This window comes from Panthera pardus, unplaced genomic scaffold, assembly GCF_024362965.1.
Source record: "Panthera pardus isolate Hobbes unplaced genomic scaffold, ASM2436296v1 HiC_scaffold_340, whole genome shotgun sequence".
Classification (NCBI taxonomy): Eukaryota; Metazoa; Chordata; class Mammalia; order Carnivora; family Felidae; genus Panthera; species Panthera pardus.
The window spans coordinates 86,128-230,306 of record NW_026526922.1 but is presented as its reverse complement, the minus strand read 5'-3'; the positions used below and the strand labels follow the sequence as shown (position 1 = coordinate 230,306).

Sequence of the window (144,179 nt, the reverse complement as noted above, 5' to 3'; positions counted from 1 at the left end):
TGGAATATAGCATGGAAAAACCTGGCGCTCAATAAAATTCATGTCATATAGTCTCTTGCATGATTCAGAGTAGTAGGGGTTTACAGCTGTTGGTTACATATTGGTGAAGTTTAGGCGTGTGTAAAATTGGGTGATATGAGTAAATTATCACTTCTGAAAGCAGTAATCCTATTTTCAATATTCAGCACATTGAGGAAATAAGAACTAAAGATAACTTTCATATGGGAGATGTGCCAAAATTTATGAAAAAAGTGTAAATCTATGTAACACAAGACATGAATTTTGGTCTGGACAACATGACAGAGACTCATTTCTTTATTTCCTTATTTTTTGGTGGGGGTGGGGAGAGAGAGAATGAGCAGGGAAGAGGGACAGGGGGAGAGAGACTGAGAATCCTAAGCAGGCTCCATGCTCAGCATGACACGGGCCTCCATCCCATGACCCTGGTATCATGACCTGAGCTGAAATCAAGAGTTGGGCGTTCAACCGACTGAGCCACCCAGGCACCCTGAGACTTATTTCTCCTTGCTCTTCTCTACTAAGCAAAACTATAAATCTTGGAAATAATGCAAGAGGCAACCAAAAGATAACTCTGAAAGAATGAAATCTTGCCATTTGCAATGACATGGATGGAACTAGAAAGTATTATGCTAAGCAAAATACATCAGTTAGAAAAAGACAAATACTATATGATTTTACTCATATGTGGAATTAAGAAACAAAACAGACGTGGGGCCCCTGGGTGGCTCAGTCGGTTGAGCGTCCGACTTTGGCTCAGGTCATGATCTCATGGTCCGTGGGTTCGAGCCCTGCATCAGGCTCTGTGCTGACAGCTCAGAGCCTGAAGGCTGCTTCAGATTCTGTGTCTCCCTCTCTCTCTCTCTGCCTCTGCCCCACTCGTGCTCTCTCAAAAATAAACAAACATTAAAAAAATTTTTTTTTAAAAAGAAACAAAACAGACAAACGTAAGGTGTGTGTGGGGGGAGAGTTAAGCCAAGAACAGACTCTTAACTATACAAAACAAACTGAGGGTTACTGGATGGGAAGTGTGGAATGGTTTAAATAGGTGATGGGTATTAAAGAGGGGACTTGTGATGAGCACCAGGTGTTGTATGTAAGTGATGAATCACTAAATTATACACCTGAAACTAATATTACACTGTATGTTAACTGGAATTTAATAAAAATTTTTAAATAGGAAAAAAATAAAAAAGAAGACTCTGAATATTAGAAAGAGGAAGGCAAACAACTTTGGCACTCCAGAAGTGGAGGAACAACACAGTGGCTAGAAAACTGATCTATATGAGCTGATATTAGAGCTCAAATCCAAAGACAGTTTGAAGGCAGAATTCTCTCTTCCCTGGGGAACTTCAGTCCTGTTTTCTCTTAAGGCCTTCATCTGATTGAATGAGTCCCACCCACATTATAGAGAGTAATATGAATTACCCAAAGTCTACTGATTTAAATGTTAACCTTATCTAAAACTTAGCCCCCAGCAATATCCACTCAAGTATTTGACCAAATATCTGGATACAGTGTCCGAGCCAAGTTGACACATAAAATTAACCATCCGTTCTTTCCCTGGGAACCTTCTGTGGAAGGCAGGTTATGTGAAAATATTAGCACCAAAGTGAGGGGGCAGCAGTCTTAACTTACGGTTCAATAGAATCATTGAAACTATGACCTCTAGGCAAGCAAGGCATAAAGCCACAGGACAGGAAATAAAAATTTTGCTAGTGGATCACTAGGGGTAATAGTGAATGGTGTCCCTCCCATTTCCACCCCTTTGTTCTTGGACCCATGAATCCTGGATATGGGATAAATAGCTCCATATGTTGGACGCTGAGCACATACAGCCTCTTGGAGAACATTTTCCCACTCTGACAGGGGACTGGCATCTAGCTGGCACTATAACAGAGTGCTCAAAACATTTGGTCAGCCGCCAGTTTTGGAATAATGGGTAACATGATAACACCAGTGAATTCCATGATTCTGGGTTCATCGCTGCACACCATTTGCAGTGAATTTAGTTCCTTCACCAGAATCGTGCTGCATGGAATATAACATTGCATAGATAAGGCATTCTGTAAATCACTGCGGTTAGTTTTGACAGAAGCACTGCATGCAGGGAAGGGAAATCCATCTCCATGGTAAGAGTTTATTCCAGTAAGAACAAAATGCTGCTCTTCCATGATAGAAGGTATACAATATAGTAAACCTTCCACCAGCTATCTGGTTGATCACCTTGGGGGATGGTACCTTATCAAAGACACAGGGATCATTTCTACTGCTAGAAGGTTGGACACTCAGTGGTATGCTTAGCCACGTCAGCTTTGGTAATAGAGGTCCATGTGCTGAGCCAATGCATAATATCCTTCTGTGACCCAAGGCCATTTGTTCAGGACAATGACAAAGATGGCTGAGGAAAGAGGCTGAATAATATCCATAGAACTGTTAATCTTACACATTTGATTATTAAAAGTCATCTCTGCTGAGAGACAAACCAAGAAACAGACTCTTAACTATAGGAAACAAACTGATGGTTATGGGGGGGGGGGGCGGGGAGGGTGGGTGAAATAGGCAATGGGGATTAAGGAGCACTTGTGATGAGCATCAAGAGATATATGGAATTAATGAATCACTATATCGTACACCTGAAACTAATATAACACTGTAGGATAACTATACTGAAATTTAAAAGAATAAAAGGAAACAAGAAAAAGAAATTTATCTCTGCTGAGGTCACCCTTAGATGAGCATTCACAGAAGACACAAATATCTTCACATTTTTCACCTACTCGGAGACGTCTATCCACATACCTTCTTCCTTAGAATTTTGTTACTAATTTTAATTCATGTTCCTTCCAATTCTCTGTCCATTCTGCCCAACAGTTGGCCACCGCCCATGAATTGGAATATAATCAGACTTCTATCCATTTACCTTTTAAGAAAAATAACCAGTCAGGTGCACTGCTCAAAGTTCTACCCACTGAAGGTTTACCCTCCACCACTGTTCTCCATGGATGTCCCAGAAAGGGGCTGTAGTACTACAGCTGTCCACTTTTGGGCAGTGTCTGCATATTGTGCAGCATCATCTGTAAATCGGACCCAAATTTTCTTTCTCTGTCAACTGCATGTATCCCTGCTGCTGCCCAAATCTGTGAGATAGTGTTTCTTGGGGAAAAAAGGCAAAAGGGTAAAAGAAAATGGGTAATAAAACCTGTACCATTCCCTACTCCCTGGTTTCACTCTCTAGTACAAGGTATCTGCTTTTGCTTGCTTTCCAGATTTCTCATGGAAGTGTTTTTTGTATTTTGTCTAGAATTATTAGTTACAATCAAAAGGACATGGGCAGCCATGAGCTAACTCCATGGCAGCCAGAACCAGAAACTCCTCACTGGATTTTTAAAATAGTTTTACTTTTTAGAGCAGTTTTAAGTTCACAGAAAAATTGAACTGAAAGTATAGAGTTCCCACGTACCCACTCCTCCCACAAATACACAGTGCCTCCACTTTCAGTATTCTGCCCCTGAGTGTATACGTTAACTATAACTGATGAACCAATAGATCATAATCATCAAAAGTCCACCCACAGTTTACATTATGATTCACTTTTGGTGTTGTACATTCTAAGAGTTTTCACAAGTATGTAATGTCATATCCACATGATTTTTAAGTGGACATAAGTTTTCAGCTACATTGGGTAAATACCAAAAGTGCAATTATAGTGTCATACAGAATTATTTCCCTGTCCGAAAAATGCTCTACGCACCGCCTATTCTTCCTTCTCTCCTCTAACTCCTAATGCTTTACTGTCTCCATTGTTTTGCCTTTTCCAGAATGTCACATAATAGGAATATACAGTATGCAGCCTTTTCAGTTGGACTTTTTCACTTAAGATGCATTTACGATTCCTCATATCCTTTTATGGTTTGATAGCTCCTTTATTTTATCCCTGTATAATATTCCATTCTCGGGATTTACCACAATTTTTTTATACATTTATCTACAAAAAAACAAAAACAAAAACAAAAAACAAAAAACCATGTCAGTTGCTTCCAAGTTTAAACAATTATAGATAAAACTACTACAAACATCTGTGTGTAGCTTCTTGCATGGACATAATTTTCAACTAATTTGGGTAAATAACAGGAGTGTGATTGCTGGACTGTATGGTAAGCATAGGTTTAGTTTTGTGAGAATCTTTTATTCTCCTTTGCAAGTGGGTATGCGATTTTGCATTTCTACCAGCAATGAATGGGAGCTGCACATCTTCACAAGCATTTGATGCTCTCAGTGTGTAGTGATATCTCATTGTTGTTTAATTTGCAATTTCATACTGACATATGATGCTGAGCATATTTTAATATGCTTATTTCTCATCCATGTATCCTCTTCGGTGAGGTGCCTGTTCATACCTTTCCCGGTTTTTAAATCATATCATTCATTTTCCTATTTTGATTTTTAAGAATTATTTCCAAAATGTGGATAACAGTCCTTATCAGATATGTCTCTGCAAATATTTGTAAGCAATATAAGTATCAATACATTTGGCATATGCATATTCACACATGCACGCGTGCGTACACACACACACACACACACACACACACACAAACAAGGTCACTGGAATAGTATGCAGCCATAAAAAAGGATGAGATCTTGTCATTTGTAACAACATGGGGGGGACCTAGCGCATATTAATCCAAGTGAATGTGGTCATGCAAAGAATGACAAATAACATATGATTTTACTTAAATGTGGATTATGAAAGAAGACAAATCAATAAACAAACAAAAAGCAGAATTAGACATATAAATACAGAGAACAAAGTGATGGGTGCCAGAGGGAAGGAGGATGAGGGGAGGGGCAAAATAGGTGAAGGGGCATGGGAAATATAGGTTTTCAGTTATGGAATGAATAAACCATATTCTAAATGGCACAGTGTAAGGAATGGAGTCAATGATATTGTAATAGCGTTGTATGCTGACAGATGGTAGCTACACTTGTGGTAAGCACAGCATAAGGTATGGAGAATTTGATTCACTATGTTGTATACCTGAAAGTTATATAATGTGTATCAGGATACTCAAATTAAAAAAAATTAAAACAGACAAATCAAATACGTTTCTAACTCAAATCATTTAAAAAGTTAGCTTTATAATATGACCTTTATTAGCAATGTGGATGGAACTGGAGAGTGTTATGCTAAGTGAAATAAGACATACAGAGAAAGACAAATACCATATGATTTCACTCTTATGTGGATCCTGAGACTCTTAACAGAAGACCATGTGGGAGGGGAAGGGAAGAAAAAAAAAGTTGGAGAGGGAGAGAGCCAAACCATAAGAGACTCTTAAAAACTGAGAACAAACTGAGGGTTGATGGGGGGGTGGGAGGGAGGGGAAAGTGGGCATTGAGGAGGGCACCTGTTGGGATGAGCAATGAGAGTTGTATGGAAACCAATTTGACAATAAATTTCATATAAAAAAAGTTAGCTTTATATCACTACTTGAAATTAAAAATAAGAGCTGTAATTGATGTGGTAAGTAACATAAAAACTATATGAAAGTTTAAGTGGAAAGAATAAGTCAAACCCATTTGCAATATATGCCTATTTCATATATGTTATCTCATTGATTCTTCATAGCAAACATTTAGTGTAAGTATTGGGATTTCTACTTTATAAATGAGGAAACAGTCGCGAAGGATGTCAATACCTTTCCCACTGTCACACAGTGTGTGTCAGAAGCAGGTTTGAACCTCATTGCTATTTCATGCCATGGCCTATAGGGAGACAGTGGGTAGGACCCAAGTCAATGTGCTTCAGCCAGTCCCCCTGGTTCCTTTTCCTTTCCTTACCTCAACTCTACTATATCCATCCAGCTCCAAAACCTAGAGAACTCCCACATATTTTGTGGCAAAGCAGAACACCCTACCTTTAGTCTCACTTTTAATTTGAACCTTAGACTTTCAGTTTTTCCAGAGATATGTTTTAATGTTTAGTTATTTTGAGAGAGAGAGAGAGAGAGAGAGAGCAAGAGCAAGTGGGAGAGGGGCAGTTGGGGGGGGGGAGAGAGAATCCTAAGCAGGCTCCACGATGTCAGTGCAGAGCCTGATGTGGGGCTGGAATCATGAACCGTGAGATCATGACCGGAGCTGAAACCAAGAGCCAGACGCTTAACCGGCTGGGCCACCCAGGCACAACCTCACCAGGAAATTTAAAAAAAAAATTTTTTTTAACGTTTATTTATTTTTGAGACAGAGACAGAGCATGAACGGGGGAGGGTCAGAGAGAGGGAGACACAGAATCTGAAACAGGCTCCAGGCTCTGAGCTGTCAGCACAGAGCCTGACGCGGGGCTCGAACTCACTGACCGAGAGATCATGACCTGAGCCGAAGTCAGCCGCTCACCCGACTGAGCCACCCAGGTGCCCCACCAGGAAATATTTTGAATACTCTGTAAGTGAGTAGGCGATTGTTGCTAGTATCCTACCGCCATTCCCTAAGGATGGTGAATTCTGAGGACAGCACTTAGTTGCAGAAATAGTTTTGGGTGTGAGGATACAAATGGGGGCTCAGAGATGTAACTCTTGTGTTGTGTACAGTAATAGGGGCATAAGGTAGAGCCAGGCCTCTGGATTGTCAGGGTGATGGAGATGTATGTAGAGGGAAATAGGGATTTGTGGCTTGTCTGTCCCTGCCTTTATTTATTTATTTATTTATTTATTGGAATTTTATTAGAGTTACTAGTTTTATTTTACATTTATAACTTTTTAAATTCCAGATAGTTAACATGCAGTGTAATATTAGTTGCCGGCATAAAATATAGTGATTCAACCCTTCCATACATCACCCAGTGCTCATCACCACAAGCACTCCTTAATCTCCATCGTCTATTTAATCCATCCCCCAACCTGCCTCCCCTCTGGTAACCATCAGGTTTTTCTCTACAGTTAAGAGTCTGTTTCCTGGGTTGCCTCTCTTTCTTCCTCCTAGGATCATTTGTTTTGTTTCAAAAATTACACATGGGGTGAAATCATATATTTGTCTTTCTTTGACTGGCTTCTTTTGCTCGGCATAAAACTCTCTAGCTCCGTCCACGCCGTTGCAAATGGCAAGGTTTGATTAGCTTTTATGGCTGAGTAATATTGCATTGTATATAGATACTACATCTTCTCTATCCATTCTCAATCAATGGACACTTGGGCTGTTGCCACTGCTTGGGTATTGCAAATGATGCTGCTATCAACATCGGGGTGCATGTATCCCCTTGAACTGGTAGTTTTGTATTCTTTGGGTAAATACCTAGTAGTACAACTGCTGCACAATAGGGTAGTTCTACTTTTCACTTTTTGAGGGGCCTCTGTAGTGTTTTCCAGAGTAGCTGCACCAGTTTGCATCCCTACCAAGAGTGCAAGAGGGTTTCCCTTTCTCCACATCCTTGCCAACACCTGTTGTTTCTTCTGCTGCAGTAGACATGATACTGTGTTTAAAAAACCCTAACTCGACTTCACCAAAAGATTGCTACAACTGACACATGAATTTAATAAAGTCACAGGATACAAAATCATCATACAGAAATCTGTGGCATTTCTTTCTTTTTTTTTTTAACATTTACTTATTTTTGAGAGGCAGAGAGAGACAGAGCGTGAGTAGGGGAGGGGCAGAGAGAGAGGGAGACACAGAATCAGTAGCAGGCTTCAGGCTCTGAGCTGACAGCACAGAGCCCGATGCGGGGCTCGAACCCACGAATTCAGGTGAGATCATGACCTGAGCCGAAGCCGGACGCTTAACCGACCGAGCCACCCAGGCGAGAAATCTGTGGCGTTTCTATGCAGCAAGAGTGAAGCAGCAGAAAGGGAAATTAAGGAATCAATCCCATTTACAATTGCACTGAAAACAATCAGATACCTAGGAACAAACCTAACCAGAGAGGTGAAATACCTGTAGTACTCTGAAGACTCTAAAACACTGATGAAAGACATTGAATATACACAAAGAAATGGAAAGACATTCCATGCTCATGGATTGGAAGAACAAATATTGATAAACTGTCAAAACTACGCAAAGCGATCTACACATTTAATGCAATCCCTATCAACATACTGCCAGCATTTGTCACAGACCTAAAACTGGTAGGGAGCCACAAAAGACCCAGAATAGCCAAAGCAACCTTGAAAAAGCAAAGCAAACCTGGAGGCATCACTATTTGGGACATAAAATTGTATTACAAAGCTGTAGTGACCAAAACAGTATGGAACTGCCACTAAAATAGACACATAGATCAATGGAACAGAATAAAATACCCACAAAGGAACCCACAAGTATATGGTCAATTCATTTTCGGTAAAGCAGGAAAGAGTATCCACGAGGAAAAAGACAGGCTCCTTAACAAATGCTGTTAGGAATACTGGACACCACCATGCAGAAGAATGAAACTGGACCAGTTTCTTACACCATACCCAAAAATGAGATAAAAACAGAGAGGGAGGCAAACCAGAGGGACTCTTAAATACAGAGAACAAACAGGGTTGCTGGAGGGGTGGGTGGGAGGGAGGATGGGTTAAATGGGTGATGCACATTAAGGAGGGCACTTCTCAGGATGAGCACTGGGTGTCACAGGGGGAGATGAATCACTGGGTTCTACTCCTGAGGCCAAGACTACACTGTATGTTATCTAGCTTGTATTTAAATAAATTAAAAAATAAAAATTAATTCAAAATGGATCAAAGGCCTAAATGTGCGACCCAAAACCATCAAAATCCTAGAGGAGAACACAGGCAGTAACCTCTTTGACATCCGCTGTAGCAACTTCTTTCTAGATATGTCTCCCGAGGCAAGGGAAACAAAAGCAAAAATAAACCACTGGGACTTCATCAAAATAAACACCTTCTGCACAGGGAAGGAAACCATTAACAAAACTAAAAGGCAACCTATAGAATGGGAGAAGATATTTGCAAATGGCATATCTGATAATGGGTTAGTATCCACAATATAGAAAGAATTTATAAAACTCAACACCCCAAAACACAAATAACCCGATTGAAAACATGAGCAGAAGACAGGAATAGACATTTTTGTAAAGAAGACTCCAAATTGCCCACAGACACACGAAAAGACGCTCAACATCACTCGTCATTAGGGTAATACAAAACTACAATGAGACATCACTTCACACCTGTAAGAATGGCTAACATCCATGCCTTTAAATATCTTATGAAGAAAGAAGTTTTGCAGATCTGTGGGTTTTTGCCATGGGGCTTGTGACATCATTCTTTGTCTTTGGATAAACTGTTCCAAATAGCTGTAGTGCCATAGTTACATATATTTTTTGTAGCACAGTAAAATAAGTATGCTATTATTTTTAAATTTTAAATGTTTTTTCCTTCTGTATCAATGAAATCACCTGGAAAACCATGTGAAGTCTGTGTGCCACATTTTGTGAAACACTTCCTTCATGTAAAACATAAAGTTACTATAAGTTTTCATGAAAACATCAGATTAACAGTATAGTCACCATGTACACCATCAGTTTTCCTGGCCAAAGTTTTCAGATGTATTTACTTTGAGGAAGACCAAGGGCTTCTGACTTAGAGCTGAGTCCCAAAATCTACTGCTCGTTAGAGTCAATTGTAAGTTGTGGCTACAATCTGACACACCTTTTTGTGAAGATTAAATGAAGTTATAAATGTATGGAACCTAGGAAAAGAATTCGCTAATATATAGTATACATGCTATCAATAGAGTTTTTATAATAACTTATTCTTTAAAAACTTAATAAATGGATCTATTGTCCTACGTGCACACAACTAGTGGATGGCCAGCTATTCACAATTAGAGAGCACAGATCAAAATTATCTAGCTAATAGAGCCGTGACTTTTAAATTTGTGGGTATAGAAGATTAGTAACAGCATAGAAACTAGAGCAGGTAGCTTTCGGAGTGATGGCATCAGTAGAGGCATGTTGCAGGGAAGACGGGCACCTCACCAAATTCGAAATGATGGGGATCTGGAGGTTCCCTGCCATTTAGGTAGGGTCCAATTTCCAAGAAAGCGATGCAATCCACGCACAGCTGAACATGGGAAAGTCTAGTCTTACATTACTCACAGCCTTTCGGAGTCTTCAGTTCCAGAGAAGAGAAAAAGAGGTTTTACATACCAATTCATTTTATAAAGCCAATATATCCTTGATACTAAAATCCAAGAGTGTATGTGAAATAAAAGTAGATGCTAATGTCACTCGTGAGGATATTAATAAAAATTCTAACCCAATTAATATGATGTAGATTATTCAAAAAGGTAAGAGATCATGAACATTCACCCAGAAGTGTATGGTTGATTTAAACATAGGAAAATGTGTATGAGATTCATTGCATTGACAGATTCATGGAAGAAAACTCCCACGATCATCTGAATAAATGTACTACAAATGTTTGATGAAAGCCAATATATATTCAATAGAAATACTGTTAGGAAACTAAACTAAGAATGGAACTTCCTCTATGTCACAGTAAATATAGTGAAATGGTAAAAATTTTCTAATTCCTATCAGAAATAAGACCAGGATGTCCATTATTGCCAATACTTTCCAACACTGTACTGGGTGGGTCTGTCCAATATTGTAAAATGAGGAAACAAAGAGGGGGGACAATGTTTAAAACAGCAGGAACAAACTGTTAGTATTCAAAGATGATAGAATTGTGTACGTTGAAACTCATAACAGATGTTGACATGCACCTCGGGCATTAAATCGTTATGTAGCAAGGCTGCTGGAGAGACCATTGATGTACAGATATATCTGCACTTACCAGCTCAATCAGAATACAAAATTTCAAAAAATGACACAATTTTCAATAGCATCTAATACTTAAAGTAAGTTTAACAAAGGTTTGAAAGAGTCTTTGGAGAAAGTTGTAAGATTTTATTGAGAGATTTTGAACAGTAAAGTATCCTTCCTACATGAGAGCAGTTTGCATCGTTTCAGCTTCTTTTTGCTTACACCTTCGGTTAACCTTCACCTGTAAGACAGACACAGAGTTGGAAACAGTACTCAGCAAAATTTTATTTAGATTAAATTAATGATATGCAGAGGACACTATAGCTTCCATTTTATAAGACAGAATTCCATGCATATACTTTACCAACGTTTTTGGAACACACCACACTTTCTATTGGTACAAGAAAACAAAAAGACCCTTCAGGTTCAGAACAGATAAAATGAAATGAACCTATTAAAAGGTAGTTTCATTTTTTTATCTTTATGTTTAGATTCAAGTTAGTTAACATCTAGTGTCGTACTGGTTTCAGGAGTAGAATTTAGGGATTCATCGCTTACATATAACACCCATGCACTCTCCCTACTTGATGTGCCACAGAAACCAGAAACTAGACTATGTCTTGCCATTTTATTACTCAGTCATTTGAGCCTTCATTGGGGAAAGGTTTCAAAATGCACGTGTTTCGTAAGAGCCACAATAATTTAGAATTTGACGAAATGTCTCCACAGAGAAAAACCAACATCAAACAGTGTGTTTTCTTGATCTCAGTACCAGTGAAATCTCAACTCAGATGTTAAAATTTGACCAAAGATGTTACCTGATAAATAAATCATACAAGATAGGAGATTTTTGTATTCCATGTATATTATCCAACAGAACCACAGAATACAAAAATCAGCAATAAAAAATGACTGCAATTTATCTGATTTGAAATCTCTAAATATATGAGTCAAGATGGGTTGAGAAGTGAGGGGATTCTCCCAGAATCACACAACTTATGTTAGAGCTGGTATTGGAACATACTTCAGTGCCTTGGCATATTTCACACAAACTGGTATTTACTCCAAATGCATTTTGTGGTATTTATTTATTTATTTATTTAATATAATTTATTCTCAAATTGGCTTCCATACAACACCCTTTGTGTTTTTGAAAAGAGGAAGTTATAGAAGATTTCGAATTTAATTAGCTATCGGTTAAAGTATGTACTGCTTATTTTATTTGTTTATTTATTTATTTATTTATTTATTTATTAAAATTTTTTTTTTATGTTTATTCACTTTTGGAAGACAAGAGAGAGACAGAGAACAAGCAGGGGTGGGGCAGAGAGAGAGGGGGACACAGAATCTGAAGCAGGCTCCAGGCTCTGAGCTGTCAGCACCAGAGCCCAATGCGTGGCTCGAACTCACAATCTGCGAGATCATGACCTGAGCCAAAGTCGGACGCTCAACTGACTGAGCCACCCAGGCGCCCCAGTATTTACACTTTATAAAAAAGGAAATGTTTTCATATTTTATAATTTAATAAGGCTTTGACCCAATTAAATTCTATATCTGATAGGTTATATATCAGGCAATCAGGAAGTTAGGGTCTGAACTACTTGTGAAAGTATCTTTATGTGTAAACTCTGTCATTAAAGTATCAATAAAGTCATATCTACATAATTAAAGATATAATATTCAGGAAAAGACCTGCATACTTTGCATTCTCAATGGATAACATACCTGCTTCAGGCATTTTCATGGGCTCCACTGTTGGGACATCTGCCCCCTTCACATCACTGTCATCTTCACTGATACCCCCAGTCTTTGGCAGAGGTAGTTCCTGGATCCCAGATTCCAGGTCAGGTCCTTAAAAAAAAAAAAAGGTTATCAATTTAAGGAGTAAACACAAAATTTAAAGAAAGAAGTGATACTATTTATTCTTTCTATTATATGAAATACAAGCCTGTATACTTACTGTAATAAAAAAAGGGATGGAAAGGTGGACGTCACATCTTTTTTTGTATTATGAAACCTTATTTCAAATAACAATCTAAAGAGAAACCACACTAAATCTACATTTGCATTATATTACCACAGTGTACTAAGAGTAGAGAGCATCAGCTAAGAAATCTTAAATTTACACCATGGACAGGAAGTTTTTTGAAGTTTATTCATTTATTTTGAGAGAGAGAGAGAGACAGAGTGAGCCAGTAGTGGAGGGGCAGAGAGGGAGAGAGGGAGGGAGAGACAGAGCGAGAGCAAGAGCGAGAGAGAGAGAGAGAGAGAGAATCACAGCAGCTTCTGCACTGCCAGTGCAGAGCCCAACACGGGGCTCAATGTCACGAACTGGGAAATTGTGACCTGAGCCGAAATCCAGAGTCAGATGCTTAACTGACTGAGCCACCAGGCAGTCTGCACCATGGATAGGAATTTAATGAAAATTAAAATTTAATTTCCTGAACAATTAGCTGAGTGCATTTGTGCGCCTATGACAAATCCTACACTAGTGACATACATCTCCTATTGGAGCAACCTGAAAACTATTTTGTGAAATTTAACTAGTTAGATTTAGGGGCAAAGTCTCTCTCTATAACTTATGATAAATGAATCATGCAGAGAACCAAGTATCAAAAATAACAGCAAAATATTAGTGACTTATAGTCAAACTTCTGTCTTACAGTGAGAATAAAGGGAGCAGGGTAGAAAGAAATTAATGGACTTTGCCCTCAGTCTTATTGTAGAAACCTCTTACCAGAGAATTCCTAAAATAATCCATGGCCTAAGAAGAACAAATTAAACTACAAATTAAACTAGTAAACAATGCATACTTTTGTAATTAAAGTTTCCTCTGACTTAGAAAAGACTGCATGTTCAAGCACACAGATTAAATAAATCTTGAAGAAAAAGGGGAAATTCATTAGAGTGAAGGACCATATGAAGCTGCAAACTATGCGGTCTTCATATTTTCAACCGATTTTCAGGAAATGACTGAGTTTCTCTTGTAATGTTTTGTTTCATCTTGTTATGGTATGTCATAATGCACGATGCACACATATACCCCGAACCCCCATAGACATTCCTCCCCCCTTTCCCTTCACCTTGGTCCAAAGTGCTTCTTTAACTTCTTTCTCTTGATCAGGCATAATATCCTGACTCTCGGTTGGTGCCTGCTCTTGTTGAGGCTGATTATCACTGGGCTGCTGGGCCTAGGGGTGTGTGTGTGTGTGTGTGTGCGCAAATAAATAGTTGTGTTGTTAAGACATGCCAACAATATAAATATATATTACAGATTTTTATACCAAACAATAAAAAAGTATAAACCCACGTAAAACGCGATTCTATATATTTATTCTTAAAAGTTACTCTTCCGGAGCACCTGGGTGGCTCAGCTGGTTAAGCATCTGACTCTTGATTTCAGCTCAGGTCATGATCTCAAGGTTTGTGAGTTCGAGCCCTGCCTCAGGCTCCTGCTTGGGATTCTCTCTCCCTGTCTCTCTGCCCCTCCCTCCCCCTCTCTCTCAAAAATAAAATAAAAATAAACTTTTTTTTAAACAAAGAAAAATGTCTTTAAACAAACAAACAAAAAAGTTACTCTTCCCACAGAGTGGCTACTCCAAGAAGAGGTAGCCACAAGCACTTTGGAGGCTATTTTAAACTATGTTGGGATGGATATGGACAACCTGTTGTTAGTAAGCTTAACAGTGGAGTCATAGGGTATATTTCCTCAGGGAACACAAGTATGGAATCCTTCTGGTTCAATGTTTCCTACTCCTTATCAGCAGAGAAACTTATATCACTGTATCTGTATGTTTGTAGCTCAACAACATTTTCAGAGAACGAAACTGATGGTATAGAAAATATCAAATACCAAAGTACTCACAGCCACAGGTGCAGCTGGCTGGTTAGACTCTGGATTACCCTTTCTTTGTTTAGATTTAGATCTTGTTCTCACACGCCCACTCATATTTCACCCTGAAAGTAGAATATCGGGATTTGAAAAATGTACTCTAAAGCCTAGGTATACCACTCCCAAGGCTAAACGTTTTAATTTTTTTTAATTTGAAAATACTGTCAAAATCAACCTGTGTAAGGATAATGTACATGCTTTTGTCACACCAAATCAACGAGCTGCAAGATCATTTACATCAGCCAAACTGGCAGTCAAGTCACCTTAAAGACAGGAATAAAACATGAGGTTTAGTTTCACAGCTAGATTCCCCATCATAAACAGTGCTGGAAATTTAAATTTGAATTTAAATTTGAGTTTATTTTAAATTACATAAAACAAATAAATTAGAGTTTAAATTGCTGTGGTCACATTCCCATTTACTGGGCCCATTTTACCCCCTTAAATAAGGTTTTCTTGGAACACAGAGAAGGTCTTAATCATTTGTGTACTGCCTGCCTATGGCTGTCTTCCCACTACAAGGGCTCAGGTGTCTAGTTTTGATATTGACCAGTGAGCCGGCTCCTCCCTTGACACCCTGCACAGTGCGATACAAATCTCCGGGACGCAGCTCCAACCCTGCAGCGTTCCCTGTTTCCAGTCCCACACGCCGTTTTTTTGTTTTTGTTTTTGTTTTCAAGTAGACTTTACGGCCATCCCGGAGCCCAGGCGGGGCTTGAACTCACCACCCTGAGATCTAGACCTGACCTGAGATCCAGCGTCAGCCAGCCACTTTGCCTACTGACCGCACCCCCTCTCCCACCCCCCGCCCACAGGCGCCCCTTCCAGACCTGCTCTGTACCGCCTGGCCCGCCTCCCACCCAGGGTCCCACTGAGGACTCACTCTGGCTTCAGTGCTCCGCCGGCAGTTCCAGGTGCTTGCTCAGATACCTCAAAGAACGCCCCCAAGACCCAACCTGTCTTCATCTCCCCGGTCCTCGGCCGCCAGCTGTCCTCACTTGTCCCGGTCCCACCACCACGAGGACGAGGGCCATGGCGGCCGCGACGCCTGTGAGAAGAACGCTAACTCTTAGCAACTTCCTCCTCCGAGGCCACAGGTCTACCGTCCCGACCCGCCCGAGGCCCACTGGCACTCTCCTCACCGTCACTCACACTTAAAGTCCTGGAAGGACTGATTTGTGGACCTACCAGTTGTGTTCAGGCAGCGAGAAGGATCAGAGAAGAAGGAACACCACCGCTTAGGCCTGAGCTCTGCTCAGGGAATGTGGGCACAAGGCACATGCCCAGTTGCGCTTGTCGAAAGCAGGCACAAGGCGAGCGCCCAGCAATGGTCTTTCACTGCAATGGGCATGCGCACAGGGTTGGGTGCCTGCAGGGCGGGGTGAGGTTTTCCCGCCTGTGCCTTGGAGGCGAGCTACCAAGTGATCTCCCGAGGAAAAGAAAAAGGCTTGAAGAGTTTGTTTTTAGACCACCCAATCCCCGTATGCATCCAGCATCTTTGGGGACAGACAGCCCCAGGTACCCTTAGTGAAGTTGGAGTATGTGTCTCAGAAAAAGCGCTGAGACAGAAATACATGTTAAGTGTTTTAATCCTATTTTTATACCTGCTTTGATTAATCATTTCCTCCTTTGCTTTAGTTTTCTGTCATCCTTGAATCAATTTGCTCATTCTTATAGAATAAATATATTAACACATGTTTCCTCTTTTTGTTCAACTAATATTTTTTATATAGATTAATTTTTTTTTTTTAATTCAAGGTGGTTAACATACAGTGTAGTATTGGTACCAGGAGTAGAACTCAGTGTTTCACCACTTATAGACAACACTCAGTGCTCATCCAAACAAGTGCCCTCCTTAATGCCCCTCACCCATTTGGCCCATCCCACCACCCACCTCCCCTCTAGCAATCCCCAGTTTGTTCTCTGTGTTTAAGAGTCTCTTATGCTTTGCCTCCCTCTCTGTTTTTATCTTGGTTTTCCTTTCTTTCCCCTATGTTCATCTGTTAACACCTGTTTAATTTTTTTGCTGGTGCTACTGAACATTTAAATCTCTGCACTGGTGGGGCACCTGTGTGTCTCAATCGGTTAAGCGACCAGTTTGGCTCAGGTCATGATCTCACCGTTTGTGGGTTTGAGCCCCACATCCGGCTCTGAGTAGACAGCTCAGTGCCTGGAGCCTGATTCTGATTCTGTGTCTATCTCTCTCTCTGCCCCTCCCCTGCTTGTGCTCTCTCTCTCAGCTCTCTTTCTCAAATATAAATAAACATGAAAAAATATAAATCTCTGAACTGGTAACTGATTTCTCTATATAACTGTGGTCATTTGTTCAGTGTGTATTTTAGAAATATCCATAGATATTGGTCCTAGGATTTAGGCTCAGTCTATGGTCACATAGCATACAGCAGTGGTGACTATGCTCCTCAAATTCTGTACTTCTGAAATATCAGCCAAACAACTTATAAGCAAAGGTGACTTCAACACTTAAAGGGAGAGCAGTACCTGGAGAGAGCCTTAGTAGAGTCTTGGAGGTGGCAGGGCAGGAGAGAGATTTATTCAGATTTTGAAGTCTGGTATACAGCAGGTGGTTCAAATTGGAGGAAGGTGCGATTAGGATTGGGTAAGAATTGTGATAGAATGATTTAGGTTTGGAAGACACAACAGAGCAGATGTTTTAAGACCAAAGTTTCAAAGTTTCTTGTGGTTGAAAATTTCATTTGGCATTTTTATTGAAGGGTTAATGGGGTTTTCAGGTAATTCCCGGAATGAACAAGAAGATATTTATGACCTTTCTGTTCTTAGGCGAGACATTCCTAGATTAGTGAAGTTATGCTGATGAAACCAGTGGCATATAAACTCTTCTTAATGTAGACAGCTAGTGCAGTTTTCCATTTTTATTACTTTTATATGACCTATCAGTTTTGGGTGGTAGGCAGTATATGGAAGGGAAGGACAGGAAGGGGGCACTAATCAGAAAGTATCTTTTTCTAAATAAATTAGGATGTATTGTTGAAATGACTCTTATATGTTCCCATCTAGTTGGGCTTTCATTTAAAGGAAATACCTTGAGTGTGGCAAGAGAGGTTTCTCAGTCTCTCTGTCTCTGTTTCCCTAAAAAAGCAACTTGAATAGGAAATGTGATTCTTCAAAAATATTTTAGAGTGAGAATAGTCATAATCCTCAATGTTTTATTGTATCTTTTATCTTCAAAATCTTTATCAGCAAGGCTATCATTACCAGATTTTACCTGCTTTTTTTTCTTTTAAGTCACAAATGTGTGTGTGTGTGTGTGTGTGTGTGTGTGTGCGTGTGCGTGTGCGTGTGCATGTGCGTGTGCGTGTGTAGTGCACTGAAGTGGTGCTCAAAGGTTTGGACATAGTGATTTCTGGATTTAGACTTTCTGTGAGCACCTAAATAGCAAACATTCAAATTCCTGCCATCAGATGCCTGGGCAGTTTTGGCACCTGGGCTTTGATGATTCCTGAATTGTTCCAGTCCACTTCAAAGGGCAGACTTCAACCTGGTACAAATATTTAACTTTCTCCCACCATTACTGTTGGAGATAACTGCTGACCAGTTTGTTATAAGGCCCTAATTTGATTCAGAAGAAAGCAAGTTGTGAAGAAGCCCTGGTGACACACAGGAAGCAGCAGCAAGGAGAAAAGACACTGTAGAGGCAGGAAGAATTGTGTAGTACGTGCCTCCAGGAGTTCTGTCTGAGCTGCTAAGCAAGGAGTTAGAGCTGAGAGTGCCAGCAACTCCTCTACCTGTGGGAATGCTTCAGTTGTCTGTGTGACCAGAGCTTCTCTTATTTCAAGCAGTAGAGCCTAGGAAGAAATTCAAATTTTCACAGGAACAAGGATGAGTGGGGATGGGACAAGTTCTACAGAATCTGGGCAGCTGCCATTTTCCAGTGTACTGTAAACTGCTAGTAACTAAGCTCAGATTGCCTGCTAGTTGAGGTCAAAATGGTTATTACTAATCATGTGAAATGCAACTCTCAAGTTGCCTCATAAGATGGGAGCACTGTAGGAGATGGGTACTTTGCTATAGCACAGAGTGCATGACATTCGGCTATCTTCTCATGTCTTCAGACATCAACACTTTGGTTCCAAAGCTTCGATTGCAGAGTGGGACATACGATCCCAATTCATCAGATCTTTAGACTTGGACTGAACTACACTACTGACTTTTCTTGTTTTCTAGTTTGTAGAGAGCAAATCATGGGACTTCTCTCACCCTCAAGATCATATAATCCAACTCCTATAATAAATTTCCTCTTCTGAATATCTGTATGTAATCCTGTTGGTTCTGTTTCTCTGGAGAATGGTGACTAATGAAGATTTTGGTGCTGAGAGTGTTTCTAGAGGAATTGAATTTTAAGGATGAGTTTTCTGAATTGATTTTTGGTTTTCTGATAGTGAATGTCTAAGATGATTACATTTTAAAAAGTTAATGGCTCAATTTCTAGTAGTAAAAAAAGCACTGATAGTCTGTGAACTCTCTATAGCAATACACAAAATATGTGTTTTTGATACTCATAATCAACCACTTATAAGAAGCAAGGATCTATGTGACTCTATATATGATCCTTTTGAACGTGTTTGGAAAACTAAGTAGTATAATGATATTAGTTGGTTTCTCCTAATGTCCCTGGAAAAAGGAGCAAAAGAAAAAGATGAACTGAAGCATTTGAATTCTGAGTGATAAATGACTTAAGATTTTCTGGTTGTGTCCTGAAGGAGAGCTTTATCTCCTGTAGCTACGTGGTTGAAATTGCTGAAAATCAAATGGAGAATTTCATCTCACCCTTGGCTGAATTACAGTACAATGAAGTCCTAGGCTTTCAGGGCATCACGTGTTAAAAAGAGGGTAACTGGGAGAGAAGAAGGTCCTATAAGTGGAATGGGAACATATGGGAAAGTCCTGCTGAAGCTAGGCACATCGCTCCCCTAAATTCTGATGAGTCTTTCTGGCCAGTGGGAGAGGTTTACCCACCTGCATTGAAATTGGCCTTCCCATCCCCATTGGTAGCGACGCCACTCGCAATAGTATGGCTTTTTCGCCTGTGTCTGAGCCTATGAACCCTGCATTGACTGAGCAAATGGTAAGGGCCTCTCGTGAGGCAGTGACCATGCATTATAATGCTGAGTCTCCTCAGGACTTACTTGCATCACTCTTCTTTGCTTTGGACCTGTACCTAAACTCACATCCCAGGGGGCCCCTAAAGGCGAGATACAAAATGTGACCCATAAGAACTTGTTCAACCCTCCAAAACAACTACTTGAGTTTTAAAATTATATAAGCAGAAATTCAGGGAACATGTGTGGGAATGACCTTAAGCATGGGGGATAATGATGGAAGGAACATCATGTTGGGTCAGGCTGAGTTTATTGATACGAATCACTAAGCAGAGATTCTTCATCAAATGTTGCAGCTCAGGGATGCAGAAAGGGCTCTAATGGCTTGTTTGGTTTGTTGTTTGAAACATGGACAAAAAAGTGGCCCACCACGAAGGAAGCGGAAATGCCAGACCTGACTTGGTTTAGTGTAGAGGAGAGGGTTCAAAGGCTTAGGGAGACTGGAATGTTAGAATGTATTTGTCAGTTAAGACCTACTCACCCACACTGGGAAGGTACAGGAGACATATCATTTGGCACTGCTGTAAGAAGAAAAAAAAATTGTGTGGGGAGAGCCCAGCATCCCTGAGAAGCTTAGTGATTGCTCTTGCGTGTAGTCCAGACCTTACAGTGAGAACCGGAGCCACTCATTTGGAAAATCTAAATGTATGTATTCACATCCCAAAGTGGCAGTATTTGGATCCTGAGGTGGCAACGTCCACGTGGCAGCACTCACTTGCCAAAGGCAAGGTGGTTGTGGTTACTCTAAGAGACAGCAGATTCAAAGCAGCAATCAGAGTAGTCTGACTCCTGCAGACCTATGGTAGTGGCTAGGTAATCATGGTGTTCCTACAAGTGAAATATATAGGAAACCTACAAACTTTTTCTTGATCTCTATAAGCAGAAAGATACTAAGACAAGTGAAGAAATCTCATTCAATCGTAAGAAGAGAGTCTTGAGCCCTCAACCAATTCTCACACTTGCGTTCCTTTTTACATTCTTGGAACACTTTAAAATAAGGGGAGGCCGAGATCCCTTGAGGAAGGAGACTGTTACATGTGAAAGAAACAAAAGAGACTTCACAAAAATAGAGTCAGGAAGCCCCAAAGAGGGGCTTTCACACAACACTACTGTCTAATAAACATACCTCACATTCCCCAGCAGGAAGTTTAGTTTACAAACCCTAGCAGGAGGAAGGAAGAATTTCTCTTTGCCCAGCAATAGCCCATCCAATGAAAACCACCACACTCAGGCAAAGAGAAGCTGCAGAAGCCCCTCCCAGCTTCCTCTTTTCTGTTGTAAAAGCAAGCCCCTCTACTATGTTTTCTACACTTGTGCATGGGTTGCCATAGTTTCCTTGTCCAGAATTGCAAGTCCTCTGCTTTTCCTGAAGAAAGTCATTTTGTTGGTAAAATAGCTGGCTCTTTTGCTCTTTTAAGGTCCAACATACACTACTGGAAATTGATGCTCTGAGTGTTTCTTCTAGTCTTCCCAAAGGGACCTTTTACTTGGGTAACTATATATTGGGGAAAAGGAAAAAATCAGAACTTTTAGGGACTATTGGACACTAGTTCCGAGGTGACACTGATTCCAGGAGACCCACAATGACACTGTGACCCTCCAGTCTGAGGAGGGTCTTATTGAGGTCTGGTGATCAATGGAGTTGTAGCTCAGTTCTATTAAGCAGTAGGCCGAGTGAGCTCCTGAACCCATCTTGTGTTTACTTTCCCAGTCTGGAATTCATAATTGGAATACATATAGTCAGCTCCTAAGTTTGTAATTGATTTCCTGACCTGTGGAGTGAAGGCTGTTATGGTGGGAAAGGCTGAATGGAAGCTATTATAACTGGTTCTACCTAGGAATAGAGTCAATCTAAAGCAGTGTTTCATACCAGGAGGGACTGCAGAGATGAATACCAGCATCAAGGACTTGAAAAGTACACAATTGGTAGTTTTCAACATATCCCTGTACTGGTCTCCTACTTGGCCTATACAGGAGATAGATGGATCTTGGAGAATGAAAGTGGATTATTGTTAGCTGCACCAGGTGTTGAGTCCAACTGAAGCTGCTGTCCCCAATGTGGTTTCATTGCTTGAGCAAATTAACATATGCGCTGGTACCTGGTATGCAGCTATTGATCTGGAAAATGCCTTTTTCTCCACTTGTGCCCATAAGTCCCACCAGAGGCAGTGGGGCTTTCAGCTGCCAAGGTTCGCAATACACCTTCAAAGTCATACCTCAGTGGTATATCAGTATCTGCCTCATGTCATAATTTAGGTCACAGGATCTTGATTACCTTCCCCTTCCACAGTATATCATACCAGACCATTACACAGAGGACACTGTGGTGATGTGATGTAGTAAGGGAGAGGTTGTAGTCACTCTAGACTTATTGGTAAGATACTTGTGCGTCAGAGGGTGTGAATTAAATCTGACAAAAATTCACGGATTTTCTACTGCTGTGAATTTTTTTTATTAAAAAAACATTGTTAATGTTTATTTATTTTTGAGAGAGACAGAGAGACAGAGCACAAGAGGGGGAGGGGCAGAGAGAGATGGAGACATAGAATCCGGGGCAGGCTCCAGGATCTGAGCTGTCAGCACAGAGCCGTGACGTGGGGCTTGAACTCCCGAACTACGAGATCATGACCTGAGCGGAAGTTGGACACTTAACCGACTGAGCCATCCAGGGGCCCCTTTGGTGAATTTTTTTAGGTGCTGAATGTAATGCTCCATGTTCATGTTGAGATATCCCTTCATTCTCAGATAGTTACTCTCCTTTTGATAAACTGCTTTTGGTCTGCTAGTGGGCCTTAGTAGAGACTGAAAACTTGACCATAGATCCACCAAGCTGCCCCGCAACCTGAGCTATCCATCATGAACTGGTGTTTTCTGACCAACCAGCCATAAAGTTGGGTGCGCACAGCTGCACCTTCATGGAATGGGAGTGGTATATATGTGAATCAGAGGGCAGTTTGGGTTGTTGAAAACATTGGAGGTGGTAACTGCCCTTTAGAGGCTGAACATGGCAGGGATACAAACCTTTCCTTCTAGCAACTTAAATAAACTGGATTCTTTATAAATGTGACTTCCTATACATTGAGGGAAGATTGCATATCACTTTGTCTAGAAATGTAGAAAGAACCCTAACTGTCTTGGAAAACACATCAGCGAAGGCAATTCTTTTTTGGCTTTGACTCTGATATGACACACCAGTATTGGCTGACATTCATAGCTGTGCACACCTGGCAGAAGCAAAGTGAGGGAAATGAAACTACACCTACCATACAGATTTTCTTGAGGATATACTGTTAATGGATGGGGAAACTTAAGTGTGAGATATTGACAGTGCCATCTGTGATGAGTGAGTTAGCAAAACCCGCTATGCTCGTTACCTTACTGCACTGAAATTTTGTTTTCATGTTTATTTCCCTCACCAGACTCTTAACTCCTTCCTGGAAGGTTGGAAACACCCAGCTCATCCTGGTGTCCTCGGGGCAGTGTAGAGGACCTGACACACATTGGAGGCCAGTCCACATTTGTGGAATTAAAGTAAACTCTAAAATGTTAGATGACCAAACCCTGTGTCATCATGGTGAGCCAAATGGTCTACAGTCTGCAGAGTGTTGGAGAGAAATGCTAGCGGTCTCTCTGTCTTAGAACCCATGCAACAGGGTGAGACCAGCTTACACTGCGGGATTGATCTCAGTTATGCCCTTTAAGAGTCTAGAATTGAGCCTGTATATTAGGATATTCCAGAGAAATAGTACCAATGTGCTGTGTATATTGATATGAATATATATATATATATATATATATACACACATATATAATTTGTCTATTTCTAGACAAGGTGATATGCAATATACATATATATATACACACTCTGTGTATATATATATATATATATATATACAGACACACACAAATACATATTTTTAAAATTTAAATATATTTTATTATTTTTGTGTTTATTTATTTACTTTGAGAGAGAGGTGGGGACAGGGGCAGAGACAGCGGGAAAAAGAGAATCCTAAACAGGCCACTGGCTATCAGCGCAGAGTCCAACTCGGAGTTTGCACAAACTGTGAAATCATGCATGACCTGAGCCGAAATCAAGAGTTGGACGCTTAACTGACCTAGACACCCATGCTTCCCTAAAATTTAAATTTAAAAGAGAAATTTAGGGGCATCTGGGTGGCTTAGTCGATTGACCATTCAACTCTTGATTTTGGCTCAGGTCATGATCCCAAGGTCGTGAAATCAAGCCCCACAGCGTGTTCCACACTGAGCATGGAACCTGCTTGGGATTCCCTTTCTGTCTCTCCCACTGCCCCTCTCCCCTGCTTGCGCATTGTCTCTCTGTGTCTCTCTCCCTCTCTCTCAAAAATAAAATAAAATGAAAGAGAAATTTCAAATTTAGATTTAAAAAAGTTAATTTCATCTGAAAAGTAGCTTCATGACAACATCCAGAATAGGGTTCGTATACGTATGTGTGGAACATGGCCTAGCCAAATGGATGCATAAAATTAACCATTACAGCTAGCTAAACAAATCCCATTAATTACAAAAGGCTACTTTAGAAATGCAAGTGCATGTCTCTGTAAGTTTCTGAATAAACTTTTTTTTTTTTTTTTTTTCGTGAATGAACCTCTTATAGCTGGTCCATCATTTTTCAGCAAAGCATACTCTGGTCAGGAAGTGGAAGCTCACCTGAAAGCCTTCCAGGATGAGGCAGTTTTGGGCAAGTCAGGGCACACACACAGGAAATGTAGTTCCACAGTTCACAGATGGTATTCCTGAGGCAGTGTTTAAAATTTTTAGAGAGCCAAGAGCTGGACATACATGAATCATGCAGTTCAGGTCACTGGGGCCCCCATGTGGCCTTCCACCAGGGGACCCTCCCCTCTAGGACTCCTAGCCCAGTTAGAATAATCATTTGAGCCCTTGGTTTCAGAGGAGCTGTGGGAAACAGTCAGTTCCAAGCAGTTTTATCTGCCCATGATCCTAGACCATCTACTTTCTGAGGGTGGAAGACATGTGGAGGTGCTCTGTGTGCAAGTCCAGGAGCTGGGACCACACGTGTTCTCCCACAGTCAGAGTTCTGGCAGGCGTGGCTGGAGCCTCTGCAGTCTGTTTACACTGGAAGTGCTCACAGCAGATCGGAAAGGCTGCACTGGGAATATTTCTTCAGGAAGAGATGTTTTCAAGAATCATTTTGTAAAACAGAGGTCATTAACATCCTTGCTTTCTGCCTTTGCTTCTCCCCAGTTGCCATATTTTATACTTTCTTTATTGTTAGAAAATCAGTGTGGCTTATCCTGAAATCAATATTCTACATCTCTTTAATTATCTCCTACTTCCCTCCAGACAATTTGAATGAAAAAGGTTATATGAAAGAGGGACAAAAGCATTTTTATAAAAATGCTTTTTTATAAAACTCGACCAGAAAGACCCATTATGTTCAGGAATTGATATAGATAGAATCCTAGTTTGAATGCCAATTTCAGTGAGTATACATAACTTCATGGCCCCCTTGTCTCTAGCATTTATTTAGTGAATAAGCTATAAAAGATTAATCGATTGCTGGAGACATCTGCACTGAATGAACAAACTTCCTTACTAAGAAGTGTGCAGCAAGAAAAAGGTGAGGGAAATAGGGCCAGGCCAATCAGTCCATTGTTGCAAACTGCTGTTAATCTGGGAAGTGGAACCCAAGTCAATAGCAGTGAGATATCCCAGTCTGTCAGGAGTGGATAGAGGGTCTCACACACGGTGATGTGTCCTCCCCCATGTTGTAGCTTTTGTCAGGAATCAAAAATTAGGAATGCAACTAACGTCTGCCTCAGAAATATAGGGCTTATATAAAGCTTGATTTTAGATGCTTCCATCAGAAAACGAACCCTTTTCCTTGTGCGGTGACTTGGACAGTTCAGGAAGTTCTGTGATGTTTCCCTAGCTTTTGGGCTCACAGATGGGTGTCTTAAATCTGCAACAGTCCTAGAGTCTCAGTCATGTTCACTCAGCCTGTGCCTGCTTTCTTGGGCAGCACAGCTCTTGCTCAGGCTGAAAGAGCCCACAACAGGTGCATCAGGTTTCAGGATACAGTCAGGTCAGGGAATGAGGATCTGTGACTTCAGGGTTCCAAAGAAGCCAGACGCTTTTCTTTGGTAACAGCACCAAGGCAAAAAACTTCAAGACTAGACAGCCTTACTTCAAATCCAGGTAACAAGCAAGGCTATCCTGATCCCCATTTATGTTGTTACTCACAGAATCCAGTTGACCCACTCAAAGCTATGCACATCTGGCTGACAAATCATGACTCTATGTGGACAAGATATCTCATCTTGCAAGAGTTTGTTAAAAACTGAAGACTGCTTTTAAACCCCAAATTTTATCTCCATCTGTATATTGCCTCCCTTTTATGTTGTTTCCCTTTTTTCCGCAGGCAACAATCTGAATAAAAATCATCAGTTATAGGAACATTGTTTTTATTTTTAATATTCACAGACTTAAAATTCCAGTCTGCTCACCTGAGTCAAAACGCAAAGGAGTTGTATCCCATTATTATCTTTTTATTTTAACTTTCCCTGATAGGGATGATTCTTTTAGTATTTAAGATATTGCAAGTAGATAACATTTTATATCAATTTCATAATACATCCAGATGCAATAGCCATAAAACAAAAAGTTTAGGAAAAGATAAGGATGACCCTCTCACTACTCATTTTCAACACCATACTTGAAGTCCTAGCTAACAAGAAGGGACATTCTAGGTACTCAGAGTGAGAAGGAAGAAATAAATGGTCTGTGTTTGTAGATATAATACAGTCTTCATAAAAAGTTAAAAGAATAAAGAAACTGGTGGAGCCGATTAGCAATTATACCAAGGTTGAGGATACAAGGTTAGTATATCAAAAATCCCATTGCTTTCTTATAGTTCCGCGATGAGGAAGTGGAATTTGAAATTAAAACCCCAATATCATTTATATTAGCACCCCAAAGAATGAAACATTAGGTGTAAGTCTAACAAAATGTGTACAACATATTTATGAGGAAAATTACTGTGCTCTGATGAAAGAAATCAAAGAAGAACTAAATCAATGGAGGGATATTTCATGTCCACGGACAGGAGACTTAATATTGTTGACCTATCAGTTCTTCCCATTTTGCTCCATCGTAATCAAAATCCAGCAGGTTATTTTGTGGATATTGACAAAATGCTTATAAACCTCATATGGAGAGGCAAAAGACACAGAACAGCCAACACGAAACTGAAGGAGGAGAACAAAGTTGATTGACACTACCTTACTTCAAGACTTTGTAGAAACTTAAAATAATCAAGGCAGTATGATATTAGTGAAAGAATAGACCAATAGATCAATGGAACAAAAGAGAAAGCCTAGAAATAGACCTTCATAAATATAGCCAACAGATTTATGCAATAGACCAAAAACAATACAATGGAACCAAGATAGTCTTTTCAACAAGACTGGTGCTGGAATATCTGGACATCCATGTGGAAAAAAATGAATTTAAACACAGACCTTATGCCCTTCACAAAAATTAACTCAAAAAGATTGTAGACTTAAATGTAAAATACAAAACTATAAAACTGACAGAAGATAAGATAGGAGAAAATCTAAATGATTTTGGAAATGGATACCACTTTTTTTGATACAAAGTAAAGGCATGATCCATGAAAGAAATAATTGATAAAGTGAACTTTATTAAAATTAAAAACCTCTGCTCTTTTTGAGACGCTGGAAAGAAAAGCCTCAGACTGGGAGAAAATATTTGCAGAGACATATCTGATAAAAGATTGTTAATCAACCTTTAGAAAGAATTCTTAAAACCCAAAATATGAAAATGAACAATATGATTTAAAGATAGGCAAAGGCATCTGGGTGGCTCAGTCGGTTAAGTGTCCAACTTCGGCTGAGGTCATGATCTCATAGTTCATGAGTTCACACCCCACATCAGGCTCTCTGCTGTCAGCGCTGAGCCCACTTGGGATCCTCTGTCTCCCTCTCTCTGCCCCTCTTCTGCTCATGTGTGTACATGTGCTCTCTCTCGCGCTCTCTCTCTCTCTCTCAAAAATAAATAAACATTTAAAAAATAGGCCAAGGCACGAACAGGCACCTCACCAAAGAAGATACGTGGATGAGAAATACACATATGAAAAGATGCTCAGCATCATATGTCACTATGAAAATACAAATTAAACAACAATGAGATATCACTACACACTGAGAGCATCAAATGCTTGTGAGGATGTGCAGCACCTGGAGCTCCCATCATTGCTGGTAGAAATGCAAAATCACATAACCACTTGGAATACAGAATAGTAGTTTCTCACAATACCAAACGTGCGTTTACCATACAATCCGGTAATCACACTCCTTAGTATTTACTCAAATTAGTTGAAAATTTATGTCTACACAAGAACTACACATAACTGTTTATAGTAGTTTTATTTATAATTGTTCAAACTTGGAAGCAACCAATGTAGGGTTGTTTGTTGTTTTGTTTTGTTTTGTTTTGTTTTGTAGATAAATGTATAAATAAACTGTGGTATATCTAGAGAATGGAGTATTATTCAGGGCTAAAATAAATGAGCTATCAAACCATGAAAAGATACGAGGAACCTTAAACGCATCTTAGTAAGTGAAAAAGTCAATCTGAAAAGACTGCATACCGTATGATTCCTACTATGTGACCTTCTGGAAAAGGCAAAACTATGGAGATAGTAAAACATTAGGGGTTTCATGAATTAGAAGAGAGAAGGAAGCATAGGCAGGGTGCAGAGCACCTTTTGGACAGTGAAAGAATTCTGTAAGACACTATAATTGCACCTTTGGTATTTAGCCAAAGTAGTTGAAAAGTTATCTCCACTCAATCGGAGACTTCACTGATGGTACAACAGGCTACAGAATAAACTATGGGTGCTAGCTCCATTCTTTTATGACATATTATTTTACCTTCATGTAAACAACTCACCTAAGGATAAAATGAAAAGTGTGCGTGTCTTGGATGGGCAAACAAAAAGAAAGCATAGAAATGGCTCCAACTCTATCCACCCCAGCACACTGGTAGCACACTGCTCAATGGGCTCTGGTGGTGGCGAGGGGGGATGGCAGTGGTCTATAGCATATGTTGGCTAATTTCTGTGGTGTAAACACTCCTGTCTTTGCTGATTTCAAGCTGCTGACTGCAAACTGGTTTCAGCTCTTGTGAATCGGGATGATCTGACTACTGCAACCACTGAGTGCTGTGAAACTAAACCAGATTGTCAGGAATCCTGGCATCTTGACCCTCCTCACTGATGTGTGACTTTCCCAAGCCTGGCATTAATGACATCTTTCAGACCATGACTAGGCTGTTTGCATCCTCACATGTTCCCCACTGGGCAAAGCAAGAGGAGGAGGATTGGGTCTCAGGGCCTCATCCTCACAGGTGGATGGAATGCCAGGTGCTATGCTCAAGTCTCTGACCAGGGCTCAAAATTGGTCTCAGCTTCTCACACTTCCTCCCCCTCAATTATGTACCAGAAACTGAGGCACCCAGAGCTGCAGCAGCTTGCCTAAAGTCACAGACACAGTTAGTAAGTGGTGGAGCTGGGGTTTTACTTCAGATGTGCCTTTCTTCAAAGTCAGAATCAGTGCAGCCCCATCTGTGTCGTGAGGTCTTTCCCGGGGAAACAGGTACAATAAATCCAAACATTTTACTGAGTGGTGGTGGAATCCACAACAAAGGCACATTTGATTCAAGACATACTCCCTCCCTAAAGTCTGAAGTACAGGAAAGCTTCAGTTACAGTTCCTTTCTTTAACAAGGGGGACGTTATTATCCATAGAACAAGTTTTTTTAAATAAACTTTGAGACCGGCTTTATTTTTCTTTTAATCCCATCCCTTGGAACATAATACTAAGCATGGGTAAGTACGTAAATAAATAACGTTGGAGAAGGTGAGAGATAACAATTACCTTCATACACTCCTGGTGAGATTGGGAGGCAGGCTAGGGATATGCATCGATATTTACATGTAAACTCTGTAAGATCCATACAGTTTCATTTTAAAATGCCTTCTAACCAGAGGCGCCTGGGTGGCTCAGTCGGGTAAGCGTCTGACTTCGGCCCAGGTCATGATCTCACAGTTTGTGAGTTCGAGCCCCGCGTCAGGCTCTGTGCTGACAGCTTGGAGCCTGGAGCCTGCTTCAGATTCTGTCTCTCTCTCTCTCTCTCTCTCTCTCTCTCTCTCTCTGTCTCTCTGCCCCTCCCCAGCCCATGCTCGCACTCTGTCTCTGTCGAAAATAAATAAACTTAAAGAAAAAAAATGCCTTCTAATCAAATGATTGCACCGGTGTACAAAGCTTTCTGAACAAAGATATTTACCCTAGCTGTATTTGAAAAGGTGCAAATTGGAAATAACTTAAATACACATCCCTAAATGTTTGATTGAAAGAAATAGACTAATTCCATGCATGGAATAATATACATTTAAAACTTTATACGTGTCTTGAAAGCTTCAGGCCACACTCAGTAAACTAAGCTTGGCCTCGGTGGAGAAAAGTATTAACCTTACAAATAACATAAAACTTTCCGTGTTGTTTTTGGGTCAGGTTATCTTACACATGCCTTTTGTGTTAGTCCAGAGCCTTCAATGAGCTGATGCTAAAACAGAATTCAAAGTGTAAGAACTTTATTAGGGGAAACAACTGTGAGAGAAAGTGGGCATTCAGGGGAAGCTGGGAGAGCCTTCAGAACAGGATTCTGGTCTGAACTCCAGTGAAGAAGAGACAAGGAATAAAGGCTGGGTGGAAGCCTCTTTGACTGCACAGCAGTTCTAAGTAAAGTTTGCAAGGTCACTCGGGGGTCTTTGAGCCAATGATGGCCATTTATTTCTGTTTATAGCCAAAACAATGTAGTTAGCTTTAACCTCCCACTTGCAAGAATAAAAAAAAAAAAAAAATAGACCAAATATATAAAACAATGGCTGGGAAACCCTGGTAATCAGGCAATGTGAAGAATTGAGATCCCTGAGAGAGAACAAACCAAAGGGGTGTGAACAATGATTGCCTCTGCTTACTGCCTAGAGAGTGTTTTCAAGCTGTAGCACATTGGATCCAGATGGATCCAATGAACTCCATAGTTGGAAGATAGAACTTAGTTTCTGAGGAAATCAAGACCAGGGGAGTTCAAATGATACCAGAGAGGAGAAAGCTGCAATGAGAGAGAACCCCAAGGTTTCAAATGGTCTCCCTCATATATTCAGTGTATGCATGTGACCCCAGGGAAAGTACCATCTGAAAGGATTGGAGGGAACAGTGCCTAGTGCTTATGATGAAGTTTTTGGGGTGATAGCGGGGTTCATGGGGTGCGGAGCCGACGGCCAAGAAAGAATTCTTGAAGATGTCTTCGGTGCAAAAAGGTGATTTTGTTAAAGCATGGGGACAGAACAGGTGGGCAGAAAGAGCTGCACTGGGGTTGTGAAGAGTGGCTCCTTACATACTGTGAAGTTGGGGGAGGTAAAGTCAAAAGGGAGACCTCCAGAGGGACTTTGACACGCCTAAGATACTTGAGGGCTTGCTATTGTCAAGCTAAGGTTGTTTTCTCTCTAGTAAGGCATTAGCACTACGATGACAGGGGGTTCCTGAAGAAATGTTATACTCTGTATTTGCCTCAAGTATTTGTCAACGGGCTGCAGGTTATAAGGAAATTTAATTTTACCTGCCATTTCCTTCTTGCCTTTGTTCCCCACATCACTATGGAGGGGTGATATTGGGTTTCCAGGAAACTGAGTCTATAGATTTCTGGAGGTTACGCTATTGATAAGAATGCCTTTTTCTTGTAATTTACTAAGATATTGTAAACTGATGGAGACTCATGTCCTGTATGACTGTGATCTCTGTCAGTTGGCCATTTGTTTTCTTTCCTTTCCTTTGTCCTTGGGCAGCCAGGAGTGCCTGAGCCAATATCACACACACACACCACCTGGGGAGGGGGCTGGTTTGTATTTTGCCCTCAGCCTGCCTTATGCTCCCTCATCACTTAGACTTGGGTGGTAATAGTGCCCGTTGAAATCAGTCACACTGAAAAACCTAGGGATTCATGGGTCCTTGGTTAATACTCAAAAGAGTCTTTTGTCAGTAACGGGGAGTAAGTAGCTCTAGACTTAGTGTTGTTCCAGCTCACCAAGCAAATCATAAATGGGACATCCTAAGTGGTCAAGTTGTTTCCAAGTTATTTAATGTGTACTGAAAAGGTTACTGAATATTTATACACATACAAAATATCCCACATTAAACAAGGTAAAACTTGCAGTCAGATGTCCAATCAAAATTTAGCAGGCATGTAAATAAGGAGGACTATATGACCTGTAATAAGGATTAAATGAATCCATTGAAATTGATCCAGAACTGACACAAATGTTAGAAATAGCACACAAGGACATGACATAGTTATACATAAAGCTATTTCAAATGTTCAAAAAGTTAAGCAAGGACATGGAAAATATTTTAGAAAACGTAAATTGAACTAGAGATGAAACTACAATGTGAAAGATATAAAAATACATTGGATGGGATTAATAGCAGATTGGTAATTGCAGTAAATAATTACTGAACTACAGGCCCTAGCAATAGAAGTTATCCCAAATGAAATGCAGAGAGAAAAGATAGTAATTTAAACCATTAAGAGAGCATCAGTGAGTTTTTGGGACAACTTTATGCTGCCTTACAAATGTGTAAGTGGAATTCTAGGAGGGTGGAGCAAGAGGAGGGGACAGATAAAATGTTTGAAGGAACAGTGTCCAAATGTTTTTCCAAATTTGGGTACATTATAATGTCACATATCCAAGAAGGTTAAAAAAGCCCTAAAAGCCCTAAGCACAAGTAGTAAAAAAGGAAATTACACCAAGGCACGTTATAATCAAATTGTTCAAAACCAGTGATAAATAGAAAATCTTAAAAGTAGCCACAGAAGGGGCGCCTGGGGGGCTTAGTCAGTTGGGCATCCGACTTCGGCTCAAGTCATGCATGATCTCACGGTTCATGGCTTCGAGCACCACGTTGGGCTCTGTGCTGACAGCTCAGAGCCTGGAGCCTGCTTCTGATTCTGTGTCTCCCTCTCTCTCTCTCTCTGCCCCTCCCCCGCTCATACTCTGTCTCTCTTGCTCTCAAAAATAAACAGAAATGTTTAACAAAAAGTAACCACAGGAACAAGATTTGTCAATTACAGAGAAGAGGTTTTTTTTTCCTTGTGATGAGGGAGCATAAGGCAGGCTGAGGGCAAAATATATGATGAAATTTGGGGGTGATGGGGGTGTTCGTGGGATCTGGAGCCGACGGCCAAGAAAGAATTCTTGAAGCCACCTTTGGTGCAAAAAGGTGATTTTATTAAACCATGGGGACAGGACCCATGGGCAGGAAGAGCTGCACTGGGGTCCTGATGCATAGCTCATTACATACCTTCAGGTTGGGAGGGGGTCAGGGATAAAGTCTAAGGAATTTTGGAAGCAAGGTTTCCAGGACCTTGAGGGGTAGCTGTTGTTAGGGAAATGCCATTTATGACTGTTTCATAAAACCTCAGTCATGAGACCCTTCAGATGTATATCAGGGGCCATAAGCTGGGAGTATGATTGCCAGCATATACCTTGGGGCAGTTGAGATGGAAGGAAGTTGACTTACAGGATCCTTGAAGTTGGGATAATGTTAAGCTAAGGTTCTCTTTTGCCCCCAGCAAAGTGTCATCCTTGAGGCAGTGGAGCTCCTAGAGGGAGGTGACTCAGTCCTGTTTCAAGGGCGCATCAATGGGCTGTAGGCAGTAAGGGAATGTAATTTTTCATTTGCCTTAGTTTCCCACATTACCATGGCAAGCACTTAAACCCCTCTCCTTTGTTCTTGGGTAGCCAAGGCCAGGAGTGTCCGAGGGATATCACACATATTAGACCTGGGGGTGGGGTGGGGGGGGGTGGTGCCAGCCTATATTTTGCCCTCAGCCTGCCTTATGCTCCCTCATCATATCCTCCCTGAACAATTTTGACCGTTAAATCTTTAAGGTTGTTGAAGGTGGAAGGTCTCGTCTTCTGTAGCATCTTCCTGCTGAGTAGGGACATAGAGTTGTCCCTACATATATCAGTCAATATTGGTCAGTCAGGGAACATATAGGGGAGTTACAAAAGACAGAGGCAGCTGAATCCAATTGGGCAACATGTATGAACCTCCCTGAGTAGAAAGGATCATCTGTTGGCTTGAAGTTATTGCAGTCATGGAGTTTTGGTACCAGGCAGAGAGACATGGGAGAAAACAGCAAAACATACTTAGAATAACTAGAAAGATTAGCCCAAATGGAAGTCCTTTGGTAGCTGACAAAAATCCTCCAGTCCAGGAGTTTAACCAATCATTAAAGGAAAGAGAGAGATTGCTTAAAGCGCCAATTGGAGTATTCATGTCAGTTAGAAATCCAGGAATATTTTTGTGGTGATCTGGAATGGATACACAGCAGTTTGTTTTTATGAGAGCTTAAGTTCCACCTTGTGCAGCAGTTAAAACATCTAATGCCAGTCTATTTTGTAGGACTGTTTTATGCATTTGAGTTATTTTAGTACTTAACAATATAATGTTATTTTGAGAGTCATTTAAGGCCTTAACTGTGTAACAGGTGGTGTATAGCCATCATATAGACTCTGTTTTGTTCAGTAAGCAATCGGGTAATTAATAAGACGTACTTTTATGGAATCAAGAAAAATAGAGGTTAATGGTTAGAGCAAATTACAAACCTAGTGTCTACCAGTGCTGCCAGTGAGATTTTTAGATGTCAGGCTTGAAGCATCCTCAGATGAGAGTGGGAACAGGCAGCAGGAATCAGATTGGTCTTCCTGGTTTGTAACTCAAATGTCGGTGGTGGTCCGTTTGAATGGCCCATTGTAAGAAGGAATTGTTAGTAGAAACTGGGAAAAGAGAATGAAAAAGAAAGTTGCAACCAACATACAAGAAGTTTGAGGCCTTCCACAGGTTCACAGGAATAAGAAGGCACATTAGTTTGCTCACTGATTTTCTGTAAAGGGAGTACAGGTTTTATTTAGATACAGGAGCCCATGAAGAAGCCCATAAAGCTCTAACTTTACTGCAGAGAGAGTACATAATACGACCTGGTAGGAGCCCTTTTATTTTGGAATTAAATCCCCTGTTGTGTTAGACTTTCCATCCTTTGAATAAACCAGGTCTTTTGGGTTTATATGGGGTGGGTTTCTAGTCATTGTCAGATCAGGTTTAGGGAGGACATGGCTTGCATATTTAGAGATTTATGAATTAACACAGCTTCAGGTGAATACTAAAGCACTATAGTCTTTATCTATTGATAGGTCTACAGTGAGAAGGTCTTTGCATACAATTGTTGGGCGAATCCATCCCATTCTCCAGTTGTTTAAATAATACACCCACGGGGTTATTATTCCCAGAGAATAACAAGCAAGAAGATTGTCCATACCTGTGCTATTGTAACAATTTTTCTGAAGTTTACCTCAAGTTGTCTAGTTTAGGCAAACAACAAACATTTAAAGATAATCAGAACTAGAATTTAACATCCATAAAGATGTGTCATTGAAACATAGTTTTTCTCTCTAAAAACCTTCATTTCCAGAGATAGCCAAATGAAGAATAATGCATTTGTAGAACAAGTCCAGTTTTAACAAACTCGGCCTAATTATTTACATAGGTTCAGCAAGAATAGTGATTGATCATATATATCTTGAAAATTTTGCTTTGCTGGAACTTTTTAAGGAATCTAGATTGAACTTTTAGTAGCCTCTCCATGCCAGAAGCCAAGCCAAGTACTTCCATCAGACATGCCTGCAATACCTGTAGAATGGGCAAATTCCTCTTCACGAGGTCCCCAAGATATCCTGAGTTTCCTGCACCTGACAGGAAGTGACATTCTTTCCTCACCTGGTAAGGCTGCTGGGAACTCTGTAAGCAAGGCGTCAGGCCAACATTTCCAAGGGGCTTTATGGCTCCATGTTTTGTAAAGTCAACCTTGGTTCCTTAGAGCTGTCTGGTCATATCTGAGTCTATGCATGTCACTCTCAAATAGGACATTCCAGTCAAAGCCTTGGCAAAACAACCAGCATTTCTGTAGCAGGATTCTTGCACAGAGAGTTGTGACACCGAGGCTTTTCTCCAGGAAGCAACTTTATTCATGCCGGCACCACTCAGTTGGGTTCATACCCGAAGAGCTGAGCCCTGAACCACACGTGGCATTGTTTTTTATATGTTTTCTTTAAAAAAAAAAATTTTTTTTGAGGGGGACCGGAAGATGGCGGCTTAGGAGGACGCTGGGCTCACCTCGCATCCTGCTGATCACTTAGATTCCACCTACACCTGCCTAACTAACCCAGAAAACCACCAGAAACTAGCAGAACGGAGTCTCCGGAGCCAAGCGCAGACGAGAGGCCCACGGAAGAGGGTAGGAAGGGTGGACAGGCGGTGCGCGCTCCACGGACTGGAGGGAGGGAGCCAGGGCGGAGGGGCGGCCGCCGGCCAAGCAGAGACCCCGAGTCTGGCTCGCAAAAGCGGAGGGGCCAGACGGAGTGTGTTCCGACAGCAAGCTGGACTTGCTTAGCATCTGGGAGGTCATAAGTTAACAGCTCCACTCTGAAAGCAGGAAGCCTGGAGGACAAAGGGAGGGAGAGTTGCTCAGCCCCGGGACGACAGAGCTCAGTTTGGCGGGGAACAAAGGCGCTCGCCAGTGCCATCTCCCTCGCCCATCCCCCAGCCAAAATCCCAAAGGGAACCAGTTCCTGCCAGAAAAATTTCTTCCTCCGAGCAAACACCCAACGCGGTGCTTCTGCGGAGCCACCCCTCCAGCAGCGGGTCTGACTCCCTCCCGCTGCCACAGGGCCCCTCCTGAAGTGGATCACCTAAGGAGAAGCGAGCTAAGCCTGCCCCTCCCGCCCCCGTGCACCTTGCCTACCCACCCCAGCTAATATGCCAGATCCCCAGCTCCACAAGCCTGGCAGTGTGCAAGTAGCCCAGAGGGCCACGCCACCCCACAGTGAATCCCGCCCAGAGGAGAGGGGAAGAGAAGGCACACACCAGTCTGACTGTGGCCCCAGCGGTGGGCCGGGGGCAGACGTCAGGTCTGACTGCGACTCCGCCCACCAGCTCCAGTTATACACCACAGCACAGGGGAAGTGCCCTGCAGGTCCGCACCACTCTAGGGACTATCCAAAATGACCAAACGGAAGAATTCCCCTCAGAAGAATCTCCAGGAAATAACAACAGCTAATGAACTGATCAAAAAGGATTTAAATAATATAACAGAAAGTGAATTTAGAATAATAGTCATAAAATTAATCGCTGGGCTTGAAAACAGTATAGAGGACAGCAGAGAATCTCTTGCTACAGAGATCAAGGGACTAAGGAACAGTCACCAGGAGCTGAAAAACGCTTTAAACAAAATGCAAAACAAAATGGAAACGACGACGGCTCAGATTGAAGAGGCAGAGGAGAGAATAGGTGAACTAGAAGATAAAGTTATGGAAAAAGAGGAAGCTGAGAGAAAGAGAGATAAAAAAATCCAGGAGTATGAGGGGAAAATTAGAGAACTAAGTGACACACTAAAAAGAAATAATATACCCATAATTGGTATCCCAGAGGAGGAAGAGAGAGGGAAAGGTGCTGAAGGGGTACTTGAAGAAATTATAGCTGAGAACTTCCCTGACCTGGGGAAGGAAAAAGGCATCGAAACCCAAGAGGCACAGAGAACTCCCTTCAGACGTAACTTGAATCGATCTTCTGCACGACATATCATAGTCAAACTGGCAAAATACAAGGATAAAGAGAAAATTCTGAAAGCAGCAAGGGATAAACGTGCCCTCACATATAAAGGGAGACCTATAAGACTCGTGACTGATCTCTCTTTTGAAACTTGGCAGGCCACAAAGGATTGGCACGATATCTTCAGTGTGCTAAACAGAAAAAAATATGCAGCCGAGAATCCTTTATCCAGCAAGTCTGTCATTTAGAATAGAAGGAGAGATAAAGGTCTTCCCAAACAAACAAAAACTGAAGGAATTTGTCACCACTAAAGCAGTCCTACAAGAGATCCTAAGGGGCATCCTGTGAGACAAAGTACCAGAGACATCGCTACAAGCATAAAACATACAGACATCACAATGACTCTAAACCCGTATCTTTCTATAATAACACTGAATGTAAATGGATTAAATGCGCCAACCAAAAGACATAGGGTATCAGAATGGATCAAAAAACAAGACCCATCTATTTGCTGTCTACAAGAGACTCCTTTTAGATCTGAGGACACGTTTAGATTGAGAGTGAGGGGATGGAGAACTATTTATCATGCTCCTGGAAGCCAAAAGAAAGCTGGAGTAGCCATACTTCTATCAGACAAACTAGACTTTAAATTAAAGGCTGTAACAAGAGATGAAGAAGGGCATTATATAATAATTACAGGGTCTATCCATCAAGAAGAGCTAACAATTATAAATGTCTATGCGCCGAATACCGGAACCCCCAAATATATAAAACAATTACTCACAAACATAAGCAACCTTATTAATAAGAATGTGGTGATCGCAGGGGACTTTAACACTCCACTTACAGAAATGGATAGATCATCTAGACACACGGTCAATAAAGAAACAAGGGCCCTGAATGATACATTGGATCAGATGGACTTGAGAGATCTATTTAGAACTCTGCATCCCAAAGCAACACAATATACTTTCTTCTCGAGTGCACATGGAACATTCTCCAAGATAGATCATATACTCGGTCACAAAACAGCCCTTCATAGGTATACAAGAATTGAAATTATACCATGCATACTTTCAGACCACAATGCTATGAAGCTTGAAATCAACCACAGGAAAAAGTCTGGAAAACCTCCAAAAGCATGGAGGTTAAAGAACACCCTACTAACGAATGAGTGGGTCAACCAGGCAATTAGAGAAGAAATTAAAAACTATATGGAAACAAACGAAAATGAAAAAACAACAATCCAAACCCTTTGGGATGCAGCGAAGGCAGTCCCGAGAGGAAAACACATTGCAATCCAGGCCTATCTCAAGAAACAAGAAAAATCCCAAATACAAAATCTAACAGCACACCTAAAGGAAATAGAAGCAGAACAGCAAAGACACCCCAAACCCAGCAGAAGAAGAGAAATAATAAAGATCAGAGCAGAAATAAACAATAGAGAATCTAAAAAAACTGTAGAGCAGATCAACGAAACCAAGAGTTGGTTTTTTGAAAAAATAAACAAAATTGACAAACCTCTAGCCAGGCTTCTCAAAAAGAAAAGGGAGAGGACCCAAATAGATAAAATCATGAATGAAAATGGAATGATTACAACCAATCCCTCAGAGATACAAACAATTATCAGGGAATACTATGAAAAATTATATGCCAACAAATTGGACAACCTGGAAGAAATGGACAAACTCCTAAACACCCACACTCTTCCACAACTCAATCAGGAGGAAATAGAAAGCTTGAACAGACCCATAACCAGGGAAGAAATTGAATCGGTTATCAAAAATCTCCCAACAAATAAGAGTCCAGGACCAGATGGCTTCCCAGGGGAGTTCTACCAGACGTTTAAAGCAGAGATAATACCTATCCTACTCAAGCTATTCCAAGAAATAGAAAGGGAAGGAAAACTTCCAGACTCATTCTATGAAGCCAGTATTGCTTTGATTCCTAAACCAGACAGAGACCCAGTAAAAAAAGAGAACTACAGGCCAATATCCCTGATGAATATGGATGCAAAAATTCTCAATAAGATACTAGCAAATCGAATTCAACGGCATATAAAAAGAATTATTCACCGTGATCAAGTGGGATTCATTCCTGGGATGGAGGGCTGGTTCAACACTCGCAAATCAATCAATGTGATACATCACATTAATAAAAGAAAAGATAAGAACCATATGATCCTGTCAATCGATGCAGAAAATGACTTTGACAACATTCAGCAATCTTTCTTAATAAAAACCCTTGAGAAAGTCGGGGTAGAAGGAACATACTTAAAGATCATAAAAGCCATTTATAAAAAGCCCACAGCTAACATCATCCTCAACGGGGAAAAACTGAGAGCTTTTTCCCTGAGATCAGGAACACGACAGGGATGCCCACTCTCACCGCTGTTGTTTCACATAGTGTTGGAAGTTCTAGCATCAGCAATCACACAACAAAAGGAAATCAAAGGCATCCAAATTGGCAAAGATGAAGTCAAGCTTTCGCTTTTTGCAGATGACATGATATTATACATGGAAAATCCGATAGACTCCACCAAAAGTCTGCTAGAACTGATACATGAATTCAGCAAAGTTGCAGGATACAAAATCAATGTACAGAAATCAGTTGCATTCTTATACACTAACAATGAAGCAACAGAAAGACAAATGAAGAAACTGATCCCATTCACAATTGCACCAAGAAGCATAAAATACCTAGGAATAAATCTAACCAAAGATGTAAAAGATCTGTATGCTGAAAACTATAGAAAGCTTATGAAGGTAATTGAAGAAGATATAAAGAAATGGAAAAACATTCCCTGCTCATGGATTGGAAGAATAAATATTGGTAAAATGTCAATACTACCCAAAGCTATCTACACATTCAATGCAATCCCAATCAAAATTGCACCAGCATTCTTCTTGAAACTAGAACAAGCCATCCTAAAATTCATATGGAACCACAAAAGGCCCCGAGTAGCCAAAGTAATTTTGAAGAAGAAGACCAAAGCAGGAGGCATCACAATCCCAGACTTTAGCCTCTTCTACAAAGCTGTCATCATCAAGACAGCATGGGATTGGCACAAAAACAGACACACAGACCAATGGAATAGAATAGAAACCCCAGAACTAGACCCACAAACGTATGGCCAACTCATCTTTGACAAAGCAGGAAAGAACATCCAGTGGAAAAAAGACAGTCTCTTTAACAAATGGTGCTGGGAGAACTGGACAGCAACAAGCAGAAGGTTGAAACTAGACCACTTTCTCACACCATTCACAAAAATAAACTCAAAATGGATAAAGGACCTGAATGTGAGACAGGAAACCATCAAAACCTTAGAGGAGAAAGCAGGAAAAGACCTCTCTGGCCTCAGCCGTAGCAACCTCTTACTCGACACATCCCCAAAGGCAAGGGAATTAAAAACAAAAATGAATTACTGGGACCTTATGAAGATAAAAAGCTTCTGCACAGCAAAGGAAACAACCAACAAAACTAAAAGGCAACCAACGGAATGGGAAAAGATATTTGCAAATGACATATCGGACAAAGGGCTAGTATCCAAAATCTATAAAGAGCTCACCAAACTCCACACCCGAAACACAAATAACCCAGTGAAGAAATGGGCAGAAAACATGAATAGACACTTCTCTAAAGAAGACATCCGGATGGCCAACAGGCACACGAAAAGATGTTCAACGTCGCTCCTTATCAGGGAAATACAAATCAAAACCACACTCAGATATCACCTCACGCCAGTCAGAGTGGCCAAAATGAACAAATCAGGAGACTATAGATGCTGAAGAGGATGTGGAGAAACGGGAACCCTCTTGCACTGTTGGTGGGAATGCAAATTGGTGCAGCCGCTCTGGAAAGCAGTGTGGAGGTTCCTCAGAAAATTAAACATAGACCTACCCTATGACCCAGCAATAGCACTGCTAGGAATTTATCCAAGGGATACAGGAGTACTGATGCATAGGGGCACCTGTACCCCAATGTTTATAGCGGCACTCTCAACAATAGCCAAATTATGGAAAGAGCCTAAATGTCTATCAACTGATGAATGGATAAAGAAATTGTGGTTTCTATACACAATGGAGTACTACATGGCAATAAGAAAGAATGAAATATGGCCCTTCGTAGCAACGTGGATGGAACTGGAGAGTGTGACGCTAAGTGAAATAAGCCATACAGAGAAAGACAGATACCATATGTTTTCACTGTTATGTGGATCCTGAGAAACGTAACAGAAACCCATGGGGGAGGGGAAGGAAAAAAAAAAAGAGGTTAGAGTGGGAGAGAGCCAAAGCATAAGAGACTGTTAAAAACTGAGAACAAATTGAGGGTTGATGGGGGATGAGAGGGAGGGGAGGGTGGGTGATGGGTATTGAGGAGGGCACCTTTTGGGATGAGCACTGGGTGTTGTATGGAAACCAATTTGACAATAAATTTAACATATTGGAAAAAATAAACATTAAAAAAATTATTTTCTTTTAAATTGCAAAAAAAAAAAAATTTAATCTGCCTTTATTTTTGAGAGAGAGAGAGACACAGAGCGTGAGCAGGGGAGGAACAGAGAGAGAAGAAGATGCAGAATCCGAAGCAGGCTCCAGGCTCAGAGCTGTCAGCACAGAGCCCGACGTGGGGCTCGAACCCACGAACCGTGTGATCATGACCTGAGCTGAAGTCGGACGCCGAACCGACTGAGCCACCCAGGTGCCCCTATGTATTTTCTACTTTGTCTCCCACATATGGTAACACACAAACATGCACTCTGATTAAATGGTCTCATGTTACAAGGTCGTGAGGGATGTTGTCACATGCCTGTATAACCAGGTTGCCTTGAGGTTTTTTTTTTTCCTTCTTTCCTTAGGGAGGGGACCCTACCACTTTCCCCACTTTGATGCCCGGATCCCTCTATTTTGGGTCGAGGAGCATCATCTTGGTTTAGAGGTTTATATTTCCATAATACCATTACATGAGCGGCCATATATATATATTTTTTTTAATCATGGCCTCAATGAGACTGAAGACAGACAGTACAACCAGGGGAGCCCTAAGCAAGGTAGGATTAAGCAACCTCCCAGAATTAGGAGGATAATTTTTGTGACAATTTTGAATCCCCCCAAAATTGAAAACCATCCTCCAGGGTTTTAACCGTTCCAGGTCTGGACGAGGACATGAGTAATCCTTTTCATTTGATTTGTGATCTCCTCTATGACTTTTTTCTCATTATTTATCTGTAGGCAGCAGTTGCTCAGCTTAAACTGTTTACAAACTTTTCCCTCAGAAGCAAGCAGGTAATCTAAGGCCAAGTGATTTTGATAGATAGCATTGCGCATTTTGTTTTGCTGCTTGGCTAGTAAGTGAAAAGCTCTGGCAGTTTTATTGGTTATAATTTTTATAACTGTTTGTAGTCTGATTATGTGGTTTAGCATGTAAGTGGGAGTGCGGTAGTCCCAGGACCTATCCTCTGCCCAACTGGCAGGGCCATAATATTGGGCTATATGCTGGGAAGGCCATTTATTGTCTTTTTAATTGACAATTTGTAAGGCATGCCATTTCCTTTGAGTCTTCTTGTGTCCATACACAAGGACTCCCAAATGTTTTCCTCTGGCAAGTGGGAGCAGAAAGAAACATGGACGAATACTTTCCAGCATACATGACCCTGACCAGACTACCAGACTGAGGGAAGTACTATATAGGCTGTCGCTTCACGTATCTACTATAGTCCATCTGGGGCCCGCCATTTGATGGCTGCGTTGACATTGTCTCAGGCCTCTTGGAGGTGAGAGAAGTTAGACAAGGGGTGGGAATCTGACTCAAGGTGATCTCGGGTCCCCCACCATTGGGTTTTCTGGGCAGTTGAGTTATAAAATCTTTGGCCTAGGCATGTTAAGTTTTTAACAGAGACAATGATGAACTTTTTCCCCACCAGGCAAGGCAGTTTTTTCCAACAATTGAACTTTTGAGGAGCCAAACCCCAGTTATAGGACTGGGGAATTTTGTTTTACTATAAGGTTTGTGGGGATCTAACTTTCTAGTCTCTCATGGCCATTGTTTTCCCATGTTGGTACCAATGAAGCATCTTATCCACAAAAGGAAGGTGAGTGCTAACAGAAACCTCTCATCACACTCCCAGCTGGCCAGGGTGGCCTCGGCCAATCCTATGACAAAGAGTAGAGCAAGAATCACAATGACAGTGAGAAATAGGGTGTGACAGTACATCACAGTAAGGAAACAGATATAGAAAATAAAGATAGTCTTGTTTTATTGGACTGTCGATTCCTCAAGCTTCTGCCCTGCGTAGATTAGTCAGCTTCTGGAGTGGCTGAAGCAGGATTGCAGTCTCCTGGAGCCTCTGGAGCTGCAGATTGCTTCTCCTGTGTGGTCAGTTTGCACAGCGTTGATGGGTCAGGGATGCACTCCCGGTTTCGAGATGCCAGCTTCACTCTGCTGTAGTGAATCCAGGGACCTACCTCTGTTACCTTTACTGGAGTAGGGGTGGACAAGATGACAGTGAACAGGCACCTCCAGAGGGGTTTTAGGGATTGGACATTCCATTCCTTTACCCATATAGCATCTCCTGATTTAAAGGGGTGTGCGTCTGTGGTCAGACTCACAGGTAATCGCTCCCTAGCCCAGTGGTGTAAGGTGGTTAGGGTAGAGCCAGGGGTCTGCATCTGTTGCCTTAGGGTTAGATTGCTTATCTCATTTAGATGCCCCCTTATGCCCTTGATAATGGGGAGGGTGCCCATAAAGGATTTTATAAGGGGAGAACCCCATCTGCTTCTTTAGCCGCCCACTTGCAGCTGCAGTCTGCCTCCCTGAAGGTCCCTTATCTCTCCCTGCCTAATGTTAACCCTTTCCCTATTTATTTCTTCCTCTGGAATAGGGCCCCTAACTGCCATTAGGGAATAGAGACGAGGACTGTACTGGCTTCTTCAGGCTGATAAGGGACGGTGTAGGGGTACAGCAGTTAGAGTCTACCCAAGGGTAAGTTAAGTGGCCCACAGTATAGTTTTACAGGAAGGCTGGCAGGCATGAGGTGGCATAAACATTAGCAGACACAAACAGAAAAAACACAAAGTAAAGATTATACTGACCAACAAGATGGCATCTTAAGATAATGTCCCCAATTTCCAAACCTGTCAAACAATCTAGGAGAGACCCTGACATTGTTTACAACATATATCAGGGAATCTCTCATAACCCAGGTGACGGAGGAGCAGGAGCAGTAAGTAATTAATGGTGGCTCTATTTTTTAAGAGGTTGGCCCTAACTTAATTAAAAAAAAATTTTTTTAAGCATGTAATGCTTGTGAGGTGTTATTTAGAGTTTTGCTGAGTATAAGCAGACAGTTTGCTTTATTCTGAGGTGTAAAACTTTTGCAAGAGCCAGGAGTTCTACTAGAGAAAGAGTCAAGGCAGCCATGTACCATTATTTAAAAAAAGATTTGGAGTGCCTGGGTGGCTCAGTCGGTTGAGTGTCCGACTTTGACTCAGGTCATGATCTCACAGCTCGTGAGTTCGAGCCCCACGTTGGGCTCTGTGCTGACAGCTCAGAACCTGGAGTCTGCTTCAGATTCTGTGTCCCTCTCTCAGTGTGCCCCTTCCTTGCTCATGCTCTGTCTCTGTCTCTCTCTCTCAAGAATAAATAAAAAACATTAAAAAATAAAAATAAATTAAAAAAGATTTTTTTAATGTTTATTTATTTTGAAGGAGAGAGAGAGAGAGAGAGAGAGAGAGAGAGAGAGAGAGAGAATTAACGGGGGAGGGGCAGAGAGAGAGAGGGAGACACAGAATCCGAAGTGGGTTCCAGGCTCTGAGCTGTCAGCACAAAGCCCGACATGGGGCTCAAACTCACGAGCTGTGAGATCATGACCTCAGCCGAAGTCAGACCCTTAACCGACTAAGCCACCCAGGCGCCCCAGCCATTTACCACTATTAATTTCCAAATTTGTTGGTACGCCAAACCCTGGTATTATTTTATAAAGAAGAACATTTATTGCTCTTTGTGTCTTTTCTGTTTTGTAGGGGAAGGCCTTTACTCAATTAGTGAAAGTATCAACCCATACCAACAGATGTTGGGATTCCTTTGACCTTGGCATATGAGTGAAACCTAATTGTCAGTCTTTCCTAGATAGCCTCCAGTTCCTTGATTGCCTGGGAGAGCAAATTTGTGGTTTAGAGGATTGTTTCTAAGACATACATCATAGGCTGATACCACTTGCTGAACTGTCCTTGACAAAATTTTATTTTTTAGTAAACATCCGTTTTGCCATTTCATAACTTTTGTCCCTCCCTAAATGAAAGGCCTTATGCTGGGGCGCCTGGGTGGCTCAGTCAGTTGAGCGTCCGACTTCGGCTCAGGTCATGATCTCACACTCCGTGAGTTCGAGCCCCACGTCGGGCTCTGTGCTGACAGCTCAGAGCCTGGAGCCTGTTTCAGATTCTGTGTCTCCATCTCTCTCTGAACCTCCCCCGTTCATGCTCTCTCTGTCTCAAAAATCAATAAAGGTTAAAAAAATTTTTTTAAAGAAAGGCCTTATGCTATGTTTTAATGATCTTATACCTCTGTGAGCTTGGTAATAGTAATTGCCCTGCTCTGTTTGTAACCATCCCAAGGGCTGGAGACAGTGTCTAGAAGTCAGACCCTAGTTTATTTTCTTGGGAGAGTAGGTGGAATTGAGTCCCCTTTAATAATTGATATAGCAGGCAAATTATTTTCCTGAACCCTGGTATCCACAGCCTACAATATCCAGTAATTCCCAAAAACCTACGCAATTGCTTATTTGTTCTGGAGTTAGTAGTACTATAGTCTCTAATTCAGTTATAGTGTCCTTTCCTAGCAAGGGAGTAAGGCTCTCTGGCATTATCAGGAAAGAATGAGAAAAAAAACTAGTTTTTCCCATATGTATCCCAGGGACTGAGAGAAAAATTTAGCTATAAATTTTCTGGAGATGCCTCTAATAGTCATGCTGCGTTTGGATAGTTGTCCTGGAATGGAAAGGAGGAGAGAAAAGGTAGCTCTGGTGTCAAGAAGCAAATCAGGGGTGCTTGGGTGGCTCAGTCAGTTGAGCGTCTGACTTTGGCTCAGGTCATGATCTCACGGTTCGTGAGTTCGAGCCCCGCATGGGGCTCTGTGCTGACAGCTCAGAGCCTGGAGCCTGCTTCAGATTCTGTGGCTCCCTCTCTCTCTGCCCCATCCCCACTCATGCTCTGCCTCTCTCTGTCTTAAAAATAAATAAAACATTAAAAAAAAAAATTTAATGTCACTTGGTGCCAGGACCTTAGGAAGTTCGGTCTCACATAGTACACGTGGCCATAACTAAGGCCTCAGATTTTTTTAAGCCTCCTTTTCTGTTTTTTTTTTTTAATTCTTCTCTTCACTTGGTTGTAATATACCCAATCGGCGGCTTGTAAGAGCTCCTCCAGGGTCCCTTCCGGGCCAACAGCCATTTTTTGCAGTTTTCTCCAAATATCTGGGGCCAATCAAGTGACAAATTTATCTTTTAAAATCGTCTCAGCCTCAAGGGTGTTAGGGGATATAGCCATATATTTAATGAGAGCCTCCCTTAACCTTTCCAGGAAGGCCACCAGGGTTTTATTTTGTGTCTTTAAGATAGTGGCTAATTTAGCGTAATTTAAAGGTTTTACCTTAGACCTCCTGACCATATACAAAATTTCTTTCTAAAGATTTTCCTTCACAAACCTTTTACAACTTTCCTTTGCTTTTAGATTTTGACCTAAGCCCCTCTCCCCACCCCCCCACCCCCGTTTTTTTCAAACAACCAGTCTCATTTAGGACAAAATTAACTTTTTTTTTACCTTTAACAAAAAATATGTTTGCATTCCCTATGTATTTTTTTATATATCTACTTTTTCTCATGCAGAGTTGCTTTCCTTATTTTCATTAGTCTTAACTACATTTAGCAGAATTTTAACTCTTAGAAACCTTAGTCTCCAGTGAAAACTAAGTAGTAACCAATTGTGAATTATTACATCAGAATTTCTTAGATGGCAAACTTATGAATCAATTAAGCACAAAGCATATATTCCAACAGATCCAAATATCCTTAGTTTTTCTGCAACAAGTCAAAAGCACAAACCTACATCTAGTAATTAGTGCTTTAGCCTCTTATCTCATTAGATATCCAATGAATTTAATCCCAAATTATCATGCAAGCAAAAACTTTGACATTATAGGTTACCAAAGACTTTGAAAGCTATCTTAACAATTACCCATGAAAACTATGAGACAAAGTTAACCATTACTTTAAGTCATCCCTTTGCTAACAAATTGGAACAGAGATAACACGAGCTTATTTGACCTTTAGCAAATCTAGGTAGAATAAGTTTTTGTTTTCATTTAATTTGATAAACATTGTCTATCTCAAACCAACAAACTTAAATTAGTTTAAACACTGAATAGGTTTTACTCGGGTCCACTTAAGACAATTTGTTCCCCATGGTTAAGTTTTACCTGGAATGTTGGTGGGGAAATCTGAAATCAGTGGTCTTCACTGCTTGACATCTAGGGTGGGAGGAGGACCTGATGGTGCCTGAGGCATTGAGGAGCCAGGTGGTGCAGAAATAGGAGGGGCGGGGGGGGGGGGGGGCGGCGGGAGAAGGGAAGGCAGAAGAGACAAGGTGCCAGCAGAAGGCAGAGAAAGAGAATTTCCAGTTTTAAATCTTGTCAGCTCAGACAGAGGAGCAGACTCCAGGTTTCTTTTGTTTTGTTTTGTTTTCCACCAGTGGAATTGGGCTGGGCAGTCAATGTCAGTTCAGAGAAGACGGAATTCCTCCCAAAGGGAGTTTTGGCAGCTGCTTGGGAATATTCCTTAATGTTCACATTCTGAGGTAGAGTAACTAGAGACAGTTGGCTCTAATTGTCATAGTCACTGACCCAGGAAATGAATGAGAGACAAGTCCCCACACACAGACATACAGGGACTCCAACCCATTGCCCTACATTCAGCACTCTGGAGTTGCGGCTTTGCTCCTCCTCCCTTGTGGGACTACTAGGGCAACTCTGGGAGGAGATCCAGATCCCCTTCTGCCTCTTAGAGGCAGGTCTGCCAAAACAAACCCAGGTTCTTACCCGTAGGATGGGCGGTGCTCTCTGAGCTGGTTCCTGGGCCTGGTTCCACTGGTGCACATGGGGTCCTCACCCCAACACGCTGGGAGGGCTAGTCTCCTGTAGATTAAGCAGTCCGCTGGAGCTAGGCAAGGTCGCCTCTCCAGGTGCTCCGGTACTCCGAGGTTCATATCCCTGGTGGCAAAGGAGGTGGAAATACACCATCTCCGAATCCCAGACGTGAGCCCCCAAGCAATGTAGCAGGATTCTCACACAGAGAGTCATGACACCAAGGCTTTTCTTTCCAGGAAGCAACTTTATTCCTGCCGGCACTGCTCAGTTGGGTTCATACCCGAAGAACTGAGCCCTGAATGCCACATGGCATAGTTTTTTAAATATACTTCCTACTTCTTGGTCTCCCATATGTGGTAACACATAAACATTGCAGTCTAATTAAGTGGTCTCACGTTACAAGGTCATGAGCGATGTTGTCACCTACATTTAACCAGGTTGCCTTGACGTTTGTCTGGTTTTTTTCCTTCCCTGAGGGAGGGGACCCTATCACATTTCCAATGGTGTCCTGTTACAAGGAGAAGATTCTTATTGAACTAACGCAAACGATTGTAATTGCCATGAAAGAAAGAATACTCACTGAGAGTGTTTGAATTTCAAACGGTTTAGATAGAGAGAAAAGTTAAACGCTTCATTTTACAAATGAATGCTTTATGACATCTCTGTATATTATAGATATCTTAAGAGAAAGTTTCCTTAATCTGGAAGAGCAAACATTAGAGAACCAGCAATATTTCGAACAAGAGTCACAAAAACTCTAATCTTCCTCAGTTTATTTAGTCCCATGTTCCTAATTCTTGTTCAGTTTGAATATAGCTTTTTAGTTCTGGAAATCCTTACCCATCTTAGTATTAATATTAAAGTACTAATCTTACGATTAATCTTTAGGACAAATATCTGTATTTGCCCTAAAAGTCCTTTTTATGAATCTCCTTGAAGATGAAATATGTTTTGTGAGAGAATAAGGACAATTATAAATGACAAAATCTCAGAAATGGACATTGTTAAAGATCTGATGAGAGTTCATCATGATGCAATTAGTCAGGGAACTCAGTTATTTATGTGACACATAACACTTCAATAATCAGAATATCAAGTGAGGACCTTATACCAAAACATTAAAACATTAGGAATTGTGTATATATTTGAACAGTTATAATATTTGCCCATGCAATACAACCTAAGGTTTACCATTATTTGACAGTGTTTTTCCAAGTAACTTAGCATACCAAATAAAAAGTCCTAATTGGTCAAAAAGACTTCATTTACAATTTAAGTCTTGGGAAAGCTTGTTAAAAACTTAGAAAGTTATGAAGCACATCCTAAATAGGATTACAGATCATTACAAATCTTAAAACTTTAAATTATTTGTTCAACCAAGGTGGCAATAAGATCCTAAAGCAAATATGTAGCATTATATAGTTGTTAGCAAAACCTAGCTCCTTTAACATTGAGAAGTTTTAACTTTAAGTAATCAAAGACCTGATAAAGAAGAACCTAAAGCTTTAGTTTTCTCGACAGACAAAAGAGAAACAAAAACAAAAACAAAAACAAAAACCTCTGTTTCAAAAGCAGATAACTCCTATGTTTAGTAATCATTGCTTTAGCACTCCATCATTTTTGGAAAAAACCTAGATGTCCAATGAATTTAATCTCATTTGTCATGCAAACGTTAAAGAAAACTTTAAAGTTTCAGGTTACCAAAGACTTTGAAAGCTATCTCAACAATTACCCATGAAAACTTTGAGATAGGCAAATTTAACCATTACTTTAAGTCATCTTTTTTTAATTTAATTTTTTTTTAATTTACATCCAAATTACTTAGCATATAGTGCAACAATGATTTCAGGAGTAGATTCTTTAGCGCCCCTTACCCATTTAGCCCATCCCCCCCTCCCACAACCCCTCCCATAGCCCTCAGTTTGTTCTCCATATTTATGAGTCTCTTCTGTTTTGTCCCCGTCCCTGTTTTTATATTATTTTTGTTTCCCTTCCCTGACGTTCATCTGTTTTGTCTCTTAAAGTCCTCATATGAGTGAAGTCATATGATTTTTGTCTTTCTCTGACTGACTAATTTCACTTAGCATAATTACCCTCCAGTTCCATCCACGTAGTTGCAAATGGCAAGATTTCATTCTTTTTGATTGCTGAGTAATACTCCATTATATATATATATATATGTATATATAAAAACATATATATGTATATATATATTTTTTATATATACATATATAATGGATATATACATATATATTTATATACATATATATTTATATACATATATATATATATACCACATTTTCTTTATCCATTCATCCATCGATGGACATTTGGGCTCTTTCCATACTTTGGCTATTGTTGATAGTGCTGCTATAAACATGGGGGCGCATGTGTCCCTTCGAAACAGCACACCTGTATCCCGTGGATAAATGCCTAGTAGTGCAATTGCTGGGTCGTAGGGTAGTTGTATTTTTAGTTTTTTGAGGAACCTCCATACTGTTTTCCAGAGTGGCTGCACCAGCTTGCATTCCCACCAACAATGCAAAAGAGATCCTCTTTCTCCCCTCCTCACCAACATCTGTTGTTGCCTGAGTTGTTAATGTTAGCCATTCTGACAGGTGTAAGGTGATGTCTCATTGCGGTTTTGATTTGTATTTCCCTGATGATGAGTGATGTTGAGCATTGTTTCATGTGTCGGTTGGCCATCTGGATGTCTTCTTTGGAGAAGTGTCTATTCGTGTCTTTTGCCCATTTCTTCACTGGATTCTTTGTTTTCTGGGTGTTGAGTTTGAGAAGTTCTTTGTAGATTTTGGATACTAACCCTTTACCTGATATGTCATTTGCAAATATCTTCTCCCATTCTGTCAGTTGCCTTTTAGTTTTGCTGATTGTTTCCTTCTCTGTGCAGAAGCTTTTTATTTTGATGAGGTCCCAGTAGTTCATTTTTGCTTTTGTTTCCCTTGCCTCCAGAGACGTGTTGAGTAAGAAATTGCCGCGGGCAAGATCAAAGAGGTTTTTGCCTGCTTTCTCCTTTAGGTCTAAGGTGGGTCTCTTGTAAACAGCATATAGATGGATCTTGTTTTCTTATCCATTCTGTTACCTTATGTCTTTTGACTGGAGCATTGAGTCCATTGACGTTTAGAGTGTGTGTATATATATATATATATATATATATATATATATATATATATATTTCATCTTTTCTCCCCTCGGAGAGTCCCCCTTAAAACTTCTTGCAGGGCTGGTTTAGTAGTCACAAACTCCTTTAATTTTTGTTTGTCTGGGAAACTTTTTATCTCTCCTTCTATTTTGAATGACAGCCTTGATGGATAAAGAATTCTTGGCTGCATATTTTTCTGATTCAGCACGTGGAATATATCCTGCCTCTCCTTTCTGGCCTGCCAAGTTTCTGTGGATGGTCTGCTGCAAACCTGATCTGTCTTCCCTTGTAGGTTAGGGACTTTTTCCCCTTGGTGCTTTCATGATTCTCTCCTTGCCTGAGTATTTTGTGAATTTGACTATGATATGCCTTGTTGATGGTCGGTTTTTGTTGAAACTAATGGGGGTCGTCCTCTGTGCTTCCTGGATTTTGATGTCTGTGTCTTTCCCCAGGTTAGGAAAGTTTTCCACTATGATTTGCTCACATCACCCTTCTACCGCTATTTCTCTCTCTTCCTCTTCTGGGACCCTTGTGATTCTGATGTTTTCCTTTTTAATGGGTCACTGATTTCTCTAATTCTTAAATTGTGCTCTTTTGCCTGAATCTCCCTCTTTTTTTTCTGCTTCGTTATTCTCTATAAGTTTGTCCTCTATATCGCTGACTCTCTGTTCTGCCTCATCCATCCTTGTCACCCTGGCATCCATCCATGATTGCAGGTCAGTCACAGCATTTATTTCATTCTATTTTTTTTACTTGTTTTATCTCTGCAGAAAGGGATTCTAATCTGTTTTTGACTCCAGCTAGTATTCTTATTATCGTGATTGTAAATTCTGTTTCAGACATCTTGCTTGTATCTGTGTTGGTTAAATCCCTGGCTGTCGCTTCTTCATGCTCTTTCTTTTGGGGTGAACTCCTTCGTTTTGTCATTTTGAAGGGAGAAAAGGAATTAATGAGGTAGAAAAATTAAAATTAAAAAAGTATTAAAATTAAAAAATTAAAAACACACACACACAAACAAAATTGAATAAATGATGCTAGATCCTAGGTGTGTTTTGGTCTAGGTGTTGAAAGTGGTTTGACAGATTAGAGAAAAAAAAGGGGGTGGGAAGAAATCGTTTGAGAATTTAAAAAATGAATACACTGAAGTAGACTAAAATGAAACGATGGGAGTAAAATAAAATTTGAAAAAAATTACACAAAAGTAAAGAATATAGTAGAAAAAAGTTAAGGAAAAATTTTTTTAATAAAAATTAAAAATAAAAATGAATTTTCCCTTTCTGTATTCAAGAAAAAGAAAGGAAAAAGAGAAAAGAGAAAGAAACAGAAGGAAATCGTTTGAAAATTTGCAAAAGTGAATACACTGTAGTAGACTAAAATAAAATGATGGAAGTAAAATAGAATTTGAAAAAATTTACCCCAAAATTAAAAAAAAGGTAAAAAAATTAAAGAAAAATATTTTAATATAAACTGAAAGTAAAAATGAAGTTTTTCTCTCTGTATTCAAGCAAAAGAAAAGAAACGAAAAAGAGAAAAAAGAAAGAGAAAAAAAGAGGAAATCGTTTGAAAATTTGAAAGAGTGAATACACTGAAGTAGACTAAAATAAAATGATGGAAGTAAAATAGAGTTTGAAAAAATTTACACAAACATAAAAATATGGTAAAAAATTTAAAGAAAAATATTTTTAATAAAAAATTGAAAACAAAAATGATTTTTTCTCATTCTGTATTCACAAAAAAGAAAAGAAGTGAAAGAGAGAAAAAAGAAGGAAAGAAAATTGAATAGATGGACCTGCTGACAGATTGAAATAGGACTGAAATTACTTCGTTTTCCCCTAGAAGTCAGACTATGAAGCGCTTTATAGTCCATAAACTAAGCAGGTGGTGAGACTTACGTTCTTGAAGAGCGAGGTTGGCCCAGTTGGGCGCGGCTCAGTGTAATGGCTTCGTTCTCCACTAGATGGCGCTGCTAGCCTACTGGGGTGGAGTGTTGTGGCACTCGTAGGTGCGCCTGCGCACACGCAGGAGTGGTGAAAATAGTGTCACCCAGCTACCCAGACTCTAGTATCGGAACTCTGTTCTGCCCGGTCAGCAACCGTGCACCCATCTTCTGTCTTCAGCTTTCATCCACTCCCCGCTTTTTCACTGTCCGTGACCAAGCCCCAGGCAGTACCTCTCTCCCGAGTTATGTCTCCGATGCGGCTGTTTTCCCCGGCCCCTTACTTCTGAAGGCCTGTGGCTTTGAGCCATTCTGCCCCTCTGCGGGAGGGTCCCACCAAGCAATGGCCAAATGTCGGCTGCACCCAGGAACGCCTGCTAGACCCTGATGCTGCCAGTGCCCCAAGACTGCAGCCAGGTGCCAGCCCGCCCCAGAAACAGTTCGCGAGATAGTGTAGCAACAGCTTTTCAGGGATTATGGAAAACCACAACACACATCTGGCACCAGCCTTCACCCTTAACGACCTTGTTCCAGTACCAGTGAATGTGGCCATTCTCTGGGGTCTGGTGGGACCAGGTGACTTCAACAGTCTCTACCAAATGTCCTTCCAGCAGTGGAACCGCTTATCCCCGTGTGGCCCGAGAACCTCCTGGACCCCACTCTGTTCCTGGGGATTCGCCCTTCCCACCAGAGCACCACCAGCTATCGAGCTGTGGAGTTGCAGACTTTGTGCTCCCCTTGTTTACAGTCTTAATGGAATTTAAACCTTCTCCTTTCTCCTTTCTCCCTTTTTAGTTTAGTCCCTGTGGCTGTTTCCAATTTTCCACTTTCTCTCCAGCTGCTTTTGAGGAGGGGTGCTTTTCCCACATCCCCCCTGCCCCCGCACCACGCCATCTCTGTCCTCTCTCTCTCCACCCACAAAATCACCTCCCTGCAAGCCGTGGCTTCTCACTCCCCAAGTTCACCTCTCCGCGCCACATACCTGCTGAATTCCCTGGTTCAGGTTGTGCAGATTGTTGTGTTAATCCTCCAATCAGTTTTCTAGGTGTGCAGGATGGTTTAGTGTTGGTCTGGATGTATTTCATGGATGCGAGACACACAAAAAACTTCCATGCTGTTCTGCCATCTTCTATATTTCCTTCTATATTTACTCTGCTCAGAAGTGAACTCTCTCCTTCCAGACCTCCTCAGACCTACTAGCAGCCTGGATGGAACCACGCCCCGGAAGTCTAAGTCATCTTTCTACTAACAGATAGCAACAGAGGTAAAATGAGCTTATTTGACCTTTTGTAAATCTGGGTAGAATAAAAGTTTCATATTTAATGTTGATAAATCTAAAGACAGGTCCAACAAACTTAAATTAGTTTAAACACCAAATGTGTTCCATCTACGTCCACTTAAAAGACAATCAATCTGTTCCCCATTATTAGTGTTTTTTTTTAACATTTATTTATTATTGAGAAACAGGGAGAGACAGAGCATGGGCATGGGAAGGGACTAGAGGGGGAGACACAGAATGTGAAGCAGGCTCCAGGCTCCGAGCTGTCAGCACAGAGCCCAACATGGGGCTTGAGCCCACAAACCACGAGATCATGACCTGAGCCAAAGTCGGACGCTTAACCGACTGAGCCACCCAGGCACCCCCATCCCCATTATTAGTTTTTACCTGGAACACCAGTGGGAGAATCTGAAGTGGGTGGTCCAAAGGTGTGCTCTTTGCTCCTTGACCTTGGGGGTGGGAGGAAGAGCCAGTGGTGCCTGAGGCACTGAGGATGGTATAGGAACCAGTTATAAAGGCTGCACCCAAGGTGGTGCAGAAACAGGAGGAGGGGGAGGGGAACGCAGAAGAGGTGAGGTGCCAGCAGAAGGCAGAGAAGGAAAATTTTCTGGTTTTAATCTTGTCAGCTCTGTCAGAGGCACAGGCACCAGTTTTTTGTTCCACCAAAGTGGAATTAGGCAGTGCATGTCAGGCCGGAGAAGACAGGGAACTTCCCCAAAACAAATGGATTTTTGGCAGCTGCTTGGGAATATTCTTTAACGTCTCCTTCCCGAGGTAGACTAACCACAGTTGGTTCCAACTGCAGATGTTAACCAGGGAAATGAATGAGGGAGAAGCCCTCACATCTATTAGGAGGAGGAACAGAGAGAAAGAGTCAGCATCCCCTTTGTCAGGGATGACCTGTGTTTCCTGCAGTAACCTGGGTTCTGTTAGAAGGAGGCCTGTTTAGACAATTATCATCCGATATATCAGGAGGTAGTTTACTGGCCTGGTTAGTAACCAAACACGTCTGCAAGAGGCCCCTGGGTCCGGGTAGCCGTGAAGGCCTGGACCTAAGGTACCTCCATCCATTTTCCCTGTTTACTAAGGCCATGCAGTGTTACAGGATCAGTCCTTTCTACATTTTGCAAGCCAAATTGTTTCCAGTGGGTTAAAAAGGCATCCCAAGGGAGAATCCTTGGGGACTGAAGAGGAGTTCTCCATGCTCCTCCTAGAGAGAAAAGTAGAGAGACAGAAGGCCCATTACCCCTAGAATCCCCCCTGACTCCCAGGTGGCATCCCATGAGCAGGATATGTCAGAGGTTCCTGGCGTCAGAGTAACCTGAAGCATCCTTTGAACAAAATCACTATGACCACCGACCAGCTGACTAAGGGCTCCTGAAAGAGGGATGTTAGCATCCCCCCCACTTTCCCTCTGCATTCTAGACTACGGATGGGTGCCTGGTGTATGAACCAAATCACCTTACCCTGAAAGCTGCGCCCTAAAAGGCCGTTCCTTGAAGAACGTGCCCTGATGGTCATGTCCTGATTACCCAGTCATTGAAGAGCATGCCGCAGAGGCCATGCTTTAGTTTCTTGAAGAACCTGCCATTTTTAACCCATGGCAAACACTAGAAAAGTTTTACAAGGGGGAATTACCCAATTTTGTAATTTAAGTAGTAGTTAGTAGAGGACATTGACAGAAAGCAGCACAGATAGAAATCCATCATGATCTAAGCCACATTCCAACACATATAGTCTTCATAGCCAATTTCCTTAGGAAATGGTCTCCAGTTGGGTTTTATTTCAATCGGGTACTGGTTTCAGCCAGCTCCCAGTGGAGTTCTCAAGGCCAGAAGCGGCTAGACCAGAGATGTGGAGGGGATCATGTTAGACTAATGAGGAGGAAACCTCACACGGGAGTCTTAAGGTTGGCAGCCATCCTGGTGACTCAGGTGGCCATCCCGTGCCCTAGACAGACACGTTTGTATAAGGACAGGGATAAAGACAGGGCATAAAGTTTCTGGATCTTATTACCATTCCGGCCAGGGTACTAACTTCCAGCCAAAAGGCAGGCTTTCTTCTCCCCACGGAGTAGCCACGGGCTAGAGGATTGCCGCCTGAGAGCTCGACATGAAAGTGTTCCGATAAGAGCATACTCCTCGAAAAGCCCTTGAAATGAGAGTAAAGGAAGGAAAGAGAAAAGTATATTCATTAAATTTGCACCAAAGCTCAGAGTCCAGATGAAAAGACTGATAGCCCCACGTTAGGTGCCATATGATGAAGTTTTGGGGTGAAGTGCGGCGGGGGGGGGGGCATTCATGGGATCTGGAGCCAACGGCCAAGAAAGAATTCTTGAAGTCATTTTTGGTGCAAAAAGGTGATTTTATTAAACCATGGGGACAGGACCCATGGGCAGGAAGAGCTGCACTGGGGTCCTGATGGGTAACTCATTATATACCCTCAGGTTGGGAAGGGGTCAGAGATAGAGTAACTCTCTAAGGAATTTGGGGAAGCAAGGTTTCCAGGACCTTGAGGGTCTAGCTGTTGTTAGGAAAATGCCATTTATTACCGTTTCATAAAACCTCAGTCATGAGACCCTTCAGATGTATATCAGGGGCCATAAGCTGGGAGTATGATTGCCAGCATATACCTTGGGGCAGTTGAGATGGAAGGAAGTTGACTTACAGGATCCTTGAAGTTGGGATAATGTTAAGCTAAGGTTCTCTTTTGCCCCCAGCAAAGTGTCATCCTTGAGGCAGTGGAGCTCCTAGAGGGAGGTGACTCAGTCCTGTTTCAAGGACGCGTCAATGGGCTGTAGGCAGTAAGGGAATGTAATTTTTCATTTGCCTTAGTTTCCCACATTACCATGGCAAGCACTTAAACCCCTCTCCTTTGTTCTTGGGTAGCCAAGGCCAGGAGTGTCCAAGGGATATCACACACGTTCTACCTGAGTGGGGAGGGTGGTGCTGGTGCCAGCCTGTATTTTGCCCTCAGCCTGCCTTATGCTCCCTCATCACTTGGGAACAGTGCAAGTGATGACAGTGTAGCAACATCTTTAATGTGCTCAGATAAAATATCTTTCAGCCTAGAATTCTATATACTTAATGAAAATATCTTTCAAAATCAACGCAACATGACACTTTTTCAGAATACAAAAGGAAGTAGAATTCAACATCAGCAGACTGCGTTGAGAGAAAATTTAATGCATGTCCTTCAGGCATAGGGAAGTGATACAAAATGGAAATATGAGTTTATATAAAAGAAGAAAGGGAAACGGAAAGAATAGCTACATGGGCAAAGGTGTAAAATTTTTCATATTGTTTAAATATTTAAAAAATATGTTTATACAAAAATAATAACAATACAGGGTTGGGTTTTTGATATATGTAAAAGTAAGATGTTTTTAAAAAATAATGCATGTAGGACATGTGCATGCTCTCTCTCTCTTGCAATACTAAATGGTAAACTGAAACAGTGCTGACCTGTGAAGGCTGGGGTGCTGCCACATCACTCTCTCTTCCTTTCTTCTCACTGGAGATTTGGGGCTGAGTCATCATCCTTGCACATTAGGGGTCAGTGGTGGTAAGATGCAGAAGTAGTCAAAGAGATTCTGCTTCATTCTTGAGTCCAAGCCTGTGCTTCAACCCAACTCCACCAGAAGGCTCTAAATTTGAGGGGTGCTGGGAACTAGCCCAGTGAACAGTGTTCGACGCCCTCATGTCTGTGCCTCATTTAGAGAAAGCCCCGGGGAGAGGGCAGAGTGGCAGTGTAGGGTAGGGGGAAGATGTTGTTTTGTCCTGTGGACAAACACTAGTCCCATACCGTCAGATTCCTGCCAACACCTCCACATGCTCACATGCCCCTCACCCTACTCCATTTTAGAGGTTTAGATATAGGGAATTCCCAATACCAGCAGCAGGGCAACTTCCATCTGCAATTCCTTGTTTTGTCCCTGAGAGGACTCGGTTCTTTTCCAGTGCCCCACAATGGGGAATTCTCCATGGCATATTACATGAAAGACTTGATAAAATGTTTCCTTTTTTTTTTTTTTCCTTTCTACAAATACAATGCAGACATCAGTCTATTACCTTCACGGTGTGTGCTTCCCACATAGCCACCTGAATGCAGCTGCTTCAGAATGAAGAGTGTGCTCTTCGTGTTTCCTGCCTGTAGCCTTGTCGCTGGTGAGAGCTCAGCCACCAGCTTTTCGCCAAAAGCAATGAGTGAGGTGGGACCTTTGTTGTCTTGATTTTTACAGACAGCTCTAAATTTTCATGGCCAACGTTAAGAGATGACAGTGAAAGAAAGAAAAGGAGGAACTTGTGGAATTCATTATTTTGATCACCACCCAGTAAGGTGTGCCTCTGGGGAGAGGCGCTCCTTAACTTTCCTCCTGCCCCTGGCTTTCTGCCTGTCACCTTGCAGTCCTACTTCCTGTCCCTCTCCCCCCACCTCTCCCTCGTCTCCGCTGAGTCCTCCCTCTCTCTTTGCCGCCACTTCTCTCTCTCTCCTTCCTAGATCGTTTCAGTCCTCCAGCTGGTTCTTCTGCTGAGTTTCTCTTTCTCCCTTCCATCCCGTTCCACATATTCCATATCTGGGTATCTTTCATCCCTTTGCTCTCCCTCACATATCCCTGTCTGTGTCCCCACTGTCAGGGCCCCAGGGAGCCACATCTGCGGGAGAGCATGAATATATACATTCACATACCAATCCCTCTACTGATTCTTATTCTTCCTTCCTTTCCATTCAGTTTCAATTATTCCTCCCACAAACATCCTGGAGAGTCTATTATGTAACAGGCATCGGAATAGGCCCTCAGGATATACAGTGGAGAACCAAACAGACAATGGCAACTTTCACCATGGGGCTGCGGCTGGAACGGGGAGACAGATGTTTCAGCAAGCTTCTCTCTAACGACTCTATCCCCTTAGGACAAATACTGAAATGGAGCAAGTTTTCAGGGTGCTCAGAGAAAGGAAAAGAGGATGAGTAATTTAAATGGGGGATAAAGCGGTTTGTGGCCAGAAAAGGCCTTCATGGAAAACTGATGTGAAAGTTGAGACCTCAAAAGTAAGCCTGAGGTAGACAGTTGAGCACGAGAGGAAAATGGGTTACCAGGGCAGGGGCCCCAGGAGCAGCACTATAAAGCCCCTAAGGCAGTCACAAGTGTGACTCTCACGGGCCTAAGAGAAGGTCAGAATAGTTTAAGCGAAGGGACCGTGGGGATATTTAGGGTCAGGGGTTGACAAAATCTTATTTCCAGCTCATATCACTATTCTCATGATTCTTTCAGGCCAGACCCCTCACTTGTCATTCATTTGTTTGATCCTTTTTGTTGGCATTTTCCACTCCCACGCTATGCCTCTCACAGAGACAACAAATTCTATTGTGTTTAATGCATATCATTTTCTTTATGCAACTGAAAAATGCATACTGTGAGGCATCTGTTCTTAGTTTACATAATATTTGAGGTTTATATTTTATAAAGTTATAAAGTTTGTAATATATATCTCCCCATCCTCTGTCTTTTTTTTTAATTTATTTATTAATTTTTACAGAGAGAGAGAGCAAGAGCGAGAGCACACGTGCACACAAGAGTGGGGGAGTGGCAGAGAGAGAGGGAGAGAGAAAGAATCCCAAGCAGGCTCTGCACTGTCAGCACAGAGCCCGACACAGGGCTCAAACTCACAGACCTCGAGATCATGACCCAAACTGCAGTCAAGAGTTGGATGCTTAACTGACTGAGCCACCCAGGTGCCCTTAGTTCTGTTTCTAATTTTTGTGGAAACTCCACACTTTTTTTTCCATAGTGATCACACCATTCTTTATTCCCATCATAAGTGTATAAGTGTTCCAATTTCTCCAAATATTCACCACCACTTGTTATCTTTTTGTTATCTTCTGGAAATAGCCATCAAAATAGTTGTGACCTGATATGCCACTGTGGTTTTGATCTGCATTACCCTGATAGCTAGTGATGTTGGGCACCCTTTCCCATACCTGAAGGCCATTTGCACATGTTCTTTGGAAAAATGTCTATTCAGATACTTTACACATTTTACAATTGGGTTATTGTGTTTTTATTTGTTATTGAGTTGTAGGTGATTCTTACATATTTTGGTTTTTAACGCCATTGTCAGATAGATGGCCTACAAGTCTTTTGTTCCATTCTGTAGGATGCTATTCTGTTGACTGTATCTTTTGCTGTGCAGAAGCTCCTTAGTTTGATGCAGTTCTACTTGCCTTTTTTGCTTTGGTTGCCTGTGTGTTGTCAAATTCAAGAAAAAATTGCCGAGATCAACGTCAAGAAGTTTTCTCCCTGTGTTTTCTTTGAGGAGTTCTGAAGTTTTAGCTATCACATTTAAGTCTCAAATGCATTTTGAGTTCAATTTTTATGTTTGGTGTAGAGTAGGGGCCCACTTTTACTCTTTTCATGTGTATATACAGTTTTTCCACTACTGTTTGCTGAAGAGACTATCTTTTTCCCAACTGAGTGCTGACACCCTTGTTGAAGATTAGTTGTTCACATATATGTGGATTATTTCTGTTCCATTGGTCTATGTGTGTTTTTATTCCAATCGCATACTGTTTTAATTACTGTAGCCTTGTAATTTATTTTGTAATCTGTTTAGTAACATACTATAATGCCTTCAGCATTGTTCTTCTTTCACAAGATTACTTTGGCTCTTTGAGGTCTTTTGTAGTTCCATATGCATTTAGGGCTTCTTTTTTTTTTTTTTTTTTTTTTTTTTGCTGTTTATTTTTATTTTTTTTTATTTTTTATTTTTTTTATTTTTTAATATATGAAATTTACTGTCAAATTGGTTTCCATACAACACCCAGTGCTCATCCCAAAAGGTGCCCTCCTCAATACCCATCACCCACCCTGCCCTCCCTCCCACCCCCCATCAACCCTCAGTTTGTTCTCAGTTTTTAACAGTCTCAAATGCTTTGGCTCTCTCCCACTCTAACCTCTTTTTTTTTTTTCCCTCCCCTCCCCCATGGGTTTCTGTTATGTTTCTCAGGATCCACATAAGAGTGAAACCATATGGTATCTGTCTTTCTCTGTATGGCTTATTTCACTTAGCGTCACACTCTCCAGTTCCATCCATGTTGCTACAAAAGGCCATATTTCATTTTTTCTCATTGCCACGTAGTATTCCATTGTGTATATAAACCACAATTTCTTTATCCATTCATCAGTTGATGGACATTTAGGCTCTTTCCATAATTTGGCTATTGTTGAGAGTGCCGCTATAAACATTGGGGTACAGGTGCCCCTATGCATCAGTACTCCTGTATCCCTTGGATAAATTCCTAGCAGTGCTATTGCTGGGTCATAGGGTAGGTCTATGTTTAATTTTCTGAGGAACCTCCACACTGCTTTCCAGAGCGGCTGCACCAATTTGCATTCCCACCAACAGTGCAAGAGGGTTCCTGTTTCTCCACATCCTCTCCAGCATCTATAGTCTCCTGATTTCTTCATTTTGGCCACTCTGACTGGCGTGAGGTGGTATCTGAGTGTGGTTTTGATTTGTATTTCCCTGATAAGGAGCGACGTTGAACATCTTTTCGTGTGCCTGTTGGCCATCTGGATGTCTTCTTTAGAGAAGTGTCTATTCATGTTTTCTGCCCATTTCTTCACTGGGTTATTTGTTTTTCGGGTGTGGAGTTTGATGAGCTCTTTATAGATTTTGGATACTAGCCCTTTGTCCGATGTGTCATTTGCAAATATCTTTTCCCATTCCGTTGGTTGCCTTTTAGTTTTGTTGGTTGTTTCCTTTGCTGTGCAGAAGCTTTTTATCTTCATAAGGTCCCAGGAATTCACTTTTGCTTTTAATTCCCTTGCCTTTGGGGATGTGCCGAGTAAGAGATTGCTACGGCTGAGGTCAGAGAGGTCTTTTCCTGCTTTCTCCTCTAAGGTTTTGATGGTTTCCTGTCTCACGTTCAGGTCCTTTATCCATTTTGAGTTTATTTTTGTGAATGGTGTGAGAAAGTGGTCTAGTTTCAACCTTCTGCATGTTGCTGTCCAGTTCTCCCAGCACCATTTGTTAAAGAGACTGTCTTTTTTCCATTGGATGTTCTTTCCTGCTTTGTCAAAGATGAGTTGGCCATACGTTTGTGGGTCTAGTTCTGGGGATTCTATTCTATTCCATTGGTCTATGTGTCTGTTTTTATGCCAATACCATGCTGTCTTGATGATGACAGCTTTGTAGTAGAGGGTAAAGTCTGGGATTGTGATGCCTCCTGCTTTGGTCTTCTTCTTCAAAATTACTTTGGCTATTCGGGGCCTTTTGTGGTTCCATATGAATTTTAGGATTGCTTGTTCTAGTTTCGAGAAGAATGCTGGTGCAATTTTGATTGGGATTGCATTGAATGTGTAGATAGCTTTGGGTAGTATTGACATTTTGACAATATTTATTCTTCCAATCCATGAGCACGGAATGTCTTTCCATTTCTTTATATCTTCTTCAATTACCTGCCTAAGCTTTCTAAAGTTTTCAGCATACAGGTCTTTTACATCTTTGGTTAGATTTATTCCTAGGTATTTTATGCTTCTTGGTGCAATTGTGAATGGGATCAGTTTCTTCATTTGTCTTTCTGTTGCTTCATTGTTAGTGTATAAGAATGCAACTGATTTCTGCACATTGATTTTGTATCCTGCAACTTTGCTGAATTCATGTATCAGTTCTAGCAGACTTCTGGTGGAGTCTATCGGATTTTCCATGTATAATATCATGTCATCTGCAAAAAGCGAAAGCTTGACTTCATCTTTGCCAATTTGGATGCCTTTGATTTCCTTTTGTTGTCTGATTGCTGATGCTAGAACTTCCAGCACTATATTAAACAGCAGCGGTGACAGTGGGCATCCCTGTCGTGTTCCTGATCTCAGGGAAAAAGCTCTCAGTTTTTCCCCGTTGAGGATGATGTTAGCTGTGGGCTTTTCATAAATGGCCTTTATGATCTTTAAGTATGTTCCTTCTATCCCGACTTTCTCAAGGGTTTTTATTAAGAAAGGGTGCTGGATTTTGTCAAAGGCCTTTTCTGCATCGATTGACAGGATCATATGGTTCTTCTCTTTTTTTTTGTTAATGTGATGTATCACGTTGATCGATTTGCGAATGTTGAACCAGCCCTGCATCCCAGGAATGAATCCCACTTGATCATGGTGAATAATTCTTTTTATATGCTGTTGAATTCGATTTGCTAGTATCTTATTAAGAATTTTTGCATCCATATTCATCAGGGATATTGGCCTGTAGTTCTCTTTTTTTACTGGGTCTCTGTCTGGTTTAGGAATCAAAGTAATACTGGCTTCATAGAATGAGTCTGGAAGTTTTCCTTCCCTTTCTATTTCTTGGAATAGCTTGAGAAGGATAGGTATTATCTCTGCTTTAAATGTCTGGTAGAACTCCCCTGGGAAGCCATCTGGCCCTGGACTCTTATTTGTTGGGAGATTTTTGATAACCGATTCAATTTCTTCGCTGGTTATGGGTCTGTTCAAGCTTTCTATTTCCTCCTGATTGAGGTTTGGAAGAGTGTGGGTGTTTAGAAATTTGTCCATTTCTTCCAGGTTGTCCAATTTGCTGGCATATAATTTTTCATAGTATTCCCTGATAATTGTTTGTATCTCTGAGGGATTGGTTGTAATCATTCCATTTTCATTCATGATTTTATCTATTTGGGTCATCTCCCTTTTCTTTTTGAGAAGCCTGGCTAGAGGTTTGTCAATTTTGTTTATTTTTTCAAAAAACCAACTCTTGGTTTCGTTGATCTGCTCTACAGTTTTTTTAGATTCTATATTGTTTATTTCTGCTCTGATCTTTATGATTTCTCTTCTTCTGCTGGGTTTAGGCTGCCTTTGCTGTTCTGCTTCTATTTCCTTTAGGTGTGCTGTTAGATTTTGTATTTGGGATTTTTCTTGTTTCTTGAGATAGGCCTGGATTGCAATGTATTTTCCTCTCAGGACTGCCTTCGCTGCATCCCAAAGCGTTTGGATTGTTGTATTTTCATTTTCGTTTGTTTCCATATATGTTTTAATTTCTTCTCTAATTGCCTGGTTGACCCACTCATTCGTTAGTAGGGTGTTCTTTAACCTCCATGCTTTTGGAGGTTTTCCAGACTTTTTCCTGTGGTTGATTTCAAGCTTCATAGCATTGTGGTCTGAAAGTATGCATGGTATAATTTCAATTCTTGTAAACTTATGAAGGGCTGTTTTGTGACCCAATATATGATCTATCTTGGAGAATGTTCCATGTGCACTCGAGAAGAAAGTATATTCTGTTGCTTTGGGATGCAGAGTTCTAAATAGATCTGTCAAGTCCATCTGATCCAATGTATCATTCAGGGCCCTTGTTTCTTTATTGACTGTGTGTCTAGATGATCTATCCATTTCTGTAAGTGGGGTGTTAAAGTCCCCTGCAATGACCACATTCTTATCAATAAGGTTGCTTATGTTTATGAGTAATTGTTTTATATATCTGGGGGCTCGGGTATTTGGCGCATAGACATTTATAATAGTTAGCTCTTCCTGGTGGATAGACCCTGTGATTATTATATAATGCCCTTCTTCATCTCTTGTTACAGCCTTTAATTTAAAGTCTAGTTCGTCTGATAGAAGTATGGCTACTCCAGCTTTCTTTTGGCTTCCAGGAGCATGATAAATAGTTCTCCATCCCCTCACTCTCAATATAAATGTGTCCTCAGATCTAAAATGAGTCTCTTGTAGACAGCAAATAGATGGGTCTTGTTTTTTTATCCATTCTGATACCCTATGTCTTTTAGTTGGCGCATTTAATCCATTTACATTCAGTGTTATTATAGAAAGATATGGGTTTAGAGTCATTGTGATGTCTGTATGTTTTATGCTTGTAGTGATGTCTCTGGTACTTTGTCTCACAGGATCCCCCTTAGGATCTCTTGTAGGGCTGGTTTCGTGGTGACAAATTCCTTCAGTTTTTGTTTGTTTGGGAAGACCTTTATCTCTCCTTCTATTCTAAATGACAGACTTGCTGGATAAAGGATTCTCGGCTGCATATTTTTTCTGTTTAGCACACTGTAGATATCGTGCCAAGCCTTTCTGGCCTGCCAAGTTTCAAAGGAGAGATCAGTCACGAGTCTTATAGGTCTCCCTTTATATGTGAGGGCACGTTTATCCCTTGCTGCTTTCAGAATTTTCTCTTTATCCTAGTATTTTGCCAGTTTCACTATGATATGTCGTGCAGAAGATCGATTCAAGTTACGTCTGAAGGGAGTTCTCTGTGCCTCTTGGATTTCAATGCCTTTTTCCTTCCCTAGTTCAGGGAAGTTCTCAGCTATAATTTGTTCAAGTACCCCTTCAGCACCCTTCCCTCTCTCTTCCTCCTCTGGGATACCAATTATGCGTATATTATTTTTTTTTAGTGTATCACTTAGTTCTCTAATTTTCCCCTCATACTCCTGGATTTTTTTATCTCTCTTTCTTTCAGCTTCCTCTTTCTCCATAACTTTATCTTCTAGTTCACCTATTCTCTCCTCTGCCTCTTCAAGCCGAGCCATCGTGGATTCCATTTTGTTTTGCAATTCGTTTAAAGCGTTTTTCAACTCCTCGTGACTGTTCCTTAGTCCCTCGATCTTTGTGGCAAGAGATTCTCTGCTGTCCTGTATACTGTTTTCAAGCCCAGCGATTAATTTTATGACTATTATTCTAAATTCACTTTCTGTTATATTATTTAAATCCTTTTTGATCAGTTCATTAGCTGTTGTTATTTCCTGGAGATTCTTCTGAGGGGAATTCTTCCGTTTGGTCATTTTGGAGAGTCCCTGGCGTGGTGAGGACCTGCAGGGCACTTCCCCTGTGCTGTGGTGTATAACTGGAGTTAGTGGGCGGGGCCGCAGTCTGCCCTGATGTCTGCCCGCAGCCCACTGCTGGGGCCACAGTCAGACTGGTGTGTGCCTTCTCTTCCCCTCTCCTCTGGGCGGGATTCACTGTGGGGTGGCGTGTCCCGTCTGAGCTACTTGCACACTGCCAGGCTTGTGTTGCTGGGGATCTGGCGTATTAGCTGGGGTGGGTAGGCAAGGTGCACGGGGGCTGGAGGGGCAGGCTTAGCTCGCTTCTCCTTAGGTGATCCACTTCAGGAGGAGCCCTGTGGCAGCGGGAGGGAGTCAGATCCGCGGCCGGAGGTTTGGCTCCGCAGAAGCACAGAGTTGGGTGTTTGCGTGGAGGGAGCAAGTTCTCTGGCAGGAACTGGTTCCCTTTGGGATTTTGGCTGGGGGATGGGCGGGGGAGATGGCGCTGGCGCCTTTGTTCCCCGCCAAGCTGAGCTCTGCCGTCCGGGGGCTCAGCAGCTCTCCCTCCCTTTGTCCTCCAGCCTTCCCGCTTTCCGAGCGGAGCTGTTAACTTCTGACCTCCCAGACGCTAAGTCGCGCTTGCTGTCGGAACACAGTCTGTCCGGCCCCTCCGCTTTTGCCAGCCAGACTCGGGGGCTCTGCTTGGCCGGCGAGCCGCCCCTCCGCCCCGGCTCCCTCCCGCCAGTCCGTGGAGCGCGCACCGCCTCGCCGCCCTTCCTACCCTCTTCCGTGGGCCTCTGGTCTGCGCTTGACTCCGGAGACTCCCTTCTGCTAATCCTCTGGCGGTTTTCTGGGTTCTTTAGGCAGGTGTAGGTGGAATCTAAGTGATCGGCAGGACGCGCTGTGAGCCCCGCGTCCTCCTACGCCGCCATCTTCCGGAACCCAGCCGCATTTAGGGCTTCTTTTTATTTCTGTGAGAAATGCCATTGGTATTTTTTATTTCCAGTATAGATAGTGTGCAGTGGTATATTAGTGTCAGGTGTACAATATAGTGATTCAACTATTCTATACAATACTCAGTGTTCATTATAAGTGTCCTCTTAATCTCTCTCACCTTTTTCACCCATCCTCACACCATCCTCCCCTCTGCAAACCACCAGTTCTCCCCATTTAACAGTCAATTTTTTTGTTTGTCTCTTTTTTTCTTTGTTCCTTTGTTTTGTTTCTTAAATTCCACATATGAGCAAAATCATATGGTATTTGTTTTTCTTTGACTTATTTAGCATAGTATCATACATTTTAGACCCATTCATTTTGTTGCAAATGGCAAGATTCCACTCATTTTCATGGCTGAGTAATATATCGCTGTCTTTATCCATTCATCTATCAATGGACACTTGGGTTGCTTCCATAGTCTGGCTATTGTGATAATGCTGCTATAAATATAGGATGCATATACCTTTTCAAAATAGTATTTTTATATTCTTTGGGAAATACCCAGTAGTGGAATTACTGGATCCTATGGTAATTCTATCTTTAACTTTTTTGAGGAAATTCCATACTGTTTTGCACAGTGGCTGCACCGGTTTGCATTCCTACCAACAGTGCACAAGGGTTCCTTTTTCTCCACATCCTTGCCAACATCTGTTGTTTCCTGGGTTGTTCATTTTAGCCATTCTGACCGGTGTGAGTTGGTATCTCATTGTGGTTTTGATTTGCATTCCCCTGATTTGTGATGATGAGCATCTAATCTCTTCATGGATTTGTTGACCATCTGTATGATTTCTTCAAAAAAAAAAAAAAGTCTATTGATGTCTTCTGCCCATTTCTTAAGTGGACTATTTGTTTTTTGGGTGTTAAGTTCGATAAGTTCATTATGGATTTTGTATACTAACCCTTAATCAGATACGCCATTTGTAAATATCTTCTCCCATTCTGTAGGTTGCCTTTTAGTTTTGTTGACTGTTTCCTTTGCTGTGCAGGAGCCTTTTGTCTTGAGGAGGTCGCAAAAGTTCATTTTTCCTTTCGCTTGCCTTGCCTCTGGAGACGTATTTAGTAAGAAGTTGCTTTGGCTGATGTCCAAGAGGTTGCTGCCTTTGTTCTCTTCTAGGATTTTGATATTTTCCTGTCTCATATTTAGATCTTTCAGCCATTTTGAATTTATTTATGTGTATGGTGCAAGAAAGTGGTCCATTTTCATTCTTCAGGATGTAGCTATCTAGTTTTCCCAACGCCATTTGTTGAAGAGACTGTCTTTTCCTCCATTGGACATTCTTTCCTGGTTTGTTGAAGATTAGTTGACCATATAGTTGTGGGTCTATTTCTGGGTTTTCTAGTTTGTTCCATTGGTCTACATGTCTGTGTTTGTGCGAGTACCATACTGTCTTGATCACTGCAACTTTGTAATATAACTTGAAGTCCTGAATTATGATGCCTCCAGCTCTGCTTTTCTTTTTTTAAGATTGCTTTAACTGTTTGGGATCTTTCATGGTTCCATCCCAGTTTTAGGATCATTTGTTCTAGCTCTGTGAAAAATGCTGGTGGTATTTTGATAGAGATTGCATTAAGTGTGTAGATTGCTTTGGATAGTATAAACATTTTAACAATATTTGTTCTTCCAATCCATGAGCATGGAATGTCTTTCCATTTCTTTGTGTCATCTTCAATTTCTTTCATCAGCGTTTTATAGTTTTCAGCATACAGATCTTTTACCTCTTTGGTTAGGTTTATTCCTAGGTACTTTATGCTTTGCTGCAATTGTAAATGGGATTGATTCCTTGATTTCTCTTTCTGCAGCTTCATTATTGCTGTATAGAAATGCAACGGATTTCTGTATGCTGATTTTGTATCCTGTGATTTTACTGAATTCATGTATCTGTTCTAGAACATTTTTGGTGGAGTCTTTCGGGTTTTCTACGTAGAGTATCATGTCATCTGCAAATACTGACTTATTCGCAGTTTGACTTATTCCTTGCCAATTTGAATGCCTTTTATTTCCTTTGTTTTCTGATTGCCGAGGCTAGGACTTCCAGTACTATGTTAAATAACAGTGATGGGAGTGGACATTTCTGTCTTCTTCCTGAGTGTAGAGGGAAAGCTCTCAGTTTTTCCCCACTGAGGATTATATTACCTGTGGATCTTTTATATATAACCTTTATGATGGTGAGATATGTTTCCTCTATCCCCACTTTGTGGAGGTTTTTTTTGTTTTTTTTTTTTTTGTCAAGAATAGATGTTGTATTTTGTCAAATGCTTTTTCTGCATCTATTGAGAGGATCGTATAGTTCTTATCCTTTCTTTCATTAATGTGATGTATTACATTGATTAATTTATGAATATTGAACCACACTTGCAGCCCAGGAATAAATCCCACTGATTGTGGTCAATGATTCTTTTAGTGTATTGTTGGATTTGATTTGCTAGTATGTTGTCGAGCATTTTTGCACCCAGGTTCATTGCGTATGCTGGCCTGTAGTTCTCTTTTTTAGTGGGGTCATTGTCTGGTTTTGGAATCAAGGTAATGCTGGCCTTGTAGAATGAGTTTTGAAGTTTTCTTTCCATTTTTATTTTTTGGAAACTGAGAAGAACTGGTATTATCTCTTCTTTAAATGTTTGGTAGAATTCCCCTGGGAAGCCATCTGACCCTGAAGTTTTGCTTGTTGGGAGATTTTTGAGTACTGACTCAATTTCTTTGCTAGTTATCAGCCTGTTCAAGTTTTCAATTTCCTCCTGTTTCAGTTTTGGCAGTTTATATGTTTCAAGGAAATTATCCATTTCTTTCAGATTGCCCAGTTTGTTGCCATATAATTTTTTCATGATATTCTCTTGTAATTGTTCGTATTTCTGTGGTGTTGGTTGTGGTCTCTCCTTTATCATTCGTGATTTCATTTATTTGGGTTCTTTCCCATTTCTTTTTAATAAGTCTAGCTAGGGGTTTATAAATTTTACTAACGCTTTCAAAGAAACAGCTATTGTTTTCATTGATCCATTCTACTGATTTTGTTTGTTTGTTTGTTTGTTTGTTTCTATATGATTCATTTCTGCTCTCATTTTTATGAATGGTGCTAGTCTTCATTTATTGTTCTTTTTCCAGCTCCTTTAGGTATAAGGTTAGGTTGTTTATTTGATATTTTTCTTGCTTCTTGAGGTAGATCTGTATTGCTTCCATCTTATACTTCCATCTTATAACCACTTTTGCTGCATCCCAAGGGTTTTGGACTGTCATGTTTTCATTCACTTGTTTCTGTGTATTTTTAAATTTCTTCATTAATTTCTGGTTGACCCACTCATTCTTTAGTATGATGTTCTTTAACCTCCACGTGTTTGTTGTCTTTCCAAATTTTTTCTTGTCATTTTCTCCAAGTTTCATAGTGTTGTGGTTGGAAAATATGCATGGTGTGACTTCGATATTCTTGAACTTGTTGAGGCTTTTTTCGGGGGCCTACTAAGTGATCTATTCTGGAGACTTTTCCATGTGCACTTGAACAGAATGTGAATTCTGTTGTTTGAGAATAGAATGTTCTGAATATATCTGTTAAATCCATCTGTTCCAATGTGCCATTCAAAGCCATTGTTTCCTTGTTGATTTTCTGTTTAGATGACCTGTCCATTGCTGTAAGTGGCTTTAAGTTCCCCTACTATTACTGTATTATTATTGATTAGTTCTTTTATGTTTCTTATTAACTGCCTTGTGTATTTTACTCCAGGCATTTTTCAAACTGCTGCTTCTATGCTGTCTCTCTGGGGGCTGTTTGTTATGTTGTCTTTTTAAGAGCAGGGATTCGGTACATTGTCAACCTTAGGCTCTCCAGAGCAGAGCCTGCTGATTTTAAATGCCAGATGTTAAGCTCCACTGATGGTAAGAACTCAGGAAATTAAGCCCCAGTGATTTTCAAAGCCAAATGTCATGAGGATTCATCTTCTCAGTGTGGATCCCCCATGTCTGGGATATCTAGTGTGAGGTTTGCTCCTCTCCCTTCTCCAGGCCTCCAGCGTCCCTCCCTCTGGCAGTCTTGGTGGGTCATTTTGTCTCCCAGCCATGTCTCTTCCCTTCCTACCTGTTTCAATGTGGCTTGTTCTCTACATTTAGCTGTTGAGAGTCTGAGCTGCCACTCCTCAGGTCGTTTTCTGGGCTATTTACACTGGTTTGGGTGTTATCTAGGTGTATCCATGGCATGAGGTGAACTTAGGATCCTCCTACTTGCCATCTTCCCTGGGAGTCCCCATTGGTATTTTGATAGGGATTGCACTGAATGTATAGATGGCTTTAAGTAGTAAGAACACTTTAACAATATTTACTGTTCTAATCAATGAACATGAGATGTAGAATAAAAGCCTCAAATAAACCACCTAACTTTGCATTTCAAGGAACTAGAAAAAAAAAAACAAAATAAACTAAGCTGAAAGCGGAAGGAAGAACATAGTTATAGGGCAGAATAAATGGGGGAAAAAAAGCCAAAAACTAATTGAAAATATCTTACAGTGGATTTTTTTAAAGAGATAAACATTGATAAAACTTTAGCTAGACTAAGAGAAAAAGAAAGGGGAGTGAAAGAAATTCAGAGTCCAAAGAAGACACATTGTCGTGGATGCCACTGAAATGAAAAAATTCATAAGAGAATACTATGAACATTTATACTCCAACAAAGGGTATAACTTAACATAAATGGGTAAGTTACTCAAAACCTACATTCTACCAAGACTGACTCATGAAGAAATAGCAATACAAATTATGAATATACCGATAAATGAGTTAGGAGGTGGAATTAAATATCATAAACCTCCCAAAAAGAAAACTCTATGACCAGATGACTTCACTGGTGAATTCTACCAAATATTTAAAAGATAGTTAATACCAACCCTTCTCAAAGTCTGCCCAAAAATTTGAAGAGAAGAGTAGCTTTCCAAGCTCATTCTACATGGCCAGCATTGTCCTGATACCAAAACCAGATAAAGTCACTATAAGAAAACTGTAGACTAATATCTCTGATGAATACAAACATAAAAAATTTCAACAAAATATTATCAGACCGAATTCAAAAACACATTAAAATGATTATACATCAGGACCCAGTGGCATTTATTCCTAGGATGCCAGAATGGTTAAATATATGCAAATGAATACATGTAATATGTTGCATTAACAGAATGAAAGATAAAAATCATGAGATCATTGCAATAAATACAGAAGAAGCATTTAACAAAATTCAACACCCTCTCATGATAAAAGCTTCCAATGCACTGAGCATAAAATGAAAAAAAAAAAAAAAAAAAAAAGGCAACCCCTCAATGTAATCAAGGCCCAGTACAACAAACCCACAGCTGACATTACCCTCAATGGAGAAAGTTTGAAAGCTTTTTCTCTCAGAAACAAGACAAGGATGCCCACTCTTAGGCAAGACAAAGGGGGAAAAAAGCATCAAAATCAGAAAAGAAGAAGTAACATTGTCACTTTGGGAGATGCTATGATTTTGTATATAGAAAACCTTAAAGATTCATTTAAAAAACTGTTGGAACTAATCAAAAATTTCGATACAGTTGTAGGACATAAAATAAACATAAATGAATCAATTTCATCTTTATACACTAATTATGAAACATTTGATGAGAAAATGAAGGAAACTGGCCCATTCTTAATATGCTCAGAAATAATAAAATACTTTGGAATAGATTTAACCAAGGAGTTAAAAGATGGTGTAGTGGAAACCATAAAGTATTGACCAAAGAAATTAAAAGGACAAATGTGTTGACCCTGAATAAGATCTTCTCTTATTCTTAGTTATTTTTTTAATGAAATGACGATAACTGAGCATACAGATTTTTTTTTTAATGAAAAGGGGCCATTCTGATTACAGTTGATTCTTGGGCAACACAGGTTTGAACTATACAGGTCCACTTATATTCAGACTTAGTTTTTAATAAATACAGTGCAGTGCTTGAAATGTATTTTTCTTCCTCATGATCTTTTTAGTAACATTTTCTTTTCTCTAGCTTACTTTTTTGTAAAAGTACATATATAATACATACAAATAAAATGTACATACAAACAAAGACATACAAACAAAATATGTGTTAGTCGACTGTTCATCAGTAAGGACTCTCATCAAAAATAGCCTATTAGTAGTTGGGGTGCCTGTGTGGCTCAGTCAGTTAAGCGTCCAACTCGATGTTAGCTCAGGTCATGATCTCAGGGTTTGTGAGTTCAAGCCCCACAACCGGCTCTGTGGTAACAGTGCGAAGCCTGCTTGGGTTTCCGTCTCCCTCCCCTCTCTCTCTGCCCCTCCTCCGCTTGTTCTCTATCTCTCTCCCAAAACAAATTGAAAAAAAAAAAAAAAAAAAAAAGAAAAGTAGCCTACCCACTTTTGGGGAGTCAAAAGTTATTCACGGATTTTTGTCTGTGTGGGGCAGCAAGGGGCAGTGTCAGCACCCTTAAACCCTGTGTTGTTCAATGGTCAACTGTATTTAGTCTTTTTTTTAATGTTTATTTATTTTGAGAGAGAGATAGAGAGTGAGCAGGGGAGGGGCAGAAAGAGAGGGAGAGAGAGAATTCCAACAGTGCAGAGCCCAGCGTGGGGCTATGAGATCATGACCTGGGCCAAAACCAAGAGTTGAACGCTTAACTGACTGAGCCACCCAGGCACCCCTATATTTGGTTTTTAAGTGTGATACAAGTCTACTTATTTTGGTTTTAAGTGTGAGGCATAGATGTCACCCAGCCTTCTATCAGCAGGATCATGTATGCAGACACAGGGATCCGTGGATGTGGGAATCCAGGGGACCTCTTTCACTCTAACAGTGAGTCTTCTCTCCTGGTTTTCCTCCTGTTTCCTGGCCACCCAGGAAACTGTTCTTTCTGGGTCCTTTTCCTGTGTTTCTCCTTTGCATGTTACCCCACTTCTCTCTGTTTGTCTGCCCCACCTGTGTTATATCCCTTGTAGCAAGCACTGCACATTGCTGGTTCTTTTAATTTCCAGCATCACAGATATTTCCTGAACCATGTTAGGAATCAATCCGTGTGTACTGAATTAGTTAATATTTTGTAACGATCCTGACAGTAAAAGCACCTGGTCTATATAGGAGTCAATATTACACAACTTATACTTGTAGGAACCGTACATATGGCCCTTTGTTTGGAGGCAGGGACTGTGTGGGACCGTCTCTGCCTTTGTGCCCTGACAACTTTGCATGTCCTTACTTGGGCCACGTAGGCAAAGCTAGACTGCAGGAACCTGAGTTTTGGCAGAACACCATGTGAATCCTCTTGGAGCAAGGGGAGCTAAGCAGTCTAATGAGAAACCGCCACCAGGTAGTTTCACACCTGACTACCTATCTAGCCGGAGGCTGACACAAGTCATTATTCACCCATCCCTGGCTTCAGTCGAGTTTAGGCTTCTGAAAGTACATCTGTGGGCTACAAAGATACTCACTGCATTAGGGTACTGCTGTGAGCTTCTCACCAGCAGAGAGACCCAAGACCTACGGTGTCTGTCACTGAACAACTCTCATTCAGTGTCTATTCCTGGGGGGCTAGGGATGCAGGGTACTGACACTAAGGCAATCTTGCTTTCGCTGTGTCTGTAAGTAATGAACTGTCTGAAACCATTGGTCTCACTGTCATCTTACTAACCCAAGTCTGTGGGACTGTAAAAAGCCAATATAACAGCTGTTGTAGTTAACCATGTGGTCCTGGTAGCATCTGCTGGGCTACTTAAGGATGACCTGACCACATGACAGATAGACTCTGGTTTTGAGTTGTGTGGGTTGCCTGATCAAATATTGACTTATTTTATTTTTGGCATCACACATAAGAAGGAATGCATTTTTTAGCACATGCCATTACTTAGATCAGCCTTGTCTGACCTCAGTTATTTACAAACACACTTTAGATTGGATGCCATGTCTGACATCGTTGTCGTTGCTATTTCATCACTATATTTATTTAAATTAAATAACCTTGTGAAAAGCAGTATGGATGTTCCTTAAAAAATTAAAAATAGAAAAACCATATGATCCAATACTTCTAGTACTGGGTATTTACCCAACTATCATAAAAACACTCATTTTTGCATAGTTTATTGCATAATTTAGAATAGCCAAGATATGTAAGCAACCTAAGTGTCCATAGATGTGGTACACAGTCACATGCGCGCACGCACACACACACACACACACACACACACACACACACACTGGGATATGATGCGGCCATAAAAAAGAAACAGATCTTGTCATTTGTGACAATATGGATGGAGCTAGAGATGTAGAGAGTATTAGGCTAAGTGAAATAAGTCCAATACCATTTGAGTTCACTTATATGTGTGGAATCTAAAAAAACCTACAAATCAATAAACAAAAACCATAATTATACCTATAAATACAGAGAACAAAGTGATGGTTGCCAGAGAGAAGGGGTATAATGGGAGGGGCAAAATGGGTGAAATGATGTGGGAAAAGAGGCTTTCAGTTATGGAATGAATAAGCCACGAGAACAAACAGCACAGCATAAAGAATGCAGTCAACGATGTGGTAATAGCGTTGTATGGTGACAGATGGTAGCTACCCTTGTGGTGAGCATAGCATAAGATATAGAGAAGTTGAATCATTATGTTGTACACCTGAAGGTAATGTAACATTGTGTTAGCTATACTCAAATAAAAAAAGTAATTAAAACAAGCAAATAAGTTTCTAGCTCAAATCATTTAAAAAGTTAGCTTTGTATCCCTACTTGAAATTCAAAATATGTGTCTCTTACTAGAGATATAATTGTAATGGTAAATAACATAAAAACTATTTGAAAGTTTAAATGAAAGGAATATAATAAGCCACATCCATTTACAATATAATGCCTATTTCATATATGTTATCTCATTGATTCCTCATAGCAATCATTTAGTGTAAGTATTGTGATTTCTACTTTAGATACGAGGAAATGGTCCCAATGGATGTAAATAATTTTCCCACCATCACACAGTGTGTGTTAGAGGCAGGACTGAACTCCATTGCTATTTTCATGCCTTAGCCTATAGGGAGACAGTAGGCAGTCCCCCTGGTTCCTTTTTCTTTCCTTTTACCTGTGCCCTAGTATATTCATCCAGCTCCACAACATAGAGAACTCCCACATATTTTGTGGCAAAGCAGAACACCCCAACTTAAGTCTCACTTTTAATTTGAACCTTAGACTATCAGTCTTTTTCACCAGGAAATATTTTAAAACTCTGTGAGTACACAATTGTTGCTTGTAATCTACTGCCATTCCGTAAGGATGGTGAATTCTGAGTATATCCCTTAGTTGCAGAAATATTTTTTGGATGTGAGGATGCAAATAGGAGCTCACAGATGTAACTCTTGCATTGTGTACAGTAATAGGGGTGTAAGGTACAGCCAGGCTTCTGTATCGTTAGGGTGATAGAGATGTATGTAGAGGGAAACAGGGATTTGTGGCTTCTCTGATCATGCCATTGTTTACTTTTGGAATTTTACTACAGTTACTAATTTTACTTTTTTAACTTTTTAAATTCCAAATAGTTAACATGCAGTTTAATATTAGTTGTAGGTGTACAATATAGTGATTCAACCCTTCCATACATCAACCAGTGCTCATCACAACAGCACGCCTTTATCCCCATCACCTATTTAACTCACCCCTCAACCTGCCTCCCCTCTGGTAGCCATCAGTTTGCTCTTTGTAGTTAAGTGTCTGTTTCCTGGCTTGACTACCTCTATTTTCTCCCTATGATCATGTGTTTTGTTTCTTAAATTCCACATAGGAGTGAAATCATATGATTTTTGTCTTTCTCTGGCTTATTTTGCTTAGCATAATACTCTCTAGCTCCAACCACATCGTTGCAAATGGCAGGGTTTGATTAGTTTTTATGGCTGAGTAATATTCCATTATATATATATATATATATATATATATATATATATATATATATATATATATATATAAAATCTCCTATATATTAAAACAAATTTTTTAAATGTTTGTATTTGAGAGAAAGACAGAGAAAGTGAGAAAGTGGGGGAGGGGCAGAGAGAGCCAGAGACAGAATCTGAAGCAAGATCCAAGCTCTGAGCTGTCAACACGGAGCCCAATGTGGGGATCGAACCCACGAGCTGTGAGATCCTGACCTGAGCCGAAGTTGGACACTTAACCTACTGAGACACCCAGTACCCCTATACTACATCTTTATCCATTCATCATCAGTTGATGGACACTTGGGCTGTTGCCATTGCTTGGGTATTGCAAATAATGCTGCTATAAACATCGGGGTGCATGTATCCCTTTGAATTGGTATTTTTGTATTCTTTCGGTAAATACCTAGTAGTACAACTGCTGGACAATAGGGTAGTTCTACTTTTCACTTTTTGAGGGGCCTCTGTAGTGTTCTCCAGAGTAGCTGCACCAGTTTGCATTCCTACCAAGAGTGCAAGAGGGTTTCCCTTTCTCCACATCCTTGCCAACACCCGTTGCTGCTTCTGCTGCAGTAGACATGATACTCTTGTTTAAACCCCACCCCCCCCCCAAAGCGACTTCACCAAAAGATTGCTACGACTGATACATGAATTTAATAAAGTCACAGGATGCAAAAATCAACATACAGAAATCTGTTGCATTTCTATGCAGCAATAGGGAAGCAGCAGAATGGGAAATTAAGGAATCAATCCCATTTACAATTGCACTAAAAACAATCAGATACCTAGGAATAAACCTACCCAGAGAGGTGAAATACTTGTAGTACTCTGAAGACTAAAACACTGATGAAAGACATTGAAGATGACACAAAGAAATGGAAAGACATTCCATGCTCGTGGGTTGGAAGAACAAATATTGATAAACTGTCAAAACTACGCAAAGCGATCTACACATTTAATGCAATCCCTATCAACATACTGCCAGCATTTGTCACAGACCTAAAACTGGTAGGGAGCCACAAAAGACCCAGAATAGCCAGAGCAACCTTGAAAAGGCAAAGCAAACCCGGAGGCATCACTATTTGGGACATAAAATTGTATTACAAAGCTGTAGTGATCAAAACAGTATGGTGCTGCTACCAAAATAGACACATAGATCGATGGAATGGAATAAAATACCCACAAAGGAACCCACAAATATATGGTCAATTCATTTTTGATAAAGCAGGAAAGAATATCCATGAGGAAAAAGACAGGCTCCTTAACAAATGGTTAGGAAAGCTGGACAACAGCACGCAGAAGAATGAAACTGGACCAGTTTCTTACACCACACACAAAAATGAAATACAAACAGAGAGGGAGGCAAACCAGAGGGACTCTTAAATACAGAGAACAAACAGGGTTGCTGGAGGGGTGGGCGGGTGGGTGGGAGGATGGGTTAAATGGGTGATGGGCATTAAGGAGGGCACTTCTCAGGATGAGCGCTGGCTGTCACACGGGGGAGATGAATCACTGGGTTCTACTCCTGAAGCCAAGACTATACTGTATGTTATCTAGCTTGTATTTAAATAAATTAAAAAATAAAAATTAATTCAAAATGGATCAAAGGCCTAAATGTGCGACCCAAAACCATCAAAATCCTAGAGGAGAACACAGGCAGTAACCTCTTTGACATCCGCTGTAGCAACTTCTTTCTAGATATGTCTCCCGAGGCAAGGGAAACAAAAGCAAAAATAAACCACTGGGACTTCATCAAAATAAACACCTTCTGCACAGGGAAGGAAACCATTAACAAAACTAAAAGGCAACCTACAGAATGGGAGAAGATATTTGCAAATGACATTTCTGATAATGGGTTAGTATCCAAAATATAGAAAGAATTTATAAGACTCAACACCGAAAAAAACATATAACCCAATTTAAAACATGGGCAGAAGACATGAATAGACACTTTTGTAAAGAAGACCTCCAAATTGCCAACAGACACACGAAAAGACGCTCAACATCACTCGTCAAATACAAGTCTATACAAATACAAAATACAGAGCATTGGAGGGTTCCGGAAGATGGCGGCGTAGGAGGACGCTGGGCTCACCGCGCGTCCTGCTGATCACTTAGATTCCACCTACACCTGCCTAAATAACCCAGAAAACCGCCAGAGGATTAGCAGAACGGAGTCTCCGGAGCCAAGCGCAGATTAGAGGCCCACGGAAGAGGGTAGGAAGGGCGGCGAGGCGGTGTGCGCTCCACGGACTGGCGGGAGGGAGCCGGGGCGGAGGGGCGGCTCGCCGGCCAAGCGGAGCCCCCGAGTCTGGCTGGCAAAAGCGGAGGGGCCTGACGGACTGTGTTCCGACAGCAAGCGCGACTTAGCGTCTGGGAGGTCCTAAGTTAACAGCTCCGCTCGGAAAGCGGGAAGGCTGGAGGACAAAGGGAGGGAGAGCTGCTGAGCCCCCGGACGGCAGAGTTCAGCTTGGCGGGGAACAAAGGCGCTCGCCAGCGCCATCTCCCCCGCCCATCCCCCAGCCAAAATCCCAAAGGGAACCAGTTCCTGCCAGGGAACTTGCTCGCGCAGCGCAAACACCCAACTCTGTGCTTCTGCGGAGCCAAACCTCCGGCAGCGGATCTGACTCCCTCCCGCTGCCACAGGGCCCCTCCTGAAGTGGATCACCTAAGGAGAAGCGAGCTAAGCCTGCCCCTCCAGCCCCCGTGCACCTTGCCTACCCACCCCAGCTAATACGCCAGATCCCCAGCAACACAAGCCTGGCAGTGTGCAAGTAGCCCAGATGGGCCACGCCACCCCACAGTGAATCCCGCCCAGAGGAGAGGGGAAGAGAAGGCACACACCAGTCTGACTGTGGCCCCAGCAGTGGGCTGGGGGCAGACATCAGGGCAGACTGCGGCCCCGCCCACCGACTCCAGTTATACACCACAGCACAGGGGAAGTGCCCTGCAGGTCCTCACCACTCCAGGGACTCTCCAAAATGACCAAACGGAAGAATTCCCCTCAGAAGAATCTCCAGGAAATAACAACTGCTAATGAACTGATCAAAAAGGATTTAAATAATATGACAGAAAGTGAATTTAGAATAATAGTCATAAAGTTAATTGCTGGGCTTGAAAACAGTATACAGGACAGCAGAGAATCTCTTGCCACAGAGATCAAGGGACTAAGGACCAGTCACGAGGAGCTGAAAAACGCTTTAAACGAAATGCAAAACAAAATGGAAACCACGACGGCTCGGCTTGAAGAGGCAGAGGAGAGAATAGGTGAACTAGAAGATAAAGTTATGGAGAAAGAGGAAGCTGAAAGAAAGAGAGATAAAAAAATCCAGGAGTATGAGGGGAAAATTAGAGAACTAAGTGATACACTAAAAAGAAATAATATACGCATAATTGGTATCCCAGAGGAGGAAGAGAGAGGGAAAGGTGCTGAAGGGGTACTTGAAGAAATTATAGCTGAGAACTTCCCTGAACTGGGGAAGGAAAAAGGCATTGAAATCCAAGAGGCACAGAGAACTCCCTTCAGACGTAACTTGAATCGATCTTCTGCACGACATATCATAGTGAAACTGGCAAAATACGAGGATAAAGAGAAAATTCTGAAAGCAGCAAGGGATAAACGTGCCCTCACATATAAAGGGAGACCTATAAGACTCGTGACTGATCTCTCCTTTGAAACTTGGCAGGCCAGAAAGGCTTGGCACGATATCTACAGTGTGCTAAACAGAAAAAATATGCAGCCGAGAATCCTTTATCCAGCAAGTCTGTCATTTAGAATAGAAGGAGAGATAAAGGTCTTCCCAAACAAACAAAAACTGAAGGAATTTGTCACCACGAAACCAGCCCTACAAGAGATCCTAAGGGGGATCCTGTGAGACAAAGTACCAGAGACATCACTACAAGCATAAAACATACAGACATCACAATGACTCTAAACCCGTATCTTTCTATAACAACACTGAACGTAAATGGATTAAATGCGCCAACTAAAAGACATAGGGTATCAGAATGGATCAAAAAACAAGACCCATCTATTTGCTGTCTACAAGAGACTCCTTTTAGATCTGAGGACACCTTTAGATTGAGAGTGAGGGGATGGAGAACTATTTATCATGCTCCTGGAAGCCAAAAGAAAGCTGGAGTAGCCATACTTCTATCAGACAAACTAGACTTTAAATTAAAGGCTGTAACAAGAGATGAAGAAGGGCATTATATAATAATCACAGGGTCTATCCATCAGGAAGAGCTAACTATTATAAATGTCTATGCGCCAAATACCGGAGCCCCCAGATATACAAATACAAAATACAAAACTATAATGAGATATCACCTCACACCTGTAAGAATGGCTAATATCCCTGCCATTAAATAACTTTTGAAGAAAGAAGTTTTGCAAGAGATCTGTGTTTTTTTGCCATGGGGCCTGTGACATCATTCTTTGTCTTTGGATAAACTGTTCCAAATAGCTTTGGTGTTGTAGTTATTATATTATAGCACAGTAAAATAAGTATGCTATTATTTTAAAATTTAAATTTTTTTTTTTGTATCAATGAAATCATCTGGAAAACCATGTGAAGTCTGTGTGCCACATTTTGTGAAACCTTTCCTTCAAAAGGACGAAGCCCTTCATGTCAAACATTATAAAATTACTCTAAGTTTTTATGAAAACGTCAGATTGCCAGTATCGTCATCATGTACACCATCAGTTTTCCTGGCCAACATTTCCAGATGTATTTACTTTGAGGATGACCAAGGGCTTCTTAGAACTGAATCCCGAAATCTACTGCTTATTAGAGTCAAAAGTAAGTCGTGGGTACACTCTGACACACCTTTTTGTGAAGATTAAATGAAGTTATACATGTATGGAACCTAGGAGAAAGAAGACACTGACATATAGTATACATGCTATCAATAGAGGAGCTTTTATAGTAACTCATTCTTTAAAAACTCAATAAATGGATCTATTGTCCTAAGCGCACACAATCAGTGGATGGCCAGCTATTCACAATTATAGAGCACAGATCAAAATTATCTAGTTATAACAGAGCCATGACTTTTAACTTTCTGGGAATAGAAGATTAATAACAGCGTAGAAACTGGAGGAGGTAGCTTTCGGAGTGATGGCATCATTAGAGGCATCTTGCAGGGAAGATGGGCACCTCACCAAATTTGAAATGATGCGGATCTGGAGGTTCCTCGCCATTTAGGTAGGGTCCAATTTCCAAGAAAGATGCAATCCAGAGACAGCTGAACATGGGAAACTCTAGTCCAACATTACTCATAGCCTTTCAGGGTCTTCAGATCCAGAGGATAGAAAAAGAGGTCTTACATACCAATAAATTTTATGAAGCCAGTATATCCATGATACTAAAATCCAAGAGTGTATACGAAATAAAAGTAGATGCTAATGTCACTCATGAAGATATTAATACAAATTCTAACCTAATTAATATGATGTAGGTTATTCAGAAAGATCATAGATCATGAACATTCCCTCCCAGCAGCGTATGGTTGACTTAAACATAGGAAAATATTAGGGCGCCTAAGTGGTTCAGTCGGCTAAGCGCCAGACTTCAACTCAGGTCATGATCTCACGGTTTGTGGGTTTGAACCCCACGTCAGACTCTGTGCTGACAGCTCAGAGCCTGGAGCCTGCTCCAGATTCTGTGTCTCACTGTGTCCCTGCAACTTCTCGGCCGACGCTCTGTCTGTCTGTCTCTCTCTCAAAACTAAATAAACATTAAAAAAAATTAAACATACGAAAATATGTACGAAATTCATTACGTTAACAGATTAATGGAAGAAAACCGCTACAACCATCTCAATAAACGTCCTACAAGTGCTTGATGAAAGTCAACATATATTCAACAGAAATGTTGTTAGGAAACTAACCTAAGAATGGAACTTCTTTTATGTCACAGTAAATACAGTCAAATGCTAAAAATTTTCTAATTCCGATCAGAAATAAGACAAGGATGTCCATTATTTACCAATACTTCCCAACACTGTACTGGGTGGGTCTGTCCAATATTGTGAAATGAGAAAACAAAGAGGGGGGATAATGTTTAAAACAGCAGGAACAAACTGTTAGTATTCAAAGATGATAGAATTGTGTATGTTGAAGCTCATAATGGATGTTGACATACACCTCTGGCATTAAATCCTATGCAGCAAGGCTTCTGGAGAGAGTACTGATGTACAGATATATCTGCACTTACCAGCTCAATCAGAATACAAAATTTCAAAAAATGACACAATTTTCAATAGCATCTAATACTTAGAGTAAGTTTAACAAAGGTTTGAAAAGAGTCTTTGGAGAAAGTTGTAAGATTTTATTGAGGGATTTTTAACAGTGAAGTGTCCTTCCTACATGAGAGCAGTTTGCATGGTTTCAGCTTCTTCTTGCTTACACTTTCGGTTGTCCTTCACCTGTAAGACAGACACAGAGTTGGAAACATTACTCAGCAGAATTTATTTACATTAAATTAATGATATACAGAGGACACTATAGTTTTTATTTTATAAGATAGAATTCCAAGCGTATGCTTTACCAACATTTTTGGAACACACCACACTTCCTATAGGTACAAGAAAAGAAAAAAACACTTCAGGTTCAGAACAGATAAAATGAAATAAACCTATTAAAAGGTAGTTTCATTTTTGTATCTTTGTGTTTAGATTCAAGTTAGTTAACATCTAGTGTCGCACTGGTTTCAGGAGTAGAGTTTAGGGATTCATCGCTTACATATAACACCCATGCTTGCACCCTACTTGATGTAGGGAGAGTGCAGAAACTAGAAACTAGACTATCTCTTGCCATTTTATCACTCAGTCATTTGAGCCTTCATTGGGGAAAGGTTTCAAAATGCACGTGTTCTGTAAGAGCCACAATAATTTAGAGTCTGACAAAATTTAAGAACAGGTATCCAGGTCTCCATAGAGAAAAACCAACATCAAGCAGTGTGTTTTCTTGTTCTCAGTAGCAATGAAATCTCAACTCAGATGTTAAAATTTGACCAAAGATGTTATCTGATGACAAATAAATCATACAAAATGGAAGATTTTTGTATTCCATGTATATTATCCAATAGAACCACAGAATACAAAAATCAGCAATAAAAACTGACTGCAATATATCTGGTTTGAAATCACTAAATATATGAGCCAAGATGCATTCAGAAGTGAAGGGATCCTCCCAGAATCACACAACTTATGTTAGAGCTGGTATTAGAACCTACTTCAGTGCCTCAGCATATTTCATACAAACTGGTATTTACTCCAAATCCATTTTGTGGTTTTTAAAAGAGGAAATTATAGAAGATTCTGAATTTAAGTAGCCATCAGTTAAAGTATTTACAGTGTATTTTATTTATTTTTTAAAGTCTATTTCCTTATTTTGAGAGAGTGAGAGAGAGCGAGCACAAATGGGAGAGGGACAGAGAGAGAGGAAGAGAGAGAGTCCCAAGCAGGCTCCATGCTGTCCGCACAGAGCCCAACGTGGGGCTCAATCTCACAAACTGTGAGTCCATGACCTGAGCCAAATCAAGAGTCAGATGCTTAACTGACTGAGCCACCCAGGCGCCCCAGTATTTACACTTTATAAAAAAGGAAATGGTTTCATTTTTTATTATTTAAGAAGGCTCTGACCCAATTTAAGTCTATATCTGATAGGGTATAAGTCAGGCAGTCAGGAAATTAGGGTCTGAACTACTTATGAAAGCTACCTTTATGTGTAAACTCTGTCATTAAAGTATCAATAAAGTCATATCTACATAAGTAAAGATATAATATTCAGGAAAATATCTGCATACTTTGCATTCTCAATGGATAACATATCTGCTTCAGGCATCTTCACGGGCTCCAGTGTTGGGACATCCGCCCCCTTCACATCACTGTCATCTTCACTTTTGCCCCCAGTCTTTGGCACAGGCAGTTCCTGGATACCAGATTCCAGGTCAGGGCCTTACCGAAAAAAAAAAAAAAAAAAAAAAAAAAAGATGATAATCAACTTAAGGAGTAAACATAAAATGTAAAGAAAGAAGTGATAATATGTATTCTTGCCATTATATGAAATACAAGCCTGTAGACTTAGGGTAACAAAAAAAGCGATGGAAAGATGGACTTCCCATCTTTGTTTTCCTGTAATATGAAACCTTATTTCAAATAACAATCTAAAGAGAAACCACACTAAATCTACATTTGCATTATATTACCACAGTGTACTAAGAATAGAGAGCATCAGCTAAGAAATCTTAAATGTACACCATGCACAGGATTTTTTTTAAGTTTATTTATTTATTTAGAGAGAGAATGATCAGGGGAGGGGCACACAGAGGGAGAATGAAGAGTATCACAAACAGGCTCTGCACTCCTAAGTGCACAGCTGGATGTGGGGCTCAAGCTCACGAACCCTGATATCATGACCTGAGGCAAAATCTAGAGTGTGACACCTGACTGAGTGAACCACCCAGGCACCCTGCACCATGGATAGGATTTTAATGAAAATTAAAATTTAATTTCCTGAACAATTAGCTGAGTGCATTTGTGGGCCTATGACAAATCCTACACTAGTGACATACATCTCCTATTGGAGCAACCTGAAAGCTATTTTGTGAAATTTAACTAGTTAGATTTAGGGGCAAAGTCTCTCTCTATAACTTATGATAAATGAATCATGCAGAGAACCAAGTATCAAAAATAACAGCAAAATATTAGTGACTTATAGTCAAACTTCTGTCTTACAGTGAGAATAAAGGGAGCAGGGTGGAAAGAAATTAATGGACTTTGTCATCAGTCCTATCGTAGAAACCTCTTACCAGCGAATTCCTAAAATAATCCACGGCCTGAATGATGTCAATAATTCCATACAAGTATCTGATGAAAATACTTTCTTTGGAAGCTGGTAATTTCCGTTTCATGATCATTTTAAGATACTTTTGATTTTCCTAATCATAAGTTGTTAAACACCTCCTAAAGCCACTTAAAAATCACACTAATATAGTTTACCTATATGCCAGTCTCCCAAATTATACAGCGTTTCCCAAATGTACCATATCAAATGATTAAGCAAAGGAAATGGTGGCTCTCATTCCTCGAGCCTTTTTCTGGAGTCTACCTCTTGCTCCACTGAACTTCATTTATTCCTGTGCCTGTACTACGCTATTTTACAGTACAGACACATTTGAGTATTAAGCATTTTATACAAAAGCATTCACATTTTGGTATAACAACACAGATGGTAGGAAGTACAAAAACCGTGTAATGAAATATGAGTTATGTCTCCATGTGTCAAGCAGTCTTTGGCAAGCCACAATCCCTGAACCTTAGTTTTCTTATTTATAAAATGAGGCTACCATCCCTATGCAAATCTTCTTTATTCCTGATGTTATAAGATATGCTGACTTGGCACTCTGCACACACTGTTAAAACCAGCTTACACTTTTGATGCAGGGAAGGAAAAGGCCACGCAAAAATGTTCTAAGAAGAACAAATTCAACTAGTGAAAAAATGTATACTTTTGTAGTAAACAGTTTCCTCTGATTTAGAACAGACTGCATGTTCAAGCAGATTAAATCTTGAAGAAAAAGGGGAAATTCGTTAGAGTGAATACAGCTGTAAACTATACTCTATTCACATTTTGAAACAATTTTCGGGAAATGGCTGAGATTCTCTTCTAAGGTTTTGTTTTGTCCTGTTACGTCATAATGCGTGATGCAAAAATATACCCTGTGCCCCCATAAGGATTCTTTTTCCCTTTCCCTTCACCTTCATCCAGAGGTGCTTCTTCAACTGCTTTCTCTCGCTCCGGCATAATATCCTGACACTCAGTGGGTGCCTCCTTTTGTTGAGGCTGCTCATCACTGGGCTGCTGGGCCTAGGGTGTGCGTGTGTGTGTGAACAAAAAGTTGCATTAATGCATGCCAATAATATAAACCTATGTTACGCATTTTATATCAAATAATAAATAAGTATAAAAACACTTATAAAATATAATTCTATATTGTATTCCTAAAAGTTATATGGCCATTTATATACACATACATATAATGGAATATTAGTCATCAAAAGGTATTAAAATCTTGCCATTTGCAACAATGTGGATGGGGCTAGAATGTATTATGCTAAGTGAAAGAAGTCAATCAGAGAAAAACAAGTACCCTATGATTTCACTCATATGTGGAATTTAATAATAAAACAGAGGAACATATGGGAAGGGAAGTAAAAATAAAGGAGAGGGGGAAACAAATCACAAGAGACTCTTAAGGATAGAGAACAAAGTGAGGCTTGATGGAGGTAGGTGGGTGGAGGATGGCACAGATGGGTGACAGGTGATAAGGAGGGCACTTGTGATGAGCGCTGGGTGTTGTACGTAAGTGATGAATCACCGAAGTCTACTCCTGAAGCCAATATTGCACTGTACGCTAAGTAAAATTTAAATTAAAAAAGAGTTACTCTTCCCACAGAGTAGCTACCCGGAAGAGGTACCCACAAGCACTCTGGAGGCTATTTTAAACTATGCTGGGATGGATACGTACAACTTGTTGTTAGTAAGCATGAGAAAGGAGTCATAGGGTATATTTACCCAGGGAACACAAGTATGGAATCCTTCTGGTTCAATGTTTCCTGCCCCTTCCCAGCAAAGAAACTTTTATCACTGTATCTGTACGTTTGTAGGTCAACAAAATTTTCAGAGAAATAAACTGATGGTGTAGAACATCAATTGCTGAAGTACTCACAGCCACAGGTGCAGCTGGCTGGTTAGCCTTGCCATCATCCTTTCTTTGTTTAGATTTAGATCTTGTTCTCACACGCCCACTCATTTTTCACCCTGAAAGTAGAATATCAGTATTTGGAAAATGTATTCTAAAGGCTAGGTACACCACCTCCAAGGCGTAACATTTTAATTTTTTTTTACTTTGAAAATACTTTCAAAATCAACCTTGCGTAAGGATAGTGTACATGCTGTGGTCACACCAAATAAACGGGCTGCAAGATCACTCACATCGGCCAAACTGGCAGTCAAATCACCTTAAGGACAGGAGAAAACGCGAGGCTTAGTTTCACAGCTAGATTCCCCATCATAAAGGCATGTGAGAAAACAATGCTGGATATTTAAACCTGAGTCGCTATTGTTTTCACATTCCCAGTTACTGGGCCCATTTTACCCTCTTAAATAAGGTTTCCCTGGAACACAGAGAAGTCTTAATCGTTTGCGTACTGCCTATGGCTGTCTTCCCACCACAAGGGCTCAAGGTGTCTAGTTTCGATACTGACCAGTGAGCCGGCTCCTCCCTTGACACCCTGCACAGTGCGATACAAATCTCCGGGACGCAGCTCCAACCCCACACCGTTCCCCGTTTCCAGCCCCACGCACCGTTTTTTGTTTTTTGTTTTAAGTAGACTTCACGGCCATCCTGGAGCCCAGGTGGGGCTCGAACTCACCACCCTGAGATCTAGACCTGACCTGAGATCCAGCGTCAGCCACTTAACCTACTGACCGCTCCCCACCCCCGCCCACAGGCACCCGTTCCAGACCTGTTCTGTACCGCCTGGCCCGCCTCCCACCCAGGGTCCCACTGAGGACTCTGGCTTCAGTGCTCCGCCGGCACTTCCAGGTGCTTGCAGGACTCAGATACCTCAAAGAACGCCCCCAAGACCCACCCTGTCTTCACCTCCCCCGTCCTCGGCCGCCAGCTGTCCTCACTTGTCCCCGTCCCACCACCACGAGGACGAGGGCCATGGCGGCCGCGACGCCTGTGAGGAGAAGAACGCTAACTCCTGGCAACTTCCTCCTCCGAGGCCACAGATCTACCGTCCCGACCCGCCCGAGGCCCACTGGCACTCTCCTCACCGTCACTCACACTTAAAGTCCTGGAAGGACTGATTTGTGGACCTACCGGTTGAGGGCAGGCAGCCAGAAAGACCACGACACCGCCCACACCACTCCACGCCACTTCTTCCTCAGCTCTGCTCACAGGACGCGTGGGCAGCAGGGCGCGTGCTCAGCAACGGTCTTTCTTAACAATGGGCATGCGCAGGAAAGGCCTGGTACAACGTGTGTGCGTACTGACGTGGATATGTGCGTACTGACTGGGTGTATGCGTACTGGCGTGGGTGTATGCAATGTTCGTGGACTTCTTCCCACGCCTGCAGCCAAGGCGTGGGAAGGCAGTGTCCGCAGAGTACCCGACATGGTGCTTGAAGAGTGGCCTTTTTCCTCCTGCCCGAGCTCTCTTTTGCAACCACATACTTTGGGGACAGACAGTTACAAGTCACCGTTAGTGCTGAATGTTTCTCAGAAAGATATCTGTAACAAAAATAGATACTAAGTACTTTAATACTATTTTTATACATGCTTTGATCAATCATTCCCTTCCATGCTTCTGGGTTTGCTGTCATACTTGAGTGAATTTGCTCTCCTCTGTATAATAAATACATTAACAACTGTTTTCTTTACCTTTTTTGCTTGTGTTACTGCACATTTAAACCTGTGGTTTGGTAACTGATTTCTCTAAGTACCTGTGGTCCTTCAATCAGTGCACATTTCAGAAGTTTCTATCGATATTGGTCCTGGGGTTTAAGCTCAGTCCACTGGTTCATTACGTTCAGTAATGGTGACTATGCTTGTCATGTACTGTGCTTTCCAAAAATCAAACAACTTGATAATAAAGCTGACTTTACTGGATAACTCTGTCAGGGAAAACACTACCTGGACAGGGTCTTAGCAGAGTCTTTGAGGTGGCCGGACAGGAGAGATACGTATTCAAATTGTGAAGTCGGAGTAGAACAATTCTTTCAACGTTGGGGGAGGTTGTGATGAAGACTGAGTAAAAATAGGGCTAAAATGGTGTAGGTTTGGTGGACACAGCAAGGCAAGAATATTAAGTCGAAAGTTTCAAATTCCTTATGGTTGAAAAATGTCATTTGGCACTTTTTACTGAAGAGTTGATGGATCTTTCAGTTAGTTCCTGGAAGGGACAGTAATGTTATTTTCAACTTTTGTCTTCCTAGGCAAGAGATGATTTTGATAGCAACGTTATGTTGATAAAGCCCATAGAATAATAAACTCTCGTTATGTACATAGTAGGTTGTGTGCATGATTTCCTTTCTTATTTGCTTCCATATAACATGTCAGTTGAATGTTTCAGGTAGTCTATGGAAAGGAAGGAGAGGAAGAGGACATTGACCAGCAAATAGCTTTTTGTAACTAAATTAGAATGTATTTTTAAGGTGACTCATATATTCCATCCAACTGGGCTTAACTTAAAGAAATACCTTGAATTGGGAAAGGGGTGTGTGTGTGTGTGTGTGTGTGTGTGTGTGTGTGTGTGTGTGTTTGCATGCCCGCGCGCATGTGTGTGAAGCAGTTGAAAACAGTTGTGGTTCTTTTTTAAGTGAGAGCAGTCATAATCCCCATTCTTTAATATATATGCATATATGTGTAATTTTTTTCTCAGCAGGCACTATCATTACCAAATTTTACTTTCTTACTCTCCTAATCCTTATTCCTATTGCAGTGGCCTCAGGAAGTGATTTAAAAAGAGTGAGAGACAGTGACTTCTCATTCTAACGCCTAATTAGCAGACGACAAAATTAATGTCATCCAATGCCTGGGTGGCTATGGGTCATGAGAACCTGAGTTTTGTTGATTTCTAAATTGCTCCCCTCCAACTTCAAGGCGTAGGCTCCAACCTGATGCCAATATTTAACTTCCTGTTTGCTCCTGTGGAATTTAAGCCGTGGTCAACTGAATGGATTTAGAAGCCCATATTTGGACTTGGATGGAGGTAAGTTGTAAGGTAGCTTTTGTGAAATACTGGACACAGCAGAAAGTATAAAAGACATTGTAGAGAGAAGAAAAATGTCCTCTTAGGTGACTCAGGAACTGTCTGTGGCTGCTGAACAAGGAGCCACAGCTGGAACTGACAGCAGCCCCTCTTTCTAGAGAAGGGCGGCAACTTCCCATAAGACCAGAGGTTTCCTTTCATCCAACCAAGAGAATCTGAGAACAAGCTTAAATCCCTACAGGACTGAAGCTCAATGTTCACAGACTCTGGGAGTGGCATTTCCCAGAGGCTCCTGAAGTGCTGACATCTAAGCTTAACCTGCTTGATGCTTAATGTCACAGTATTTATTCTCCACCATGTGTAATGCAAACCTCACACTTCCCTCATGAAATGGGAACACAGTAGGGAAATGGGGCCCCTTGGCTAAACCCCACAAAGTATGGCATTCAGCTGTACCCCAGCCCAAGCACAGCTCTGCACAGGATACCAACCATACAAGAAATCATATGTACTCTTTTCTTGTGAGTTCCCTCCCATCGGTACCAAATGACAGTTGCAGTATACAAAACAGACGATGTTATCTGAATTTTTCATTTTAATTCCAATTAGTTAATATACAGTGTTATATTAGTTTCAGGTGTACAATATCGTGATTCAACAATTTCACACATCACCCAGTGCTCAACATGAGGCGTGCACTCCTTAAACCCCATTTCTGAAATTTAATGGGAAACTTTGCTAGTGGAACTTATATTTCATCAGCAACTACACATTTTTGTAGCCCCGTGGCTCATATCAAAGATGTCCTTTGTGTCTGAAAACACTGAATTCCCAAGGATGAGGACAAAATGGGGGTTCTCACATGTATTTGCACGTACTTCTATAACAGCATGTAGTAGTCATTGGAAATTTTCTGTAAAAAGACTAATGGTTTCCATATGGTGGTTTGTAATCCATAGTGGGTCATGAGATTAATGTTGTGGGCCGGCCACAAGCAGCATTTTAAAGAAATGTGATAAAATAAAACAGAAAATATCAGTGTCCTCCATATAGAATGTACCCATAGACCCCCCCCACACACACACTTTATGTATGTATGTATGTATGTATGTACGTATGATGTATGTATGTATTTTTTATATATTTATTTTTCAGATTGAGAGCGACAGAGCGCAAGCAGGGGAGGGGCAGAGAGAGAGAGAGAGAGAGAAGGAGGGAGACACAGAATCTGAAACAGGCTCCAAGCTCTGGGTTGTCAGCACAGAGCCTGACGCGGGACCCAAACTCAGGAATGGTGAGATCATGACCTGAGCCGAAGTCAGATGCTTGACCGACTGAGTCTTCCAGGTGCCCCACACACATACATTTTAGTGCCTACTGAATTATATTTAAAAATGCATATTTTTCATGCATTGCAATAGAAAAGTTTGAAGGTCACTAGTTTAGAAGGTATTAGACCAATGCCCGGAGGCCATCTCTTCAAAATACATGAAGAAGATGGGTTGGGACCTGCTCAGAGTAAGTTCATTGTCGTCAGTAGCTTTCTATACAATGCTGGAAATTGTCAGTGTAGTTTACTTTGGTTCAGCTTTACATTAGCCGCTTGACCCTAAGCAAACTCGTGGAATCCTGAGGTTATAAGAAGAAAATCTGATGAGTGGTAAGGGGTTTTGATCATTATCTCTGTCAATGCCCAATTTTCTATTGTCTTTTTCTACAGCAGCAATGTGTGTTCATGGGTGTGCTTCTGCACTTATCTGATGCTGCCTTGATCCATTGTCTTTTTTCCTTTTCCCTTTATCATGCTATCATGTGCTTCTTTAGGAATCCAGTGACAATGCCATTTATGTTGTTCAGTGTTGAGTACCAGCACCCACCCAAGACTGTCCCTGTGGTGTGATTCCAGATGGAGTTCTGACTGACTGACTTCCCTTGGTTCCTACCCATTTTCTGACTCTGGTTCTCTAAATTTTCTGTGGATTCTGTGAACTACTCAATTTTTCCTCTGATAAATTTGTTTTTTGCAAAGCTAACCTTGGCTGCAACCAAGGGCCTAAACTGTTTGAGACTTTAGTACAATGTGTGTAAAGTAGGTACCTGTCATTTACAGACATGGTGATGTGTGGCGGGAAATCTGGGCTTGATTATCTGGCCTAATTGGGATTGAAAGCAATAACAATCCAGTTAGTATTTAGGGATGATAATTTTTCAGCCCCGGCGGGGCGGGGGGGCAGTGTTTACATAGTTCATTAAATAATCATCTCGGGGCACCTGGGTAGCTCAGTTGGCTAAGTGTCTGACTTCAGCTCAGGTCATGATCTCACGGTACATGGGTTCGAGCCCTGCATGAGGCTCTGTGCTGACAGCTCAGAGCCTGGAGCCTGCTTTTGGATTGTGGGTCTCCATCTCTCTCTCTGTCCCTCCCCTGCTCACACTCTATCTCTCTCTCTCCTTCAAAAATAAATAAATATTAGGAAATAAAAATAAAAACAAATACAAATAATCATCTAATATACCTGACTCATGACAGAAAGTTTCTATTTCAAGGCAGGGAAAGAGGGACTAAGTTGTTGCTGCCGGAGAACAGTAGTAGGAAGGGTCTGAAAATTTGAAGGACTGAAGTATAAACAGTTTAATGAAAAATAACCATTGTAAATCTTTAAGCTATCAGCTCAAGATCCGTATTTCAGCTAGAGGGTTGAGGTAGTTGAACAGCAGGTTGCAAGTTTGGCCCTGTAGGTTTCCTACTTACAATGATGAGTTGCATTCACAGCCTCACCAGATTTCTTTTATGTCGATGTTAAGGTAAACAGTGAATTGGCATATGGCTGTAGACAAAGTTTCATTGCAAATATTACATTTGCTTATAATCCTATTCTACTTTTTTCCTTTCCATCACATAACTTTAAACCTTCTCAAGATTGGCTGTTTTTTGTGTTGATAACCAATTCTGTCTCAATACTTGGCTTTGAAAACTTCCTAACTCTCAGTAGGAGAAATCTCATTATGGTGAGGAGTAGAAAATAGCTGCAGAAAAACAGAAACTAGTGTGATTCATAAATTGTCCATGTACTGGGAATTTTAAACTTTTTAATGTTTATTTATTTTTGAGAGAGAGAGAGAAAGAGAGAGAGAGAGAGAGAGAGAGAGAGAGAGACAGAGAGAGCGAGCAGGGGAGGGCCAGAGAGAGAGGGAGACACAGAATCCAAAGCATGCTCCAGGCTCTGAGCTGTCAGCACAGAGCCCAACATGGGGCTTGAACTACAAGATCATGACCTGAGCCGAAGTCAGATGCTTAACCAACTGAGCCTCCCAGGCAGCCCTGTACTGGCAATTTCAAATGAAGGATTCTGAAAGACACCTGGACTTCAGAGATGGTGGTCAGGACAAGAGAAATTTACCTTCTACTCAAAAAAGATCTGTAATTGTGATTGGCTGTCCTTCATAATATTTCTTCCCCTGTCAGTACCATTTAAATAAATAGCTCTTTTCTTTAAGGTGCATGCTTTTGAGTTTTCTCCAATCTTTTTTTAAGATTTGTTTTTAATGTTTATTTTTTGAGAGGGAGAGAGCGCGAGAGAGAGACAGAGTGTGAGGATGGGAGGGGCAGAGAGAGAGGGAGACCCAGAATCCAAAGCAGGCTCCAGGCTCTGCACTGTCAGCACAGAGCCTTATGTGGGGCTTGAACCCACACAATGTGAGATCATGACCTGAGCCCCGAAGTTGGACGCCTAACTGACTGAGCCACCCAGGTGCCCCTCTCCTTCAATCTTAAGAGAAACATTGACTCTCACATTTACCTGCTTGGAGGTAAAACAAAACAAAACAAAAAACAAAACAAAACAAAAAACAAAGCAAAAACAACCTATGACTTTGTTGAAGTTCTTATTTAAACCAGGTTTGTGAGTCAATGTCTCATTTCATTATCAGGGCTGTATTATTGGAGGCCTTAGATGATTGAAGCCCTTCCAACCCCAAACCCAAATGAACCTTCCTTGGCAGACTGAACAGTCCCTCTTCCCTTGTGTGATGAGGTTATTTTTGCCTTGCTTGAGGATGCTGATGGGTCACCTTGCAAGGAAATCTTAGTTCTCCCCATGTCCTGATATTTCCTACTTTTTCCAAACATAAAACTATAGTGGATCCCACTCCGAGGAAGTATGGTTATAAGGTTATATCCTGTAGTAGAGTGTTATATGAAAAAAAGAACTAGAGTTACTCACTTATTTGTATCTCATCCTTCGGGTAATATACTTGGGAAAGGATTCTGAAGAGTCTACCAAGGAGGGAAAATATAAATTTAGATCAGGAGAATGTTATCAATATGAGTGTCTTTAAAAGAACTTCTAAATTCTATAGAGTAGGTCAGTCAGCTGAGTATATTGGACTCCTTACATCATCATAGAGATTGGAATATATCCTGTCTGGTACAAATATTTATTCTGTACTTGGTTTTTCTTTCACTGCCGGTCATCCTCCTCAACACACCATCATCTGTGGTCTTACTGAATGTTTTATACAATGTAATAGTATCAGTATCTTGCTCGATATTAGTTCCAAGCAAGAAAATTGTTTTATAGACCACATGGAATTGGTGATCTGGTTTTACCATACACCTTTTTATCCAAAAGCAGCTGGCTTTATACAATATTGAAATAATTCACCAAAGTCCCAGTGAGAGCATTTTACTAGCAACCAAAGATTTTCTCCATGTTGCATGGCATATAGTTATAGACCTATAGTTATTTTGTTTTGTTTAGGTTCTATTGTCCAACCTCTGTTCTTGCTTACCTGTGTTGCTCCTTTCTGATTCTTTGGACTGTTTTCTCTTCCACCCTCCTTCCACCCCACTCCCATATGATGTGTGCTGTGCTGCTGCTGTTGGTTACCCAGTGTTTACACTAAGCCAATGATCTTGGCTTCACCCCTTTTAGATCTGTTCAGTTTTGTTGTTGAATATGCCAGCATGGGATGCATAGTTATCTAATACTATTGCAAAAGGAGAACTGACTTAGAGAAACTCGGAGAAGCAACTGTGGCTGCATTGCCTTCCAAGTGAAATGATCAGGAGAATGTATTTGTAGGTGTCATTGGTGACACCTTGCAGATGAGAGCTTAACTGTATGCCAAGGGAGAGCTAAAGACCAACAGCAGAATATTGGAGTCCTCTGTCAAGGAGCCTCCATGGTGGCCTAGAGCTGGAAGGCTTTGCCCATGGTGACACAGAGGAGGAGTCTGGTGAGTCAGCTTGGACCAGGGGCCCTCAGGTGAGGGAAGGCAAGAGCATAAAACCTAAGTCTATGTCCCCCACTGAGAAGAAAAGCTAGTAAAAACAAGATAAAAGGGGCCAGCCAAATGCCTGAGGCTGGATAATCCCCTTGCATACTTTTGGCTTCTGTAATCTTGTTTGCCTCCTGCCTCCACTAACTACCCATGTAGCACCATTGATAAGGGCCCCCTCCCCTTTATCTTTTGTCTCTCAACCCCTTACCATCCCAGCCATAAAAGGAGGCCGATGCCACGGTTTGGGGCCCAGCCTTTGGAGGTGACTCTGCTGGGCCAGCACCGGTGCACAATAAACAGTCTTTTCTGATTCCCTGAGTGTGTGTGGCTTGTCTCTTCCTGGGTGCCAAGTATTTGCTGTAACACCACAAGTTTGGAGGGAAAGGCCGCCTTAGCTTCCCCATCCTTTTCCTCACCGAAGGTCAAAATAGGGGCAATTTCTTGCCAAAAAAGGAGCCCCTTATCTGTCTACTCCAAAACTGGCTTTCTTCTGTAGAAGAATTGAGAAACTGGTGAGGACTGTGAAGCTTAGAGCTCTGTTGGAGTCTTCTAAGATGGTGGGAATGAGGAAGCCATGGTGTGTGTGTGCCTATACCTGAAGCCCAGGCTTCCTGGAGGAAGAAGGACTGAAGAATGTGTTATCACCTGGGGTAAGAGCATTGTGGATCACTGTTGTTGGGAAGCCAAAGCCCAGGAGGCTAATGTGTGCAAATACGCCTTTACTGCTAGGGCTCATTAGCCCCCACAGAGCAAGAGTGGAAAAATCCATGCTGTGGCAGCCTTGTCAGCTTCTACAACCTTTTCCTTGGAGAGCCGCTTGAAATTGCAGAATAAATTGTCAAGAGTTTTTTTTACCCCAACATTTGACTTAGCAGAGTTGTGCCAGGGACCAGATTATGGAGAACTTATCTATAACCAGGGATCAATTTTAAAGATGTCTGTTTCATTTTAGTCTTTAAAAGCAAGTTTAATTCTTGTTTTCTTTCCTACAGATTTTATTTTAAATTATTTTTATAATAATAACAATATTCCAACATGTTTCAGTATTTGTTAGGCTCCGATGATGGCAGGGCACAACACAATGATACCTAGAGATGAAAGAACTTTTTATTACTTAAAGCTCCAAAAGAAAACAGGTTGCCACACAGGGCCACACAGGGCCACACAGGGCATTGCACCCAGGAAAAGGGTAACTTCAAGCTGGAACTGTAGAAAGCAGCTTATATATGGCAAGCAGAGTGGGGTTAGCTAAGTTTCATGGGTTTCCTGGGATTGGGTATTATAAATAATTCTGTAAGCGCAAGGAAGTAGGGAATGTCTCTGGATATTTGGCATCTGACAGTAAGTGTTGTAATTCAGGAGTGTTAGAGCCAGAGAAGGGAAGCGGTTGGACTTAATAAACTGTGCTTGGAGTGGAATTGAGAATTTTACCCACGATGTCTTAATTCGGACAAAATAGAACTTGTGAGATTTATTACAAACAGATAGGGAAGCAATTGAATGAAACCTTTCTTCTGCCTAGTTTCACTTTTATTTGTTTAACGTTATTAATGCTTTTACATATTTTACATCTTTATTCAAAATGTCAGTCTGTGGATAATTCCATGTGTAAAGGCAGTGGGTGGATCCATAAGGGATGGAAAATCAAGTGATAAGGGCCTCAATAGGGGATTTAACTGTTAATTACCATTGCCAAAGTAATGTGCCACAAGAAATGACTTGGTAAAGGAGTTGGTCTTTTTACTTTTTAGTTCATTGAAAATATATTTTGTGAAGGCAGGGTTATTCATGGCATAAAACACTTCGTATCTTGTCCAAAAAGGAAAGAAAAAAATCCCGTAACCTGGTTTTAAGAAATAAAATCATTGAATTAGGTGATTTAAACAATAGGAACTTTTCACTGATGTCATATTACCAGTAGCACAAATTAGTAAGATTTTCTATATCTATCTATATCTATATTGATAGATAGATTAGTATAGATATAGATATAAACATAGTGTAAAGTATAAATCACAGCTTTTTTTTTGCCTTATGGATATCCAATTGTTGTACAGTCATTTGTTCAAAAAACAACTTTCTCCACTTAATTGCCTTTGCACCTTTGTCAAAAATCAGTTTTCCATATATAATTGTGACTCTTCTGGCCTCTATTATGTTCCTTTGATCTATCCAGCTAGTATGATGCTAGCACAGCGATGTCTTGATTATTGTAGTTTTGAAATCAGATAGGATTAGCTCTCCAACACTATCCTACTTTTTCAAAGTTGATTTGACTATTCTAGGTCCTTTGCATGCCGTATGTATTTTTGAATCAGCATGTAAATTTCTATAAAACATGTATGGGGTTTTGATGGGGATTTCACTGAATTTACGGATCAATTTGGGGATAATTGATCTCTTTAAAAGATTGGGTCTTCTGACTCAAGAACACAGTATACTGTTGCATTTTTTAGGTCTTCTTTAATTCCTCTCACCAATGTTTTGTTGTTTTCAGTGTTGTAGTGAAGACCAGAAAATATGAGCAATGACTGAAATGGACAAGAAAGATATAATCTGAGTAATGACTAGAGAAAACCTCAAACCAGGCATAGGACAGAAGTCCTGTTAGAGGCTGGCAGGTGGTACAAGCTTCCTGCAGTGGGATTCAGACATTCCTCCCCACAATGGTGAACAAAGGCATGTTATTGTTTTTGCCCTTAGCTGAGATACTTCAGATTCCAGGCCTCATTCATAGGTATTTTCTTTTGGAATGATATGAATACCATTCTCATACCTGATCCATGGAAACTAGAGCATCTTTAAGTTATGTACAAATTATGTTAGGGTTTAGATGTTTATCTTTTCACTATGTAAAATGCCCCCCACAACTTTGTTCTCGTAAATAACAATGATTACTAACATCCCAGAAATAAGAATAAATATAAAGTTTCATGTGGACTGTAATCTACTTTGTGATCTTGTCCAAGACATAGGGATTTGAATAAACCTTATGATATTTGATCCCTCATGTCAAGATGAGAGTAAAAAATGTGTTTCCTACTTGATAGCTATTTCCTCTTCTGTAACAATAGGATTTCTTTGGAATGCAATGCTTTAGGTTTAATCCTTTCTGTCTCTGTCTCTCTTTCTCTCTGTATCTCTCTGTCTCTCCACCTCCACATCTCTCTCTCTCACTCATATAAAATAGCTTTCCTGATATTCTTCTCCCTCATCCTTGTTTCTAGGCTCGCTATCTTTTTTTTTTAATTTCTAAAAAGTTTATTATTATTTTTGTAAGTAAAAAAATGTTTAACTTTTATTTATTTTTGAGAGAGAGAGAGAGAGAGAGAGAGACAGTGTGCGAGTGAAGGAGGGGCAGAGAGGAGGGAGACAGAGAATCCAAAGCAGGCTCCAGGCTCTGAGATGTCAGCACAGAGCCCGATGTGAGACTTGAACTCACAAAGTATGAGATCATGACCTGAGCTGAAGTCAGACACTCAACCAACTGAGCCACCCAGGTGCCCCTTATTATTATTATTATTATTATTATTATTATTTGAGAGATACAGAGTGCAAGTGGGGGAGGCAGAGAGAGAGGAAGCCACAGAATTCGAAGCAGGCTCCAAGCTGTCAGCACAGAGCCCAACGAGAGGCACGAACCCACAAACCTTGAAATCATGAACTGAGCCAAAGTTGGACACTTAACTGAGTGAGCCACCCAGGTACCCCCCTTTTATTTAATTAAAGAAGTTCAGCTTTTTTAATTTAAATTTTAGTTAGTTTATTACAGCAAATACTCTGCATCCAGGAAGGGACAAGTGACATGCACTCGGGGAATCAGAAAAGACTCTTTATTTTGTACCAGTGCTGGCCCAGCAGAGTCACCTTCAAAGGCTGGGCATCTGGCTCAGGTTTTGCTGGTCTTTTATACGTATGGGCTTCCAGGATGGGCGGAGCTAGTACAGTCAAGCTTCTGGATGCTGGCTGCAGGCTGATACAAGAGGCAAGCAAGATTGCAGAAGCCAAAATCATGCAAGGGCAGTATCTGGCCTTGGACATCTGGCTGCCCCTTGCTTTTTTTTTTTTTTTTTTTTTTTTTTTACCAGCTTTCTTTCTCAAGTTAATATACAGTGCAATATTGGTTTCAGGAGTAGAATTTAGTGATTGACAACTTATATACAACAACCATTGCTCATCACACCAAGTGCTCTCCTTAATACCCATCACCCATCTAGCCCATCTCCCACCCACTCCCTCCATCAACCTTCAGTTTTTTCTCTATCATTAAGAGTCTCTAGTGGTTTGTTTTCCTCTCTCTTCTTCCCCCACTGCCCATATGTTCATCTGTTTTGTTTCCTAAATTCCACATATGAGTGAAATCGTATGGTATTTGTCTTTCTCTGACTGACTTATTTCATGTAGCATAATACATTCTAGCTCCAGCCATTGTCGTTGAAAATGGCAAGATTTCATTCTTTTTGGAAGCTAAGTAATATTCCACTGTCTGTATGCATATATACACCACATATATATATGTGTGTATATATATATATATATATGTGTATATATATATATATGTGTATATATATATATATACACACATATATATATATATGTGGTGTATATATATACCACATCTTCTTTATCCCTTCATCAGTCAATGGACATTTGAGCTCTTTCCATAATTTGGCTGTTGTTGATAATGCTGCTATTAAGGTGCATGTACCCCTTCAAATCTGTACCTTTGAGTAAGTATCTAATAGTGAAATTGCTGGGTCATAGGGTAATTCTATTTTTAACTTTTTGAAGAGCCTCCTAGGCTCAGTATCTTCACTTCACTGTGGCTCCTGCTCTCTGTCTTCAGCTCTCACAACTAGCTTGGCTGTCACCAACCACATATCACAACTTCTCCACTTCTTGTTCTGGGTGTCTGGGGTTCACAATTAGTCCAGGTCCAAACTGAGCTTTCTGCTAGACTTAGACTTAGACTTAAAAGTGGCCTTTTACTTTCATTCAGGGAAGCCTGACTAAAGCCTTGGTTTCATGATGAAGTCTTGGTGTCACGAGGCACAGCACAGCTATAGACTCTCCATGTTACAAGGATACCCACTGTTACCAGCAGGGGAGGGCTCATCTCCAAGACCAGGAAAGCCTCAGTGAAGGCAGAGGAGAAACATAGACTTAAACATTCACACTTGAGAGAGTCTGGGTGTGTGAGCCCCAGTCCTGGGTGTCCCTCAGGGCCTTCTTCTCTGCACGTGGACAGCTGAAGGAAGCCCAGGACCAATTCTATCTCTTCTTCCTGGAGGACCCTGGTCTTCATCACTTTTGTTCAGTCTTTTACAGATGGCCTTCATTTTCCTCCTGCTCTTCTTCCTGCCAGAAGAAGCTCATTTCTGTGGTTAGGGGTAAGTTCTCATATTTTTAATCTTTTTCTCATTGAAAGGTTGATTTTTTAGGCTTTTATTAATGAGACAGGTTGTCTTTTTAGCCTGAGCCCCAAGAGAAATTGGTCTACAGCTTGGCCTTTCCTGAAGGTACAGCCTTGATCCTAAGGCGTTAGGTACAGCCCCAACAGAGCCTGGGGTTTAGGAAAAGGCCCCAAGTCCCCATTCAGATTCTGACCAGCTGGCATCTCTGCCTCCACCCAGTCCCCTTCCAGCCTGAATGCTGGGTCTATAAGTCCTAGCTGGGGCACACCCGTGATGCTAGTCTAGGGGAGACAGAGTCCTGGAGGAAGAAGCAGAAGAAAAGCTCCATGTGGCTCGATGGGATATATGGCTATGGGATGAGGAATGACCCAAAAATACCCGCCCACTGACCTGCTGTGGGGCTGCAGACTCAGCTCCTGACCTCCATGGGTCTCGGTCACCTCATCTGCACAATGGGCAGAAATGCATTCCTAGCACACAGAGGACACTCTTAAATGAAGGGGGATCTGAAGTGATAAGAAAATAGATTTGGCCCAAGAGAAGGAGAAGCAGATTAGAGTTGCTGTAGAAGACCTGACTTGGACCTCCTCAGGTACAGCCAGGGTCTGCCTCTCTGGAAGTGGTCAGGACAGTCAGACAGGTGAGAAGCTCTGAAATCAGAATCATGGGCCAGTTGAAGTCTCTGCAGTGCTCTGTAGTGACCAGGCGTCTGTGTCACAGGCCCTGTTTTGTTTATCCTCATCCCTACCCATGGGTAACCCCAGGATGAGCTCAGGGAGCTCACTGCCCCATTGGTTACTGTGAACATCTACAGTCATTAGAGTCATGTGTCATCTTCACAGCATCCCTTGGTTAGTACTAGTGTAATTTATTCAAACAGTGGCTCACATGTTCTGAAATGGTTTTGATAATGTGTCAGTATTTATTATAGCCAGAGTTTATTCAACCACTCTTTTTATAGATGGATAAGTGGTGTATGATTTAAGTTTTTGCGATCTTATACTAGCAATGGTGAACATTCTTTGACATACAATAATACTCATATACAAATTCTATTTCTAGTAGCTAAAAACTAGAAACAACTCAAATACCTACCAATAGAAAACTACATAAGTAAATTGTGCTAGATTCACAGTATGGAATACCACATAGGTATGAGAAGGAATGAACTAAACCCCACACAGATAAAATGTTAAGTGAAAGGAACTAGATACAAAACAGGACATGCTATATGATTCACTTTATATATAGTTCAAAAGCTAACAAAACTGGTGTTTAGGCATACACACAGCTGTGCAGAAACAGTTTTACAGAAAGCAAGGATTCTAACCTGCCTAGCAGGCAATTTTTAATTTTAATAAAAAATTTTTAATTTTTTATTTGTAACTACTAATCTATTTTTTTAAGTTTATAATTCCAGTTAGTTAATACAGTGTTATATTAGTACAGTATATTAGGTGTACAATATAGTTATTCAACAATTCCCTTCAGGATGAGTGCAGTCCTTAATCCCCATCATCTATTTAACCCATTCCCCCATCCACCTCTGATAACCATCAGTTTGTTCTCTATAATTAAGAATCTGTTTCTTTTTTTAATTTAAATTAAGTTAGTTAACATATAGTGTAGAATTGGTTTCAGGAGTAGAATTCAGTGATTTATCACTTACATACAACGCCCACTGCTCATCCCAGAAAGTGCCCTCCTTGATGCCCATCACCCATTTAGCCCATACCCCCACCCGCCACCCCGCCAGCGAATTCTGTGTTCTGTATTTAAGAGTCTCTTCTGGCTTGCCTCCCTCTCTTTTTTTATCTTATTTTATATTTTCCTTCCCTTCCCCTATATTCATCTGTTTTGTTTCTTAAATTTGCCATATGAGTAAAATCATATATTTGTCTTTCTCTGACTGACTTATTTTGCATAGCATTATACTCTCTAGTCCCATCCATGTCATTGCAAATGGCAAAGATTTAATTCTTTTTGATGGCTGAGTAATAGTCCATTGTATATACCTACCACATCTTCTTTATCTATTCATCAAACGATGGACACTTGGGCTGCTTCTATAATTTGGCTACTGTAAATAATGCTGTTATAAACATAAGGGTGCATGTATCCCTTTGAATTAGTATTGTTGTATTCTTTGGGTAAATACCCAGTAGTGTGATTGCTGGATCATAAGGTAGTTCTATTTTTAACTTTTTCAGGAACCTCCATACTGATTTACAGAGTGGCTGCACCAGTTTGCATTCCCACTAACAGTGCAAAAGGGTTCTTTTTCTCCACATTCTCACCAACACCTGTTGTTTCTTGTGTCTTCGATTTTAGCCATTCTGACATGTGTGAAGTGATATCTCATTGTCATTTTCATTTGCATTTCCCTGATGGTAAGTGATGATGAACATCTTTTCATGTGTCTGTTGTATATCTATTCATGTTTTCTGCCCATTTTTAAATTGGATTATACGTGTTTTGGGGTGTTGAGTTTTATAAGTTCCTTATGTATTTTGGATACTAACTCTTTTTTAAAAAAAAGTTTATTCATTCTTGAGAGAGAGCTTGCAGGCTGGGGAGGGGCAGAGAGAGAAAGAGAGACAGAGGATCCAAAGCAGGCTCCACACTGTCAGTGAGAGCCTGATGTGGGGCTCAAACTCATGAACAGTGAGTCATGACCTGAGCTGAAGTCGGACACTCAACTGACTGAGCCATCCAGGCACCCTGGATACTAACCTTTTATCAGACATGTCATTTGCAAACATTTTCTCCCATTCCGTAGGTTGCTTATAGTTTTATTGATTGCTTCCTTTGCTGTGCAGAAGGTTTTTATTATGGTGAAATCCCCATAGTTCATTTTTGCTTTTGTTTCCCTTGCCTCAGGAGACATATCTAGAAAAAAGTTGCTATGGCTAGTGTCAAAGAGGTTACTGCCTGTGTTCTCGTCTAGGATTTTTATGGTTTCAGGTCTCACATGTAGGTCTTTGATCCATTTTGAGTTTATTTTTGTGTATGGTGTAATAAAGCGGTTCAGTTTATTACTTTTGCAGGTTGCTGTCCAGTTTTCCCAACATCATTTGTTGAAAAGACTGTTCTTTTCCCATTGGGTATTCTTTCCTGCTTTGTCACAAGTTAATTGTCCATATAGTTGTACTACCATATTGTTTTGATTACTACTGATTTGTAATATAATTTGAAGTCTGGAATTGTGATACCTCTACTTTTGATTTTCTTTTTCAAGATTTGCTTTGGCTATTCAAGGTCTTTTGTTGTTCTGTATATATTTTAGGATTGCTTGTTTAGTTCTGTGAAAAATGCTGTTGGTATTTTGGTAGTGATTGTATTAAATCTGTAGATTGCTTTGGGTAGTATGGGCATTTTAACAATATTTGTTCTTCCAATCCATGACATGGAATGTTTTTCCATTTTTTTTTTGGTGTCATCTTCAATTTCTTTTATCAGTGTTTTATAGTTTTCAGAGTATTGGTCTTTCAACACTCTGGTTAAATCTATTCCTAGACATTTTATTGTTTTTGATGCAGTTGTAAATTGGGTTGTTAATTTATCTTTCTGCTCTTTCATTGTTAGTGTATAGAAATGCAACAGATTTATGTACATTGATTTTGTATTCTGTAACTTTACTGAAGTAATTTATCAGTTCTAGTAAATTTTTGGTGGAGTCTTTCGAGTTTTCTATATATAGTATCATGTTATCTGCAAATAGTGAAAGTTTTACTTCTCTCTTACCAATTTGGATGCCATTTATTTCCTTTTCTTGTCTAAGTGAATGCCCAACACAGGGTAACCTCAGCAGTGGAACGTTTTAAAAATAAAATGAATAGATGAACTGTTCTATGGATATTAGTTAGCCTCTTTTATCAGCCACCCCTCTCATTGTCCGATGGGCTTCTGAACAAATTGGCCATGAGGCAGGGGAGAAAGTTATGCATGGACTCAGTAATATGGCACCAACCCCCGGGTTATCAGCCAACTAGCTGGTGGCAGGTTGATTTTATTGGACCTCTTCCGTCACGGAAGGGGAACATTTTGTTCTTACTAGAATAAACAAGTGCTGTGGAGATTAATTTGCGTACAGTGCTTCTGCCAAAACTATCATCGGTGGACTTACATAATGCTTTATCTACCACTGTTGTATGCCAGGCAGCATGGTCTGATGAAGAAACTCACTATGGTCATGGAATTCACTAGTCTTATCATGTTCCTCACTATTCAGAAACTGGTGGCTTGACAGAATGGTGGCATGTCCTTTTGAAGAATCTGTAATGGTGTCAGGTAGGTGGCAGCTAGGTAGGAGTGGGGCAAGGGTCTCCAAGGGGCTGTATATGTTCTGAATCAGTGTCTAATATATGCAGCGATTTTTCCCATAGCCAGGATTTGGGGTCCAGGGGTCAGAAGGTGGAAATGGAAGTTCCATATTCTTTCTTCTCCTCATGGATGTGTGACTTCCACAAGCCTGGCATTAATGGTATCTTTCAGATGTAGCTAGGCTGTTTGAATCCTCACATGACCCGTATTGGGGATAGCAGAAGGAGTAAGGTTCGGTCTCAGGGCCTCATCCTCACAGGTGAGTGCAATTTTAGGTGCCACGTTCAAGTCTGACCTGGGATAAAATTCGTCTAAGCCTCTCACACATCCTACCCCTCGATATGTACTGGAAACTGAGCCACTCAGAGCTGCATCAGCTTGCCTAAACTCACAGATACAGTTACTAAGTGATGGAGCTGGGATTCTACTTCAGATACACCTTTCCTCAAAGCTAGAATTGGTGCAGACACATCTGTACTGTGAGGCCTTTTCTGGAGGAACAGGTGTAATTAACCAGAACATTTTACCAACTGGTTGTGGTAACCATGCCAAAGTCATGTTTGATTCCATGACATACTCACTCTCGGAAGTCTGAAGTGCAGGAACGCTTCAGGCACAGTTCTTTAACAAGGGGGGACGTTATTATCCACAGAACAAGGTTTTTGTATAAAGGCTGAGCCTTGCTTTACTTCCCTTTTAATTCTATCCCTTGGAAAAGACTATAAAGCAGAACTAAGTAAGTAAAAAGTAAATAAATAACACTGGAGAAGATGAGAGATAACAGTTACTGTGCTACATTTCTGGAAATTGGGAGGCCAGTTAGGGATATACATCAAGACGTCAGTGTAAACTCTGCATGATCCATACATTTTCTTTTTTAAATGCATTTTTTAGGTTTATTTATCTATTTTGAGAGAGAGAGAGAGAGAGAGAGAGAGAGAGAACACATAAGTGGGGGTGGGGCAGAAACAGAGGGAGAGAGAGAGAATCCCAAGCAGGCTCCATGCTCCCCTCTGCATTGAGCCCAATGTGAGGCTCGATCTCATGACTGTGAGATCATGACCTGGGTCAAAATCAAGAGTCGAATGCTCAACTGACTAAGCCACCCAGGCGCCCCTGTTTTAAAATATTTTCTAGTCAAATGATTCAACAGATGTACAAAGGTTTCTGAACATAGGAATTTACCCTAGTTATATTTGAAATGGTGCAAAATTGAAAATAACTGAAATAAACATCCGTAAGGTTTGATTGAATGAAACAGACTAATTCCATTCATGGGTTAGTATACTTTTAAAACTCTATGCAGGCCTAGAGAGCTTTAGGCAACACTCACTAAATAAAGTTTGGCCCCTGTAGAGAAAAGTGTTAACATCAGAAAGAACACAAAGCCCCTGTGTTGTTTTTGGGTCAAGGTATCTTACACATGCCACTTGTGTTAGTCCAGAGCCTTCAAGGAGCAGATGTTAAAACAGAATTCAACGTGCAAGAAATTTATTAGGGGAAACAACTTTGAGAGAAAGTGGGCACTCGGAAGAAGCTGGGAGAGCCTTCGGAATAGGATTCTGGTTTGAACTCCAGTGAAGAAGAGAGAAGGAATAAAGGCTGGGTAGAAGCATCTTTGAGAAGTTCTCTCTTTTTTTAAATGCTTATTTATTTTTGAGAGAGAAAGAGAGAGAGCATGAACGGGGGAGGTTCAGAGAGAGAGGGAGACATAGAATCTGAAGCAGGCTTCAGGCTCTGAGCTGTCAGTACAGAGCCTGATGTGGGGCTCGAACTCATGGACCTTGAGATAATGATCTGAGCTGAAGTCGGACGCCCAACTGACTGAGCCACCCAGGTGCCCCTCAATAAACAGGCTCTTAACTATAGAGAACACACTGATGGTAACCAAAGATGGGGAGATGGGTGAACTAGGTGATAAGGATTAAAGAGTACACTTATGATGAGCACTGAGTCGTGTATAGAATTGATGAATCACTATACTGAAACTAATAGAACACCATATGTTAACTATACTGGAATTTACAAAAAGATTTATTGAGTTATAAAAGATATTTAAAAATTGCATGTATTTAGTGTATACATTTAGAAGAGTTTGTGCATGTGCATACACACATGATACCATCACCACAACAAAGATAGTAAACAACAAAGATAGTAAAAAATAAAAAAAAAATTTTATTGTGTTCTCTTATGTGTGTGTGTGTGTGTGTGTGTGTGTGTATTTTGGATAAAAACCTTTGAGGTCTATTCTGTGAACATAATTTATTTTATTTAATTTTTAATACATTTTATTATTATTATGCTATTTGAGAGAGAGAGCATGTGCGTGCAAATGGGGGAGTGGGGCAGAGGGAGAGAAAGAAAGAAAGAAAGAAAGAAAGAAAGAAAGAAAGAAAGAAAGACAAACAGAGAGAATCTTAAGCAGGCTCCACACCCAGCATGGAGCCTGACATGGGGCTTGATCCCATGACCTGATATGAAATCAAGAGTTGGAAAGCTTAATCGACTGAGCAATCCGGGAGACCCTGAACATATTTTAAAGTACACAATACTGCATTGTTAACTATACATGCTTTGTTGCACAGATCTCTAGAGCTTACTCATCTTGCATAACAGAAAGCTTATACATATTAAAAAACAACTCCCCATTTCCACCTTCCTTAGCTTCTGGTAACCATCATTCTATTTTCTGCCTCTATGAATTTGTCTATTTTCAATAGTTTATATAAGTGGAATCATGTGGTATTTGTCCTTCTGTGATTGGCTTATTTCACTTAGCATTATGTCCTAGGTTCATTCATGTTGTCACAAATGTCAAGGTTTCCTTCTTTTTTAAAGGCTGGATAATATCTCATTGTATGTACACATCATATTAAAATTTTTTTTAATGTTTATTTATTTTTGAGAGAGAGACAGAGTGCAAGTGGGGGGAGGGGCAGAGAGAGAGGGAGACACAGAATCTGAAGCAGGCTCTAGGCTCTGAAGTGTCAGCACAGAGCCCGACATGGGGCTCAAACTCACGAGCCTTCAAGCCATGAGATCATGACCTGAGCCAAAGTCGGAAGCTCAACCAACTGAGCCACCCAGGCACGCCAGTACATCACATTTTCTTTATCCATGTATCTGTCAATGGACATTTGGGTTGTTTCTTATCTTTTAAAAAATGTTTTTAAGTTTATTTATTCATTTTGAGAGAGAGAGAGAGAGAGAGAGAGAGAGAGAGCAACCAGGGGAGGGGCAGAGAGAGAGAGAGGGAGAGAGAGAATCCCAAGCAGACTCCGTGCTGTCAGCACAGGGCATGATGTGGGGCTTGAACTCAGGAACCATGAGATGGTGACCTGAGCTGAAACCAAGAGCTGGACGCTTAACTGACTGAGCCACTCAGGCACCCCTGGTTGTTTCCTATCTTGGCTCTTGTGAATAATGATGCAATGAACATGGGGTTTCTGGTATATCTTTGGGATTTTGATTTTATTCTTTTGGAAATATACTCTAAGATTGGTAGATCATACAGTAGTTCTGTTTCTAATTTTTATGAAAAATCCACACTGTTTTCCATATGGCTGTGCCATGCTATATTCTGACCAAAGTGTATAAGAGTTCCAGTTTCACCACATCCTCCACAACACCTGTTAAGTTTTTACTATTTTTTTGGAACTAGCTATCCAAACAGGTATGATATGATATTTCATTGGAACTCCTTAATGATTTCAGTAAAGTAGAAGGATATAAAATAAACATGCAGAAATCAGTTTCATTTGTATACACTAATAGAAACATTTGATAAGGAAATAAAGAAAACTTTATTACCTAAAACTATATTTATCCCATTCACACTAGCCTCAAAAAGAATAAAATACTTAGGAGTAAATTGAACCAAGGAGGTGAAAGACTGTATGGTGAAAACTGTACAATACTGACCAAAGAAATTCAAGGGACCAATGTGTTGACCTTGAGTAAGATATTGATCTTCTTTCATCCTTAGTTATCTCCTCAATCAAATGGGAATACCTGAGCAGATAGATACGTTTTTTAATAAAAAGGGGCCATTCTGATTGCAGTTGACCCTTGAACAACACGGGTTTGAACTATGCATGTCCACTTATATGCAGATTTTGGTGAAATAGTACAGTACTGTAAATGTATTTTCTCTTTCTCATGATTCTTTTTTAAAAAATGTTTACTTATTTATTGAGACAGAGAGAGAGAGAGAGAGAGAGAGCATGACAGCACGTGCAAGAGGGGAAGGGACAGAGAGAGAGGGAGACACAGAATCTGAAGCAGGCTCCAGGCTCTGAGATGTCAGCACAGAGTCTGACCTGGGTCTCAAACCCACAAACCGTGAGATCATGACCTGAACTGAAACCAAGAGTCAGATGCTTGACAGACTGGGCCACTCAGGCGCCCCTCATGATTCTTTATATAACATTTTCTTTTCTCTAGATTACTTTATTCTCAGAATACAATACATAATACATATGAGGTAAGTTTTTTTTTTTTTTAGTTTCAAGTTTTTATTTAAATTCCAGTTGTTAACATATAGTGTCATATTAGTTTCAGGAGTAGACTTTAGTGATTCATCCCTTACATATAACACCTAGTGCTCATCATAACAAGTGCCTTCCTTAATAGCCATCACCTATGTAACCCATTGCCTCCCAACCTCCCCTCCAGCAACCCTGTTTGTTATCTATACTTAGAGTCTGTTTTATGGTTTCATACAAAATAAGTGTTAATCAACTGTTTATGTTATCAATAAGAATTCTGGTCAAAAGTAGTCTATTAGTAGTTAAGCTTTTGGGGAGTCAAAAGTTATGCATGGATTTTCAGTTGTGCAAAGGGGTTGGTGCCCTTAACCCCTGCATTGTTCAAGGGTCAATTATATTTAGTTTTTAAGTGAGAGGCCAATTTTAGTTTTGAGTGTAAGGCATAGATGTCGCCCAGTCTTATATCACCAGAATCAAGTATATAAACCCAGTGACCAGTGAATGTGGGAATTCAGGTGAGCTCCTTCACTCTGGCAATGAATCTCCTCTCCTAGTTTTCCTCCTACTTCCTGGCCACTTTTCTCAACGTTTTTATTTTTTTTCTGCTGGGTCCCTTCCCTGTATTTCTCCTTTGCATTTCAACTGATTTTCTGTTTATGTGTGTATCTGCCCCACCAGTTTGGCATCCCCCATAACAAGTACATTGGTCTTTTCATTTCCAGCATCCCACATAGTTCCTGAAACATGGTGAGAATCTGTGCATGTGTATTGAATTAATTAATCTTTTGTAATGATCCTGACAATAGAAGCATCTCTAGCATTTAGGAGTCAGTATTAGAGATATTACATTTGCAGGCACCATGCATATGACCTTTTTAGTTACAGACTGTGTAGGGGACCATGTCTGCCTTGGTGCCCTTGTGATTTTGTGTGTCCCCATGTAGGCTGTGTAGGTAAAGCTAGATTGTAAACACCTGACTCTTGGAAGAACACTTTGTGATTCCTCTTGGAGCAGGGGAAGGTAAGCAGCCTGATGAGGGACTTCCACTAGATAGTTTCTCACCTGCCTCCCTCTCTAGCTGGAGGCTGACACAAGGTCGTTCCTCATCCATCTCTTTTCAGTTGAGTACAGGATGTGCTCCTTGCTCCACCTGAGAGTACAGCTCTGGACAGAAAATGCTCACTGCCTTAGGGTGCAGATGTGGAGTCCCCACTGGCAGAGAGACCCCACCACCTGTAGTGTCTGTCGCTGAACACCTTCTATTCAGTCTCAGTCCCTGCAGGACTAGGGTTGCAGGGAGCTGACACCAAGCTGATCTTGCTTTTGCTGTGTCTTTTAAGTGATAAAATGTGTGAAACCATTTGAGCTCATTGTCATCTGATTGGCTGAATCTATAGAAATGCAACAAGCCAAAATAATAGCTGGGGAGTTAACTATGTGGTCCTGTTTGCCTCTGCATTGTAACTTGAAGACTGCCTGACCATTTGACAGACTCTGGTGTTGAGTTGTGCGGGCTGCATGAGGAGAATTTTGACTTTTTTGGCATCACACACAGCAAGGGATACAGTTTTAAGCCTATACCACGACTTAGAGCAACGCTGTCAGTCCTCAGTTATTTACAAACTTACTTCTAGTTAAGTTTCTAAACTCAAACCATTTAAAAAGTTAGTCTCACATCCCTACTTGAAATTCAGAATCAACATCACTTGCTAGAGATGTAAATGTAATGGTAAATGAAATAAAAACTATTTAAACGTAAATGAAAAAAAGAATATAATGGGCCATACCCATTTGCAATGTAATGCCCACTTCATATACATCAACTCCTTGAATCGTCATAACAATCATCTAGTGTAAATATTATAATTTCTATTTTAGAACTGAGGAAACAGTCCCAAAGGATGCAAATATCCTTTGTATCATCACACACTCAGTGTGTGTCAGAGGCAGGATTAAAACCCATGGCTACTTCATGCCACATCCTATAAGGGGACAGAGTAGGTAGGACCCAAATCAACAAGTCTATTTGCCTCAGTCAGTTCCCCTGGTTTCTTTTGGTGTTTTTTTTTTTTTTTTTTTAATCAAGGCCCTCATTTATCCAGTTCCAGAACTTATGCACCTCTCACATATTTTGTGGCAAATCGGGACACCTACCTTTAGTCTCATGTTCAATTTGAACCCTAGATTTTCAGACCTTTTTGACCAGGAAATATTTTAACCTTCTGTAAGAGGGGGAAAAACTGTTGCTTGTACTCCCCTGCCATTCTCTAGGCAGGGTGAATTCTGATTAGGGCTCTTAGTTGCCCAGAAGTCCTCAGAAGTATTTCTGGGGGTGTGAGAATGCACATGGGGGCTCAGAGATGTAATTCTTGTATTATGTAAAGTGATAGGGGTATAAAGCTAGAGCCAGGCCTCTGGAGGTGCTTTTGAGATGTGGTGATTGTTAGGCTGATGGAGGGAAAAGGAGATTTGTGCTTTTCCCTCCCTGCCTTTAAATAACTTTTAATGAAATTTCAAAAGTTTTGCAAGAGACGTTGTGACATTTTCCATGAGGATTGTGATATCAGTTATTCTTTCTTTCTCCTTACAAACTGTTGTAAATGACTTTAATATCCCAGTTATATTTAAAAAAAATTTTTAACGTTTGTTTTTGACAGAGAGAGAGAGAGAGAGAGAGAGAGAGAGAGAGAGCATGAGTGGGAGAGGGGCAGAGAGAGAGGGAGACCCAGAATCCAAAGCAGGCTCCAGGCTCTGCACTGTCAGCACAGAGCCCAATGCGGGGCTCGAACCCATGAACTGTGAGATCATGACCCGAGCCGAAGTCAGACGCTCAACTGACTGAGCCGCCCAGGCGCCCTTCCAGTTATATTTTTTATATCACAATGAAATAAGTATATTATTATTAAAATTTTTCAAATGTTTGTTTTTGTATAAATGATTTCATCTGGGCACCATGTGATGTCTGTGTGCCACATTTTGGGAAACCTTCCCTTTAAGAGAAGAACAAAGTCTTTTATGTCAAACAATGAAAAAAATATATTACTATAAATTTTTATGAAAACATGAGAGTACCATGGTAGTCATCATGTGCATCATCAGTTTTCCTGGCCAACGTTTTCAGAAGTATTTACTTTGAGAAAGAGCAAGGGCTTCTAACTTAGAACTTGAATCCCCATCTGCTACTTACTGGAGTCAGATATGTTTTGGGTATACTCTGACCCACCTTTTTTGGGGAGGATTAAATAAGGTTATAAATGTATAGAACCTAGGAGAAAGAAGTGGCTAATAGTACACACCATATAAATGGGAGTTTTTGTGATAACTTCTGCTATTATTTCAATTTTTAATGTTTATTTATTTTTGAAAGAGAGAGAGAGAGAGACAGGAGTGTGAGTTGGGGAAGGGGCAGAGAGAGAGAGAGAGAGGGAGACACAGAATCTGAAGCACGCTCCAGACTCTAAGCTGTCAGCACAGAGCCTAACGTGGGGCTCGAACTCACGAACCATGAGATCATGACCTGAGCCAAAGTCGGATGCTTAACCTACTGAGCCATCCAGGTGCCCCAATAACTTCTGTTATTATTGAAGAAGTCAATAAATGGAGCTATTGTCATAACGCTACACAGCTCTGGGTTGGTCGGCCATTCACTATCATTAAGCACAGTTGGAAATTACCTAGGCAAGTTAATAAACCATGACTTTTAACTTTTTGTGCATAGATTAATCACAGCATAGAAACTGGAGTGGATGGCTTTCAGAGTGACAATATCATTAGAGGTATTTTGCGGGGATGATGGTTGCCTCACAAAGTTAGAAGGGATAAGAACCTGGAGCTGTCCCTTTGGTCACTGCCCTTCAGGTAGGGTCTAGAGATAGACAAGAGATACAATCCAGAAACAGCTGAATGTGGGAAAGTCTAGCCCTGCATTACTTACAGCCAAGGTATGTTGACTTGGCACTCTGCACGTACTGTAAAAAGTTGAGTTCACTACTGATGCAATGGCTGAGAAGGCCACACAACAGTGTTTTAAGAAGAACAAATTAAAATAGTGAAACAATGTACATTTTTGTAGTTAAAAGTAAACATTTTCCTCTGATTTAGTAAGGACTGCATTTTTCAAGAGCACCAATTAAATCCTAAAGTGCATTACTGCATGAAGCTGCACACTGTAATCTCTTCACATTTTCAGGCAATTTTCAGAAAGCTGTGAGATTCTTTTCTAATGTTTTCTTTCCTCCTGCATATGTCATAATGCATAATGCACACATACGGCTCCTGCTTTCTTCTTCCCTTTCCCTTCACCTCGAACCACACATGCTTCTTTAACTTCTTTCTCTTGCTCAGGTATAATATACTGATTCTCAGTTCATGGCTCCTCTTATTTGAGGTCGCTCATCAATAGTCTGCTGGGCCTAGGTGTGTGTGTGTGTGCGTGCGTGTGTGTGTGTGTGTGTGTGTGTAGATAAAAAGTTTTGTTGTTACTACATGCTGACAATAGAAATACACATTCTACATTTAAACTTTTAAATGTTTATTTATTTGAGAGAGAGAGACAGAGACAGAGACAGAGAGAGAGAGAGAGAGAGAGCAGGGTGCAGAGCAGAGAGAGAGGGAGATACAGAATACAAAGCAGGCTCCAGGCTCAGAGCTGTCAGCACAGAGCCTGACACGGGGTTTGAACCCACAAACCGTGAAATCATGACCTGAGCCAAAGTTGGATGCTTAACCGACTGAGCCACTCAGGTGCCTCTACATTCTACATTTATATATGTAATTATAAATAAGTTAAAGCCATTTATCAAACACGATACTATATACTGTTTTTTAAAGGAAGTTACTCTTCCCACAGAGTGGCTACTCCAAGAGGATGTACTCATAAGGACTTTGGTTATTTGAAACTATGCTGAGATGGATGTGTGTGTTCTGTTGTTGATAAGCATGAAAAAAAGCCATAGGGTGTATTTCCACAGGCGAAGCCAGAATGGAATTTTTCTTAATCAGTGTTGCCTTCCCTTCATCAGTATGGGGAAATTTATCACTGTATCCATAGTAATTCAACAAAATTTTCAGAAAAATAAATTTCTGGCAATGGAAAACACCAAATATTAAAGTACTCATAGCCAGTTTCAACAGGCTGGAAAGACCCTTGATTATCTCCTATTTGTTTAGATTTGGACGCTGATCTTACACACCCACTCATATTTCACACTGAAAGAACAATATTGATGGTGCACCTGGGTGGCTCAGTTGGTTAAGCATCTGACTCTTGATTTCAGCTCAGGTCATGATCTCACCATTAATGAGATCAAGCCCTGCACTGTGCTGACAGTGTGGATGGAGCCTGCTTGGAATTTTCTCTCTCCCTCTTTCTTGGCCCCTCCCCCCATCAAAATAAATAAATGAAATTAAAAATGAAAGTAGAATATTGGTATTTGGAAACTGTATTTAAGAGGATAGCTATACCAGTACCATGGCTAAATGTTTTATTTATTTATTGATTGATTGATTGATTTATTTAGCAAATACTTCCAAAATCAACCCAGGGTAAGAATATGTGTATATGGTTTGTAGTAACACCAAACATAGGGATTTGAAAGACCATTTACATTAGCCAAGCTGACAGTAAGATAGCCTTAAGCATAGGTAAAAGGTGAGGATTGGTTTCACATTTGGATTCCTCATGATGAAGACATTTGGGAAAATACCGCTGAAAGTTCAAACTTGAGTCACTATTACTTTTGTCACACTCACATTTACTAGGCCCATTTTTCTTTCTTTTTTTAAATTAAATTTTATTTTTTTTAATTTACATCCAAATTAGTTAGCATATAGTGCAAACATGATTTCAGGATTTCTTAATGCCCCTTACCCATTTAGCCCATCCACCCTCCCACAACCCCTCCAGCAACCCTCTGTTCTCCATATTTAAGAGTCTCTTATGTTTTTGTCCCCCTCCCTGTTTTATATTATTTTTGTTTGCCTTCCCTTATGTTCATCTGTTTTGTTTCTTAAAGTCCTCATATGAATGAAGTCATATGATAATTTGTCTTTCTCTGACTAATTTCGCTTAGCATAATACCCTCTAGTTCCATCCACGTAGTTGCGAAAGGCAATATTTCATTCTTTTTGATTGTACTAGGCCCATTTTTCTTCCTTAAATGTTTTGTTGGAACATAGAAAGCACAATCTTTTGTGTATTGCCTATGGCCGTCTTCGCACTACAAGGGCTCAGGTGTCTAGTTGCGATACTGACTAGTGAGCCCGCTCTTCCCTTGACACCCTGCACAGTGCACTACAAACCTTGATGACACAGTTATAACCCCGCAGCGTTCCCCATTTCCAGACCTTTTCTATACCGCCTGGCCCGCTTCCCACCCAGGGTCCCACTGAGGACTCTGGCCTCTGCGCTTTCTCTGCTGACAGTTCCAGGTGTTTCCAGGACTCAGATACCTCAAATAACATCAAAACTCGCCATGTATTCATCTGACCCCTTCTCTGCAGCCCACCATCCTCCCCTGTCCCTGCCCCACCACAACAATAAGGGCCTTGGTGGCTGTGATGCCTGTGAGGAGAAGGACAAAGATCTTGAGGATCCTCTTCCTTGGAGGAAGAGCACAGACCATGCTACTCTGACCAGCCTGAGGCCTGCAGGCTCCCTCCTCGTACTCACTCACACTTAATCTCCTGGAAGTACTGAACTGTGGACCTACCAGTTGAGTCTTTGGTTAGAATCAAGATGGAAGGAACACGATCGCCTCTGCCTCAGCTCTGCTCGGTAAACTAGAGCAGCAAGGTGCATATACTGCAAAGGGACATGCACAGCAATGGGTATCAGCAGCAGTGGCCATGGCTCCAATAGGCATGCACAATGACTTAGGCATGTGCAATGTGTTTGAGGTTTTTCCTCTGGTACTGTCTAGACCAGGAAACACACGGTCTCCTGAGGGTGAGAAAGGGGGCTTAAAGAGTGCTTTTTCCTCCCGGCCAATATTTCTTATGCATCCAGAAACTTTGGGGACAGACAGCCCCATGTTATGCTTAGGGGAGAATATGTCTCAGAAAGATGGCTCTGACAGGGGTGCTTGGGTGGCTCAGCTGACTGAGTGTGGGACTTTGGCTCAGGTCATGATCTCACGGTTCCTGAGTTTAAGCCCCACATGGGGCTCGCTGCTGTCAGTGCTCTGGATCCTCTGTCCCCATCTCTCTGCCCCTCCCCTGCTCATGCTCTAGCTCTCAAAAATAAAAATTAAAAGAAATATCATTAATTTCCTTAAAAAAAAAAGAAAGATGGCTGTGACAGAAATAGATATTAAGGAACTTAATACCTATTTCATACATGCTTTGATTAATCATTTTCTTCTCTGCTTCTGGGTTTTCTGTTATGTTTGCAATGAATTTGCTTCCTTACAATAAATATATTCACACCTGTTTACTTTTTTGCTTGTGTTTCTGTACATTTAAACCTCTAGATTGGTAACTGATTTCTCTGTGTGTACCTGTGATCATTCAGTCAGTGAATGGTTCAGAAATATCCATATATATTGATCTTAAGATTTAGGCCTAGTCCACTGTCCCATGGTGTACAGCAGTGGTGACTATGTTCTTCACATACTGTAATCCCCAAATATCAGTCAAACTACTTGTAAGGAAAGCTGACTTTGTTGCATGACACTATCAGGGAGATCATTTCCTGGGCAGAGCCTTAGTGGAGTCTCAGAGGTGGCAGGCAGGAGAGATACTCACACAGGTCTTGAAGACTGGTGTAAAGCAGATCTTGCAATATAGGAGGAGGGTGTAATTAGCATCGAGTAAGAATTGTGATAGAATGGTTTGGGTTTGCTGGACATATTAAGTCAAGAATTTTAAGATAAACAGTTAAAAAACTCATGGGTTTGAAAAATGTCATTTGGGAATTTTTATTGAAGAGTTGATGGGTCTTTAAGGTAATTCCTATGATAAACAAGTAAGTTACTTGCAATCTTTATCTTTTTAGGCAAAAGTTTCCTGGATTAGTGTAGTTATGTTGATGAAGCCAGTGAAATATAAACTCTTGTTAGTGTAGATAGTAAACTGTGCACAGGTTTCCATTCTTACATATTTTTTTAAAGAAGTTTTAAATTTAATTTTTTTAAAGTTTTGATTTAAATTCCAGCTAGTTAACATATAGTGTAATATTAGCTTCAGGTGTACAATTTAGTGGCTCAACACTTCAATAACGCCCAGTGTTCATCACAAGTGTATTCTTTTATCCCCATCAGCTATTTTGTTTTATTCCTTCTAGCCTAATCTTTATTATTTTACTATTTTTTTGTTCTCCTTTTTCTAGCTCCTTTAGCTGTAAAGTTAGATTGTTTGAGGGTTTTTTTTTTTTTTTTTTTTTTTTTATTCTTGAGGTCTGTTTAGCTATAAACTTTACTCCTAGAATTGCTTTCGCTGCATCCCAATTATTTGGGACCATTATGTTTCCATTTTCATTTGTCTCCATGTAACTTTTGATTTCTTGATTGACCCGTTCATTGCTTAGTAGCATGTTATTTAACCTCTATGTATTTGTGGTTTTTCCAGATTTTTTTCTTGTGGTTGATTTCTAGTTTCATAGCACTGTGGTCAGAAAATATGGATGATATGCCTTAATCTTCTTGTGTTTGCTGAGACTTGTTTCGTGGCCTAATTATGTGATCTATTCTGGAGATGTTCCTGGTGCACTTGAAAAGAATGTATATTCTGCTGTTTTAGGATGTACTGTTTAAAATATATCTGTTAAATCCATCTGGTCCAATGCTTCATTCAAAGCCACTGTTTCCTTGTTGAGTTTCTGTTTGGATAATCTGTCCATTGATGCAAGTGGGGTGCTAAAGTCTTCTACTATTATTGTATTACTATTGATTTGTTCCTTTATATTTGTTATTAACTGTTTTACATATGGATACTCCCATATGGTTCATAAATATTTACGATTGTTACATCTTTGTGTTCAATTGCCCCCCCCCCCCTTATGATTATACGTGTCCTTTTTTGTCTCTTGTTTCAGTGTTTCCTTTAAAGTCTTTTCTTTCTGGGGGCACCTGGGTGGCTTAGTTGGTTAAATGTCCAACTTCAGCTCAGGTCATGATCTCGTGGTCTGTGAGTTCGGGCCCTGTGTCAGGCTCTGTGTTGACAACTCAGAGCCTAGAGCCTGCTTCAGATTCTGTCACCCTCTCTCTCTGCCCCTCCCCCACTCATGCTCTGACTCTCTCTGTCTCTCAAAAATAAATGTTAAATTAAAAAAAGTATTTTTTCTGATATAAGTATTGCCACCTCGGCTTTCTTTTCACATCCATTTGCACGACAAATGTTTCTCCATCCCCTCACTTTCCATCTGCACATGGCTTTCAGTCTGAAATGAGTCTCTTGTAGGCAACATATAGATGGGTCTTAAGTTTTTAAATTTACTCTGTCACCCTATGTCTTTTGATTGGAGCAATTATTCCATTTACATTCAAAGTAATTATTAATAGAGGCTGAGTCAGTTAAGCATCTGACTCTTGATTTAGGCTCCGGTCATGATCTCGTGGTTCATGAGTTTGAGCCCTGCATCAGCCTCCACGCTGACAGTGTGGAACCTGCTTGGAATTCTGTCTCTCTCCCTCTCTCTTTGCCCCTCCCCTGCTCTCTCTCTCTCTCTCTCTCTCTCTCAAAATAAATAAGCTTATTTTAAAAACAAAATAATCATTAATAGTTATGTATTTATTGCCATTTTGCTACTTGGTTTGTGGTTGTTTTTGTAGTTTTTCTCTGATGCTTTATTCTCTTGCTCTCTTTCATGGTTTGCTGGCTTTCCCCAGTGATATACTTGGATTTCTTTCTCTTTATTCTTTGTATATCTATTACTAGTTTTTGATTTGTTGTTACCATTTGGTTTATATATGACATCTTCTGTATATGGCAGTCTATATTAAGTTTATGGTCACTTATGCCTGAATCCGTTGTTTACTTCTCTCCGCCTCATGTTTTAGGTATATGGTGTCATATTTCACATCCTTTTATTTTGTGAATCTTTTGACTGATTTTTACAGATGTATGTATTTTTGCTGCTTTTGTGCTTCCTGCTTCCTATACTCTTACTTATGGTCTTTCCTTTCCAGTCAGAGTCCCCTTTAATTTTTGTTGAGGTACTTTCTTAGTGATCATAAACTCCTTTATTTTTTGTTTGCCTGAGAGATTCTTTATCTCTCGTTCTCTTCTGAATGATAGCCTTGCTGGATAGAGTATTCTTGGCTGCAGGTTTTTCCCTTTCAGCGTTTTGAATATATCATGCCACTGTCTTCTGGCCTGCAAAATTTCTGCTGAAAAATCCACTGAGAGCCTTATGAGGTTTCCCTCGTGTACAGTTGTCTTCTTTTCTCTTGGCGATTTAAATTTTTTTCATCACTACTTTTTGCCATTTTTATTACTAATGTGTCTTGGTGTGGACTTCCTTGGGCTAATTTTGTTGGAGGATCTCTGTGTCTCCTGGATTTGGATATCTGTTTCCTTCCCCAGATTAAGGAAGTTTTCAGCTATTATTTCTTCAAATAAATTTTCTGCCCTCTTTTCTCTCTTATTTTTCTGAGATTTCTATAATGAAAATATTATTATGCTTCGTGGAGTCACCGAGTTTCCTAAATCTATCCTCACTTTGCGTAAATTTTTGTTCTACCTCCTCAGCTTGATTACTTTCCATTATTCTGTCTTTCAGGTTGGTAATTTGCTCCTCTGCTTCCTCTAGGATGCTATTTATTCTTTCAATTGTATTTTTAATTTCATTTATTTTGTTCTTCATCTGTGCTTGGTTCTTTTTTATCTATTTGTTAAGAGTCTCACTGAGGTCCTCCACTCTTGTCTCAAGTTCAACGAGTATGGTTATAATCATAACTTTAAATTCTCTATCAGGTATAGTACTTATATCTGTTTCACTTAGGTCTCTTGATGTATTTTTGTCCTGTTCTTTCATTTGAGACATATTCTTCTGTCTCCTCATTTTGAATAATTATCTGTGTCTGTTTCTGTGCATTAGGAAAGTCAGGAAGGCCCTCTGTTCTTGAAAGTAATGGGTGGGGCAGGCACTGTTTACAAGGTGGTACTGGTCCTCTTCCACAGAGAACTTGCAGTCACTTCAGAGAGTAGCCATGGTCACTTAGTAAAGTGCATGCAGGTGGGGACACGGTGCCCACAGGCTGTGTGCTGGTCTCTTCCACAGGGGACATGCAGCAGCTGCTGTGGAGACAGGGGCTAGCCAGAGACACTTTGAAAGTGCATGTGGGCAGCAGATGAAGCTTTAACAAGGTGTTCATGTCTTCCCCAGGAAGTGACCAGCTACTACAGCCAGGACTGAGGCCCCACAAAAGGTACAGGTCAGGAGACATGGTATTGTTGAGGTTTACATCATTTTTCTGGGGGAGGGGACCGGCAATGCTGGGACTGAGGCAAGCATGACTGGAAATGGTGGGTCTGCTGAAAGGTTGGGAGGAGGGCCTTGATGTAACCAAGTTAGGTAGCTAGTGTCAGCTCTGCAATGGTTTCTGCAGGTGGCCATGTGTTTATGCTGAGGCAGGGGGAGGGAAATGCTGCCTGCCAACTTTGTTACTGGAGGGGTCTCCCTGTGAGTCCTGCCTCTCCAGGGCCAACACTGAGATAAACAAATAACTCTCCCTCTTGTATGTCCCATTTTTTGAACTGCTGCTTCTACAGTGGCTCTCCACATGCTCTTTGTCATGCTGTCTCTTTAAGGGCAAGGACTCAGCTTCCTAACACCCTCTGGGCTCTCCCAGAACCTAGCCTGCTGATTTTTAAAATTACAGGCTTAAGTCCCACTGGTTGTAAGAACTCATAAAATTTGGCCCCTCTCACTTTCAAAGCCAAATGTTATGGGGATTCATCTTCCCTTTGTGGGCTCCCCAATGTGAAAGTCTATCTCTTACCCTTCTCTGCACCCAAGACTTCCTCCCTTCGGTGGCCAGACCCATAGTGTTTAACTCTCCCCCACATCGCTGCCCTTTATACCCTCTTTTATGTGACCTCATCTTTATTTGTAGGGTTTGTTCTGCGAATCTTTGGGTCATTACCTGGGCTGTTTACACAGATGTATTATCTAGTTGTATACACTGATGTATTATCTAGTTATATCCATGGGACAAGGTGAGCTTAGGGTCCTCCTACAAGCCATCTTCCTAACCTCTTAAAATTGTTAATTTTGTTAAGGACAATTAATCAAATTTTGATTTTATAGGTAGTGCTTTTTATATCCTCTTTAAAAGTCTTTGTATGCTTAAAGTCACAAAGATATATTGTTTTCTTCTAAAAATGTTACTGATTTGGTTTTCAAGTTTAGTTTGATAAACCATTTTATCATTTTTTTTTTTTTAAGTAAACTCCACATCCAATGTGGGGCTTGAAGTCAAGACTCAGAGATTAATAGTCACATGCTATACTGACTAAGCCAGCCAGGTGCCCCAAACCATTTTATTTTAATTTATTTATTTTTAATTTTTTAAATGTTTATTTATTTATTTATTTTAAGAGAGAGAGGGAGAGAGAGAGAGAGAGAGAGAGAGAGCGGGGGAGGGGCAGAGAGACAGAGGAAGATACAGAATCCAAAGCAGGCTCCAGGCTCTGCACTGTCAGCACAGAGCCTGATATGGGGCTTGAACCCATGAACCGCGAGATCGTGACCCCCAGCTGAAGTTGGATGCTTAACTGACTGAGCCACCCAGGTGCCCCGCCCCAAACAATTTTAAATTAATGTTTTGTATGCTGTAAGGTAGTGATCAAAGTTCATTTTTTCCACATTGAAATAATGTTGCCCCACTGAATTACAGGGGAATATATATCTATAGTGTTTAATCTGGAAGTGTTTCTGGACTTTCTATTCTCTTCCACTACTCTATTTGTCTGTTCTTATGCTGATACGGAATCATCTGAATTAGTACAGACTTCTATCTAGTAAGGCTTGATAACTGATACATATGTAATATAAATAACTTTGTTCTTCAAGCTTGTGTTTGCTATTCATTGCATTCACATACCAATTTTAGCAGAAGTATGTCAATATCTATACCCAAAACCCTACTTTGTTTTGGGTCAGTTGCAGATTAGTTCTATATCTAAATGTACATGTACCTGTAAACACTTAGAGTATTGCCAGGTTCAAATGAAGCAAACAAACTATTTTATTTCTCTCAAATATTCATCTGAATTACATAAGGAAAGTAGGCTATGAAATTCTAACTGTATAAACTTTTGTTTTTGTTTTTTTACATTGTCCCCTTGAATTGTGGTATAAACCATATAGGATTAGTTTAACTCCCATACTCTCTGGTGCAATCACAAAACTGGAATCCAGTCCCTGTTAATTGGTAAGTCTTGAAGTAATTTCCATGTGTGAAAATATCATGGATTTTACTGAGTCACATTGCTGAAGACTGCGTAGGAAAGGAGATAGCTCCAGAGCTAAGGTAGTTTTCCCATTAACAGAATGTTATGTTCTGTGGTGGGGTACTGTCAGAAATTTCTACAGGAACGAAGTTGAGAAATGTAGCTAATTTCATATCATGAAAACCCAAACCACATCTCTAATCTCTGTCATAATTTTGGGAGAAGTACAAACAACATGATTCTGCTTTTAATTCCCTACAGCAGGCATGGGAGTATTGTTCATATTAAACATAGAAGGAGCACCTGAGAGTGAAGAACGTATCATGGAGTGCCTAAGCCAGTGGTAACTGAACAACATGCAGATGCTTACACTCCAGGCAGGATATTCTGCTTCCCATTGCTACCCAGATGGAGAAGTTGGTCCATCCAATGGCATGGTTGCTCCTCACGCCATCCTGACTATGGTATCCCAAAGAGTAATGCAAATGTTTCAAAACCTCTTTCCTACACCTCTACTCTAAATCTACATATGTAGTGTCCCTTGACAAAATATGAGCCAGGCAATACTGAATAAAATATCTGACTTTGAATGATAGGCTTATTTATATACACAGGTAATTGGTGCTGACAATTGAGGCAACACATTAGAATTTTTTTTTCATAGGGAAGATTAATACTCAATTTTAAAGAAGCATAAAATATTTACCTATACTTGCTTCTTGGTAAGTATGTTCTACCAAAACAATTCAGTGTGAAGCCCACAAGCTCTATTCACACATCCCTTTACAACACATTCTTTTAATTCAAAACTTTAGATGTGGATCTCATCTTATCATTAACTTCAGAATTCCAAAACACACATGCATTTCATCAGACACAGTGCTTTTTCTTGTGGCCAACCCATAAAACAGAACAAAAGCACTTTGCAACCAGCCAGACATTCACGCTACATGGGTCCTTTATACCTTAATGACAATATATAAGAGAAAAAAAGATCCCAGGAGGGAAAAAGCAAGTTGCATCATGAAAACGAAATAATGGCAGATTAAAAGCCATTGTTTAACCATCTTCCCAGCCTCAGAGTAGTTTGCTCCCAGCATGCCCCAGAATCACCCTAAAATCACTGAAACATTGTTTCTTTGTAATATGATTTTTTGCCAGACATTGGATCTTGCTTCTCCTAGTGACCATCCCTAATTATTTGCTTCCCAAAAAGTTCCACCCAAGGACTTGGATAAAAATCAATATTCACACATCTGAATTAATTCTGATCTCATCACATGAGGATGAGTTTCGGTTTATTTCAATTATTGTTTTCAGAGCCTCTGAGGAATTGTTTGATTTTCTTCTCCCTCTATTGATGGCTCTTCTTTCTTTTCTACTCCTGTGGAAGCTTTTCTGATGGACAGCGGGACTCTGTGGTATCAGAGTTGATGTTCAAGTGGCTAAAGCCTTCTACTAGCATTTTCCAAGAGGATGCATTTTGCCCTTTAGAGTTCCCGGAAATAGCTTCCCTTTGAATGAGGCAATAATGGCATTTACACTTATTCTGATCTCTATCATGTGAGAAATAGATCTTTCCTTCCCTTTCAACCCGATAAGGTGCCATGTGATAGTAACTTTTCTGTCTCATGTTCTCCATGAATGTCTTTTTCCTCTGAGGGAACGCTGACTTCTCCCACCGCCTCTCATGTTGGCTCATCTCATCTCTGTATTGCTGTTGGATCGTTTCCTCTGGTAGAGGGGTGAGGTAGTTGCTATTAAAACTGGGGCTAAAGTTAATACGATCCAGGTTTTGCACTTTGGAGAAAGATGATTGGGAAGTTGATGTAAGTTTCTGGGACATTTCTTTTGGTGGAATCAGCAATGAATCAGAATTAAAAGGTGGGGTAACTTTACGTGGAGGATCCATGGACGAATAGTCTCAGCTCAAAGCTACCTTTGAATCTCAGGGCTGGACAGGAAATTGAAACTCAAGGTTCTCAGTTTGCTTGAAATTAATAAGAAAAAAGACTGCAGCCAAAAGCTGTCAAGCTGAAAAAAAGTGGTGGAAGGAGAAGAAAGAACAGGGAGGGTCATAAAAAATTAGTTTTTTTTTTTTTTTTTTAATGTAGAGAAATATCCTTATTTTCTAATGGGGATGAAACCAATAATAATGAAGCATATTAATGATTAAACATAGAGTGAAAGACATATTACAGTGACATTCTTTATCCAGACTCTACTTTTCTCCTGTAAACATGGGACACAAAAATCCACCAGTTTGGCAATTATTATCCTGTTTTGGAGAGTTTTGTATTATTAGTCATAATGAGCAAACCCAGCATCCAGGTCTTAGTCTTTTTACTTTATACCATTTTCTAATAAATGGAACCAGGGCTCCTAAGAGAAACTGTTGGTTCTAGAAGACTAAGGAAACAAATGTCAAATATAATATGGCATCCTTAAAAGTCTGAGGAACTGTTAAAGACAGATGCCTATGGAAATAATCCATCAGTACTGACCTAAGAATTTAGAGACTGTTCTTCCAATCAGTGATATTATAAAAAAGTAATTAACTCAATAAATATTCAGTAAAGCTCACTATGTTTCATGCAGTATCTTGAGTCAGCATCCCACATGCTATGTTTCAGCCAAATTACATCCTCTTTCTATTCATCACATGGCCTGTGCTCTAATTTCCACAACCTCATACTTGCTCTTGTGCACAACCTCATACATCCTTTGTCAGGAATGATTTCCTCCATCTTAATCTGGCTGATTGCTAGTTACCTTCACTCTCAGGAGGCTTTCTCTCACCCTCTGGAATTAGGTCATTTCCTGCTAAGTGCAGACAAGTCCATACAATTATCTTCTCTCTAATAGAAAACACTTATCACAGTTTCTTGTCAGTGCTTGTTTTATTGAATGTCTCCCAACAGACTAGTTGGCTCCTTGAGGTCAGAGATCATGCTGTCTTTCCCTCTCTTCAATCCTAGATCCTAACATAATCTGGGATGATGTTTTATATATCTAGTGCCATAGTTAAATATCAGATGTTAGGAGGGAGAAATAATCAAATGTAAAACCATACATCAAATCCTGTTCATCCAACAAAGATTAAATGTTAAATAGAAGAGTGTAGCTAATAAATTTAATTTTTAATAGATGAAATATGATAGACATTCCTTGTAAAACTACAAATATATCAACATTTTATTCAAGTTCGAAATAAGATGATTGGAAATGCAGTCTGAGAGCTCTGCTTTGGGGGGAAAGGCTTCCTTACTCAGAATACCATACACACGGTAAGGGTCAGACCTTTGTTTTCCATCGAATGCTGATGTGTCTGGATATGGTGCCTGGACCTGTGACAACAATTTCTGTACCACAAGGAGATCTGGACTTAGGAGAAGCCCATCCAGTGAGAATAGAAGCTCAGAAATATGGAGTTTGTTACTTTATGGCATCATTGACTTATGAAGTTAATCATGTATATAACTACTCTGCAGTGGACTTTTGTTTCTCTGACATAATTTCTTATCACAAGTTAAACTAATTTAATTATGTTTTCTGCTATGTCAAGAGTGAGTCTTAACTAAGTTATTCTAGTTCTCTCTAGTGGTTTATTTCTGGTGGCTGTTTGTCACCAGGGAGACAAAGTTAAGTCCTCTGTTGACTGCTGGGAACCCTCCCAGTGACTTTGACAAACTTCATCCATGACCTTTGGATTCCCCAACAGGTTCCTTAAACCCACCCAAGGTGTGCCAGTTTCTACAATGTTCATTTAAAGGTGGGGACCTGAATGATGGTACAATAGGCTACAGAATAAACTATGGGTGTTAGATCCTTACTTTTACAATATATTATTTTACCTCTACTTAAACAACTCACCCAAGGATGAAATAAAGTGAGTGTTTTAGATAGGTAAACTAAGAGAAAAGCATACAAGTGGCACCAACCCCATCGACTTTTGCACATTGGTAGTGCACTGGTAAACTGGTTCTGGTAGGGGGAGGGGAGAATGCACCAGACTGTAACATATGTTGGCTAATTTCTGTCATGTAAACACTCCTGCCTTTACTGATTTCAAGCTGCTGACAATCTAACAACTGGTTTGTAAAATCCCTAGATGTTTTTGTACCGGCCCTTATGAATTGGAATGATCTTACCCCTGCAATCACTGAGTGCTGTGAAACTAAAGGAGATTGTCAGGAGTCCTGGCATTTTTCCCCTCCTCACTCATGTGTGACTTTCCCAAGCCTGGCATTAATGGCATCTTTTAGACCATAACTAGGCTGTTTGCAGCCTCATATGTTTCCTTCTGGGGAGAGCAGGAGGAGAAGGATTGGGTCTCAGAGCCTCATCTTCACAGGTGAATGGAACCTCAGGTGCTATGTTTAAGTCTTTGACCAGGGCTCAAAACTTGCCTATGCCTCTCACACCTCCTGACCCTCAATTATGTACCAGAAACTGAGGCACCCAGAGGTACAGCAGCTTGCTTAAGGTCACAGACACAGTTAGTAAGTGATGGGGCTGGAATTCTGCTTCAGATATGCTTTTCCTCAAAGCCAGAGTCAGTGGAGACACATCTGTGCTGTGAGGTGTTTCCTAGGGGGACAGGCACAATAAATCCAAATGTTTTACTGAGTGGTTGTGGGAACCACGACAAAGTCACGTTTGATTCAAGACATACTCACTCCCTGAAGTCTGAAGTGCAGGAAAGCTTCAGTTACAAGGGAGACATAATTATCCATAGAACAAGATTATTGTATAAACTCTGAGACCTGTTTAATTCCTTTTTAATCTCATCCCTTGATAAATACTACTAAGCAGAAGTAAGTAAATATATAACGTTGGAAAGAATGAGAGATAACACTTACCTTCATACACTCTTAGTGAGACTGAGAGGCAGGCTAGGGATATGCATCAAGATTTAAATGTAAACTCCATAGGGTCCATACATTTTCTTTTTAAAAATGTCTTCTAATCAAATGATCAGATTGATGTACAAAGCTTTCTGAACAAAGATATTTACCCTAGCTATATTTGAAAAGGTGTAGAACTGGAAAGAACTTAAATATACATCCATAAAGGTTTGGTTGAATAAAATAGACTAGTTCCATGGACAGGGTAATATGCATTTAAAACTTAAGGTTTCAGGCCACACTCAGTAAATAAGACATAGCCTCTGTAGAGAAAATATTATCATCGCAAAGAACATATCCCTCTTGTGGATCAGAGTATCTTACTTTTGCATTAGTTCAGAACCTGGGAGGAGCTGATGTTAAAACAGAATTCAATGTGCAAAAAATTTATTAGGGGAAACATCTGTGAGAGAAAGCATGAATTCAGGGGAAGCTAGGAGAGCCTTTAGAACCTTATTCTGGTCTGAACTCTAGTGAAGAACAGAGAAGGAATAAAAGTTGGGTAAAAGCATCTTTGACTACATAGCAGTTCTTTTTTTTAATGTTTATTTATTTATTTTTGAGAGAAAGAGAGAAAAAGGGAGAGAGAGCGCGAGAGAGAGCTCACAAGTGGGGGAGTGGCAGAGAGAGAATCTGAAGCAGGCTCCAGGCTCTGAGCTGTCAGCACAGAGCCCAACACGGGGCTTGAACTCACAAACCGTAAGATCATGACTGGAGCCAAAGTCAGACGCTTAACCAACCCAGGTGTCCCAACACATCAGTTCTAAGTAGAGTTTGCAAAGTCACTGGGGTGGGGGCGAGTCCTTGTGTCACAATTGGCTATCTACTTGTATTGCTAGCCAAAATGGTATATTTAACTTTGAACTCCCACTTGTAACAATGAAAAAACAGACCAAATATATAAAACATTTGCTGGCAAACCCTTGTATATCAGGTAATGTGAAGGACGGTGATCCTTGAGAGAGAAGAAACAAAAGAGATGTGAACAATGACTGCTTAGAGAAGGTTTTCAGGCTACAGCACGTGGGTGGGTGGGGGACCCAGATGGAGCCAGTGGACTTTCTGAGTTGAGAAGAGAGAACTGAGTTTCTGAGAGATCAAGGCAACTAGTGTTCAAAAGATACCAGAGAGGAGAAAGCTGCAATGAGAGAAAACCTTAGGGGTCAAAAGGTCTCCCTCATGTATTAAGCACATGTATGTGATGCCGGGGAAAGTACCATCTGAAAGGATTAGAAGGAACAGTGCCTAGTGCTTGGAGTAGGTGGTAATTGTGCCTGTTAAATCAGTAAGACTGGAAAACCTAGGGATACATGGGTAACTGGATTAGTACTCAGAAGAGTCTTTTGTCAGTAGTGGGGAGTAAGTATCCCCAGACCTGGTGCTGCTCTAGTTCCACCGAATAGTATTAAAACATAAGTAAATAGATGAACGAATGAACAAATAAATAAGTGAATACACAAAAAATATTGGAGAAGTTGAGGGATAAACATTATTTTCATACACTGCTGGTGTGACTGGAGGGTAGGTTAGGAATATATGTCAAGATTTAAATGTAAAATCTATAGGATCATAAGAGGGTTCCCGTCAACACCTGGGTGTGAGGTAATTTCTGAGGACAGAGAAAGAATCATGTGCTAGGATTAGAGAAGACAATATTTAGTACTTGCACAGAAATTAGAAAAGTACCTGTTCCCAACAGCCAGGCTGGAAAACCTCAGGATTTATGGGATGTTAGGTAGAGTACTCAGAAGGATCATTTCTTGGTCATGGAGAATAATTAGCCATCTACTGCTCCATCTACAGCTCCAGTTATACTAAATCCTAAATGGAAGACCCAAAGAATCAAAGTGTTTCCAAGTAATTTAATTGCATAGTAGAAAAAGCACAAGAATAATTTTAGCATCACAGTAATATCCATCATTCGATAAGGTAGCATCCATTATCATACATTCAATCAAAACTTAGCAGGCATGCAAATAAGCGGGAAAATTCAACTCATAATGGGATGATAAATGAGTCAATTGAGAATATCCCAGACTGACACAGAAGTTAAAAATAGCAGATAAGAACAGTAAAACAGTTATTATAACAATATTCCATATGTTTAAAAAGTTAAGAGCACTGAGTAATATATAGAATAGTTGAATCACTATATTGTACACCTGAAACTAATATAATACTGTATTCTCACTTTACTGGAATGAAAATTTTAAAAATTAAATTGAAAAAAGTCAAGATATGTAAAATACCAAAAAAAAAACCCAAACAAACCCACAAATGGACTATAGATGAAAAGTACAATGTGAAAGATAAAAAATACACTGGGTGTGATTAAAGGCACATTAGATATTGCAGAAAAAGTACTGAAGTTTAAAGATAGCAATATAAGTTATCCAAAATTAAATGAAGAGGAAAAAGAAATGTTTTTATAAATTCACAGAGCATCAGTGAGCTGTGAGAGAACTTCCAGCAGCTCTCATATATGTGCAATTGGAGTCCCTGGAGGAGTGGATCAAGAGGTGGGGACAGATAAAACATTTGAAGAAATAATGCCCCCAGTTTTTCCATATTGATGAAAACTATAATCCCACAAATGGAAGAAACTCAATAAAGCACAAGTAACATGAAGGAAACTATACTAAGGCACATGATAATCAAATTGCTCAAAACCAGTGATAAAGAGAAAATCTTAAAGCAACCAGAAAGGTAAAAAATGTTAATTACCCAGAGGGGTTTTTCCTGAGAAACAACCCAAGTAATGACAACGTAAGCAACATTTGCTAAAGCAAAAAGAAAACCTCTGAGCCTAGAATTCTATAAGCAGTGAAAATATTTTTTCAAAAATAATGACAAAATAATGTCTTAAATAACATCTTTTTCACATACACAGAATCTAAGAGGATTAATCAACAGCAGACCTCCCCTTATAAGAAATGTTCAAGCAAGTCATTCAGGCAGAAGGAAAACAGCACCAAATGGGAACATAGATTTCTGCAAAGCAATGGAAAGTACCTGAAATAGTAACTGCATGGGTAGAGGTATAAGATTTTTTTTCTTACTATTTAAACTCTTTGAAAGATATTTGACTCTTCATGAAAAAATAACAATGTAATGTAGGGATTTAAACATATGTAAAAGTAGGGGCACCTGGGTGGCTGAGTCGGTTAAGCATCTAACTTTGGCTCAGGTCATGATCTCATGGTTCATGGGTTTGAGACCCGTGTCGGGTTCTGTGCTGACAGCTCAGAGCCTGGAGCCTGCTTCGGATTCTGTGTCTCCCTCTCTCTCTCTCTCTGCCCCTCCCCTGCTTGTGTTCTGTCTCTATCTCTCTCAAAAATAAATAAACATTAAAATTGTTTTAAACATATGTAAAAGTAAAATGTATGGAGAAAAACCCACAAAGGTTGGGAGGAGGGAAATGAAATATTAATGTAATGTTCTCATTAAGTTAAATAAACATAGCTTTATTTAAAAGTATACTGTGATAAAATAAAAGTACATTTTAAGCTCAAGATCAAACCCTCAAGTAACAACCAAAGTTATTGCTAATAAGCCAACAAAAGATAAAATGGAACCAGAAAATATTACCAAAAAGGCAGAAAAAGGCAGAAAGGGAATAAAGTGCATATGGAACAGAAACAAAATCAGCCTCCCAGGAATAGTCTTATCTTATTATCACTGCCACACTCAGTCATGGACTGAGAGCAGCCTGTGGGAAATGTGGTCTAATAAAAATGTGGAGATGGATTTCAGAATGCAATAGCTGGTGGCCTAAGACAATTACCTTCCCTACAGGCAGAGTTATGAGATGTGCTTCCTAATGGCAGTCACGCTAATGCCTCTGTCTGGATAACTCCTTCCCTCATCCTGATTAACTTCTATCCCTTCAGTTCTGAGGTTCAGGGCACTTCTTCAGGCAAGCACATCTGACTTCTCTAAAAGGCAGATGCTGACAAAGTCCCCTTTATTCTCTCTAACTTAGGTAAGTACTTACAAATTTGCTGTAACTGCTCATACAATCATGTATCTCTCCCAAGCCCACTAGAGTGTGATTTCGGAGTTGTAACAGCAGTGCCCAGCTCAGTGTTCTTGGGATTCATAGAATACACACTCCCTCTTCAGGAGTGTGTAGGGTTCTTCTCAATGCCTGCAGCATTGTTCCTCTACATACCCTTGTTCTCTGATCCCTCACCGTCTTCAAGTATCTGCTTAATGTCACCTTCTCAACAAGACTGGCCATGAACACACCATTTAAAACTGCATACCCACCAATCAGCACTCCCACTCCTCCTTTCTTTCACTACTTTTCTAACAGCACATTACTTTTGACTGCATTTCATCGTTTGTTGATTTATTTATATTGTTTATCATTGTCTCTCCCACTAGAATAAAAACTCAACAAGGGCAGGCATTTTAGATTGCTTAGTTCACTGGTGCATCCCCTGCTCCAACAACACTGCCTGGCACATAGATTATTCTTAATCAATATTTGTGGCTGAAATGAATTAAGTGCCCGATGCTAAGTAGGTGTTCAGCAAATGGTAGGCTTTATTAATGCTGCTTTCCTGGTTGAGTGATACTGGACAGGAGGTAGTCAGAGAACAGTGCAAATTGCTAAACACAGAGGGAGGAAATTGCTTGGATGTGGTCACCACCATCCACCTAGTTCTACCCAGAGTACAGTCCTGACAGTTGTTTTGGACTAAGTGGGTGCCTCTCACTTCCCCAGAGTACAGGCTGTCCTTATTAGTCAGCCACCCACACCCAGCATGGAGAGGGACACTGAGGCAGAAAGCAGGAGCTGGATTGTTTGGTAGTTTCCTCTATGACATCACATCAAACCTCACATTTACATTTGAAGTGCTTAAAATTCCTAGTCATACCATGTTCAACTGTAAATGTCAACAACAGATATGTTGCCATGAGAAAGAGAAATGTTTTCACTGCAACCTGATGTGTTCGTTCTGTTAAAGATCAATTAGGAGTACAGAGAATGATTATTATTGACAATCACCAAGTGTTGAACACATAAAACTATAATAAGATTTATTAGGCCTATTTAACTGACGAGGAACAGACTTAGCAAAGGAACATAACTAGACTAAGGTTAATAGAGTCAATAAGAGGCAATGCACTGATTTACCAGATCAACCTGTGAGCTTTGTCTCACAGATTTCCAATATTCACTTTTTTAGGAAAACTGTATTATAGATAAACTTCAAATGATGGGATTGGGTTCACAGGCAGATATGAATACTTAGCTAGTTTTTTATTCAACAAACAGAGGTTAAAGCTGCTTGAGAATTCACAGAGCTTCACTGGATAGAATATGATGGAAGCTCAAAAACACTGAATAAAAAATAGTCTAATTTTGGCTCATATGAAGGTAATTAGAAATAGAATTTTCACATAATTGATATATGCAACCTAAGACATAGCACATGAATCTTTAATTTTCTACCAAATAGTATACATTGTATCCTATAAAATAATAAAGGTACAATATTCAGAGAGTCATATAACTCCAAACACACAGAAAAGAAAATAGATCACAGGCAAACACTAACATTTTTACATATCTCTATCCAACCATTTTGTTTCTATGTGTCGGTATGGATATATGTACATATACTTTACAGCATTAAAATGTACTTTATATACATTTTTTTTTTTGGTCCAGCATGTTTTGTTAAATTGTTGCATTTTTTTTTTAAGTTTTAAATGTTTATTTATTATCAAGAGAGAAAGAGAGACACAGTGTGCGAGTGGGGGAGGGGCAGAGAGAGAGGGAGACAGAATCTTAGTCAGACTCCAGGCTCCGAGCTGTCAGCACAGAGCCCGAGGTGAGGCTCGAACTCACAAACCATGAGATCATGACCTGAGCCATAGTCAGATGCTTAACCAACTGAGCCACCCAGGCGCCCCTAAATTGTTTCATTGTTAAATTGACTTATTTTCTTTTAAAATTCAATAACGTTAAAAGCAAATATTGGAGCGCTGGAGCGCCTGGGTGGCTCAGTCGGTTAAGCGTCGGACTTCAGCTCAGGTCATGATCTCGCAGTCCGTGAGTTTGAGCCCCGCGTCGGGCTCTGTGCTGACAGCTCAGAGCCTGGAACCTGTTTCGGATTCTGTGTCTCCCTCTCTCTCTGACCCTCCCCCGTTCATGCTCTGTCTCTCCCTGTCTCAAAAATAAATAAACGTTAAAAAAAAATAATAAAAAGCAAATATTGAACAGTGGACATGTAGAAAAGGAGAACAATATGGGGAAAATCTGAGATAGTACAAATCTCATATTAAAATCGATGTGAAATAAACAGAGTCACTGGTTGATCGAAAAGACATGATTTTTGTGTATCAATATTATATGCCCACAAAAGCAAGAGAATCACTTGGGAAATATCTTAAAATGAAATACTGAGAAAATCCAAAATGAAATTCGTAGTGTGTCATAGAAGGAAATAATAAAACTTTACTTACCACTCAAAATAGAATTTAAATGAATGAAGAGAACTTCAAGATAGCTTGGTAGTGAGGATGGTAGTTAGCTGAGCTGGGGATGAAGGGTGATAGTCACCCTGGTCCTCCACCCTTATGAATCCTCTAGGACACAGTGACATCATGGATCTACCTCACAATTACAAGGCTGTGTTGCTAGGGCACACTAGGGGTGCCATTTTTGGGACCACATCCTATTACGTCTCTTCAATCCTAATGCCTCTACTTTTACTTTACTTTACTTCTTTACTTTACTTTACCTTACTTTACTTTACTTTACCTTACTTTTGGGGGAGGGTGGAATAAAAATATCATAGTACATAACAAGGAGTTATGGTATATTCCCGCCCCAAATACTACTGACAGAGACTGGACATGTGTCTGGATCAGATGACCCATAAATTATTAATATGTTCACCCTTTAGTGCTTCTGAGGGAATAAGATTTGGGGGACACGGGGATATTTGTCTATTTTGTGTACTGCTGTAACCCAAACATCTGGAACATTTTTTGGCACATTGTAGGCACTTAATAAATCTTCCTAGATTGAACAGATTGGTCTGGCTCCCCCATGAAACTATAAGAACCTCCAGGGCAAGGACCCTGATCTTTGGAAACCATTTCTCCAGGACACTGCTAAACTCCTGCTAGGTATCACTGAATATTGACTCAATCAAGCAAATAAATTCCCAAACACAGTCAATAAGTGTTTGAATTTTTACTTTAGAGTTATTATTTTCTCTGTAGTGCACCTGAACTGTGACTTAATAATTTTCTTTAAATAAAAAGCACCATTTAGTTAAAAAAAAAACACACACACACAAGTACGCAACTAATTAAATATAGGAAAAAGAAAATAAAACTATGAAATTTTTACAAATAAGGTTCAGATTGGGTAGTAAAAATGCTATAATTCTCTAAATTTCATAGAGACAGAGTACAGTCGTTGTTTCAGGGGCTGGGAGAAAGATGAACAAAGAGTTAATTGATAAAGAGTTTCAGTTTTGCAACGTGAAAAGGGTTCTGAAGATTGAGTGGGCGACAATACGAATGTACCTAAACTTCCCCTAGAAGTTGAGGGACCAGATGACAGAAGCTTGTGGCAAGAATGATTTAAGAAGAGATTTGGGAAGAAGTCTGGAGAAGATGGCGACATAGGTGGACACAGGGCTCACCTCATCCTGCTGACCCGCTTAGATTCCACCCACATCTGCCTAAATAACCCAGAAAACCGCCAGAAGACTAGCAGAATGGACTCTCTGGAGCCAAGCGTAGACAAGAGGCCCACGGAAGAGGGTAGGAAGGGCAGAGAGACGGTACGTGCTATGCGGACTGGCGGGAGGGAGCTGAGGCGGTGGAGGGGCAGCCCGCCCTTCAAAGCAGAGCCCCTGAAGTGTGGCTTGCAAAAGCAGAGCGGCCGGGTGGAGTGAGTTCTGACAGCCAATGGGACTTAACATCTGGAAGGTTAAAAGTCAACAGCTCTGCTCTCAGAGAGCAGGTAGGCCAAGAGGACACCGGGAGGGAGAGTTGTTGAGCCCCAGGAGACAGAGCTCAGCTTGGCAGGGGAAAAAAGCCCCCTGGGAAGCACCATCTCCCTCTCCCATCCCCCAGGCGATATTCCAAAGGGAACCAGTTCCCGTCACGGAACTTGCTATCACCACACAAATGCCCAACGCTGTGCTTCCGTGGATCCAACCCTCCACTGGGCCTGCCTCCCTCCCGGTGCTGCAGGGCCCCTCCCGCAGGGGACCACCGCCGGCAAAGTGAGCTAAGCCTACACCTCCCACCCCTGTGCACCTTGGATCCACCCTGGCTAATACACCAGGTCCCATTGAAGCAGCACCACAGGCGTGGCAGTGTGCAAGCAGCCCAGACAGGAGCCACATCACTCCACAGTGAGTCCTGCCCCTGGGAGAGGGGAACATAAGGTACACACCAGTCTGACTGTGGCCCCAGCGGTGGGCTGGGGGCAGACATCGGGTCCGACTGCAGCCCCGACCACCAACACAAGTTCCTTCTGACAGCACAGGGGAAGTGCCCTGCAGTTTGGAGCTACCACAGGGACTACGCAAAATGATGAAATGGAAGAATTCTCCTCAAAAGAAACTCCAGGAAGTACCGACAGCTAACAAAGTGATCAAATCCGATTTAAGCAATATAACGGAACAAGAATTTAGAATAATCATCATAAAATTAATCTCTGGGCTTGAAACAAGCATAGAGGACAGCAGAGAATCTATTGCTACAGAGATCAAGGGGTAAGAAATAGTCATGAGGAGCTGAAAAATGCAATAAATGAGGTGCAAAATAAAATGCAGGTGGCCATAGCATGGATTGAAATGCTATGGCAGAGGAGAGAATAGGTGAATTAGAAGATAAAATTATGGAGGGTTGAGGAGGGAGGGAAGATGGCGGCGTAGGAGGACGCTGGGCTCACCGCGCGTCCTGCCGATCACTTAGATTCCAACTACACCTGCCTAAATAACCCAGAACACCACCAGAGGATTAGCAGAACGGAGTCTCCGGAGCCAAGCGCAGACGAGAGGCCCATGGAAGAGGGTAGGAAGGGCGGCGAGGCGGTGTGCGCTCCACGGACTGGCGGGAGGGAGCCGGGGCGGAGGGGCGGCTCGCCGGCCAAGCAGAGTCCCCGAGTCTGGCAGGCAAAAGCGGAGGGGCCTGACGGACTGTGTTCCGACAGCAAGCGCGACTTAGCGTCTGGGAGGTCATAAGTTAACAGCTCCGCTCAGAAAGCGGGAAGGCTGGAGGACAAAGGGAGGGAGAGCTGCTGAGCCCCCGGACGACAGAGCTCAGTTTGGCGGGGAACAAAGGCGCTCGCCAGCGCCATCTCCCCCGCCCATCCCCCAGCCAAAATCCCAAAGAGAACCAGTTTCTGCCAGGGAACTTGCTCCCTCTGTGCAAACACCCAACTCTGTGCTTCTGCGGAGCCAAACCTCCGGCAGCGGATATGACTCCCTCCCGCTGCCACAGGGCCCCTCCTGAAGTGGATCACCTAAGGAGAAGCGAGCTAAGCCCGCCCCTCCTGCCCCCGTGCACCTTGCCTACCCACCCCAGCTAATACGCCAGATCCCCAGCAACACAAGCCTGGCAGCGTGCAAGTAGCCCAGACGGGCCACGCCACCCCACAGTGAATCCCGCCCAGAGGAGAGGGGAAGAGAAGGCACACACCAGTCTGACTGTGGCCCCAGCGGTGGGCTGGGGGCAGACATCAGGGCGGACTGCGGCCCCACCCACCAGCTCCAGTTATACACCAGAGCACAGGGGAAGTGCCCTGCAGGTCCTCACCACTCCAGGGACTATCCAAAATGACCAAACGGAAGAATTCCCCTCAGAAGAATCTCTAGGAAATAACAACTGCTAATGAACTGATCAAAAAGGATTTAAATAATATAACAGAAAGTGAATTTAGAATGATAGTCATAAAATTAATCGCTGGGCTTGAAAACAGTATAGAGGACAGCAGAGAATCTCTTGCTACAGAGATCAAGGGACTAAGGAACAGTCACCAGGAGCTGAAAAGCGCTTTAAACGAAATGCAAAACAAAATGGAAACGACGACGGCTCGGATTGAAGAGGCAGAGGAGAGAATAGGTGAACTAGAAGATAAAGTTATGGAAAAAGAGGAAGCTGAGAGAAAGAGAGATAAAAAAAATCCAGGAGTATGAGGGGAAAATTAGAGAACTAAGTGATACACTAAAAAGAAATAATATATGCATAATTGGTATCCCAGAGGAGGAAGAGAGAGGGAAAGGTGCTGAAGGGGTACTTGAAGAAATTATAGCTGAGAACTTCCCTGAACTGGGGAAGGAAAAAGGCACTGAAATCCAAGAGGCACAGAGAACTCCCTTCAGACGTAACTTGAATCGATCTTCTGCACGACATATCATAGTCAAACTGGCAAAATACGAGGATAAAGAGAAAATTCTGAAAGCAGCAAGGGATAAACGTGCCCTCACATATAAAGGGAGACCTATAAGACTCGTGACTGATCTCTCTTTTGAAACTTGGCAGGCCACAAAGGATTGGCACGATATCTTCAGTGTGCTAAACAGAAAACAATATGCAGCCGAGAATCCTTTATCCAGCAAGTCTGTCATTTAGAATAGAAGGAGAGATAAAGGTCTTCCCAAACAAACAAAAACTGAAGGAATTTGTCACCATGAAACCAGCCCTACAAGAGATCCTAAGGGGGAACCTGTGAGACAAAGTACCAGATACATCACGACAAGCATAAAACATACAGACATCACAATGACTCTAAACCCGTATCTTTCTATAATAACACTGAATGTAAATGGATTAAATGCGCCAACCAAAAGACATAGGGTATCCGAATGGATAAAAAAACAAGACCCATCTATTTGCTGTCTACAAGAGACTCCTTTTAGATCTGAGGACACGTTTAGATTGAGAGTGAGGGGATGGAGAACTATTTATCATGCTCCTGGAAGCCAAAAGAAAGCTGGAGTAGCCATACTGATATCAGACAAACTGGACTTTAAATTAAGGGCTGTAACAAGAGATGAAGAAGGGCATTATATAATAATTACAGGGTCTATCCATCAGGAAGAGCTAACAATTATAAATGTCTATGCGCCGAATACCGGAGCCCCCAAATATATAAAACAATTACTCATAAACATAAGCAACCTTATTGATAAGAATGTGGTCATTGCAGGGGACTTTAACACCCCACTTACAGAAATGGATAGATCATCTAGACACACGGTCAATAAAGAAACAAGGGCCCTGAATGATACATTGGATCAGATGTACTTGACAGATCTATTTAGAACTCTGCATCCCAAAGCAACAGAATATGCTTTCTTCTCGAGTGCACATGGAACATACTCCAAGATAGATCATATACTGGGTCACAAAACAGCCCTTCATAAGTTTACAAGAATTGAAATTATACCATGCATACTTTCAGACCACAATGCTATGAAGCTTGAAATCAACCACAGGAAAAAGTCTGGAAAACCTCCAAAAGCATGGAGGTTAAAGAACACCCTACTAACGAATGAGTGGGTCAACCAGGCAATTCGAGAAGAAATTAAAAACTATATGGAAACAAACGAAAATGAAAAGGCAACAATCCAAACCCTTTGGGATGCAGCGAAGGCAGTCCCGAGAGGAAAATACATTGCAATCCAGGCCTATCTCAAGAAACAAGAAAAATCCCAAATACAAAATCTAACAGCACACCTAAAGGAAATAGAAGCAGAACAGCAAAGGCAGCCTAAACCCAGCAGAAGAAGAGAAATAATAAAGATCAGAGCAGAAGTAAACAATATAGAATCTAAAAAAACTGTAGAGCAGATCAACGAAACCAAGAGTTGGTTTTTTGAAAAAATAAACAAAATTGACAAACCTCTAGCCAGGCTTCTCAGAAAGAAAAGAGAGATGACCCAAATAGATAAAATCATGAATGAAAATGGAATGATTACAACCAATCCCTCAGAGATACAAACAATTATCAGGGAATACTATGAAAAATTATATGCCAACAAATTGGACAACCTGGAAGAAATGGACAAATTCCTAAACACCCACACTCTTCCAAAACTCAATCAGGAGGAAATAGAAAGCTTGAACAGACCCATAACCAGCGAAGAAATTGAATCGGTTATCAAAAATCTCCCAACAAATAAGAGTCCAGGACCAGATGGCTTCCCAGGGGAGTTCTACCAGATGTTTAAAGCAGAGATAATACCTATCCCTCTCAAGCTATTCCAAGAAATAGAAAGGGAAGGAAAACTTCCAGACTCATTCTATGAAGCCAGTATTACTTTGCTTCCTAAAGCAGACAGAGACCCAGTAAAAAAAGAGAACTACAAGCCAATATCCCTGATGAATATGGATGCAAAAATTCTCAATAAGATACTAGCAAATCGAATTCAACGGCATATAAAAAGAATTATTCACCATGATCAAGTGGGATTCATTCCTGGGATGCAGGGCTGATTCAACATTCGCAAATCAATCAACGTGATACATCACATTAACAAAAAAAAAAAGAGAAGAACCATATGATCCTGTCAATCGATGCAGAAAAGGCCTTTGACAAAATCCAGCACCCTTTCTTAATAAAAACCCTTGAGAAAGTCGGGATAGAAGGAACATACTTAAAGATCATCAAAGCCATTTATGAAAAGCCCACAGCTAACATCATCCTCAACGGGGAAAAACTGAGAGCTTTTTCCCTGAGATCAGGAACACGACAGGGATGCCCACTCTCACCGCTGTTGTTTAACATAGTGCTGGAAGTTCTAGCTTCAGCAATCAGACAACAAAAGGAAATCAAAGGCATCAAAATTGGCAAAGATGAAGTCAAGCTTTCGCTTTTTGCAGATGACATGATATTATACATGGAAAATCCGATAGACTCCACCAAAAGTCTGCTAGAACTGATACATGAATTCAGCAAAGTTGCAAGATACAAAATCAATGTACAGAAATCAGTCGCATTCTTATACACTAACAATGAAGCAACAGAAAGACAAACAAAGAAACTGATCCCATTCACAATTGCACCAAGAAGCATAAAATACCTAGGAATAAATCTAACCAAAGATGTACAAGATCTGTATGCTGAAAACTATAGAAAGCTTATGAAGGTAATTGAAGAAGATTTAAAGAAATGGAAAGACATTCCCTGCTCATGGATTGGAAGAATAAATATTGTCAAAATGTCAATACTACCCAAAGCTATCTACACATTCAATGCAATCCCAATCAAAATTGCACCAGCATTCTTCTCCAAACTAGAACAAGCAATCCTAAAATTCATATGGAACCACAAAAGGCCCCGAATAGCCAAAGTAATTTTGAAGAAGAAGACCAAAGCAGGAGGCATCACAATCCCAGACTTTAGCCTCTACTACAAAGCTGTAGTCACCAAGACAGCATGGTATTGGCACAAAAACAGACACACAGACCAATGGAATAGAATAGAAACCCCAGAACTAGACCCACAAACGTATGGCCAACTCATCTTTGACAAAGCAGGAAAGAACATCCAATGGAAAAAAGACAGTCTCTTTAACAAATGGTGCTGGGAGAACTGGACAGCAACAAGCAGAAGGTTGAAACTAGACCACTTTCTCACACCATTCACAAAAATAAACTCAAAATGGATAAAGGACCTGAATGTGAGACAGGAAACCATCAAAACCTTAGAGGAGAAAGCAGGAAAAGACCTCTCTGGCCTCAGCCGTAGCAATCTCTTACTCGACACATCCCCAAAGGCAAGGGAATTAAAAGCAAAAGTGAATTCCTGGGACCTTATGAAGATAAAAAGCTTCTGCACAGCAAAGGAAACAACCAACAAAACTAAAAGGCAACCAACGGAATGGGAAAAGATATTTGCAAATGACATATCGGACGAAGGGCTAGTATCCAAAATCTATAAAGAGCTCACCAAACTCCACACCCAAAAGACAAATAACCCAGTGAAGAAATGGGCAGAAAACATGAATAGACACTTCTCTAAAGAAGACATCCGGATGGCCAACAGGCACATGAAAAGATGTTCAACGTCGCTCCTTATCAGGGAAATACAAATCAAAACCACACTCCGATATCACCTCACGCCAGTCAGAGTGGCCAAAATGAACAAATCAGGAGAGTATAGATGCTGGAGAGGATGTGGAGAAACGGGAACCCTCTTGCACTGTTGGTGGGAATGCAAATTGGTGCAGCCGCTCTGGAAAGCAGTGTGGAGGTTCCTCAGAAAATTAAAAATAGACCTACCCTATGACCCAGCAATAGCACTGCTAGGAATTTATCCAAGGGATACAGGAGTACTGATGCATAGGGGCACTTGTACCCCAATGTTTATAGCAGCACTCTCAACAATAGCTAAATTATGGAAAGAGCCTAAATGTCCATCAACTGATGAATGGATAAAGAAATTGTGGTTTATATACACAATGGAATACTATGTGGCAATGAGAAAAAAATGAAATATGGCCTTTTGTAGCAAGTGGATGGAAGTGGAGAGTGTGATGCTAAGTGAAATAAGCCATACAGAGAAAGACAGATACCATATGGTTTCACTCTTATGTGGATCCTGAGAAACGAAACAGAAACCCATGGGGGAGGGGAAGGAAAAAAAAAAAAAAAGAGGTTAGAGTGGTAGAGAGCCAAAGCATAAGAGACTGTTAAAAACTGAGAACAAACTGAGGGTTGATGGGGGGTGGGAGGGTGGGTAGGGTGGGTGATGGGTATTGGGGAGGGCACCTTTTTGGATGAGCACTGGGTGTTGTATGGAAACCAATTTCACAGTAAATTTCATATATTAATAAAATAAATAAATAAATAAA

General features: G+C 40.7%; 2 protein-coding genes, 1 long non-coding RNA gene and 1 other non-coding gene across 4 annotated transcripts; all 4 read right to left on the bottom strand.

The window, feature by feature from the left end:
* Nucleotides 1-11,017: 11,017 nt before the first annotated feature.
* On the bottom strand, nt 11,018-14,729 carry LOC128774608 (P antigen family member 3-like). The gene is given in 5 exon segments (XM_053893672.1): nt 11,018-11,021; nt 12,481-12,631; nt 13,864-13,875; nt 13,878-13,971; nt 14,646-14,729. Coding segments are annotated over 5 exon segments (345 nt in total).
* A 69,313-nt stretch (nt 14,730-84,042) lies between these two features.
* On the bottom strand, nt 84,043-89,746 carry LOC109261227 (P antigen family member 3-like). The gene is made up of 5 exons (XM_053893678.1): nt 89,640-89,746; nt 88,479-88,570; nt 87,508-87,616; nt 85,554-85,704; nt 84,043-84,171 (listed from the first exon to the last, which is right to left on the bottom strand). Exons 2-5 carry the CDS (start codon nt 88,560-88,562, stop codon nt 84,168-84,170), a joined length of 348 nt encoding a protein of 115 aa, XP_053749653.1. The 5' UTR covers nt 88,563-88,570; nt 89,640-89,746; the 3' UTR covers nt 84,043-84,167.
* A 35,947-nt stretch (nt 89,747-125,693) lies between these two features.
* Nucleotides 125,694-136,516, bottom strand: LOC109261498 (uncharacterized). The gene is made up of 2 exons (XR_008419058.1): nt 135,817-136,516; nt 125,694-126,445 (listed from the first exon to the last, which is right to left on the bottom strand). It is a non-coding gene; the product is annotated as an uncharacterized LOC109261498 (long non-coding RNA).
* Nucleotides 135,175-135,259, bottom strand: TRNAH-AUG (transfer RNA histidin (anticodon AUG)). The gene has a single exon. It is a non-coding gene; the product is annotated as a tRNA-His (tRNA).
* Nucleotides 136,517-144,179: the final 7,663 nt, after the last annotated feature.

What these genes read in the sequence shown, in the direction of transcription:
- LOC109261227 (XM_053893678.1), bottom strand. Translation starts at nt 88,562, where the DNA reads ATGAGTGGGCGTGTGAGAACAAGATCTAAATCTAAACAAAGAAAGGAT. An exon ending in AGCCAGCTGCACCTGTGGCT is followed by an intron (nt 87,617 to 88,478) that starts GTGAGTACTTCA and finishes CGCACACCCTAG; the next exon opens with GCCCAGCAGCCCAGTGATGA. An exon ending in AGAAGCACCTCTGGATGAAG is followed by an intron (nt 85,705 to 87,507) that starts GTGAAGGGAAAG and finishes TTTTTCGGTAAG; the next exon opens with GCCCTGACCTGGAATCTGGT.